General features: G+C 46.6%; 1 protein-coding gene across 1 annotated transcript; it reads right to left on the bottom strand.

The window, feature by feature from the left end:
- Positions 1-12,333: 12,333 nt before the first annotated feature.
- LOC129713062 (polyunsaturated fatty acid 5-lipoxygenase-like) lies at positions 12,334-91,623 on the bottom strand. Its single transcript, XM_055661942.1, has 14 exons — positions 91,377-91,623; positions 87,711-87,909; positions 74,060-74,141; positions 66,372-66,494; positions 49,665-49,771; positions 45,529-45,701; positions 39,041-39,187; positions 33,668-33,871; positions 33,238-33,324; positions 20,564-20,742; positions 18,480-18,601; positions 17,992-18,092; positions 16,059-16,229; positions 12,334-13,682 (listed from the first exon to the last, which is right to left on the bottom strand). Exons 1-14 carry the CDS (start codon positions 91,521-91,523, stop codon positions 13,503-13,505), a joined length of 2,022 nt encoding a protein of 673 aa, XP_055517917.1. The 5' UTR covers positions 91,524-91,623; the 3' UTR covers positions 12,334-13,502.
- Positions 91,624-144,179: the final 52,556 nt, after the last annotated feature.

The raw sequence follows: 144,179 nt of genomic DNA on the forward strand, positions 1-144,179 counted from the left end.
CAGCTAATGAAGGCTTTCAGGGATGTTTGTACTTGTACACCAATGTCTCTGTTCCTTAGTAGTCCCTGGGACCCTGCTATTCATTGTGTATGTTCTACTCTTATTTGTCCTCCAAATTGTGTCACCTCACATTAATGGTGGTTGTCATCCTCCGACATTTCAATCTCTTCTACATGATCCCACCACTAATCACATCTTCCCATCTCCACCCCTTTCCGTATTCCACAGAAACCGTTCCCTCCGCAACTCCCTGGTTAACTCATCCCTTCCCACTCAAACCACCCCCTCCCCAGGTACCTTCCCCTGCAACCGCAGGAGATGTAACATCCGTCCCTATACCTCCTTCCTTACCTCCATTCAGGGACCCAACAGTCCTTCCAGGTGTGGCAGATGTTCACGTGCACCTCTTCTAACCTCATTCACTGCATCTAGTGTTGCTATTTGGCCTCCCGTACATCAGCGAGAACAAGTGTAGACTCGACGATCGTATCGCTGAACACGTGCGCTCGTTCCGCCAAGGCCTGATGGATCTCCCGGTTACCAATCTCCCCTTCCCATTCCCACATTGACCTTTCTGTCTTGGGCCTCCTCCATTGCCAATGTGAGGCCACACGTAAACTGGAGGAACAGCTCATCAAATTCCACTTGGGCAGCTTTCAACGCCGAGGTATGAACAGTATCAACAGCATTTTAGGAACTGTAACTAGCCTAAAAACTACCCCCTCCCCCCTCTTTCTTCTCTGTCCCCCACCTGGTCCCACACACCCGTTTCTCCCCTCCCCCTTCTCTTTCCATCTATATTCCTTCCTCTAGCTTCACAATTCACTATTCTATCCTTGCCTCACACTTTTTGTCTTTCCCTGGCCTTTCTCCAGCCATCTACCTATCAAACTGCCCTCTTTTCTTGTATCCACCTATCACTCAACAGGCTTTGTCCTGTCCCCCCTCTCTTCCATCTTCCGTCCCTCTCGTCCCACAGTCAGTCTGAAGAAGGTCTTGACCTGAAATGTCACTTACCCATGTTCTCAGAAGCTGCCTAACCCACTGAGTTACTCCAGTACTCTGTGTACATGTTTGTGGGTTAATTGAGCTCTGTAAATTATATTAAATAGCGACAACATGGAGAGAATAATGTTGGATTACATTAATGAGGGATTAGTGTACATGGGTTTAATGTTTTAAAATTTAATTTAGAGATACAGCATTTAAATAGACCCTTCGGCACACCTTGCCAACAAATCGATCACCCATTCAAACTAAGTAGACAAAAGCGCTGGAGAAACTCAGCAATTATGGAGCGAAGGAAATAGGTGACGTTTCGAGTCGAGACCAGTCTTCAGATTGATGTGAGGGTGGGGGGCTGGAAAAAGAAATGAAGAGGCGGAGACAGTGGGCTGAGGGAGAGCTGGGAAGGGGAGGAGAAAGCTGGGAATACCTGAAAATTCGAGGTCAATGTCCATACTGCTGGGGTGTAAACTGCCTAAGCGAAACATAAGATGCTGCTCTTCCAAATTATGGTGGGCCTCCCTCTGGCCATGGAGGAGGCCCAGGACAGAAAGTTCTGATTCGGAATGGGAGGGGGAGTTGAATGGCTGAGGTATAGTGCTGAGTTCTAGTATTACCCATTCATACATGTTCTATGTTATCCCACTTTCTCATCCATTAACTGCACATGACGGGCAATTTACAGAGGGCCAATTAACCTACAAACCCGCACGTCTTTGGGATGTGGGAGGGAACCGGAGCACCCAGAGAAAACCCACATGGTCACAGAGAGAACATCCAAACACCACACAGACAGCACCCGAGATCAGGAACGAACCTGAGTTCTCTGGCACTATGAGGCAGCGGTTCTACCAGCTCTGCGTGCCGCCGATTGTGGATGGTCAGGGTGGACGGTGGGCTGAAGGGCCTGTTTCTGTGCCATATTTCTCTATGACGTTCCAGTTACGTGACTGAATTGAAGTTGTCCCAGTGGGATCACTCTAAAGGAGAGTCCACATTCAGGTCGTGCCAGGCTTATAGAAATATTTCACTACAGCACGGGAACAGGCCCTTCGGCCCACGATGTCCGTGCTGAACATGATGTTGGGTTTACTTAATCCCCCCTGTGACCCACCGTTAGTGCCCCCCCCCCCCCCACCTCCCCCTTGTCTCCCTGTGTCCGTGTGCCTGTACAGAGCCAGCAGAGCCAAGCTCTGGCTGATCGCCGGCCCCATGGGCACTGTGTGGACAGCCGTGTGCACGATCCCCACACCCGGGGCAGGAGATCCCGGCATAGGAGCAGGGGGCAGGACAGTGGAGCAGGGGGCAGCACAGTGGAGCAGGGGGCAGCACAGTGGAGCAGGGGGCAGCACAGTGGAGCAGGGGGCAGCACAGTGGCAGGCGGGCAGCCAGTGGAGCAGGGGGCAGCACAGTGGAGCAGGGGGCAGCACAGTGCAGCAGTGGAGCAGGGGCACAGTGGAGGAGCAGGGGCAGCACAGTGGAGCAGGGGGGCAGCACAGTGGAGCAGGGGGCAGCACAGTGGAGCCTAGTGGGCAGCACAGTGGAGCAGGGGGCAGCACAGTGGAGCAGGGGGCAGCACAGTGGAGCAGGGGGCAGCACAGTGGAGCAGGGGGCAGCACAGTGGAGCAGGGGGCAGCACAGTGGAGGGATCAATTCTAGACAGTGGGCAGCACAGTGGAGTGGAGCAGGGGCAGCACAGTGGAGCAGTGGGCAGCACAGTGGAGCAGGGGGCAGCACAGTGGAGCAGGGGGCAGCACAGTGGAGCAGGGGGCAGCACAGTGGAGCAGGGGGCAGCACAGTGGAGCAGTGGGTAGCACAGTGGAGCAGGTAGGCAGCACAGTGGAGCAGCAGGGTGGCTAGCACAGTGGAGCAGCGGGCAGCACAGTGGAGCAGTGGCTTGGACCATTGTTGCAGTAATCCCTTACATGCACTAAATAAGGGCAGCACAGTGGAGCAGGGGGCAGCACAATGGAGCAGGGGGTTGGCAACAGGAGCAGCTGCACAGTGGAGCAGCGGGCAGCACAGTGGAGCAGGGGGCAGCACAGTGGAGCAGCAGCACAGTGGAGCACGGGGCAGCACAGTGGAGCAGGGGGCAGAGCAGCGGGCAGCACAGTGGAGCAGCGGTGGAGCAGCACAGTGGAGCAGCGGTGGAGCAGCGGTTTGCTGCCTCACAGTGCCAGAGGCCCGGGATCAACCCTGACTATGGGTGCTGTTTATTCAGAGTGTGTACATTCTCCCCGTGACCACGTGGGTTTTCTCCGGTGAAGGGGCGAAGAGTGTGGGGGTTGATGAAAGGATTAGGGGGGTGGGTGGAGGAGGTGCTGCCACCTCAGTGAAGGCCAGTGACCCATGCTGAGGAGTGGAGAGGGTGGTTGAAGGGGGGAGTGCGGAGGGTGGAGAGGAGGGGGGCAGGTAGAGAGAAGGGGGAGGGGAGGGGTAGGGTGGCTTTGACCAGCCCCAGCTGCTCCCAGTCGGTGTTGCAAATCCCTTACAATGCACTAAATAACATCACTGATCCTGTTTTGTTTTGCCTCCTCCCAGACGCAGCCGGGAGTGGGTCAGGCCGACACGTGGGAACGTGGAGTGGGTGATTGGGAGAGTCTGTTTGCAGGGATAGTTGGCAATAGGAGGCTCTCCAAAATGAGGTAGCAAGGGGCAGCATTCTCCTGTTGGGCTGAAGGGCCAGGCTGTCAAATCTATGGATCTCTGGTGGAGAGATGTTGAGGCTATGGCCAGGGAAAAGGAGGCACATCTCCAGAGAGAAGGAATGGGTGACAATTCCGGGTCGAGACCCTTCTTCAGACCCGTCACCCGTTCCTTCTCTCCAGAGATGCTGCCTGTCCCGCTGAGTTACTCCAGCTTTTTGTGTCTATCTTTGGTTTAAACCAGTATCTGCAGTTCCATCCCACACATGTCAGATTTAGGCTGTCGGGAACAGGGGAAGTCCCCAAAACAAGTGTAGGAGTGTAGGGGTATATGTAAGGCAACAGGGAGGACAAAAAGAAGGGTAAAGGAAATTCCTAAGTGACTCTACAGTGAAAGAGTGGTTAAGGAACGATTAAGTCCTCTTAAAGATCAGTATGGTAATCTTTGTGGAGACCAACAAGAGATGCAAGGAGATATCAAATGAATATTTTCATGAAGGAAAGAACTGCAAATGCTGGTTTTTACCGAAGGTAGACACAAAGTGCTGGAGTAGCTCAGCAGGTCAGGCAGCATCTCTGGAGAACATGGAGAGGTGATGGTTCGGGTCAGCCGTCTGATGAAGGGTTGTGACACGAAAAGTCACCTATTCCTTTTTCACCAGAGATGCTGCCTGACCTGCTGAGTTACTGCAGCACTTTGTGTCTGTCAAATAAATATTTCTCATCGACATTTACTGAGAAGATTGTGGAAGACAAGTAAATGAGGCATTGTAGTGATGCCTTGGCCCATATACAAATTACCAGGGAGATATTGGTGCTCTAAAGTGTACTATGGTGGATAAATCCCCAGGGCCTGAACAAAGCAATCTTTGTGGGAGGCAAGGGAAGGAATTGAAGGGGCTCTTGCTGTGATATTTGCATCATCTTTAGCCATGGGTGTAGATCTGTAAGACTGGAGGGCGGCTAATGTCGTGCCAAGGACAAGCAAGGCCACTACAGGCTGCCGTCAGTGGTGGGGAAGTTGTTGGAGGAGGTTCTGAAGGACAGGATCTACCAGTATTTGGTCAGGCACGGACTGATTGGGGATAGTCAGCAAGTGTATTGATGAGGGCAGGGCAGTGGGCGTTGTCTGTATGGAGTTACACACGGCCTTTAACAAGGTCCCACATGGTAGCTTTGTCTAGAAGGTTAAAAAGCGTGGGACCCATGGCGACCTCGTCAATTGGATTAAAAATTGGCTTGGAGGAGGGAATCTAAGGGTAATTTTAGTTTAGTTTAGTTCAGAGAGACAGCGCGGGAACAGGCCCCTTGGCCCACTGAGTCTGTGCCGACCAGCGATCCCCGTACACAAGCACTATCCTACACACACTGGGGACAATTTACAATTTTTACCAAAGCCAATTAACTGACAAACCCGCATGTCTTTGGAGCGTGGAAGGAAACCGGAGCACATGGAGAAAAACCACATGATCACAGGGGAACGTATAAACTCCATAGAGACAGCACCCGCTGTCAGGATTGAACCTTGGTCTCTGGCGATGCAAGCGCTGCAGGGCAGCAACTCTACCGCTGCGCCACCGTGCCGCCCGTAATTGTGGAGGGTTGCTTTACTGATTGGAGGCCTGTGACTAGTGGAGTGTTGCAGGGGTTGGTGCTGGGCCCACTGCTGTTTGTGATCTACATTAACTATCTGCGTGAACATGTAGCTAACAATGTTGGGAACTTTGCAGATGACTTCAAAATTGGTGGTGTAGTGGACAATGAAGAAGGATATCTAATTTAACTACAGGATCTGGCCTGGGTCTTGCCTTCTTTGGGAAGTGTATTGGGGACAGGAGTTGGGACATCATTCTGCAGATGTTCAAGTCATTGTTGAGACTGCGCATGTTGTACAGTGTACAGCAGCTCTGGACACACAGCTTTAGGAAGGATGTCAGTAAGTTGCACGGCGCAGATGAGATTCACCAGGATGTTTCCTGGGCTGATGGACTTGAATGAAATGGAAAGGTTAGATAGGCTGGGACCTTTTTTCTCTAGAGTGTAGGAGGCTGAGCGGTGACCTTATTGAGGTCATGAGAGGCATGGATGAAATCAATGCTCACTGGCTTGTTCCCAGGGTAGAAGATTCTAAAACTAGAGGGCATCGGCCTAACGTGGGAGATTTGAGAGGCTTCAGGGACAATCCCTACACTCAAGAGAGTAGCCCTATCTGGAACGAGATACCAGAGGACGTTATAGAAGTGGACACAATTAAAGAACTTTGTGCAGTTTTATAATTAGGAAGAGTTTAGAGGGATATGGATCAAATGTGACTAACCCAGCATGCCAACTGGGTCAGCATTGATGAGATGGGCCAAAAGGCCTGTTTCTGTGCTGTATGACTCCACAGATGAATTTAAACATTTTCATAGATGGCTCCAGTGGACATCATCTCATGGAGTTGTTGCCCACCTTTGGGGGAGGAGATTGGGGGCCATGGATTTCCTTGTGGAGATACGGGGCTGGCTGCATGAATGGAGAAAGGCTGTGTCCATCTGGGCTCCAGGTCTTGCCGTGAGCGCTGGACTTTACCCTACTCCATGTTCATGTACACGGCCTCATTTGTCACATTGTTGTACGCCTGCAAAACCGCAGAACGGACCCTCCATTAAACACGGGCTGAAGAAGCGTCAACTATTCCTTTTCTCCAGAGATGCTGCCTGACTCGCTGAGTTACTCCTGCACTTTCTGTCTGACTTTAGTTTAAACCAGCATCTGCAGTTCCTCCCTACCATTTTAGTTATGTTTAGTTTAGAGATACAGCGCGAAAACTGGCCCTTTGGCCCACCGAGTCTGCGCCGCCCAGCGATCCTCACACACTAACACTATCCCGCACACACTAGGGACAATTTACAATTTTACCGAAGCCAATTAATTGAGTGCGGGAGGAAACCAGAGCTCCCGGGGAAAACCCACATGGTCACGGGGGATAACGTGCAAACTACGTACAGACAGCACCCTGGAGTCAGGATCAAACCCAGGCCTCTCAGCATTACATCCCTGTATTTGCATACAAGCCCTCTTGAAATAAATGCTAGAATTGAGTTTGCTTTCTTTACTACTGATTCAACTTGCAGATTAACTTTTTGGGAATCCTGCACCAGCACTTCCAAAACCCTGGACACCTCCGATTTCTGGATTCTCTCCCCATTTAGAAAATAGTCTACGCCTTTATTCCTACTACCAAAATGCATGGTACTTTGCTACACTATATTCCATCTGCCACTTGTCTGCCCACTCTCCCAACCTATCCAAATCCTTCTGCAGAATCCCTGCTTTCTCCACACCACCTGTCCCTCCACCTATTTTCATATCATCCGCAAACTTGGCAGCTAAGCCTTCAATCCCTTCATTCAAATGATTAATATACAACGTGAAGAGTAGCAGCCCCAGCACCGAACCCTGTGGAACTCCGCTTGTCACTGGCAGCCAAACAGAAAAAGCCCCCTTCACCTTCTGCCATCCAGCCCACCTGATATCCATGCTAGTATCTGCCCTTTGATACCATGGGCTCTCATCTTCCATAGCAGCCTCATGTGTGGCACCTTAACAAAGGAGATTCTGTACTCTGGGGGAGGTTGAATGTAAAGGAAAAGTATGTGGTTAACTAGAGGACCCGTTGGGTCCCCGTTGTGACACCAGAGATATCCGAGACGTTCTGTTAGAACGGAAGTATTAGATCAAAAAGGCGATTTGAAAATGGCGCCGGGTCCGGCAACCCTCCCCCAACTACGCACGCGCAGCTGACGGGTCCGGCAAGTGGGAGCACAAGATTGAACAAATTTTATCCAAATATATCCGCCACTTGTGATAAATGTCTAGCCCAAAAGGCAACTATAACACACTCCTTAGTTTCCTGCATAAAACTTTATAGATTTTGGAATTATATTTTTGAAATACTTACAAAATTATTCAAGACAAGAATGGAACCTAATACTGAAATGATTATATTTGGTGTAATGGAAGATGGGAATAAATTGAACGCGTCTCAAAATCTATTCCTTAATTATGGTTTAATAATAGCAAAAAAATTAATACTTAAATTTTGGAAGGGTACATCAATACCAACGCTTAAAATGTGGATTGCAAGTATGTTGGACACCGCTCATCTTGAGGAAATGCGATTCCTCCTAATGGATAAATCAGACCAATTCATAACGAGTTGGTCTCCATTCGTCGTTTTTTTGGAATCATATGGTGCAACACAATTGTAAAAAATAACTGTTTCAGGACTGGACGAGGGTTGGTCAAGACTATAAATAATGATCTCCTTTTCTTTTCACTATTTTCTCTCTCAACTTTCTTCATTTACTCGTTTTCTTTCTTCACACACTATATATTTCACATTTTTCTATCCTTTACTATCTAACCTCTTTTTCTTATTCTCATCTTTTTTCAATGTAACAAAAAAAAAAGAAGTTGTACATAAAATGTATTATGAAAATATATATTAGGCACTTTGGTGCCATATGACTGTGCTTACTTCTAATAAAATAAAATATAAAAAAAAAAAAAAAAGTGGGAGCACACTGCGCAGGCGCGACTGCCACGTTGAATCTTGGCCCATTCACAGTATAAAATTCATTAATGTTTAAAAATTGATTTACTTTTTTCAAATATAACGAAACCTGATACTGCTCACCGCAGACGAATGGTGAGTCAGGCGCCCACAAAATTGTTGCGCTATTGTGTAACATTTTGGCTGTATTTCGGGAACATACATGCATACATACAAGATGAGACTTTTAGTTATATACTACACCAAGTGGGACCCATTGGGCCCCGTCCCCCAATGTAATAATCCGTCACTCACCTGTTCCCCCAATGCAATAACCTACCACTCACACATAGCCCCAATGGGAGGCCTGGTCCCCCAATGCAACCGTTCCCCAATGTAAGATTCCACCACTCATCCGTTCCCCCAACGCAACCCATTCCCCAAAGCAACATTCCATCACTCACCCATAGCCCCCAACTGTGCAGGTCATTTTATACGTTAAAAAAATGCAATTGCACTAAGATGCACTAATGTGCATCTTAGTGCAATTTGAGTATAGGATTTGAGTATAGGAGCAGGGAGGTTCTAGTGCAGTTGTACAGGGTCTTGGTGAGACCACACCTGGAGTATTGCGTACAGTTTTGGTCTCCAAATCTGAGGAAGGACATTATTGCCATAGAGGGAGTGCAGAGAAGGTTCACCAGACTGATTCCTGGGATGGTAGGACTGTCTTATGAAGAAAGACTGGATAGACTTGGTTTATACTCTCTAGAATTTAGGAGATTGAGAGGGGATCTTATAGAAACTTACAAAATTCTTAAGGGGTTGGACAGGCTAGATGCAGGAAGATTGCTCCCGATGTTGGGGAAGTCCAGGACAAGGGGTCACAGCTTAAGGATAAGGCGGAAATCCTTTAAAACCGAGATGAGAAGAACTTTTTTCACACAGAGAATGGTGAATCTCTGGAACTCTCTGCCGCAGAGGGTAGTCAAGGCCAGTTCATTGGCTATATTTAAGAGAGTTAGATGTGGCCCTTGTGGATAAGGGGATCAGAGGGTATGGAGAGAAGGCAGGTACGGGATACTGAGTTGGATGATCAGCCATGATCATATTGAATGGCGGTGCAGGCTCAAAGAGCCGAATGGCCTACTCCTGCACCTAATTTCTATGTTTCTATGTTTAATGTGATGTAGGTACCACCAACAAGGCCATCTTTTGTTATCCAAACCTAATCATTAAACTTTGCTGTGCTGGGTTAGGCTGGCAGATTATTTCCCTGAAGGACATTTGCTCTGAAGGACTCAGTGTTCTGGGATATAAACATTAAAGCTGGTAGGGCATTGTGACATCATATCTGCAGATTTGAAGAAGTCCAACTTTTAAATGTCACTTTAAAACTTTTAAACCTCCCCCACCACATCCCTCTCCTTACAACAGAGTCAGCAGCAGAGAGCAGCAGAGATCACATTGTGATGTCATTTTCGGTTTTCAGAATCTTCACGCCAGCTTGTGCAAATGAGATCCCATTGTGATTCGACGACTGTGAGATGGCATTGTGACATCATCACTGGAAGCTGCTAGAAAAGTCTCACTCTCATAGGCTTATTATTTTCAAAGTTGCTTTTTTAAACTTTAAATATCAATAACTTGTGAAATATCACATCAAATGTGAAGAAAGTTGATACTAACGACCACGGGAAAAAAGCTGAGTAAGATTCTCCAAAAATGTTCAAGCTATTGTGTACCATTTTGGCATAGTTCCTTGATCTCACAAGAAAAACAAGATGAAACTTTTAGTATTATATTAGACTAAGTGAGACCTGTTGGGTCCCAGCATCACACGGGAGGGCTCGTCCCCCAACGCAATATTCCACCTATCCACCAATTCCAATATTGGTGGGCAGTGGGGGGGTGGGCTTTCTGGAGCGCTAGTATGGGTGTTGTACGCTGAAGGGACTGGTTTCCAGAGGGCTAGTATGGATATTATGGGCCGAATGGATTCTTGGACTGGCGGCTCAGTCACTCAAGCCTGTTGTGTTGGCAGTTGACTCACGGCTATTCCTTGAAATTCCATTTCAAGCAGGGTGCAAGGGCACCAAATTCAAGTGCAGTTTCATACCATTTCAAGCATGGTGCAAGGCCACTAAAGACAACGAGTCATGAACTCTCCCTCCCCCATCTTGCAGAGACTGAGCCACGCCGGGTTTTATAGTCCCTCCCCCTCCCACCAGAAGGGGCGTGGCCTTCATGGCATGATTGACGGGAGGGAGAATCTCAACAATTTTTAAACAATAATAACTTTTATTTTTCATTGATGGGTAAAATCCTCGGCACCTGATGAGCGGAAAGGGACTCTGAGTAAGATGGCCAAATATCACAGCTGTACGTGGTAGCATTTTTACAAAAATCAATATAAAGCGCAAACAGGAAGTGGTCAAGATTAGACTTTTAATTATATAGAGTGCAAGGTAGCTCCAATTGGGCAAGGCAGCTCTAATTAGGCAAGGCAGCTCTAATTAGGCAAGGCAGCTCTAATTAGGCAAAGCAGCTCTAAGGAGGCAAGGCAGCTCTACTGAGGCAAGGCAGCTCTACTGAGGCAAGGCAGCTCGCTTTAGGACTTTCAAAACCAAAGTCAACACAGCTTGCTTTAGCACTTTCAAAACCAAAGGCAACACAGCTTGCTTTAGCACTTTCAAACCAAAACACACTTGCATTTTCAAGCTACATTTTCAAACCACATTATGGGCACTGACCGGTCAGTAACGCCACTCACATATTAGTTGACATGTGTTCAGTGTTTTTCACAGCTCAGACTAAGAATTGAGACCTCTCGATCCCCCATCTTGCAGAGAACTGAGGCACCTCCACACTTCCAGGTTTTATAGTACCTCTGGAAGGGGTGTGGCCTTCAGGAGGGAGAATCTCAACATTTATTAAACATTAATAACTCTTTTATTTTTCATCAATGGGAGAAATCCTCTTGTTCAGCGCAGCAGAGGGGTCTCTGAGTAAGATGGCCAAAAATACAGCCGTAAATTGGCAGCGTTTCTTCTAAAATCAATATACAGAACAACAGGAAGTGTCAAGATCAGACTTTTAGTAATATAGATATAGATAGAGAGATGGTAAGACCCTTAACAGCATTGATTTATCGATGGAGATCAGGGCCCAAGTCCATATGTGAAAGACAACATAAGTCGATGGAATGGTAAAGGCGGCGTATGGTATGCTTGACTTCATTGGTCAGAGTATAAGTCACGGTGCAGCTGTATATGACTATGGTTAGTCCGTATGTGGAGTATTGCGTGCAGTTCTGGATGCCCCATTACAGGAAGGATGTGGAGACTTTGTTTGAGGATGCAGAGTGGTTCACCAGAATGCTGCCTGATTTAGGGTTAGTAGCTACAAGGAGTCATTGGACTAACTTCGATTGTTTTCTCTGGAGCGTCAGAGGTTTTGGTGAAACCTGATACAAGTATATAAAAGTATGAGATAAGTAGACAATCAGAACTTTTTCCCAGGGTGGAAATGACAAGGATCAGAGGGCATAGTGTTAGGGTGAGAGGTGGAAAGTTGAAAGGAAACTTTAACCTAGAGGATGGGTGAGTGCTTGGAATGCATTGCCAGTGGTGGTGGTGGAGGCAGATGGTTGTGGCAAAATTGTGGCATTTTAGATAGAAACATGGATATGCAGGGAATGGAAGGATATAGATCTGTACAGTCAGAGGAGATTAGTTTAATTTGGCATCATGTTCGCACAGACATTGTGGGCTGAAGGGCCTGTTCCTACGCTGTACTGTTCTACGTAGAAACAATAAATTACAAATGCTGGTTAACCAAGTGCCAGTAGACACAAGGTGCTGCAGTAACTCAGCGGGACAGGCAGCATCTCTGGAGAACATGAATAGGTGATGTTTCGGGTCGGGACCCTTCTTCAGACAATACCGTTCTATGTTCTATTTCCTTCTATCACAGTGAAGAATGTTGATTGCACTGTGGTGGATGTTTATGGTAAATTCTATCGTGTATTGTGTTATTTTTGATTGTATGGCTGCATGGTAACTCAAATGTCACTGTACCTTAATTGGTTCATTTACAATAAATGTGAACTTGGACGAACTATTTCTATAGACAGGAACAGTTAGAAGGGATAAAAAGTAATTTAATAGTTTGAATGAATATCAACACAGGTTTTGACAATGTTGAAAATGGACAAAGTCAAGGGACTTGGGGAGGCACGGTGGTGCAGCGGTAGAGTACTCCGGTTTCCTCCCACACTCCAAAGACGTGTAGGGTTCAACATTAATTGACTTTGGTAAAATTGTAAATTGTCTAGTGTGTGAAAAATAGTGCTAGTGTGTGGGGTGATCGCTGGTCGATGCAGACTCGGTGGGCTGAAGGGCCTGTAGCTGTATCTCTCAAGTTTAATGGAATCACCTGGTCATCTGGTGTGTGTGGGGACATGCTGTCAGATGCCTCATGATGGCCTCAGGCTTGGAACGGTGATACCAGTGAGGGTCACCGCAGATGTCAGACAGTTGGCACAAGGTTTTGGTGGACATCGCAGCCTCCAGCATGGACAGCTCCTAGCGCCAGGGATATCCAGGACCCAGGGATAGACATTCACGATCCCCTGGGAATGGTGGAGCAAGCAGTATAATGATCACATATGATGGCTCGGACAGTGAAGGCAAGAGCAGGGAGCTCCTGATAGAAGTATACAGGGCTCATCTCATTCTCAGGACCTTGGCAACACAGGCGGGGCTGGTATTTATTGCCTTTGAGAATATTCCTGAATGGTGATAAACTCAGTAGTCCAGCTGTCCCCGCAAAGCTGATGAAAAGAGAGAGACACACAATGTTGGAGTGACTCAGTGGGACAGGCAGCATCTCTGGAGAGAAGGAATGGGTGACATTTTGGGTCGAGACCCTTCTTTAGATTCATTAGGATCTGAAGAAATTTCTCAACCTGAAAGTGCTGCCTTGTCAGCAGTGGTTCCCTTCAAAGTGAAAAAAGCAAATGTGAACAAGTTATGAAATGGCAACAAGACTGGAACAAGCTGAGCTGAGGCGTTTGCTGGTCTGGTGAGTTGAAGGAGAAGGTCCCATCCAGTGCGCCAGAGGCTGGCACTGCTGGAACCACCATCAAACCTCCTCAGCAGGATTCGAGCAGAAGGCAGTTCAAAGACCTCGATGAAGAATGTCCTCACAGGTTGCTGGCTGAGGGCAAACAAGCAGAGCGGGCAGCAAACATGGACCAAGCAGACAGAGCGCTAGTTCCAGAACACCAGAAAGGACCTCCCTGCCCCCAACTCCTACATTGCAACACTGTTGGGGATTCTGTCTGGAGATGCATAATAATAAGGCAGCTTCTTATCCTTGTTTCTTTCTGCAATGCGATTTGAAATTCCTTGGAGATTCTTCTGGAAATTTTCCATGGCCTCCTTGACAGGCTGCTCTATGAAATGTTCATCAGGATACGATCCAAGAAATAGCTGCAGAAATAAGCAATTGAAATATTGAAATACAAATCAATGACCAGAACCTGTATGAATTTATACCGTAGAATTAAGGAATTGCAGATGTTGGTTTACCAACAAAAATAAAGTGCTGGTGTAACAGTGGGTCAGGGAGCATCCCTGTGGAACATGGATAGACAATATTTTGGCTCAGGACTCTTCTTTAGACTGATTGTAGTGAAGTGTGGGGGTGGGGTGGGGGTGCTGGGGTGGAAAAAGCAAGACTAGAGGAGGGACATGACAAAGCATGGCAGGTAATAGGTCAAAACAGGCACTGGGGGAGTTTGATAAGAAGATGGTTGGACAAAGGCTACAGACAAAAGGATTGCAGAGTTGCAAATTGTGAAGCTAAAGGATGGAATGCAGGTGGGGGGTGGGGGTGGGGGCAGGCGGAGAAATGAGTGCGAGTCTAGGTTGGGGATAGGGCAGGGGGGGGTAAAGATAGGGGGTGTGGTGCAGAATGGGGTGGAGAAGGAGGTTACTTCCATTTGGAGAACTCAATGTTCATACTGTTAGATTGTAAGGTGTTGAGAATATGAGGTGCTGTTCCTCCAGTTTGCATGTGGCCTCACTCTGGCAATGGAGGAGGCCTAGGACAGAAAGCTCAATATGGGAATGGGAAGGGGAGCAACTGTGAGATCTAGTAGGGCCTTGGTGGACCGAGCGCAACAGTCGCTGAGTCTATGCTTGGACTCGCTGACATACAGGAGGCCACATCAGGAACTGTATGCACTAGATGAGGTTTTGAGGATGTGCACACGGACCTTTATCTCCCTGGAAGGACTGCTGGGATCCCTGGATGGAGGCGAGGGAGGAGATATAAGGACAGGTGTTGCATCTCCTGTGGTTACATATGAAAGTACCTGGGGACTGAGTGGTTTGGGTGGGAAGTGATGAGTGAACCCAGTAGTTACAGAGTGAGTGGTCTCTGTGGAAGGCTGAAAGGGGTGTAGATGGGAAGATGTGACTGGTTGTGGGATCACGTTGGTGGTGATGGAAATGTTGCTGGATAACGTAGTAGGCGTCAATCAATCGTCTACCCTGGTGATGGAGACAGAGAGAACATGAAAGGGGAGTGAGGTGTCAGGGATAGTTCAGGTAAATTTAAGGGTAGGATGGAAGTTAGTGGTGAAGTTATTAAAGCCTATGAGTTCTACAAGGGTGTAGTAAGCATCGATGCAGCAGAGACAGAGTCGGGGGATGGTGCTAGTGTATGCCTGGAACATGTACTGTTCAACTTGCCCAACAAAAGGCTGGGGCCCAATGCTACACCTTTAACTTGGATAAAGTGAGAGGAGTCAAATGAGAAGTTGTTGAGGGTGAGGACAAGTTCTGCCAGGAGAAGGAGTGTTAGTTGGGTGAAAGTGGTTGGGTCTCTGCTTGAGGAAGAACCAGAGGGCCATGAGACCTTCCTTATGGGGAATGGTGTAAAGGGAATGGATGTTCTTTTATACAGCATTTTATAATGCAGTGAAATGGCCTCAGGCACTGCTCAGCAAAGTGTCACTGAGTCATGTGAGGAGTTACTCGGACAGGTGGATAAGGATGGGTCGATGAAGGATCTTTACGGTGTGAGATATACATAGGGAGGTTGCAAAGGGAATACCAGAGTCTGGTTGAAGACATCGCCTCTGAAGGGGCAGAGATTGTTTTGAGAGTACCTCATAATGTGGAAATGCTTGAAGGTAAGAATCATAGAGTTATATACAGCATAGAAACAGGCCCTTTAGCCCAACTCCTGTGCTGACCAATATGAAGGGTGAGAGGGTTGGAAGTGATTCCAGACACTGGCATGGGTCGGGTCATGGGGAGATCTATGTACCAAGGTGACAAAGTTGCAAGCAAACCATTGTTTAATCATGATCAAAACTCAGATGCTCTTCATATTTCAATACTGAGGGGAATCAGATTGTGATCCAGGGACCATGTTGTCACTGGGACAGTTGCTGTAGTGAGGAATGGGTGGGTAGATTCCCCAACCACCAGCCCTTCCCCCGAGCAGGAAAATGCTTCTGCGCTTCCAGTGGAGGTGGTATCGATAACAAAATAAATGACGTGTGGGCTGCCCACAGGAGGAGGGACAGAACTGTGGAGAACATTGACTGTAAAAAGGGGGAATAATTAAATGGAAGAGATTGGGAAGAGGTGGGATGAGAGGCAGTGGAGAAAAGAGGGAAGGTGAGGAAAACTAAAGGCTTTGGGTTAGAGCTTGATTTTATTCTCGCAATTATCGATTCATCTCGCGCTCCAAACATGTCGATAACACACAGGCAGATGAGCCTGTTTCAATGCTATGGATGGTTGGACTCTCAGCCTGTTTCAGTGACGTACATCTCTCTGAATGTGACTTACCTCGTTGTCCTGGAACTGGCTGAGTGCCCACACTGCGCCCAGATGCCAACATGACCGCCCCCTGTCTGGTAAACTCTCTATGATGTACTCCAGGTCCACAACCTCCTTCTCCGTGGGAGGAGGACGCCGCATTGTGGATGGGGCATTTGGGATCCAGGAGCACCAGTCGTACTATAAACACAGAACATTCAGTTGAGGAATGTACATTCAAATTGGTTTCATCTTTCTTGGCCGTTCAGTTACAGAAGGTGATGTCTAGTTGTTGTAAGAGTCTAACGTGTGCTTGGGAGGAGATGATTCTATTACCTGTGACACCTCACACCAGTGTCTCTCCATTTTATAGGTGCTGTTGAATATGCTTCAGTGACCAGGCTAAACCTACAGGGCCAAGAGCTGCACTCCACTGGGCACCTTCCTGAAACAAGTAACTAGATGGGGATGGGCAGATATGCCACTGCTTGATGGAGACATGGGAGAATGCAGATGCTGCAATTTACTTTAGTTTAGTGAAACAGGCCCTTCGGCCCAACATGTCCACGCCAATCATCGATCACCTGTTTCAACTAGTTCTATGTTATCCCACTTTCTCATCCATTCCCCACACATTAGGGGCAATTTATAGAGGGTGATTAACCTACAAACCCGCACGCCTTTGGAGTGTGTAAAGAAACCGAAGATCTCGGAGAAAACCCACACAGGTCACTTGGAGAACGTACAAACTCTGTACAGACAGTAGGTTCACCAGGTTAATTCCTGGGATGGCGGGACTAACATATGATGAAATAATGGATCGGCTGGGCTTAAATTCACTGGAATTTAGAAGGATGAGTGGGTATCTTGTAGAAACATGTAAAATTATTAAGTGATTGGACTGGCTAGATACAGGAAAAAAATTCTCCATGTTGGGGGAGTCCCGAACCAGGGGTCGCAGTTTAAGAATAAAGGAGTAGGCCATTTAGGACAGATAATGAAAACCTTTTCCATCCAGAGAGTTGTGGAATTCTCTGCCGCAGAAGGCAGTGGAGGCCAATTCACTGGATGTATTCAAGAGAGAGTTAGATATAGCTCTTGGGGCCAATGGAATCGAGGGATATGGGGGAATAAGTAGGAACAGGGTACTGTTTCTGGATGATCAGCCATGATCATATTGAATGGTGGTGCTGGCTCAAAGGGCTGAATGGCCTATTCCTGCACTTACTTTCTATGTTTTATGCTTCTATACTCAATACTCTAACTGATGGAAGCCCATTCGCCAAAAGCCATCTTGACCACCCTATCTACCTGTGAGGCCACGTTTTAGAAGCTATGTGCCTGCACATAGATCCCTCTGGTCTACAACACTCCCTAGAGCCTCGCCATTCGCTGTGTAGGTCCTGCGCTTGTTAGACTTCCCAAAATGTAACACCTCACATTTCTCTGAATTAAATTCCATCAACCATTCCTCAGCTCACCTACCCATATATAACCATATAACCATATAACAATTACAGCACGGAAACAGGCCATCTCGGCCCTACAAGTCCGTGCCGACAACTTTTTTTCCCTTAGTCCCACCTGCCTGCACTCATACCATAACCCTCCATTCCATTCTCATCCATATGCCTATCCAATTTATTTTTAAATGATACCAACGAACCTGCCTCCACCACTTCCACTGGAAGCTCATTCCACACCGCTACCACTCTCTGAGTAAAGAAGTTCCCTCTCATGTTACCCCTAAACTTCTGTCCCTTAATTCAGAAGTCATGTCCTCTTGTTTGAATCTTCCCTGTTCTCAATCAGCCAGTCAGTCAAGATCTATAAAATTACCCCATATCCTCCAGCGGTCGAAGGAATCAAGTCCCAGCCTTCTCAACATTACTCTATAGTTCAGGCCCTCTCCTCTTGGTTACTCATAAATTTTTTCTGCACCCTTTCCAGCTTAAAAACGTACCTGCCCAAAATTGACTGCAGCATGCTGGCAGGAAGTGGTGAATATTATCACGGTCACGTACTCGATGAGCTTCCGAATCGTCTTCACTGATTTAGGGAATCCTGTGGTTGGAAAATTAATAATTATATTAATTATGTTAAATGTAAAGATACTAAAATCTTGACAAAGATGTATCAGTCATGATTCGTATTTCACTTGGGGAGCTTAGAACCCAATAATATAAACACTGATTTCTCCAATATTAGGTAACTGACCTACAAACACCACCCCCACTTTATCCCTCTTTCTACCCTGTTCCCTACCTGGATACACATCCATTTCTCCCTCCCGCTGCCCCTCCGTCCCCCCTCTCCCGCTCCCACCCAATCCTTCCACCTACAGTATATTCCTTCCTCTGGCTTTTCACATTTCATGCCTCTTCTACCCTTCTCTCCTTATTTGCCTCGCGCTTGTCGAACATAGAGCACAGGTCGAGTGCCACGAGTTACCTGAACTTTTATTGGCTTTGAGCCCATAGACAAACACGTCCTTCACAAAGGCCTGCAGCTCAGTGTCTGTCTGAACAGCTTCATCATCATCGTAATATATGTTGACTACCTCTGTGGCAAAGCTGTTGGGAACAAGTTGACATTCCTAAATAATACAGCACTATATGTTGAAAGACCAAAAGGCCAGAATACCTGACAACACATTTAATGCTGCTCCATTCACCCTTGTTCGCTGTCTCAACACAAAACCTGCTTCTTCCCACTACTCCCAGTCTTGCCCCTCGTTCCCAGTTGCCCCCCCAAATCCATCCACTCCCCATCTCCCCCAACTCCCAATCTCCCTCCACCTGATCTCCCCCTCACTCTCAATCTCCCTCGTACCCCCAATCTGCCCAGGACGCCTAATCCTACATTCTAGCCCAATCCTACTTTCAATCTCCCCACCCCACTCCATTTCCCCCACTCCACCCCCAATCTCTCCATCAGATCCCCTCATGGCCTCCTCTGTTCCACAGGGAACAACCCCGGATTCTCCAGTCTCCCCAACAACAGCAGTCTCCCTTGCAAGAATGCTTTCAGTTAACCTCTCTGTACACTCCCCGAGGCCTGAGGTGTGGCATCTGAGGTACATAGGTTCCACCATCCAGGCAGTGTGCGGTCTAAGAATTTGAGAATCACAATGTCCTGCATACTGAAGTCCTAGAAATAACTTGGACTGGGGAAAGTCATGGCCCATCCACATTCCCCTGCAAGCGAACGCTGCCCTTCAAGATAATTTTCCCCTCTCATTCATTGTTCCCTGTTTCCAAGTCAATCTTCTGCCCAAGATTTTACAACACTTTTTATTGCGTGATTTCCTATATTTACAGCTAGAGGTGATTAAAAATTTGTTTTGATGATTTAATGAAGAAATGTGCTTAATGTGGAAGATGTCGAATTCCAAAAAGCCTGTGTTCGGGTTTAGTTTAGTGATACAGCTCAGATAATTTTGATTAAAATATTTTGAATAACAAATAACTGCATGCTGGCTTTTACTAATGAATGCCCACTTGCCCAGGTGATTGCTAATTCTGACCCTGATGATCCTCTAATTCTAGACCAACTGCAGCCCAGCTCGTCCACGGCAACCAAGATGCCCCATCTGAGCCGTTTATAACCATATAACCATATAACAATTACAGCACGGAAACAGGCCATCTCGACCCTTCTAGTCCGTGCCGAACACATAATCTCCCCTAGTCCCATATACCTGCTCTCAGACCATAACCCTCCATTCCCTTCCCATCCACATAACTATCCAATTTATTTGTAAATGATAAAAATGAACCTGCCTCCACCACCTTCACTGGAAGCTCATTCCACACAGCTACCACTCTCTGAGTAAAGAAGTTCCCCCTCATGTTACCCCTAAACTTCAGTCCCTTAATTCTCAAGTCATGTCCCCTTGTTTGAATCTTCCCTACTCTCAGTGGGAAAAGCTTTTCCACGTCAACTCTGTCTATCCCTCTCATCATTTTTAAAAACCTCCATCAAGTCCCCCCTTAACCTTCTGCGCTCCAAAGAATAAAGCCCTAACTTGTTCAACCTTTCTCTGTAACTTAGTTGCTGAAACCCAGGCAACATTCTAGTAAATCTCCTCTGTACTCTCTCTATTTTGTTGACATCCTTCCTATAATTAGGCGACCAAAATTGTACACCATATTCCAGAATTGGCCTCACCAATGCCTTGTACAATTTTAACATTACATCCCAACTTCTATACTCAATGCTCTGATTTATAAAGGCCAGCACACCAAAAGCTTTCTTTACCACCCTGCATTTGGCCCATATCTCTCTGAACCTTTTCCATCCATGTACCTGTGGAAGTGTCTCTGAAATGTTGTTATAGTATCTGCCTCAATTACCTCCTCTGGTGTGTCCACCACCCTCTGAGTGAAAACTTGCCCCTCAGCTGCTGTTAAATCTTGCCCGTCTCATCTTATAAAGGGTGCATAATGAGTGATCCTCCAGTCCTCAGGTACCACCACTGAACATTGGGGAACAACACGACATGCCCTGGACAACGTAGCCCAGCATTAACTCACCCCAGCACAGCATCCCAGACCATCTGTGAATCATCCCTGTAGTGATAGTACGGCAGACTCTCCTTGCTCTCAACTCCCCGCATCTTGATGGCCTCAGGAAAGCAGAGTGACTGGAACGTGAGGTCCTCCATGGTACGCTGCACCAGGCGGACATGACCACCGCCGCCAGTGCCGTTCGCCTGTTTGGGGTGAAAGGACATCCGGTGAAAGTTCTGGGGTGGGAGACCCGGATGCAGGGGGATCTCCCGTGTCGTATTGGCACACCACCACGATGTGGCCCCTGGTGAGGTGGTTCACACATCCAAGTCCCATCAGTGGACTTCTGTTTTATCATCTAGCCTCACACACTGGATGATGCATCTCCAGTGTCTGTACAACAGTGTACAGTGTCCTCCATAATGTTTGGGACAAAGACCCATCATTTATGTATTTGCCTCTATACTCCACAATTTGAGAGTTGCAATAGAAAAAAAATAGGAAGATTAAACGAGAATTTACCGGTTCGAAATCTGATCTCTATTTTATGAGGAGTTACGATGAGGGATTACGTGAAGAACCCGTCCAGCACCATACTTCAAAGCAGCGGTGTGGAATCACAGAAAGACACAATAATTGAAATAAACAAAGTAAAGAAAAGGAGAACTTAAATACCAGTTGATCTCTATAATTGAGGGTGGGAGCGGAGGGCACGTAATCCCTCATCGTAACTCCTCATAAAATACAGATCAAACTTCGAACTGGTAAGTTCTCGTTTAATCTTACTATTTTACTTCGGAGTCACGTGAGTGACTACGTGAAGATTTTAAAGCTCTGTGATTTCAAACCGTGTAACAGTTCATACTGCACTCGCCGCCTAAGTCATTCGAGGGAGGAAGTATGTTATCGTAATCAACCATGAATCTGTTTGTAAAAACAATAATTGTGTTTATTAAACAATAACAAAAAAAAACAAACAATTTGCTCCTCTGGGCTTAAATTATATATTTGCAGATTCTAATATTTTTTCTGCAAATGATGCAGGTTCTGCCAACGGCTTATTATAAAAAGTTTGAAACGTTTTTTTCCCCAGACCACCCAGCTGTAGCCAGGATGTGGTCCATTCTCTTAGCCGCCGACGTGGATGCTGCCCTGGTGGAGTGAGATTTATACATGTATTTACACCAGCGTCTTTCAGCACCTGCTTGAGCCATCTTGAAATAGTTTGGCTCGTCACCCGACCATGAAGTTTCTTGTGGCTGACCCATAAGGCTTTTTCTCTCCCTCGAGGGATTGGTGTTGTGTCAATATAGTTCAGTAAGTGGGTCATGGCACATAACCGTGGTTCTGGTGGGTAAGCCCGGAATTCCATGACTTGGTTTGATGTTCCTGGCCTGCTCTGTTTGACCAGCCCCTGGATAGTAAATGAGACACAGTCTGGTGTTACAACCATGTTGTCTAATCGTAATAGATTAAGTGACTGGACTCTTTGTGCTGACACAAGTGCCATCAGCATGACCGTCTTCAGAGTTAATTGTTCCAGGGTGAGGGACCTAGCTGGTGACCTGACATAAGGTATGTCAGGACCACACTGACATCCCAGATTTGGGTGTACCTAGATCTGGGGGGGATTGGAGTTAAATATGCCTCTCATGAGCTTGATCACCAGCGGGTGGGATCCCATGGCCTGTTGTCCTGGTGCCTGAATTAAATAGGCAGACAGAGCACTTCTGGCTGTATTAATGGCGCTGCAGCTGAGTCCTTCATTGTGGTGAAGGTCTGCCAGGAACTCCAGTACATTGGTTACAGATGTAGTTGAGTATGTGGTTCCTGTGTCCGAACAGTATTTTTCCCACTTATTGATACTTGACAAGTATTGTTTCCTTGTGGATACATGGTGGGATGCTGTCATAGTGTTGATGGTGTTTTCTGACAATCCCAGGCCCAGCAGAGGCCTTTTCAAAATCTGCAACCCAGGAGTTTAATTTTATCGTGGCATGGGTGGCTTATGCCTGATACTGGGTGTGTTAGCAATTCTGGGCTACTGGGGAAAGTCATTGGGGTCTCGACGACCATGTCGAGGAGCACTGGGGACCATGGCTGTGTAGGCCAGTCGGGTACTATCAAAATACCTGAAGCTGAGTCCATTTGTATTTTGCGTAGTTCCCGACTGATGAGGCAGAAGAGAGGAAAAGCATAAAAGAAGAATTTTCCCCAGTCCAGCGTGAACGCATCTATCGCTGCTGCCTCAGGGTCTGGTTCCCAAGCGACATACATAGGAACCTGGTGATTTAGTCTGGGTGCAAATAGATCGATATCTGGCGTGCATATTGCTTTGTAATTTTAGCAAATACTTTGGGATTTAACATCCATTCGGTGTTATCATTGCGTGACCTGGTGTCTGCCACTGTATTTAGCTTACCTGGTAGGTAAGTTGCTGATAGCCAAATATGTCTGTCGACACACCATTGCCAGATTGTGTTGACCAATTTGTCACATGATATCGATTTTATGCCACCCATATGGTTAATATAGGCCACCACCGTAGTATTGTCTATTTGTAACCGAACATGCAAGTGATGCATATTTATTGAATATGCTTTTAATCCATAAAATGCACCCAACATTTCCAGATAATTTATGCCCAGTGTATGTAGTAACAATGACTAGGTTAGTCCATCTACCACCTGTGCTGGATATGGAATTAGTTGCTCCCCAGCCTTGAGCACTGGCTTCTGTTTGAATAATTAACGTAGGGTTAATGATGATGATAGGGCTGGAACTATGCCCAATGTTCCCTACCCCACCACTGTAACTTTGATATTGCTTCAGTGGGTAATTTCATGACTCGGTCAAAGTGACCTGCATGTCGTTTTAACACCTGCACTTTTGCTCTTTGTAAGTTTTGATAGTGCAGAGGTCCAAATTGTGTAGCTGGAAATGCTGCTACCATCTTTCCAATTACTCTCGCCACTTGTCGAAAGGTTGGTCGATCGTTGACCATTAAATTGTTACATGTTTGTGCCAATTCTGCTGCTTTGTCTTTTGGCAAAGTTACAGACATGTGGACTGAGTTAATTGTGAATCCCAGATAGTCCATGGTTGTGGATGGTGTCAACTTAGATTTATCTGGATGTAAGACAAATCCCAAGGTTTCAAATAATTGTTTGGTAGCTGATACAGCTGATATAGCCAATTCCAAGGCTTTGCCTACTATTAAGATATCATCAAGATATGCCATGACAATATGTTTCTGTTTTCTTAATATTGCTAAGGCTGGTTTTAGTATCTGGTGAATAATCTTGGGGCTGATGTTAAACCATTAGGCAACGCTTTAAACTGTCAAGTTGCCCCATCTAGGTAAATTTCAGGTATCTGCAATGATCCTTTTGAATAGGTACTGAATAGTAAGCATCTTTAAGGTCAATGCTTGCCATGAAGTATCCTTTGGAAATCAGTTGTTTGGCAGTTACAAACATTTCCATTTTGAAATGTATATACTTAACAAACATATTTAGTGAAGTTAAGTCAATGATGATACGATGTCCACCATCTTTTTTAGTTTTAGTGAATATATTTGAGAAATTCCAAGGGTTCATGTTTGGTTTTTTCAATGATAGCCTTTGTAATTAGCCTCACCAGTTCAGCTTGGCCTTCTCGTTTTTCTTTAACTGAGAGGGAAAAAACCCTTCAGTATGCTGAACTGGTGGCATGTTTTCTTGAGCAAATTCTATTTTGTATCCACAAATGCTGTTGAGTATATATTTGTCTTTCGTGATAGACTTCCATGCTTGCACAAACAGGTGTAATTTCCCTCCTGTTAGTATAGAACCCCCACTTTTTATATGCTGGTAGGAACCAGACCCACCTACCTCCATGGTTAGGGGTGTTTCTTCTGTTTCTTTGTCGGACGAAGTGTTGTCTGATGTGTTGCTGGTTGGGGGTGGCGCATTTTCCATGGGGTCCGCTCTTGGCCTTGACCTAAAAAAGGCTTCCGGGGCTAATGTGCGGACTCCGAGCTTTCACCAGTCCCATAGGGTTGACGTCGACTGGTGGACGCGGTGGTGTACTGCCGCTTGGGTTTAGTGGGTTTGCTCGTCCCGGGGCCTGCCCTCGTGAGGCCAAATGTTTTGGACGCCTCCTCCAGGTCCTTTACTTTTTTGGAGAGGTCCTTGCCGAAGAGCAGGATTTGTGGCTCTGTGGCCGGCGTTTTGCACAACCCTGCAAATTTCGGGTTGAGGGCAGGTCCTATTATCTCCTTACGGAGATTGTTGATTTCAAATTGGGTATTGCACAGCAGTGCGAGTGTATTTTGCTGATTCGTGGTCATTTCCACCCCATCCACGGAACGAGCATAGGAAGTGATGGCTGACGTCAGGAGCCTGAGGATCCGCTGTAGTTTTAGCTCTTGGTTGCGGATATTTGGCCCAACGTGCCCCCAGATTTGGCTGTTGACGGCCGGCACGTTGAGCGAGGCGCAATTCTCTGGGGCCGAATACAGCTCTAGGGCCTCATTAATTACCTGCTCTTGTAGGGGCTTGAAGGACAGGTAATTAATGCTGGCCGCCAGTTTTGGCTCTAATGGCCGTCCTGCTCGTGGAGCTGCCACGTAGCAGTTGACCACACCCAGCAGCTCTTCCTGGTCCTGTACCCCAAGCGTACTCCCGACATCTTCGGCCAGTGACCCCTCTTCTTGACCAGCCCAGCCCTGATCGCCAACGCTGCCCTAGTTTGAGGGGGCAGTGATGGCCAGTGCTTTGTGAGGCACTGTGGCGGTAGTGCCTGAACTCCCATGGCGAGACTGCTCCAGCTCCCGAAGCAAGTCTCGCTGGAGCATTTGCTCCATGGGCCACTCCGTGCGGCTCAGGCAGCTGTCTCTGCCCCGCTCGGGCAGTGAGATGTCCCCGTCCGAGGAGTCGGATAGCTCCGGCCGGTTAGTCTTCCGTGCCGATTTACATCCAGCCCGCTGCTCAGGCTGCGCTAGAGGGACTGGGCTCGGCTCGGTGTCGGGGATGACGGATCGCAGGGTGTGCGGTCCTACCGCCTCTTGCCCCCCACTGATGGAACGCTCCTCTGTTGGAGCACGGGGGGGGGGGGCGATCTCCTTTGCTTGCCTTGATTTGCTCATATTCCTGGTGAGACAAAACAAAGCAACTCTTTTCGAAAAAACGACCTCAGAATAAACTTACCTGATGGTCCGTCTTTTTTAAGCTGTAGCGGGAGCGCCCTGTACTCCTGTTCGTCGCTGTTACACTGCGTGAACGCTCATGTCGCGCATGCGTGCTGGACGGGTTCTTCACGTAGTCACTCACGTGACTCCGAAGTAAAATCACATGTGGTTAAAGAGCACATTGTCAGGTTTTATTAAAGGCCATTTTTATACATTTTGGTTTTTCCATGTACAAATTACAGCTGTGTTTATACATAGTCCCCCCATTTCAGGGCACCATCATGTTTGGGACACATGGCTTCACAGGCATTTGTAATTGCTCAGGTGTGTTTAATTGCCTCCTTAATGCAGGTATAAGAGAGTAGTCAACACCTAGTCTTTCCTCCAGTCTTTCCATTACCTTTGGAAACTTTTATTGCTGTTTATCAACGTGAGGGCCAAAGTTGTGCCAATGAAAGTCAAAGAAGCCATTATGAGACTAAGAAAGAAGAATAAAACTGTTCGAGAACTCAGCCAAACATTAAGCTTACTAAAATCAACTATTTGGAACACCCTGCTGTACTCACTCTATACTCATGACTGCTTAGCCGGTCATAGTGCGAACTCCATCATCAAGTTCGCTGACGACACCACTGTTGTGGGACGTATCACTGATGGGGATGAGTCAGAGTATAGAAGAGAGATCGACCGACTGACCAATGGTGCCAGCACAATAACCTGGCCCTCAACAGCAGCAAAACCAAGGAACGGATTGTGGACTTTGGAAGAGGTAGGATGGGGACCCACAGTCCTGTTTATATCAATGGGTCGACTTCAAGCTGTCATTGCATGGAAAGGATATGCAACAAAATTCTAAACTTGACTACTTTCATTTACATGACATTGCTGTGTCCCAAACATTATGGTGCCCTGAAATGGGGGGACTATGTATAGGTGTGATTTCTACATGGTGAAACAAAAATATATAAAAATACCCTTTATTAAAATCTGACAATGTGCACTTTAACCACATGTGATGTTTCTATTACAAATCTCAAATTGTGAAGTACAGAGGCAAATAAATAAATGATGGGTCTTTGTCCCAAACATTATGGAGGGCACTGTACACAGGTCCTCTGACCATCACTGCTCCATCCTCCCTTTGATCTAATAAATGCATACGACAATAGTAAATACAACTATAACTATAAATGAGGAAGAGCACTTCCATCTGTTCTGTCCATCTCTCCATCTGTGCTGGAATTGGCCATTTCTGCTGGAAGTCATCCATTTAGGTATGTGAAGAGGAAACAATTAGTTAAGGCCAAAGTTGAATCCTTGAAGACTGAAAAAGGTGATTTTATTATGGGGAACAAGGAAATGGCAGACAAGCTGAACAGGTACTTTGACTGTCTCCACTAAAAAAGAAACAAATAATCTCCCTGATATACTAGTGGCCAGAGGATCTAGGGTGATGGAGGAACTGAAGGGAATCCACATTAGGCAGGAAATGGTGTTGGGTAGACTGATGGGACTGAAGGCTGATAAATCCCCAGGGCCTGATGGTCTGCATCCCAGGGTATTTAAGGAAGTGGCTCTAGAAATCGTGGACGCATTGGAGATCATTTTCCAACATTCTATAGATTCAGGATCAGTTCCTGAGGATTGGAGGGTAGCTGATGTTATCCCACTTTTTTAAAAGGGCGGGAGAGAGAAAACAGGGAATTATAGACCAGTTAGCCTGACATCGATGGTGGGGAAGATGCTGGAGTCAATTATAAAATATCCAACAGTGGCACATTTGGATAGCAGTAACAGGATCGGTCCGAGTCAGCATGGATTTACAAAGGGGAAATCATGCTTGACTAATCCTCTGGAATTTTTTGAAGATGTAACTAGGAAAATAGACAAGGGGGAGCCAGTGGATGTAGTGTATCTGTACTTTCAAAAAGCATTTGATAAGGTCCCACATAGGAGATTAGTGGGCAAAATTAGAGCACATGATATTGGGGGTAGGGTACTGACATGGATAGATAATTGGTTAGCAGACAGGAAACAAAGAGTAGGGATAAACAGGTCCCTTTCAGAATGGCAGTGGGCAGATGCATGGCAGATGCAGTTTAATGTGGATAAATGTGAGGCTATCAACTTTGGTGGCAAAAACAGGAAGGAAGATTATTAACTGAATGGCGTCAAATTGGTAAAAATGGTAGTACAGCAAGATCTGGAGGTCCTTGTTCATCAGTCACTGAAAGTAAACATGCAGGTACAGCAGGCAGTGAAGAAAGCAAATGACATGTTTTGCCTTCATAACAAGAGGATTTGAGTATAGGAGCAATGAGGTCCTTCTGCAGTTGTACAGGGCCCTAGTGAGACCACACCCGAGTAGTATGTGCAGTTTTGGTCTCCAAATTTGAGGAAGGACATTCTTGCTATTGAGGGAGTGCAGCGTATGTTCATGAGGTTTATTCCCCGGATGGCAGGGCTGTCATATGTTGATAGAATGGAGTGGTTGGGCTTGTATACTCTGGAATTAAGAAGGATGAGAGGGTATCATATTGAAACATAAGTTTATTAAGGGTTTGAACATGCGAGAGGCAGGAAACATTTTCCCTATGTTGGGAGAGTCCAAAACCAGGGGGCACTGTTTAAGAATAAGGGGTAAGTCATTTAGAACAGAGATGAGAAAAAACGTTTTCACACAGTTAACATAGAAACATAGAAATTAGGTGCAGGAGTAGGCCATTCGGCCCTTCGAGCCTGCACCGCCATTCAATATGATCATGGCTGATCATCCAACTCAGTATCCCGTGCCTGCCTTCTCTCCATGCCCCCTGATCCCCTTAGCCACAAGGGCCACATCTAACTCCCTCTTAAATATAGCCAATGAACTGGCCTCAACTACCCTCTGTGGCAGAGAGTTCCAGAGATTCACCACTCTCTGTGTGAAAAAAGTTCTTCTCATCTCGGTTTTAAAGGATTTCCCCCTTATCCTTAAGCTGTGACCCCTTGTCCTGGTAGTTGAGAATCTGTGGAATTCTCTGCCTCAGAAGGCAGTGGAGGCCAATTCTCTGGAGGCTTTCAAGAGAGAGTTAGATAGAGTTCTTAAAGATAGCGGAGTCAAGGGATATGGGGAGAAGGCAGTTATGGGGTACTGATTGTGGATGATCAGCCATGATCACAGTAAATGGCAGTGCTGTCTCGAAGGGCCAAATGACCTGCTCCTGCACCTATTGTCTATGGTCTACTGTCTATTTGTGATACTGGAGACACCAGGAACTGCAGATGCTGGAATCCTGTGATAAACACAAAGTGCTGGAGGAACCCAGCAGTCAGGCAACATCTGAGGAGGGAAATGGATAGTTTCGGGTCAGGACCCTACTTCAGCCTTGAAGATCAGACTTTCTTCAGTCTGAAGAAGGGTGCCGACCCGAAATATCATCTGTCCATTCCCCCCACAGATGCTGCCTGACCCACTGGATTCCTCTGGCATTTTCTGTTTTGCATGTGTGATATTGACTCAGTTTCTCCCTATTTAATTGCATGGTCTGACCTATTTGGCACATCTCAAAGCCCCAGTCCCTTCCATGTCCCATAATCCCCTCACTAACCTCTCCCATTAACCTATAGGCGGTATGAACTTTACAACCTCTCCTCATGGCCCCCTTAGACTCAGCCCATCACAAATATTCCCTTGATCCTCCCCACATTCCCTGTAGCTTTAAACGTTTCCCCTCTTACTCAGTTATAGTGTCATACAGCACAAAACTGGTTCTTTGGCCCAACTTGCCAATGCCGACCAAGATGCCGCAACTTACCCACATTTGGCCCATAATCCATATACCTGCCAAATGTGTTTTAAATGTTATAGTACCAGCTTCAACTACTCTGGCAGCTCGTTCCATATACCCACCACTCTCTGTGCGAAACTGTTGCCTTTCAAGTTCCTATTTAATCTTTCTCCTCTCATCTTAAATCTATGTCCTCCGATACATGTAGAGTTGTTGCAAAACCTACCATCAGCGGCACTCCAGCTCTGCTACTGCCTGTGCGGGCGATTCCGGAGGCTTTGTGGGGGGGAGGGGGGCTTGATTAAAATGCAGTTTTGCATTGGTTGTCAGAGAGGGATTTCCTCGGGCTGCTAGCAGATGAAGAAAAATCATACCCGCTTCTCTTCCTGGTTTAAAAAAAAAATTTGCTGGACCATTGCGTCGCTGGATTGAACTTAAAAGCGACTAAAAACGCCTTCATCGCCTTCAACCACGGATCGCAATATCAGGACAAAACACAAGGTATGTCGTGGATTTAACATATTATTTTGCTTTTTGGTGTGGCTTCATTTTAATCTTAAGATGCGAAAAATGTTATTTAGGCCCACGTACGATTCGGCAATGTCGTGCCTGCCGATATCGGCTTAAATTTATGGCAATGGCAACATTCCAATCGATCACATTCCAGAAACATCCACTCCCATGATAATCAAATTCATTATTCTTTTGCACAATCATGTCATAAGAACATCTAAGTCATCTATATTTTGTGTTATTGTCCATCCTTGATCAATATTTTCATTCCCAATATCCACAATACAGTTTTAGTCAGATGTATTGTGCAAAAGAGTAGGCGTAAATCGGTCCTTTTCAGAATGGCAGGCAGTGACTAGTGGGGTACCGCAAGGCTCAGTGCTGGGACCCCAGCTGGTTACAATATATATTAATGATTTGGACGAGGTAATTGAATGCAACATCTCCAGGTTTGTGGATGACACGAAGCTGGGGGGCAGTGTTAGCTGTGAGGAGGATGCTAGGAGGCTGCAAGGTGACTTGGATAGGTTGGGTGAGTGGGCAAATGCATGGCAGATGCTGTATAATGTGGATAAATGTGAGGTTATCCACATTGGTGGCAAAAACAGGAAAGTAGTCTATTATCTGAATGGTGGCCGATTAGGAAAAGGGGAGATGCAACGAGACCTGGGTGTCATGGTACACCAGTGATTGAAAGTGCAGGTGCAGCAGGCAGTGAAGAAAGCGAATGGTATAGCATTCATAGCAAAATAATTTGAGTATAAGAGCAGGGAGGTTCCACTGCAGTTGTACAGGGTCTTGGTGAGACCACACCTGGAGTGTTGCGTACAGTTTTGGTCTCCTAATCTGAGGAAAGACATTCTTGCCATAGAGGGAGTACAGAGAAGGTTCACCAGACTGATTCCTGGGATGGCAGGACTTTCATATGAAGAAAGACTGGATAGACTCGGCATGTACTCGCTAGAATTTAGAAGATTGAGGGAGGGAACTTATAGAAACTTACAAAATTCTTAAGGGGTTGGACAGGCTTGATGCAAGAAGATTATTCCCGATGTTGGGGAAGTCCAGAACAAGGGGTCACAGTTTAAGGATAAGGGGGAAGTCTTTTAGGACCAAGATGAGAAAATCATTTTTTACACAGAGAGTGGTGAATCTGTGGAATTCTCTGCCACAGAAGGTCATTGGCTATATTTAAGAGGGAGTTAGATGTGGCCCTTGTGGATCAGGGGTTATGGAGAGAGGGCAGGTACAGGATACTGAGTTGGATGATCAGCCATGATCATATTGAACGGCGGTGCAGGCTCGAAGGGCCGAATGGCCTATTCCTGCACCTATTTTCTATATTTCTATGTGAAAAACAATGATTTTGATTATCTTGAGAGTGGATGTTTCTGGATTAATTTATTGGAATTAAACATTAAATTCCCTCCATTTCGCATATAAATTCATGACAAATTGAGATTTAAAAATCATGATATATTGCAAATTCTTGTGTGAATGGGATCAGTTTGTTATTTGTTATTTGGATACTGAGGCTATTTAAAAATTTTAGTTTTTTCTTAAGAAATGGATAGATGTTTAGATCTAGTAATTGAATTTAGATGATTAGATTGATTTGATGAAACTAATGAATATGATTTTTTTGTTGGGTATTTACTATTTGTTTTAGCATTTAACTTTAGCATTTCTACCTTTTTTTCTAAAACTGTAAATAATAACTTGTTTCTGTTAATGCTGTTCAGTATTTTTTTTCTTTGCATTTTAAACAGATGTCTCTGAAGAAGAAATGCAAAATTGTCAATCCAAATGCCCAGCAAAAGAGACTGATTTAGACAGCATTCGCAGAGATTATCTGAATTTGGACTACTCCAAATGTGATGATCTACAGGTCATTCTTAATGGGAAAGTAGTGGGCAGAAAGGCATGTAATGCGTGGTTTGAAGACCAAAAACTTGTAGTTTACAATGCCAAAAATGAAAAGTTTAGGAAAAACAAAGTGTACAGAGTTGCTTATTGGTTACAATCTGAGGAATATGATGATGCTACATTATGATATGCCAATGTACCAGCTAGCAACTGATCTTCTCCATAAAGACTTGGTCTTTTGCTAAAAATTGTAATTTCTTTACCTGTCTGTTATGGACTTACAGCATATAATACAATAATATCTTGAGAATATCAAGCTCTTGAGAATAGCACACTTTTGAATTTTCAAGGCAGTCTGGGTGTTTATTACTACAGGTGCACAACCTTTTATCCGGAGTTCTGGAAACCGAAAAGCTCCGAAAACCGGACATTTCCGCTCGCTCCTCATCCACCGGCACGGCAGGCCGCCTTGCACATGCGCATTGCTGCGGCCTGCACGTCCTCGCCCCTGCACATGCGCACAACCACGGCCAGCACATCATCGGCCGCACTGTGCATGCGCACTGCAACGGCAACTGGTCGGCACTGGGCACTTTCTCCCTCGCTTTGAATTGTGGGAGATTTGGCCGCCATGGCTGTCCGGTCGCTGTCTCGCCGCCAGCGCTGAAAACCAACGCGGAGGGGGCCTCCAAGTGGAACAGCTTAGGGCTTCTCTTCATTTAAATCCGGCCCTGAATAGCAAGCTTACCAAAGCTTAACACAATACTCCAAATATGGCCTGACCAATGTCTTGTACAACTATAACATAACATCCCAACTTCTATACTCAATACCCTGACTGATGAAGACCAATGTGCCAAAAGCCTTCTTGGCCACCCTATCTACCCGTGATGCCACTTTCAAGGAACTATGTAGCTGCATTCCTATGTCCCTCTGTTCAACCACACTCCCCAGGGCCCTGCCATTCACTGTGAAGGTCCTGCCCTGGTTTGATTTCCCAAAATGCAACATCTCCCACATTTGCTCCACTTTGAGAGAGAGATGACCTTGGACACTTGGATCTGCATTTATTATTGACCTGACCCTGGTAGTTCTGGGATTTGGAATGGCAGCATCTGGTGTAATGAAACAATCTGGTGCCCTCGTGCCCCAAGGTTATCTGTCTCTCCTGAACTTATTCAGTGAATAAATCAACAGAGACGTAGAGAACAGAGTGTCCACAGAGACATCGAGACGTGCAGCATGGAAATAAGCCCTTCAGTCCACCGAGTTAACATCGACCATTCATATTAATTCCACCTTAATTTTCTTATATTCTCCCCACATTCTCATTAACTCCCCCTAAGTTCTAACACACACCCAGAGATTCGCACACCTACCTTGTCAAAGAGACCACACTCACAAATCAGCTGCTCCCTCGCTTTTGTGTTGATCGCAATCGTATATCGGACGTGAGGCAGCAACAACTGGCGACAGAGACAGAGGGAAAGTATTGAGCTCAGGAATAACTGGTTACAAAGAACTGAAATATCAGAACTAATCCCACTGCTTTGTTTTTCCTGCATGCTGTATCCATTTCAAAGTAATCAAACAGCCAGTTTTTCCGAATGAGCCACAATGGAAAAACTTCCTCTGCACTGTCCCATGAGTATTCCCAAGGTGGGGCAGAGTCAGTGGTTATCCCTGCATCCCAGTGACAGGCGATGGCTAAGGCAGGTTAGTGTGGTTCATGAGGAGCGGGTGAAGATGGCCAAGCAGCAGATAGATCACATTGTACAACGGAGGCTCCAGACCTGAGGGTGGACTTACCTTAAAGAGCGGGTGGACGGCTGCGAGCTGGCGATACATAGCTATGCCAAACACTTCCGAGATAAGGTGCGTCCGCAGAAGATGGGTGACAGTCTGATGTACGTGGAAGTCAGATGATCTCACCCAGATTTTGGCCAGTAACCAATCATACTTTGCATCAGTGGGGAGAAAGATTGGGTTTTCAGGGCCAGGTTCCTGTTTCAACTGTGAGAAAAGTTTCATGTGTTATTAGTAATGAGAGATTTGATCCATAATCTTCACAACATGGAAATCAAATGTGTTAAACCACTACTAAACCTGGTGGCAAAGGGACCAGCTTTGCATAAATTGAGGAAACAAAATAGGGGAGGATAAAAGTGAGATACAGGACCGAGGGGTGGGCTGTGAGATCCTGGCACAAAAGGGCAGGCAGCTGCAAGGTTATTAGTTTAGCTTAGAGATACAGCATGAAAACAGGCCCTTCGATCCTTTGAGTCTATGCTGATAATTGATGCGAGAGGCAGGTCAATGCTGGTCTAATGATGCCTAACCTACTGAGTGTTCTAGTGTTTTGTTTTTGAACTGAATTGGAAGATGCAGCATAGAAACAGGCACTTTGACCTACTGCAACCATACCCATCATTCATCCCCTGTTCACACTAGTTCTATGTTATTCTACTTCTGCATCCACTTCCTACACACACGGGGCAAATTACAGAGGCAAATTAACCTACAAACCCATACGGGAGGAAACACCACGGGGTCAGAGAGAATGTCCAAACTCCCCACAGACAGCACTCGAGGTCAGGATCTGGTGCTGTGAGGAAGCAGCTCTACTGTGCCATCCAAAATCCATATCCTCACGCTATGAAAACAACAGCCTAGGAAAGCGGGAGGTACAATGATATCCGGGTGTCCCTGTACATCAGATCCTAGTGGCCTTCCTAGCCCCTTGCATGCTTCCCTTCTGTAACTGGTACACGTTTTGTACCTACCCCTTTACCACTGTATCGACACTCAAATAATAATTTGACTTCCTACTATTGCCACCAATGTGGATAACCCTACATTTATCCTCATCAAACTGCATCTGCTACGTATTTGACCTCAACCTCAATCTGTTCAAACCCAACGCCATCCTCTACGCTACTCACACTTCACCCAGCTTGGTGCTGCCCGCACACTTCAATATCTTACATTGAATTCCCTCATCCAAATCTTGATATATATTATGAAAAGGTGAGGTCACAGCACTGATCCCTGCAGTTCTCACGCCAGGACCTTATGGAAAGATTTCTGAAGGTCCAAATTCATATTAACTGCGTCACCCTCATCTATTCTGCCAGTTCCATGCTCAAATATCTCAGTAGATTTGCCAAGCACAATTTCTCTTTCACATTTCTATGCCTCTCAGTCTGATCATTGCTTTCCAAGTGCCTCATTAGTATTCCTTTCATGATGGACTCTAGCTTTGTCCCCATTACCGATGCCAGTTTTAAGTTCCTGTTTTCACTTGACCTCCATTTTAGAAACACTGCCGTGACATTAGCTACTTGCAACCTGCTGGGCCTGGTCCAGAGCCCATAGACTTGAGCAACAACACATCCTTTATTTCAAGGGCCGTTATTCTCAGATACAAGGAACAGCAAATGCCGGTTAACCAAACAATACAAAGTGCTGCAGTATCTCAGTGAATACGGCAGAAGCTTGGTAGGTTCCTGATGCAAACCACTCACCGATGTTCTCAACAGCAGTGGTCACAACATTTTTGAGTTCACAGAACACAGGTATAATAATACTAACCTTGCAGCACACCTGTTTGACTTAACATCTCCTCCTCTCCTCTCCTGAACTCTTCCGGCCTCTCCTCCACTCCCCTCCCCTCCATTGCCTCTCCACTCCCCTCCCAGGATTCTCCCCTCATGCTCTTACCCCTCATTGGCTCCTTCACTCCTCTCACAAGCACCACTCCTCTCCATGACTCTCCTTCTTTACCCTCTCCTCACAGACTTCCTCCTTTCCCATCCCATCTTCTCCTCCCCCCCCTGGGCCTCTCTATCTTCCTCATCTTCCTGCCTCTCTCCCCATCACTCTTTCCCTCCCCCCCCCCCCACCTCTCTCTCCCTCTCCCCTCCCTCTCACCTCCCCCTATCCATCTTAAGGAAACAATGAAGGGGGGGGAGAGTGATACAGGATCAAAATACAGAACTTTTAGTGAGGGAGTAGAGCACAGAAGGGGGAGTGAGGGAGATTAAGGGGCAGAGGAGAGTGAGGGAGTGTGAGAAAGACGGGGAAGAGAGAGAGAGTGTGAGGGAGAGAGAGGAATAGTGTGAAGGAGAAAGTGAGGGAGGGAGGAATAAAGGGTTAGTGAGAGAGGGGACAGTAGAGAGACAGTGAGGGGTGCGAGAGGGAAAAGTGAGGGGACTGTGAGAGAGGGGACAGTGAGAGGGGACAGTGAGAGGGGACAGAAAAGGGGAGAGGGGGAAAGGGAGGGAGGGAACAGTGCAGGGAGGGGATGTAGAGCTTATCACCAAACTCGCGTGACTTGGTGTCACTACTCATCTCTGTAACTGGATCCTCAACTTCCTGACCAACAGACCCCATTCAGTGAGGATAGGGGACAAGTCATCCCCCACGATAATCCTCAACACGGGGGCTCCACAAGGATGTGTTCTCAGCCCCTTCTTTACTCCTTGTACACCCACCACTGTGCAGCCATGTACAAATCTAATTCCATTTGCAAATTCACAGACACCACCACCATTGAGGGCCGGATATCCAATAATGATGAGACGGAGTACAGGAAGGAGATTGAGAACCTCGTGTCTTGGTGTCGAGACAACAACCTTTCTCTCAATGTCAGCAGGACAGTGATGGACTTCAGGAAGTGAAGCGGTTCACATGCCCCAGTTTACATTGACGGTGACGAAGTAGAGATTCCCAGGAGTCAATATCACCAACAACTTCTCCTGGACAACCCATATTGAAGCAACGACCAAAAAGCACACCAACGCCTCTACTGCCTTGGAAGGCTTAGAGAGTTTGGCATGTCCCCAACAACTCTCACCAACTTCTACAGATGCATCATAGAAAGCATTTTATCATGATGCATCACAGCTTGAATTGGGAACAGTTCCATTGAAGACCACAAGAAATTGCAGCAAATTGTGAAAGCAGCCCAGACCATCACACAATCCAACCTCCCTTCTATTGACTCTGTTTATACCCCACGCTGCCTCGGCAAGGCCAACAGCTTAATCAAGGACGAGTTGCACCCTGGCCACTCACTCCTCTCCCCTCTCCCATCAGGCAAAAGGTATAGAAGTGTGAAAACCCACACCATCAGATTCAGGGACAGTTTCTTCCCAGCTGTTGTCAGGCAATTGAACCATCCTCCACACCAGAGAGCAGTGCTGAACTATGATCTACCTCTTTGATGACCCTCGGACTACCCTTGATCAGGCATTGCTGGCTTTACCTTGCACTAAACGTTATTCACTTATCGTGCACTGTGAATGGATTGATTGTAATCATGTATTGTCTTTCTGCTGACTTGTTTAGTACGGAACAAAAAGCTTTTCACTGTACCTCGGTGCACGTAACAATAAACTGAACTGAGAGAGGGAGAGACAGTGAGGGACGGAGATCAGATTGAGGAGACAGTGAGGGACTGGGATCTGAGATGGAGCTGTAAGGGACAAGGATAAGATAGAGTGGGGACTGTCCCTGACACTTAGTTTGGAGAAGCTGTAGACAGTACAGGAGGCGGACAGTCAGGGGGGCTGACAAAGAGTATAAGAGGGCACAGAGTAAGAGGGGGGAGTGAGGGGGCAGAGAGTGAGAGGGGACAAAGAGTGAGAGGGGACAACCAGGCAGAAAGTGGGAGGGAACAGTAAAGGGGGACAGTGGGGGGGGAGGGGCTGACCCTGACTCTGAAGGTGGCGCGGTTGTAAACCGTACAGGGAGCGGACAGATGTGTTCTACTTCCCGGAGCATCCTGTGGCCAGGATTCCGACCGGCATCTTGCTTCTGACCTGCTTTGAGCTGCTGCTGTGTCTCGATTCCACCCCATGGGACTCAGTCACTGGACACAGACCTTATGTGAATTTTTTTTTAACCATGACACACACAGAATGGCTACACAGCACACCACTCTTCGAGTCACGCCGTTTGGGAACTACTGCTCCAGGGATAGTCCCTGACCCGATGAGTTACTCCAGCACTTTATGACATTTATTCTCAGTTCTATCGGGGCCCTGGGAAATTGTCAGCCTTCAATCCTGTCAAATTCCCCAGCATTGTTTCACTATTAACGCTGATTTAATTTAATTCCTTCCCCTCGTGCCCATTTCTGCTCCTTTGACCAGCAACAGGAAATCTTGGAACTTTGCAAATCTCTTGGAAAAATTCAATGGTTGAAACGTTTACATTCATACAAGAGATCAAAGTACATTCAGGGTCAGAAACAGAATGATGTCTGTCGATCGTCTTCACAAAAAGACCAAAAAACACAAAAAGGTTCTTCCGAAAAAAAAAAAAATCAAAGACGAGGAATTTCAGTAACATTGGGAGATGGGAAAGTGGGTCCTGCTCTCTAGAGAAAGCCAAAAGAGATTTAACAGAAGTGGTCAAATTTTGAAAGTAAATAGTGGGACATTATTTCAGGGGGGGGACAGTTGGTAAACCGAAGCATGGAATAAACTGATGGAATTGATTGAAAGACACAGCATGGAAACAAGCCCATTGGTCCACGCCGGCCATTTAGCTACATTATCCCACTTTTGCATCCACTCCCTACTCACATGGGACAAATATACAGAGACCAATTAACCTGCAAACCCACATATCTCTGGGATGTGGGAGGAAACTGGAGGACCCGGAGGAAACCAACAATGTCGCAGGAAGAACATGCTAAATCCACACAGACAACACCCAAGGTCTGGATCAAACCTGAGTCTCGGATGCGGTGTGGCATCAGCTTTACCAGCTGCACCACTCTATTGAAGAGAGACAAATAAGGGACAAGCAGTGGTTAATGCAGCGGGTTGGTACGATCTTGATTTAATTGTAAAGTTAGAAGTGAAATTAACGGTATCTTTCAACATGGGACCAGGTAAACACTCCACTAAAGAGAGAACTGACAGGACAACTGGGGAAGAGCCAGTGCAGTGGGATTAATGGAGAATTCTATCACAATGGGTTTTACTGAGCTGCTGTTTGAACAGTTCCCTCACCATTGCAGGGCCTGGCTCCAACTCCCCCTTCATACCACCTTTCACATGCATCATTGGCCCCCTTGGCTCACCAATCCAATCAGCAGACACTGGCAGTGCCAGCCTGATTGCTGCAGCTCCATACTGCTGCCTTGTTCCCTTGGGCTGCCTTCCTGATTACCTGGATTGCGATGGGGACCAGCTTCTTCCTTAAGTTATTGTACAACAAGCAGATGGGTGCTGTCAGGTACTGCATGGTGCAGGGGTCAGTAGCGTTGGCAGGAACTCCATCCAAGATCTTATAGTCTGCCAGGTAAATGTTACCTTCCTGTCCACAGTAAAAAGCACAAGAATATCATAAAATAGTAAGATTAAATGAGAACTTACCAGTTTGAAGTTTGATCTTTATTTTATGAGGAGTTACGATGAGGGATTATGTGAAGAGCCCGTCAGCCCGCATGCGTGTCAATCTTCAAACCAGCGGTGTGGAATCACAGATAACAGTTGTTGAACTGAGCATAGTAAGATTCGAGAAACTAGAAATACCAGCTGACCTTTATGAGAGAGTGTTGGGAGAGGAGGGCACGTAATCCCTCATCGTAACTCCTCATAAAATAAAGATCAAACTTCAAACTGGTAAGTTCTCGTTTAATCTTACTATTTTACTTCGGAGTCATGTGAGTGACTACGTGAAGATTTCAAAGCTCTGTGATTTCATGCCGTGGAAACTAGTCCAGGCGTCACACACTGCATCAGTTGACCAAGGATGAGTGAACATTAATAATGCATTCAGACATGACATACATATAGACATGTTGATGCTTTTTAATGAACAAATAATATTAATAGTAACCGCTCTCATCCGTGAGGAAACTAAAAACAGAACCTAAACTAGAATTAGCAAATAGAGTTGGCCAGACCCCCGGTCTGGCAATGGGTTTGTTATAAAATGTTTGGAAGACCATTCATTTGACCATCCTGCAGCCGCTAGGATGTGGTCAAGCGGAACGTCCATGACTCGGGAAACTGATGTTGTTGCAGCCCTGGTGGAGCGAGATTTGAAAATGTCAGTGTTCACTCCTGCATAAACCAGAACCTGTTTAACCACCTGGAGAAGATCTGTACTGATACCTTCTTATGAGGCTTTACGTAACTAACAAATATTGCTAGTTCAGAGCCTCTAAGGCTCTTAGTGACCCTAACATACTGTTGTAGATGTGTGACCACACACAACCGAAGGTCCATGGTATATGCTAACTAATCTAGTTTGAGACCTGATGCCCCTGGTCTACTCTGCTTGACTAAGTCATAAACATAAATGTTATTTTGCCTGCAGATGTAATCATCCTGTCCAGTTAGAGCTTATGCAATTACTGGTGCCATTGTGCTGAAACCAGCGCCATGAGCATAACCACTTTGTATGTGAGTTTGACCAAGGACAGGGATGTAGCTGGAGCCCACTGGCAAAGCGGCGTTAGCACAATGTTAACATCCCATATCTCTGCGTACCTGGGAGGTTTTGAGTTGAAAATACCTTTCATAAATCTGAATATGAGAGGGTGAGATCCGACAGAGTGGGTCCCGCTCCCCGTAGAAAATATGATGAGAAGGCATGTTTGGCACAGCTAATGGCACTATAACTTAATTTTTGTCAAAGACCCATTCGAAAATGAACTTCAAGACGTCAGTCATCCGTGCCGAATTAGATGTAATATTAGCATTTAAACAAAATGCTTCCCATCTGATGAGGAAATGTACTGCTTTTTTGGTGCTATCCCTGCAATCTGCAGTGAGCACGCCCATGGCTCGGTCTGACAACACGAGCCGCAGGAACGGTCTTCTCAGTGTCTGCAAGTCAATGAATTGATTTTATCATGTGGAGGATGGTTTCCCGAGTCATGGGCTGCACCAGCAATTTTTGTGTCTAGAAATAACCATACGAGGTTCTATTATCATTCCCAACATCAGCGGGAACCATGGCTGCATACACCAGTCAGGCACTACGAATAAATGCCTGAAGCGGGAACTTGCTGAATTTTTTTGCAAGACCCGATTGATGAGGCAAAATGGAGGAAAGACAGAGAACATTCCTCCCCAGTGTAGCGAGAATGCATCTATCACCACTGCCATGCCACATATGTTTTGCAACTGGTGATTGCCTGGTTGGAAACATCTCGATCTTCGGTGTTCCATTGAGCCACAATGTCATTAAATACGTTGTGATCCAACATCCATTCTGTGTTATCATTGATTTTACGTGATGATACACCAGCGCCAAATGAGGTTATGTAAACTATCACAGGATACTGACTTGATTGCACCCATGTGATTAACATATGCAACCACCATAGTGTATCAACTTGGAGTTGAGCATGCAGATTATGCATATTCACACAATAACCTTTAACCCATAGAATGTACCTAGTGTCTATAGGTAATTGATACCATATAACTGAAGAATTGGTGACTCAAGCAAATCGCATCCGCCTCCGGAACTAGAGATGGTATTAGTAACTTTCCATCTTAGAACCAAAGATATTAGAGCAATGCTGAATAATGTTCGTCCACCATTGTGGCTTTGATAGCTTCAGCTAGTACTAGCATAGGTCTGTTAACAAAGACCTAAATGGTATTTAAGAGCTTAGTCCTTTGCACATTGTAAGTTCTGATAATGCAAAGGCCCAAATTGCGCAGCTGAAAAACACAGCCTCTATATTGCCAACTGGATACTTGATGAATAGAAGGCCGCTTGTACTAATTCCAATCTCTTGCCCCAGGGCGGAGTCATAGACAAATAAATAGAGTTAAAGGTACATCCCAATAATCAATAACTCTAGTTGGTATCAACTTAAATTTAACCGGATGGATGAGAAACCCCAATTTCTCAAATATAGTTTGCGGCTGAAACAGTTAATTTTAGCAAAATACAGCATTTAGAATATCATCCAGATAGGCCATAACAAGTGTTTTTGGGCTCTGAGCAGCCCAAGCACTGGTTTTTAGTAATTTGGTAAATAACCTGGGAGCTAGTTAGCCCATTTTGCAACACTTTAACTGTTATTTTTGCCCCATCCAGCTAAATTTCAAATATCTCCGGTGATCCCTGTGAATGGGAACTGAATAGTATGTATTTTTGAGATCGATGCATGCCATAAAGATCCTATGGAAATTAGTTGTTAGACAGTAACGAAGTTTCCTAAGCTGAAGTGTCTATACTGCACATGCGAGGTCAATCAAGGATGAACCGACTTCCACCATCTTTCACAATGCTCGGGCCATGCCTGCTATAATTCCGAGCCTGTCTTGAAAGACAACTCTGGCCATATTTTTGAGCCTGTCTTGAAATGCAATCCTGGCCCGGAAGCCTGCTTGGAAATCTTGTATACTGTGCAGTATAAACTAATTTCATGTTATCATTGTTATTTGTACAAAAACAAGTGTAAATATTACCAACTTGTAAATGGTCCACATACCTCATGTTTCGGAAAGAACCAGACCCACGTACCTTCATGGTTGCCGGTGGTCTTATGGTAAGCCCAAAGGCCCCTGATGCGGGTTCTATTTCCGTCCTTAATTTGGAGAGAAGGACTGCTGGGGTGCGTGGATTCCATATATTTACTGAGGACCGGCTTGGGCCTTGGCCTGAAAGACCTTTGCCCAGCTTTGAAGCTGACACCAGCTTCAGTGAACTGCTTACTGCCGATGGAGGCGTGGGGTGTGATGTCGCCGAAACGATGAAGCTTTGCTCATTGTTGGTACTTTGATTAGTCCGACAGCTTTTGCTTCCTCATCTAGGTCTTACCTGTTGGATAGGTCTTCCCTGAAGAGAAGATTCAGCTGCTGGACATTGCTGGCCTTACATGAGCCTGTAAATTTGGTTTTAAGGCAGGTCTGATGGCGTTCCTCTGAAAGCAGTTCATTACGAAGTGTGCATTGTACATCAACACCAGGCCAGTAATTTTTTTTAATTTGCTGGAGTTTCTTCTACTGGATTTTCATGCCCCCTCCAATGTCACCCCAGATAGCATTGTTCACCGCCGGTATTTCTGATGCTTGCAAAGTTTGTAACGTGAGGGGGACTCTGGTATGTTCCATGGACTCCCAGTTTGGAATCAGTTACACACTGACCCCTCGCACACCCCTCCACAGAGAGGGAGATTTGTAAACAGCCTTGAAACAGGTGCTGCCGCAGGCCCCTGAGGAGACCGGCGCTGATATGGCCCCGTTCCATGGACCATATCAGGATGGAGCATCACATTTGTGGGATAAATGCCCGAGGACACTATCCATGCTCCATCTGGGTTAAACGTCTGAGGACGTACCCATATCTGAGTCGACAGGCCTATCCGTCTTACACTTGGTTTTACCCCCTTTCTGGGGAACCACAGCGGTTCCTATCCATCTTACTCTTGGTTTTACCCCCTTCCTGGGGAACGACCGCAGATTAAAGAGGCACTCGGAAGTCGCTGACCGCACTGTCAGCGATTTGGGTAGCGAACCCGACGGCCGCTGGCTACCTGCACATCCGCGGTGTCCGTGGCCGGTTCCCCGCGGTCCGTAGCCGGTTCTCCCCGCGGTTTGTGATCGGGACGCGGTCTGTGACCGGGATTCCCCGCGGTCTATAACCGGTTCCCCACGGTCCGACCGGGATTCCCCGCAGCGTATATTTTATCCAGCAGGAAACTGTGTAAAAGAGCTTTCATGCGAGGAAAAAACAGAACCTGGAAATAAGTTGAAAAACTTACCTTCAGGTTTAAACTTAGCGCTGGAGGAGCAGTGCGCCTGCCAGCCAGTCGTTGCGCAATGCGATAGATGATAATGGACGCGCATGAGGGCTGGCGGGCTCTTCACGTAGTCACTCACGTGATTACGAAGTACAACAGACTCACTATGGGAGAGAAGTTGGTGACACGGCCACACAAACCATGCCTTCGTTAATTAAACTCTGTAGTACCCCAGTGTTTAGGGTGGTATCTCAGATTAGTTAAATTCTGCAATGTCACCAATGTTTAGCATGTTATCTGTGGTAGTTTGGTTTAGTTTAGTTTAGTACCACCAGGGGCGCCGTACTATTGGCAGCCTCGCCAACAGTGTTTTATTCTCTTTCTTTTGTTATAGTGTGTTTTTGGCTTTTTTTTTGTTTTAGAGTGTTTTAAAAGTTTGTGCAAATGTTCTCTGTTTCTTTTATGTGGGGGAGGGGGAGGGGGTCGGGGGAAACATTTTCTCAATTTCTTACCTTGCCGGAGATGCGATTGTTTTCCGGGTCGTATCTCCGGTCGCTCTCGGACTAACATCATGGAGCTGGAAGCCTCACTCGGGAATGACTTTGAGCTCCCATGGGGCGTGGACTTACTATCGGAACCAATCCTTTGCCTGGGATCGCTCCAACCACAGCCTGCAGACCTTATTATTGAGAGCTCGGAGTCTTGGGCAGAGACCGTAGATGTCGGGAGCTCCAACGACGCAGAAGGTTGGACAAGCCCCAACCCGGAGTCTGATCGCCGGCACGGGGGGGGGGCTGAGATCCCCCGATGCGAGAGCTTGATCCCCGACGTGTAGGGCCTGACCGCCGCCTACAGGAATAAGACTGTCCCGTTAACGGAACGCTCAAGGCCCCCGACCACGGGAGAACAAAGAAGGGAAGAAATTGAACTTTTTTTCGCCTTCCTTCACAGTGAGGAATGTGGAGAAGTCACTGTGGTGGAAGTTTATGTTAAAATGTATTATGTGTGTTCTGTTGCTTTTTATTTGTATGACTAACTTGGTAAATTAAATTCCTCGTCTGTTGCAAAACATACTTGGCTAATAAAGCATTATTGTATTATATTGTATTGTATTTAGAGATACAGCATGGAAACAGGACCTTCAGCCCACAGCCCACACCGACCATCAATCACCCAATCACATTAGTTCTATGTTATCCCACTTTCCAATCCACTTCCTACACACTAGGGGCAATTTACAGAAGGCCAATTGACGTTTAAACCTGCGTGTCTTTGGGATGTGGGAGAATGTGCAAACTCTACACTGACAGCTCGCAAAGTCAGGGTTGAGGCTGGGTCCCTAGTTCTGTGCAGCAGCAACTCTGCCAGCTGTGCCACCCTTCATTACGCTGCAGTGCCCCAGTGTTTAGTGGGTATCTACGATCAGCTACACTGTCGATCCCCTAGTGTTTAGGGGGTGTCCATGGTCAGCTACACTGCAGTGCCCCAGTGTTTAGGGAATGTCTATGTTCAGTTACAATGCAGTGCCCCAGTGTTTAGGGGGATGTCCATGGTCAGTGATACTACAGTGCCCCAGTGGTTAGGGAATGTCTATGTTCAGTTACAATGCAGTGCCCCAGTGTTTAGGGGGTGTCTATGTTCAGTTACAATGCAGTGCCCCAGTGTTTAGGGGGTGTCTATGTTCAGTTACACTGCAGTGCCCCAGTGTTGAGGGGGTGTCTATGTTCAGTTACACTGCAGTGCCCCAGTGTTGAGGGGGATGTCCATGGTCAGTGATACTACAGTGCCCCAGTGGTTAGGGGATGTCTATGATCAGCTACACTGCAGTGCCCCAGTGATGTCCATGGTCAGTGATACTGCAGTGCCCCGGTGTTTAGGGGATGTCTATGATCAGCTACACTACAGTGCCCCAGTTTTAGAGGTGTATCCCAATGATGAGTTTTACCTTAATCTCTTCCTCTAGGGTGAGGTTCCGTTCCAGGCTGGTATCCACCATTTCAGTAGTGACTGGAAAGTTGTCCGGGAGTTTGTTGCACTTCTCAAAAACGACAGGATTGCAGCCGTTGAGGAACTGGTAGCCGAACATGAAGTCCTCCTGCCAGTGCTGCATGACGTAGTCTGTCAGTGGTACGGGAGAAACACATGGGTAGGGTGGGTGCGATTATTTCACCGCTTCCACCTTGTCCTCCCCACTTCCCCGAGTGCAGTTGCCTAACCTCTAATCACCTCTCCTTGTTCAATGACACTTGAACTTCCTCACCAAGAATAATCCAACCATCTCTCTCTTCGAAACTCCAACAGGATCACAACACCAATGGAGTTCAGGGGAATATCTCCTGTTCTACTCCTGATGTGTGTGAAGCTCCATCTAGATTTGTCTCCTGTTTCACTGACCCTAATTTGTGCCTTTGAGTCGATTTTGTGCAAAGCTGAATATTTGTAATGTGTAATTTGTAACACCTCCTGTACGTTCTACAGTCATGCCACCGTCCGTGTCAAGGTAACCCCCCCCCCCCCCCCCCTCTCTGCCCCCTCACTGTCCACCCCCTGTACCATCTCGAACCACTCCACCCTCAGTGTCAGGGTCAGTCCCCCTGGACCTTCTGAAAGCATTTGATAAGGTCCCACATAGGAGATTAGTGGGCAAAATTAGGGCACATGGTATTGGGGGTAGAGTGCTGACATGGATCGAGAAGTGGTTGGCAAACAGGAAACAAAGAGTAGGGATTAACGGGTCCCTTTCAGAAAGGCAGGCAGTGACTAGTGGGGTACCGGAAGGCTCGGAACTGGGACCGCAGCTATTTACAATATACATCAATGATTTGGATGAAGCGATTCAAAGTAACATTAGCAAATTTGCAGATGACACAAAGCTGGGTGGCAGTGTGAACTGTGAGGAGGATGCTATGAGAACGCAGGGTGACTTGGGCAGGTTGGGGGAGTGGGCAGATGAAGTTTAATGCAGATAAATGTGTGTTTATCCACTTTGGTAGCAAAAACAGGAAGGCAGATTACTATCTAAATGATGTCAAGTTGGGAAAAGGGGAAATACAACGGGATCTGGGGGTCCTTGTACATCAGTCTATGAAAGTAAGCATGCAGGTACAGCAGGCAATGAAGAAAGCGAATGGCATGTTGGCCTTCATAACACGATTAATCGAATATAGGAGCAAAGAGGTCCTTCTGCAGATGTACAGAGCCCTAGTGAGCCAACACCTGGAGTATTGTGTGCAGTTTTGGTCCCCTAATTTGAGGAAGGACATTCTTGCTATTGAGGGAGTGCAGCGTAGGTTTACAAGGTTAATTCCCGGGATGGCGGGACTGTCATATGCTGAGAGAATGGAGCAGCTGGGCTTGTATACTCTGGAGTTTAGAAGGATGAGAGGCGTTCTCATTGAAACATATAAGATTGTTTAGGGCTTGGACACACACTAGAGGCAGGAAACATGTTCCCGATGTTGGGAGAGTCCAGAACCAGGGGCCACAGTTTAAGAATAACGAGTAAGTCACTTAGAACTGAGACGAGGAAACTTTTTCTCACAGAGAGTGGTGAGTCTGGGGAATTCTCTGCCTCAGAGGGGGGTGGAGGCAGGTTCTCAGGATGCTTTCAAGAGAGAGCTAGATAGGGCTCTTAAAAATAGCGGAGTCAGGGGATAGGGGAAGAAGGCAGGAACAGGATACTGATTGGGGATGATCAGCCATGATCACATTGAATGGCCGTGCTGGCTCGAAGGGCCAAATGGCCGCTCCTGCCATTGTCTATTCACTGCCCCCTCTCTATCTGGTCCCCGCCCCTTACTGTCCCCTCTCTCCCCCGGTCCCTCTCCCTTGCACTATTTCTCTCACTCCTTCGCACTCTCTCTCTTTCCCCTCACAGTTTCTCACTGCCCTTCACTCTCCTCACTGCCCCTCAAACTCCTTCACTCCCCCATATCCGCTGCTCTCTACTTCTCACGCTCACTGACAGCTCTGTATTTTGCTTCAGCTTCTCATTCCCCTCACACTCTAACCCCACACACTCGTCCTTGTTTCACCTCTCCCCCAACTCACTGACAGCTGCCTTAAGCTCCAGCTCCTTGCCCTCCCTCTCCTCCTACTATCCCCCCCCCCCCCCCCCCAGCCATCCCCCACCCCCCCCCTCCCTCCCCCCCTCTCCCTCTCTCCCCCCCTCCCCCCCCCACCCCCGCCCCCCCACCCACCCCTCCCCCCCCCCCCCCCCCACCCCCTCCCCTTTACTCTCTCCCTCACACACTTTCTTTCCCTCAGACAGCTCTGTATTGCGCTTCGGATTCTCACTCTATTCCCCGCAAAACCACCATTCACTGTCCTCTCATCAACACCACCAAAGATTATAGAGCAGAGCAAGATAGACCACTCCTCCGAAATCCAATGGACTGACGTGTAGTACATAACGGAACGTCACGGCCACCATTTGTTTATGCCAAACGCGACATCTTTGGTAGCGGGGACGGACTCCACAGTTATACAATCTGCTCTTACATCAGGTCGCAGGGAAAAGCAAGATATTAGAGGCTCCTCTAGTATCTTTGGGGGAAGAGGACGTTTCCTCCACTCCTGAGTTGATCCAGGACTGATTCTCGGTCCCCCCAATACCAGATGAATGCGGCCGGCGGGAGAGCCTCAAGCGTCTGCCCGTGGTCGGCGCTCCCGAGGCAGCGGGCAATGCTCCTCTAGTATCTTTGGTGTAATCAGTGTTGGAGGGAAGTGTTTTATATATAATCGATGACTTCACATATTTAGTTCATATTATTGTAAATTTTAATATTATTGTAAATTGCAGCTCACTAAAATGGCGTCATGTCATACCCATGTCATACTACACTTTTTCCACAGAGTGGCGCATCTTGCTCTGCTCTATAATCTTTGCTAAAAAGCGGAAAAGAGAAAACCCCGGGGAGAGAAAGTGAGGGAGGGAGAGGGAGAGAGGGAGAGAGAGGATGGGAGAGAGGGAGAGGGAGATAGTGGGGGAAGGGGAGGAAGAGATAGCGGGGAGGGAGAGAAAGTGGGGGAGGGAAAGATAGTGGGGGAGGGGAAAGATAGTGGGGGAGGGAAAGATAGTGGGGGAGGGATGAAGGGGGAGAGAAAAGGGGAGGGAGGGGGAGACAGTTGAGGTCAGGGAGGGAAATCTAAACTTTAACTGAGAAGGGATATGGGGAGAAGGCAGGCACGGGTTATTGATAGGGGACGATCAGCCATGATCACAATGAATGACGGTACTGGCTCGAGGGGCCGAATGGCCTCCTCCTGCACCTATTTTCTATGTTCTAACGGGAGCTCGTGAGGACAGCCCAGGGATGTTTGGGAGAGAGGAGGAGGAATGGATGCTAAGTTAAACGAGTGCTGCAAGGTTAACTTCATTATACCTGTATTCCATGTGCTCAAAAAGTTTGGGAACCACTGCACTACACACTAGAGGCAATTTACAGCCAATTAACCCACATGCCTTTGGAATGTGGAACAAAACGGAGCACCCCAAGGAAACTCACAGCCACAGGGAGGAATGTGCAAACTGCACATAGACAGCAACTGAGATCAAGGCTGAACCTGGGTCTCTGGCGCTGTGAGGCAGTAGCTCTACCAGCTGTGCCACAGTGCCGCATTGCCTCCAGAATCAAGGTCAAGACCAGGTGGACATAGACTAAACAGCAGCCTTCAATAGGAAATAGATAATGGATACAAAGGAAAACAAAATTAGCTATAGAATGAGTGGTGGAATTAGATACAAATTACTAAGTATCAGAGGCATTTAGGCAGGCACATTGCTATGCAGATTGTTGAATAATGCAGTCTTAATGTGGAAAATGGGATGAATAAATGGAAAAAAAATGGTGAGCCTGGATGTGGTGGGCTGAAGGGCCTGTTTCTGAGCAGTACAACTGTACGACTGTTAAACGCTCAGGCGAGAGGAACTAACTACATTCTAATCCAAAATAATTCCTTGTGTGTTAATCCTCTGGTTAGGAGTGGAAGGTTTCCTGGTCAGTAGACCACCTGAATACTGGTGTGTAACCTGGGGAATGGAGGACTTGCTTTCCTCAAAGTACATTGAATGTGACTTACCTGAAATTGTATTGCTAATTCGGACAAAGATCTGCTCAAAATCAGCAAAATCAGTCCATGAAGTCTGAAACATGTACATGAATCGATTCAGATACAGATTCTCCATCCTGTACAAAAAAAAGTTTTCAGTTAGAAGCCTGCATGATGCTATACTTCTGTCTATCTAAGATGTGTGAGGTATCTAGGTCAGAGATAGGAGAGATGGAGGGCAGGGACACTGGCGCCCGTAAGGGTTCATTTCGTGCAGTTGAATCCGTCAGGTCAAGGTCGGCAGAGGAACGGCAGGTGAAGGAGCGAGTGTGGGGATTGGCTGAGGAATATAATTAGCAAATCAGTACGTTAGCGAATTAGTCAATTTATCAGCTAATATAAGCAAGGTTTTCTCCAAGGGTACACAAAAATGCTGGAGAAACTCAGTGGGTGCAGCAGCATCTATGGAGCCAAGGAGATAGGCAACGTTTCGGGCCGAAACCCTTCTTCCAAGGGAGCGGCTTTGTCGAGGAAAGCACCTTGTGAGAAAAGTGCGATTCTTTGGCTCGAGCGTCTTCGGCGACAAGGCTGAGGGAGGAGACTACGCCAAACGTTGGAGAGGGCGAGACGCAGTAAAGAAATGACAGATAAGCTGATTCAGTGTGATGCTTGCAGTATGTGGGAGGTCGGGGACACTGATGGTGCCTCTGGCTGCGACAACTGTGGAAAATGAGTCCAGGTTCAGCTCCTGAAGGATCATGTTGGGGCAATGGAGAGGCAACTGAATGGCCGCAGGATCATCCGGGAAAATGAGAGTTTCCTGCACAGGGCCTGCAGTGAGATTGTTACACTGAAGATACCGGAACAGAGAAGGTGGGTGACAATCCGGAAGGGAATGAAACGGAGTACAGGAGACCCCGGGGGATGTACCTCTTTAAAACAGGTTCACCCTCTTGGAGACTGAGACACTGACATTCTGAGCGGGGGACAGGTCTGCGAGTCAAAACGTGGCACTGAAGCAAAGCTGAAGGGACAGTCGTCAGGCAGAGCTGTGGTAGTCGGGGACTCCATCGTGAGAGGTACAGAGGTTTCTGCGGTAACAGGCGGGATTCAAGGATGGTGTGTTGCCTCCCTGGTGCCAGGATCCAGGACGTCATGAACCGATTGCAGAGCATCCTCAAATGTAAATATCAGCAGCCTAAAGTGGTAGTGCATGTCAATAGACAATAGGTGCAGGAGGAGGCCATTCGGCCCTTCGAGCCAGCACCGCCATTCAATGTGATCAAGGCTGATCATCCCCAATCAGTCCTGCCTTGTCTGCACAAATGACGTCGGGAAGAAGAGGAATGAGATTCTGCAGCGTGACCAGAGAACTCGGAAGAAGGCTGAAAAGCAGGACTTGCAGGGTGGCTGGCTCCGGTTTACTTCAAGTTCCTTGTGCTGGTGAGGGTATGAACAGGAAGACAGGGGATCTGAATGTGTGGCTGAGGAGCTGGTGCAGGGGGCTGGGATTTAGATTCATAAACCACTGGGATCTGCTTTGGCGTAAGGGTGAATTGTACAAAAAAGGACAGGTTGCACCTTAACAGGCGGGGGACCAGCATGCTGGCAGGCAGGTTTGCCAATGCTACACGGGTGGGTTTAAACTAAATAGTGGGGGGGGGGGGGGGGGGGATTGGAAATACAAGGATGGAGTTAAAGAGAAATAGAGCACAGGAAAAGTTAAGAAAAACACCAGAATTAACAGGACAGAAAGCTCACGAAGGGATAGGAGAGTATAGCCAAGTGAAATAGGAATCGATGTGAAAGGTGAGGTGAGTAATGGATTAAAAGTAATATATATATGAATGCGTGAAGTATAAGAAGTAAAGTGGTTGAGTTTGAGGCTCAATTAAAGAGTGGTAGATATGACATTGTGGGGATTACAGAGACATGGCTGCAGGAGGATCGGGACTGGGAACTGAATATTCAGGGTATACGTCCTATAGAAAAGACAGGCAGGTGGGCAGTGGCGGTGGGGTAGCTCTTTTGGTGAGGGATGAAATTCAGTCCCTTGGAAGGGGTGACAGGGACTGGCAATGTAGAGTCGCTGTGGATAGAGTTGAGGAATTGTAAAGGTAAGAAGGCACTGATGGGAGTTATATACGTTATCTACAATAACTCCAAACAGTAGGCTGGATATAGGATGCAAGTTGCAGCAGGAGTTAAAATTGCCATGTAACAAAGGCAATGCCACTGTGCTTATGGGAGAGTTCAATATGCAGGTAGACTGGGAAAGTCAGGTTGGTTCTGGACCCCTAGAGTGCCTCCGAGATGGATTCTTATAGCAGTTGGTACTGGAGCCTATCAGAGAGAAGGCAATTCTGGATTTAGTGTTGTCTAATGAACCAGATTTAATAAGGGAACTCAAGGTAAAGGAACCACTAGGAGGAAGTGTCCATAATATGATAAATTTTAATCTGTAATTTGAGAGGGAGAAGGTTAAATCAGAAGTGTCAGTGTTGTAGTTGAACAAAGGGGACTATGTCGGCATGAGAGAGGAGTTGGTCAAGGTCGACTGGAAAAGGATCCTAGCAGGAATGACGGTGGAACAGCAATGGCAGGAATTTCTGGGCATAATCCAGAATATGCAGGATCATTTAATTCCAAAGAGGAAGAAAGATTCTAAGGGGAGTAGGAGGCAACCGTGGCTGACAAGAGAAGTTAGGGATGGAATAAAACTAAAAGACAAGGAATATAACATGGGAAAGAGTAGCAGGAAGTCAGAGGATTGGGAAACTTTCAAAGATTAACAGAAGGTAACAAAAAGGGCAATGGGGAGAAAAGATGAAGTATGAGGGTAAGCTGGCCAAGAATGTAAAGGATTTAAAATGTTTTTTAGGTATGTTAAAAGAAAAATATTAGTAAAGACAAATGTGGGTCCCTTGAAGGCAGAAACGGGTGAAATTATTATGGGGAACAAGAAAATGGCAGATGAATTGAACAGGTACTTTGGTACTGTCTTCACTAAGGAAGACACAAACAATCTCCCAGATGTACTAGAGGACAGATGATCTAGGGAGACAGGGGAACTGAAAGAAATTTGCATTAAGCTAGAAATAATATTGGGTAGACTAACGGGACTGCTAAATCCCCTGGACATGATGGTCTGCATCCGAGGGTACGCAAGGAGGAGGCTCTCGAAATTGTGGACGCATTGGTGATCATTTTCCAATGTTCTATAGATTCAGGATCAGTTCCTGTGGATTGGAGGGTAGCTAATGTTATCCCACTTTTCAAGAAAGGAGCGAGAGAGAAAATGGGGAATTATAGACCAGTTAGCCTGACATCAGTGGTGTGGAAGATGCTGGAGTTATTGCGAATTTGCTAGCAAATTTGCAGATGACACAATGCTGGGTGGCAGTGTGAACTGCGAAGAGGATGCTAGGAGGTTGCAAGGTGTCTTGGACAGGTTCAGTGAGTGGGTAGATGCATGGCAGATGCAGTATAATGTAGATAAATGTGAGGCTATACACTTTGGCGGCAAGAACAAGGAGGCAGATTATTATCTCAATGGTGTCAGATTAGGAAAAAGGGAAGTGCAACGAGACCAGGGTGTCCCTGTACAACAGTCACTGAAAGTAAACGTGCAGCTATAGCAGGCAGCGAAGAAAACTAATGGCATGTTGGCCTTCATAACGAGAGGATTTGAGTAGAGGAGTTGAGGTCCTTCTGAAGTTGTATAGTGCCCTGGTGAGATCACATCTGGAGTATTGTGTTTTGATGTCCTAATCTGAGGCAGGACATCCTTGCTATTGAGACAGCACAGCGTAGGTTCACGAGGTTAATCCCCGGGATGGCGGGACAGTCTGGAAAGACTGGGCTTGTATTTGCTGGAATTTAGGATGAGAGGGTATCTTCTTGAAACGTATAAAATTCTAAAAGGACTGGACAAGCTAGATGCAGGAAATATGTTCCCAATGATGGGGGAGTCGAGAACCAGGGGCTACAGCCTAAGAATAAAGGGGAGGCCATTTAAAACTGAGATGAGAAAAAAACCAGCAACCCAGAGAGTTGTGAATTTGTGGAATTTGTGGAAAGTGGAGACCAATTCACTGGATGAATTTAAAAGAGAGTTAGATAGAAGGCTAGGTGTATGGAAGGACATACATAGCAGCATCAGACGTCAGCCATTTTAATGCTCACGTGATTGTTAGTCGTTTAGCAGCACACTCATGTTATTATTAGTCATTTAATTGAATCATTTAGTAAACAAGTTACTTATTTCTACTATGTGACCCCTGCTCTTCCCCACCAACACCACAGCCCTCTCACCCCCCCACCCCGACCACCCACCACCACCTCCCCACCACACATCGCCTCGTCCCCAGTCCACCCACCTGCCTTCCGCCGGCCCCACTCCCCCTCCCTGCCGGGTGTTCACTATCCCCCCCCGACCTCCCCCTCTCCAACACCGAACGGTCTGTCCTCAACAGAGGTCTTACCTTTGTCCCCCTCCGTCCCCACCTCAATGAATTCCGCGCCCACCACGACTTGGAGCTCTTCTACCGTCGCCTCCGCCTCACAGCGTTCTTCCGTGGGAAGGAGTCCTCGCCCCCCACTGATGACCCCTTTTCCCGTCTCCAACGCACCCCCTCCTCGTGGAACCCCCCTCGTGGCCAATTTCCGGCTTTAGAACTCTTCATCAATAACTGCTTTCGCGACATCAACCGCCTCAACTTCTCCACTCCCCTGTCTCACCCCAATCTCTCCCCCCATGAACGTTCTGCCATCGACTCACTCCGCAACAACCCAGATTGGGTTATCAAACCTGCCGACAAGGGAGGTGCCGTGGTAGTCTGGCGCGCCGATCTCTACAAAGCTGAGGCCACGCGCCAACTCTCGGACACCTCCTCCTACTTACCCCTGGACCATGACCCCACTGACAAGCACCAGGCCACCATCTCCAGCACCATCACCGACTTCATCAACTCCCATGCCCTGCCTGACGGAGCCTCCAACCTCATCGTTCCCCAGCCCCGCACGGCCCGATTTTACCTTCTCCCTAAAATCCATAAACCTGACTGTCCTGGAAGACCCATTGTCTCTGCCTGTTCCTGCCCCACCGAACTCATTTCCAAATACCTTGACTCCATCCTATCCCCCTTGGTTAAATCCCTCCCTACCTATGTTCAAGACACCTCAGACACTCTCCGTCGTCTCCGCGCATTCCATTCTCTAGGCCCTCACCCCCTCATCTTCACCATGGACGTCCAGTCACTCTACACCTCCATCCCCCACCACGATGGTCTCAAAGCCCTCCGGTTCTTCCTCGACCAGAGAAGCAACCTATACCCGGCCACTGACACTCTCCTCCGCCTAGCGGAGCTGGTCCTTACCCTCAATAACTTCACGTTCGACTCCAGCTATGCCTGCCTATTTGTCGGTTACGTCGAGCAATCCTTGTTCAATACATACCAGGGCCCCATCCCCGACCTCTACCTCCGCTACATCGACGACTGCTTTGGTGCCACCTCCTGCACCCGCACACAACTGACTGACTTCATCCACTTCACCACTAACTTCCATCCGGCACTCAAATACACCTGGACCATTTCCGACACTTCCCTACAATTCCTTGACCTCACTATCTCCATTGCAGGTGATAGACTTCTGACCGACATCCACTATAAACCCACTGACTCCCATGGCTATCTGGACTACACTTCTTCCCACCCTGCTTCCTGTAAGGACTCCATCCACTACTCCCAATTCCTCCGTCTACGCCGCATCTGCTCCACGGATGAGGCGTTCCACACCAGGACATCTGTAATGTCCTCATTATTCAGGGCACGGGGGTTCCCCTCCTCCGCCATAGATGAGGCTCACACCAGGGTCTCTTCCATACCCCGCAACACTGCTCTCTCTCCCCAACACTGCTCTCTCTCCCCATCCTCCCACTCGCAACAAGGGCAGAGTCCCCCTAGTCCTCACCTTTCACCCCACCTACAATACAATTACAAAAAGTAATCCTCCGTCAGTTTCGCCACCTCCAACGTGACCCCACCACTCGCCACATCTTCCCATCTCCCCCCATATCTGCCTTCCGCAAAGACTGCTCCCTCCATAACTCCCTTGTCAATTCTTCCCTTCCCTCCCGTACCACCCCCTCCCCGGGCACTTTCCCTTGCAACCGCAAGAGATGCAACACTTGTCCCTTTACCTCCCCCCTCGACTCCGTTCAAGGACCCAAGCAGTCGTTCCAGGTGCGACAGAGTTTTGCCTGCATCTCCTCCAACCTCATCTATTGCATCCGCTGCTCTAGATGTCAGCAGATCTATATTGGTGAGACCAAGCGAAGGTTGAGCGATCGTTTCTCCAAACACCTCCGCTCGGTCCGCAATAACCAAGCTGACCTCCCGGTGGCTCAGCACTTCAACTCCCCCTACCACTCCGTCTCTGACCTCTCTGTCCTGGGTCTCCTCCATGGCCACAGCGTGCAGCACCGGAAATTGGAGGAACAGCACCTCATATTCCGCTTGGGGAGTCTGCATCCTGGGGTCATGAACATCGAATTCTCCCAATTTTGTTAGTCCGTGCTATCTCCTCCCCTTCCTCAGTCCCCCTGCTATCTCCTCCCATCCCCCAGCCTTCGGGCTCCTCCTCCTTTTTCCTTTCTTGTCCCCGCCCCTTCCACCCCCGATCAGTCTGAAGAAGGGTTTCGGCCCGAAACGTTGCCTATTTCCTTCGCTCCATAGATGCTGCTGCACCTGCTGAGTTTCTCCAGCTTTTTGTGTACCTTCGATTTTCCAGCATCTGTAGTTCCTTCTTAAACACTTGTGTATCTTTGTATTCTTAATAATTCATTTGTATCTTTGTATTCAACCCACAAACTAGCATTAAACCTTAGTAACTGGTATGTAACCTTTGTAACGAGATAGTTGTAGCTGGGAGATTGGTAACCACAACAAGGGCTAGCACAGGGGTGGGGAACCTGTGGCCATTAAGTGCAGTCTTTTGAATGAATCCAAATTTTGTGGAACAAATCTTTTTATTATTATTAATATGTTTTTGTTCATCTTTTATTTATTTTTTTAATCTTAAAATGAACGTATTTAAAATACCAAAGAGTAAAAGAAGATTCAAAGAAATAATCCTCCCCGACCAACGGCCACAATTAAAACATCAGTAAGTCACGAGGGCTATTTTAGCAAAATAATGTACATTTTGAAGTATATCTAATTGAAGTTTCTTGGATGCGGCCTAATTAGATTACAGCTTATTTAATGCGGCCTTCCACCATGAAAAGATTCCTCATCCCTGGGCTAGCGGAATCAAGGGATAGGGGGAGAAAGCAGGCACGGGTTACTGATTGTGGATGATCAGCCATGATCACAATGAATGGCGGTACAGGCTCGAAGGGCCAAATGGCCTCCTTCTGCACCTATTTTCAATGTTTCTATGACACTGCAACTTAGAAACTCCTTTCTTATTCTTTAAAGGTGCTGAAACATCACTGTATGAATCAACAGCATAGTTGACTTCCACAACACTATGAAAGAAGCTCAGCTCCATCAAGAACAAATGCTCCCCATTCACAACCCTGAACATTCATCCCCTTCACCCTCACTGTTATAGTGTGCACCATTGACTAAATAAACTGTGCTTACTCATCCATGTTGCTCTGACGGTGCCATTTCCACTGCCTGGACGTGGTCCATATCCCTCCATTCCTTGCATCTACATGTAACTATCCAAAATTCACTTTAGTGCCACTACTATCTGCCCACATCATTGTTAACATATTCCAGGCAACAACAACCCTCTGTGTAAAGAACATATCTTTAAACTTGAAAAAATCCTCTTTAAACTATGCCCCTCTCACATTAAAACAATGCCCTCTATTCTTTGACATTTCCACCCAGGGATAAAGGTTTTGACTATCCACACATTTACGCCTCTCTTTTATATATTCCTATCCGTTACCACTCCTTGTGGCTAATACCTTCCAAACTAGACAGACTTCTGATAAACCTCTTGTGCAACCTCGTCAAAGCCTCCACATCCTTCCTGTAATGGGGAGACCAGAACTGCACCCAATACTCCACATGCAGCCTTACAAAAGTCCAATAAAACTGCAACATCACTTCCTGTTGCCTTTACCATAGGCCTTCTTTACCACTCCATCTACTTGTGTTGACACTTTCAAGGAGCTGTGGAATTGGACCCCAAGATCCCTGCACAAGGGAGGTGCCGTGGTAGTCTGGCGCGCCGATTCTACAAAGCTGAGGCCACGCGCCAACTCTCGGACACCTCCTCCTACTTACCCCTGGACCATGACCCCACTGACGAGCACCAGGCCACCATCTCCAGCACCATCACCGACTTCATCAACTCCAATGCCCTACCCGACCGAGCCTCCAACTTCATCGTTCCCCAGCCCCGCACGGCCCAATTTTACCTTCTCCCTAAAATCCACAAACCTGACTGTCCCGGAAGACCCATTGTCTCTGCCTGTTCGTGCCCCACCGAACTCATTTCCAAATACCTTGACTCCATCCTATCCCCCTTGGTTAAATCCCTCCCTACCTATGTTCAAGACACCTCAGACACTCTCCGTCGTCTCCGCACATTCCATTCTCTAGGCCCTCACCCCCTCATCTTCACCATGGACGTCCAGTCACTCTACACCTCCATCCCCCACCAGGATGGTCTCAAAGCCCTCCGGTTCTTCCTCGACCAGAGAAGCAACCTATACCCAGCCACTGACACTCTCCTCCACCTAGCGAATCTGGTCCTTACCCTCAATAACTTCACATTCGACTCCTCCCTTTTCCTCCAAATACAAGGCGTTGCTATGGGCACGCGCATGGGCCCCAGCTATGCCTGCCTATTTGTCGGTTACGTCGAGCAATCCTTGTTCAATACATACCAGGGCCCCATCCCCGACCTCTACCTCCACTACATCGACGACTGCTTTGGTGCCACCTCCTGCACCTGCACACAACTGACTGACTTCATCCACTTCACCACTAACTTCCATCCGGCACTCAAATACACCTGGACCATTTCCGACACTTCTCTACCATTCCTTGACCTCACTTTCTCCATTGCAGGTGATAGACTTCTGACCGACATACACTATAAACCCACTGACTCCCATGGCTATCTGGACTACACTTCTTCCCACCCTGCTTCCTGTAAGGACTCCATCCCCTACTCCCAATTCCTCCGTCTACGCCGCATCTGCTCCACGGATGAGGCGTTCCACACCAGGACATCTGTAATGTCCTCATTATTCAGGGAACGGGGGTTCCCCTCCTCCACCATAGATGAGGCTCGCACCAGGGTTTCTTCCATACCCCACAACACTGCCCTCTCCCCATCCCCCCACTCGCAACAAGGGCAGAGTCCCCCTAGTCCTCACCTTTCACCCCACCAACCGTCACATGCAAAAAGTAATCCTCCGTCAGTTTCGCCACCTCCAACGTGACCCCACCACTCGCCACATCTTCCCATCTCCCCCCATATCTGCCTTTCGCAAAGACCGCTCCCACCATAACTCCCTTGTCAATTCTTCCCTTCCCTCCCGTACCACCCCCTACCCGGGCACTTTCCCTTGCAACCGCAAGAGATGCAACACATGTCCCTTTACCTCCTCCATGGCCACAGCGAGCAGCACCGGAAATTGGAGGAACAGCACCTCATATTCCGCTTGGGGAGTCTGCATCCTGGGGGCATGAACATCGAATTCTCCCAATTTTGTTAGTCAGTGCTATCTCCTCCCTTTCCTCAGTCCCCCTGCTGTCTCCTCCCATCCCACAGCCTTCGGGCTCCTCCTCCTTTTTCCTTTCTTGTCCCCGCCCCTTCCCCCCCCCCCCAGATCAGTCTGAAGAAGGGTTTCGGCCCGAAACGTTGCCTATTTCCTTCGCTCCATAGATGCTGCTGCACCTGCTGAGTTCCTCCAGCTTTTTGTGTACCTTCGATTTTCCAGCACCTGCAGTTCCTTCTTAAACACTTGTGTATCTTTGTATTCTTAATAATTCATTTGTATCTTTGTATTCAACCTACAAACTAGCATTAAACCTTAGTAACTGGTATGTAACCTTTGTAACGAGATAGTTGTAGCTGGGAGATTGGTAACCACGACAAGGGCTAGCACAGGGGTGGGGAACCTGTGGCCATTAAGTGAAGTCTTTTGAATGAATCCAAATTTTGTGGAACAAATCTTTTTATTATTATTAATATGTTTTTGTTCATCTTTTATTTATTTTTTAATCTTAAAATGAGCGTATTTAAAATACCAAAGAGTAAAAGAAGATTCAATGAAATAATCCTCCCCGACTAACGGCCACAATTAAAACATCAGTAAGTCATGAGGGCTATTTTAACAAAATAATGTACATTTTGAAGTATATCTAGTTGAAGTTTCTTGGATGCGGCCATTAGATTACAGCTAACTTAATGCGGCATTTTACCATAAAAAGATTCCTCATCCCTGGGCTAGCGGAATCAAGGGATAGGGGGAGAAAGCAGGCACGGGTTACTGATTGTGGATGATCAGCCATGATCACAATGAATGGCGGTACAGGCTCGAAGGGCCAAATGGCCTCCTTCTGCACCTATTTTCAATGTTTCTATGACACTGCAACTTAGAAACTCCTTTCTTATTCTTTAAAGGTGCTGAAACATCACTGTATGAATCAACAGCATAGTTGACTTCCACAACACTATGAAAGAAGCTCAGCTCCATCAAGAACAAATGCTCCCCATTCACAACCCTGAACATTCATCCCCTTCACCCTCACTGTTATAGTGTGCACCATTGACTAAATAAACTGTGCTTACTCATCCATGTTGCTCTGACGGTGCCATTTCCACTGCCTGGACGTGGTCCATATCCCTCCATTCCTTGCATCTCCATGTAACTATCCAAAATTCACTTTAGTGCCACTACTATCTGCCCACATCATTGTTAACATATTCCAGGCAACAACAACCCTCTGTGTAAAAAACATGTCTTTAAACTTGAAAAAATCTTCTTTAAACTATGCCCCTCTCACATCCAAACTAGACAGACTTCTGATAAACCTCTTGTGCAACCTCGTCAAAGCCTCCACATCCTTCCTGTAATGGGGAGACCAGAACTGCACCCAATACTCCACATGCAGCCTTACAAAAGTCCAATAAAACTGCAACATCACTTCCTGTTGCCTTTACCATAGGCCTTCTTTACCACTCCATCTACTTGTGTTGACACTTTCAAGGAGCTGTGGAATTGGACCCCAAGATCCCTGCTGTTAAGCTCCTTGCCATTAACTGTATTCTATCCCCTTATAGTCAACCTCCAAAGTGCAACACCGCACACTTGCTCGGGTTAAAGTCCATCTGCCGTTTTGCCACCCATTTCTGTAACAGATCTATACCCCACGATATATTTTTGACAACCTTCCTCACTGTCCACAACGACGCCAATTTTGACACCAATATATATATATATATATATAATAAATTACATAGGTCCCAAAATAGATCCCTGCAGAACTCCACAGGACCCAGACCGCCAGCCAGGATATCAACGTTCCAACATAACTTTCTGTCTTCTATGAGTAAGCTAGAACTAAATTGATATGACCAAGTCTTACACCCCAGCGGTATGAATATTGAATTCTCTAACTTCAAGTAACCCTTGCTTTCCCTCTCTTTCCATCTCTCCCCCTTCCTAGTTCTCCCACCAGTCTTACTGTCTCAGACTACATTCAATCTCTGTCCCGCCCACTCCCCTGACATCAGTCTGAAGAAGCATCACGACCCGAAACGTCACCCTTTCCTTCTCTCCAGATATGCGGCCTGTCCTGCTGAGTTACTCCAGCATTTTGTATCTATCTTCGGTTTAAACCAACATCTGCAGTTCCATCCTACACATGTCACCGTGGTCATTTTGATTCAGAATCCATATATTTGAATCTTCTGGATTGGCCTGCTGTGAGGGACTTTATATAATGCCCTATCAAAAGCCCTATCATGATCCACGTAGACAACATCCACTAGCCTACACCTTTGTCACCTCCTCAAAAAACCCAGTCAAGTGGACAAAACCAAACTGACTTTCCAAATTTGCCCAATCTCTTCAAAATGAGAGTACATGCTATACTGAAGAATCTTGCAAGAGTCCCTACATTCTTCTCTCTTGCCTCACTCAATGACCTGGGCTAGATCCCATCAGGGCCCTGGGGATTTATCCACCTTAATACTCTTCAATACTCCCCAACAGCACTTCCCACAAGTTTGATCCCACAATGTCCTAACATATTAGTATTCCCCAGTGCGTAGGAAGAAACTGCAGATGTTGCTTTAGACACAAAATGCTGGAGTAACTCAGCAGGATAGGCAGCATCTCTGGAGAGAAGGAATGGGTGACTTTTCGGGTCGAGACACTTCGAGACCTCTGATTATTATCTTGCCATCCTAATCCTTCCTCCTTCAACATGCCTGTCCTGAACTCTGAGCAGCTGGCCTTTAAACAACTCCCACATGTGTGATGTGAGCTAACCCTATAACAATTGCTCACAATATATTCTCCCTAGCTCCAGCATAATAATGTTGTCATCTGCTTTATCCCAATTTAGTACCTTCTCTCAAGCTCACAACATCCTTATTCATAACTATATTAAAACTGATGGGAATTGTGGCCATTGTTCCCAAAATGCTCTTCTATTGAAACACCGGACACACCTTGTCAGGCTTGTTTCCCAATACAGGTTCCAGTGTGAACTCTTCTCAAATTGGGTTATGACATACTCTGTCACTTGGGCAGCTTGCAACCAAGTGGTATTAATATTGATTTATTTAACTTCAAGTAACCCCTGCATTCCCTCTCTCCCCATCCCTCCCCCACCCAAGTCGCACCAGTTTCTCATTCTCACCTAGCAAACAGCTAACAATGGCCCGTTTCCTTTCTCATCATTACTTTTTTGCATTTCTTTCATTCAGTTGTTCTATAATCTCTCTACATCACTGTCTATATCTCTCATTTCCCTTTTCCCTGACTAGTCTGAAGAAGGGTCTCGACCCGAAACGTCACACATTCATTCTCTCCAGAGATGCTGCCTGTCCCGCTGAGTTACTCCAGCTTTTTGAATACGGAGGTCAAAGTGTTGTATATGAATGCGTGAAGTATCAGAAATTAAGTGGACGAGCTTGAGGCTCGGTTAGAAATTGGCAAGCATGATGTGGGAATTACAGAGACATGGCTACAAGAGGGCCAGGGCTGGGAACTGAATATTCAAGGGTGTAGCTCCTATCGAAAAGACAGGCAGGTGGGCAGAAGGGGTGGGGCCGCTCTGTTGGTGAGGAATGAAATTCAGTCCCTTGCAAGGGGTGACATTAAAACAGGAGATGTGGAGTCGGTATAGATAGAACTAAGGAATTGTAAGGGTAAAAAGACCCTAATGGGACTTATCTACAGGCCCCCAAACAATAGCCTGGACATAGGGTGCAAGTAGGAGTTAAAATTGGCATATAGCAAAGGTAATACTGTGGTCTGCATCCCAGAGTACTTAAGGAAGTGGCTCTAGAAATCATGGACGCATTGGTGATAATTTTCCAATGTTCTATAGACTCGGGCTCAGTTCCTGTGGATTGGAGGGTAGCTAACGTTATCCCACTTTTTAAGAAAGGCTGGAGAGAGAACACATGGAATTATAGACCAGTTAGCCTGACATCAGTGGTGGTAAAGATGCTGTAGTCAATTATAAAATATGAAAGAGCCACACATTTAGAAAGCAGTAACAGGATCGGTCCGAGTCAGCATGGATTTACGAAGGGGAAATCATGCTTGACTAATCTTCTGGAATTTTTTGAGGATGTAACTAGGAAAATGGACAAGGGAGCGCCAGTGGATGTAGTGTACCTGGACTTTCAGAAAGCATTTGATAAAGTCCCACATAGGAGATTAGTGGGCAAAATTAGAGCACATGGTATTGGAGGTAGAGTGCTGACATGGATAGATAATTGGTTGGCAGACAGGAAACAAAGGGTAGGGATTTATGGGTCCCTTTCCGAATGGCAGGCAGTGACTAGTGAGGTACCGCAAGGCTCGGTGCTGGGACTGTATCTATTTACAATATACATCAATAATTTGGATGCAGGGATTCAAAGTAACATTTGCAAATTTGCAGATGACACAAAGCTGGGTGGCAGTGTGAACTGTGCGGAGGATGCTATGAGAATGCAGGGTGACTTGGACAGGTTGGGGGAGTGGGCAAATGCATGGCAGGTGAAGTTTAATGTGAATAAATGTGAGGTTATCCACGTTAGTATCAAAAACAGGAAGGGAGAATACTATCTAAATGACATCGTTGGGAAAAGGGTAAGTACAACGGGATCTGGGGGTCCTTGTACATCAGTCTATGAAAGTAAGCATGCAGGTACAGCCGGCAGAGAAGAAAGCGAATGGCATGCTGGCCTTAATAACAAGAGGAGTCGAGTATAGGAGCAAAGAGGTCCTTCTGCAGTTGTACAGAGCCCTAGTGAGACCACACCTGGAAGTATTGTGTGCAGTTTTGGTCCCCCAATATGAGGAAGGGCATTCTTGATATTGAGGGTGCAGCTTAGGTTTACAAGGTTTATTCCCGGGATGGTGGGACTGTCATATGCTGAGAGAATGGAGCGGTTGGGCTTGTGCATTCTGGAGTTTAGAAGGATGAGAGGGGATCATATTGAAACATATACGATTGTTTAGGGTTTGGACAGGCTAGAGGCTGGAAACATGTTCCTGATGTTGGGGGTCTGTGGAATTCTCTGCCCCAGAGGGCGGTGGACGCCAGTTCTCTGGATTCTCTTGAGAGCTAGATAGGGCTCTTAAAGATAGCAGAGTCAGGGGATATGGGGATGATCAGCCACGATCACATTGAATGGCGTAGCTGGCTCGAAGGGCCGAATAGCCTACTCCTGGACTTTTGTCTATTATCTATTCTCCAGGGATGCTGCCTGACCTACTGAGTTACTCCAACATTTTATGTCTTTGATTTATTATCAGATTAATGAGAATCCTAAGAAAAATGACTAGGAAGAGGGTATGACTGCTCAAGGAGAAAGGAGGGAATTGATGCTTGGAGTCAGAGGATGTAGGTGAGGTACTAAACAAGTACTTTGCATCAGTATTTACCAAAGATCTTAGAGCAGAAGAAGATGGTCCACTCCAGGGAAATCCAATGGCCTGACGTGTAGTACGCAGTGGAGCGTAACTTCCGCCATTTCAGTAAGCCCGACCCGACTTCAGTTATGCCACTCAAAGTGTAATGAGCATCGCGGGGGAACAATTTGGGTGTTTTTAAATGTTTTTTTAAATTGTCTTTTTAAATGCAGTAAACCCTCATCAAATTCCCCCATCACTGTCAGCACTACCTTGGTCTCTATTTGCTGAAGTAAGTGTGTGTGTGGAAACTTGTGTGATTGTCCATCTGACTGGGTCAAATCTGACTGTTCACACATACGAAACGGCTAATACATACAAAAACGGCACAGACCTTGTACAGGGAGGAACTCTAGATACTGGTTTAAACCGATGGCAGACACAAAAGGCTGGAGTAAATCAGAGGATCAGGCAGCATCTCTGGAGAAAAGGACTAGGAAATATTTCAGTTCATCTTTTTCGATAGCTGCCATGCTGCCATGACCCGTTTGATCTCATCCTTCGCCCTGCTCCTGGTCTCGGCCCGCATCGATCTGCCGGACATGCTGTGTGTGTGTGTGTGTGTTTGCTTGGCGGAGTCCGAGGGAAGAAGTGCCGGCACCAAGAGCGAGCGAACGCGTGGACAGATGGACGAAAGCAAAGGTCATAGGTGACATTTCACTGATCACTGAAACCTGGCTTAATCCAGGTGAGCTTGTGGAACTCTGCCCTGATACCTGTAACTTTTTCAGCTCGCCTAGGCTCTCAGGTCGCGGTGGAGGCCTAGCCACTGTGTTTAAGAAGAATTTCAACTGCCGGGAATGCCGCCCGACCTGCTGCTGTGTCTATCCATTAATCTCTCAGCCTGATACAGCAGAATCTCCCTGAATTAGCTCGACGCCATGACGGCAGCCGGTTACAGTAATGGCGCTGAAGATTACTCATCACCTTCTGCAACTTTTTCGCGGAGTGAACCATCTTGCTCCACTCTATGATCTTTGGTATTTACTACGGAGCAGGCCATGGAGAACATTGAGATCAGTGTGGAGAATATAAATATGCTATGGAAGTTGGAGATCAAGAAGGAGGTGGTGTCGGAGATCGAAGAACATTAAAGTGGATAAATACCTAGGGTATGATGGGATCTATCTGCGATTATTGAAAGAGGCAAGGGAGGAGATTGCTGGGGGCTCAATGAAGATCTTTGTATTTCCTCTAGCCACAGGTGAGATCCCACAGGACAGGAGAGTATCCGACATTGTTCCCTGGTTTATGGGAAGAAGGAATAATCCCAGATATTCTAGACTGGTAAGCCTCACATCAGTGATAGAGAAGCAACTGGAGAGGATTCTTCTGGGATGGAATTTCCTCGCACTTGGAAGATAATGGGTTAATTGGAGTGTGGGAGGAAACTGGAGCTCCTGGAGAAAACCAATGCAGGTCACGGAGAGAACGTACAAACTCCGTATAGAAACCATCCGTAGTCAGCATCAAACCCGGGTCTCTGGCGCTGCAAGGCAGCAACTCTACTTGTACACCGCCGTGCCGCATACACTCCCAGTTGCTAGACCAGTGTTACTTACGCCTTGGAGTAGTTCAGCACAAAGTCCACTCCTTTCTCCGTGTCAAACTGGATGTCTCGGGGCAAATCCTTGTGGGAGTTTGCGTCAATGCTCAGCGGGAAACCGGGATGCCATTCCTTCCACCTGTAACATGAAAACCAAAGAGAGCAGAGTGAAGAGAATCAATGTGGCGGAAATATAATGAGAGTGGAACAGTTTTATAGCAGTTTGGGCAGATGGTGGCCACTCGTGCATGAATCATTTATGTTGATGTGCCTCACAAATCTCCATCCCAGCACGGTGAGAGGGGTAAAATTTGGCAGGAACCGCTGGCACAGATTTTTCACACACTGGGTAGTGGGTATATGGAACAAGCTGATGGAGAAGGTAGTTGAGGCAGTTACAATAACAACATTTAAAAGACACTCGGACAGGTACATGGATGGGAAAGGTTTAGAAGGATATGGGCCAAATGCGGGCAGGTGGGACTAGTGTAGGTGGGGCAACTTTGGACTGCATGCACAAGTTGGGCTGAAGGGCCAGATCCGTGCTGGATGACTGGATGATTATTCCCAGAAGAACCGAAACTAGGACATCTCATGTGACTGGACGAGCGTTCGTTTCCCGGCATCCGTTATCTTGAAGGTGTAAATGTTGCTGACGTCAGAAGGAAGAACACAGACTAGTAGTTTGTGAAACAACATATAAAACAGGAGAATGATCCAGTTTGCCAAGTTACCCTCGAGCACATGGGCCCTAACCTTCGGATCAGTCTCCCATATAGGTCCTTATCAAAGACCTTACTGAAGTCCAAGGAAACAACATCCACTGTACAAGAAGGAACTGCAGATGCTGGAAAATCGAAGGCCGACAAAAATGCTGGAGAAATTCAGCGGGTGCGGCAGCATCTATGGAAAGAAGGCAATAGGCAACGTTTCGGGCCGAAATGTTGCCTATTTCCTTCGCTCCATAGATGCTGCCGCACCCGCTGAGTTTCTCCAGCATTTTTCTCAACATCCACTGTACTGTCATCAATACACTTGGTTTCCTCTTCAACGATTTCAATTTGATTGACTAAAACATGCTGACTGTCTCTGATCAGTCCCTCTCTTTCCAATCCTGTCCTCCAAGAACAGCTAATTCACAGATACTTATAATCAGGATGGAGGCAGTGCATGCTTTGCCACAATGGCTCGTTCCTTAACATGTCACGGACCACACCAGCCAGGATTGGCAGAGATTGGGTAGCTCGTCTGGAAAGTAACTGGGTGAGGTGTTTACTGCTCAGCTGACACTATTTCCAGATCACTCATCAGCAGACATCGGGAATGAAAATGTGATGTTCACAGTGTAACTTGGAGGTTCAAATGCCAAAGACTAGAGGGCATAGCTTTAAGATGTGTTGAGCAAGTTTTGTTTTATGCAGAGAGTGCTTGCCAGGGCTGGTGGTGAAGGCTGGTGGCAAGCTGGTGGTGAAGGCTGGTGGCAAGCTGGTGCTTGCCAGGGCTGGTGAAACCCTTGCCAGGGGTGATGGTGGAGGCAGATACAATAGAGTACTTTACACAGGCACATAAGTATGCAGGAAATGGCGAGATATGGATCATGTACAGTTAGGTGATGAGTTTAACTTGTCATTATGTTCAGGTTGGACATTGTTGGCTAAATGGTCTGTTACTATAGTTCAGTTTAGAGATACAGCACGGAAACAGGCCCTTCAGCCCACCGAGTCCGCACCGACCAGCGATTCCCACACATTAACACTACCCCACACACATTAGGGGCAATTTTACTTATACACCAAGTCAATTAACCATCAAACCTGTACGCCTTTGCAGTGTGGGAGGAAATCGAAGATCTCGGAGAAAACCCACGCGGTCATGGGGAGAATGTACAAACTTCTTACAGACAGCACCCGTAGTCGGGATCGAACCCGGGTGTCCGGCGCTACAAGCGCTGAAGGCAGTAGCTCTACCGCTGCACCACCGTGTACTGTTCTATGTTCTAACCAAATCACACCTATTTAAAGAGGCCATGAAGAAGCAAGTGTCCAAAGTGACGAGTTTCATGAGCAATCATTCATTGGCTATTTCCTGCTTAAATACCACACATTGTGACTGGTTTTATCCTGCAGGGTGTTAAAGCATCGTTGCCTTCACATGTGGTACAGCCTAATGTAGAGCGGAGAGTGTAGAGGGGAGAGTGTAGAGGGGAGAGTGTAGAGGGGACAGTGTAGAGGGGAGAGTGTAGAGGGGGGAGTGTAGAGGGGACAGTGTAGAGGGGGGAGTGTAGAGGGGGGAGTGTGAGGGGGGAGTGTGTGGAGGGGGAGTGTAGAGGGGAGAGTGTAGAGGGGAGAGTGTAGGAGGGGACAGTGTAGAGGTGTAGAGTGGACAGTGGAGGGGAGAGTGTAGAGGGGGGTGTGTAGAGGGGACAGTGTAGAGGGGACAGTGTAGAGGGGGGAGTGTAGAGGGGGGAGTGTAGAGGGGGGGGGGAGTGTAGAGGGGGGGGGTGTGTAGAGGGGTGTAGTGTAGAGGGGGGGGTGTAGAGTGGAGAGGGAGGGGATAGTGTAGAGGGGAGAGTGTAGAGGGGGAGAGTGTAGAGGGGAGAGTGTAGAGGGGAGAGTGTAGAGGGGGGAGTGTAGAGGGGGGAGTGTAGAGGGGACAGTGTAGAGGCAGCAAGTGAACCAGAAGATAATGTTTCAAGGAATGACTAACACAGAGCCAACAAACAGTGAGTAAATACAAAACGCAGCAATGAAATGCTGGAGTAACTCTGTGGGTCAGGCAGCATCTCTGGAGATAGGTGACATTTTGGATTCGAAACCTTCAACTAATGAAAAAGTCCAATCCATTGCTTGAAAAGAAATTATGGAAATTTAGTGAAAATCTCGTTGGAAATGTTCCCTGTAGATTAGAGGCTCACATCAGAGTAAACACAAGGTGGGCCTGGTCTGAAGAAGGGTTTCGGCCCGTAACGTTGCCTATTTCCTTCGCTTCATAGATGCTGCTGCACCCGCTGAGTTTCTCCAGCTTTTTTGTGTACCTTTAAAGTAAACACGAGGATGGTCGTTGGAGTAATACACGAGAGTGATTCTATCGACTTACAATCGCCCACAATCATCTACTGTTGATGAGTCTCTGAACATCAGTGAGTCAAACATAGGTTTAACGTTGCTCAGTTCCAGGAACAAATAGAGGTTAGTATGCAACTGGGGTAGTAAATGACTGACAAAGCCAGACAATGAACCTGTGAATGCTGCAGGGAACTCAGAAATGTATTCATGCACATTTGCCTCATTTGAAAGCCATGTGGTGGATTTGTATACACTATGTAAATGTCACCTGGTCATAGAATACTGTGATAACATCACATGAACATGAAACACAAGCACCACATTCAGTCCTTCCTTAGCTGTTCCTGTTGCAAGAAACCACATTGTCTGAAGTGTTTGTTTAACAGTTACTGCTAGTGGAAGACTCAGAATCCAATAGTATCCGATGTACAGTACATCTTTCACAACTGGCTTGACGAGTGTTTTGTACATTTGTGGCAAGATCTCCTTGCCTTTATCTTGGCACTTCAGCCAATAAAGGCACAGAATCTGCTTGACCATGTACACTGATTGAAAGATACAGCATGGAAACAGGCCCTTCAGCCCATTCAGTCGACACTGACCAGTTCTAATTCTGTGTTAACTCTCTTTCTCATCCACTCCCAGCGCATCAGGGACAATTTACGGAGGCCAATGAAAACGTCTTTGGGATGTTGGAGGAAACTGGAGCACCCAGAGGAAACCAATGCGGTCACAGGGAGAACGTGCAAACTCCACACAGACAGCAACCAAGGTCAATATCAAACCCGGTGCTGTAAGGCCGCAGCTCTACCAGCTGCACCACACTGTGCCACACTTCCCTATTGGTCGTCGCTGAGCTCCCTCTACATTTGGTTGAACCCTATCATTTATCATGTGTACCCTCACCCAGCTTACCTTCCTAAAATCCATTACCTCAGTGGAACAGTTAGTAGAGCTACTGCCTCATGGCACCACAACCCATCTTCAATCCTAACGTTGGGTGCTGTCTATGTGGAGTGTACACGTCCCCCCGTGACCACATTTGTTTTGTTCCAGTGTTCCGGTTTCCCCAGACAACCCAAAGACAGCAGGTTGGTCGAGTAACTAACTGACTGCTGTAAATTATCCCCATTGCATGAGTGAGTTATAAAAGCTGGGAGGAGTTGATGAGAATGTGGGGAAAATACAAAATAGGGGCAACATAAGTTGATGATAGGTTGGCATAAAAAGTCTGCATCCACACTATATCTCTAAATGTCTCCAAGACGATGACATCACGCTTGACCAGCTCACAATTTATTTGCAACTATTATATCCACTGAAACAGTGCGTTCTAGTTGTGAACCTTCTTCATTCTGACCTTTACAATTGTACCTTCATGTGCACTATGACCAAAGAGGTCTAGGACGTCTAGAATAGAATTGAGTATAGAAGCTGGGATGTAATGTTAAAATTGTACAAGGCATTGGTGAGGCCAAATCTGGAGTATGGTGTACAATTTTGGTCGCCAAATTATAGGAAGGATGTCAACAAAATAGAGAGAGTACAGAGGAGATTTACTAGAATGTTGTTTGGGTTTCAGCAACTAAGTTACAGAGAAAGGTTGAACAAGTTAGGGCTTTATTCTTTGGAGCGCAGAAGGTTAAGGGGGGACCTGATAGAGGTCTTTAAAATGATGAGAGGGATAGACAGAGCTGATGTGGACAAGCTTTTCCCTTTGAGAATAGGGAAGATTCAAACAAGAGGACATGACTTCAGAATTAAGGGACAGAAGTTTAGGGGTAATATGAGGGGGAACTTCTTTACGCAGAGAGTGGTGGCGGTGTGGAATGAGCTCCCAGTGGAAGTGGTGGAGGCAGGTTCATTGGTATCATTTAAAAATAAATTGGATAGGCATATGGATGAGAAGGGAATGGAGGGTTATGGTACGAGTGCAGGCAGGTGGGACTAAGGGGAAAAACATTTGTTCGGCATGGACTTGTAGGGCCGAGATGGCTTGTTTCCGTGCTGTAATTGTTATATGGTTATAATACTGACACAAGTATCTACAGATACTGGAATCTTGAACAAAACACAACATTTAAGGTTGGGGAAGGGTCCCAACCAGCCCATTCCCCTCCACAGATGCCGCCTGACCCGCTGAGTTCCTCCAGGGCTTGGTTTTCTGCCGAAAATGCTTCTCCCCACATCCGTGCGATCACAGGATTTTCCTAAATCCCCACCACTTTCCCTTGGGCTCCAACACCCTTGTTTAATCTGCCAGATGAGATTTTGCAAATATTCAACCAAATTAGTGAGACTGTCCTTGATAAAGAAAGAAAATAAACTGGTTCTCTCTCTCTCTCTCTCTCTCTCTCTCTCTCTTTCTCGTTCTCTCTCGCAGACACTCCCTAACAGGAGGACAAAGTGCCACTGTGAACAATTCAAATAACCGCAAGGATTAGATAAACAAATCATGTGTGAAATTCAATTGATTTATCATGAAGGCGGCTGGTACCCAGGGAATTGACCTGTGTTACCCTGGGGAATGCCTGTGAGACTGCAGCAAGCTGCAACACCCACCACACTCAAGATGCCAGTTGGGCAACATCCAGTGTTTTTTTCCTCTGCACACAACCCCGACCCGTTCACTGCTGCAAGTCCATCAGATCAGATGGGTGACACAATGGCGCAGTGGTAGAGTTGATGCCTTGCAGTGCCACACACCCGGGTTCGATCTTGACTACGGGTGCTGTCTGTACGGAGTTTGCACGTTCTGCCCGTGACTGTTTGAATTTTCTCCGGGTGCTCCGGTTTCCTCCCACACTCCAAAGACGTACAGGTTTTTAGGTTAATTGGCTTCGGAAAAGATTGTAAATTGTTCCTAGTGTGCAGGATAATGTAGTATGGAGTCAGCACAGACTCAGTGGGCCAAAGGGCCTGTTTCCGTGCTGTATCTCTAAACTAAACTAAACTAAACTAATATCTCCAGCAGTGGGGCATGGGTTAGAGCAAGGCCAAGGCAAGGCAGGAAGATGACCTATCCCGGAGAGCAAAGGTCATAGGTCACAGCAGACCAGGCCAAGGCTCTGGGCGTGTACTCCCTGGAGTTTAGAAGGATGAGGGGGGCATCTCACTGAAAGCTACCACATAAAGAAAGGCCTAGAGTGGATGTGAAGAGGATGTTTCCAGCAGTGGCAGAGTCTAAAACAGAGGGCACAGCCTCAGAATAAAAAGACGTACCTTTAGAAAGGAGTTGAGGAAGAATTTCTTCAGCCAGAGATTGGTAAATTTGTGGAATTCATTGCCACAGATGGCTATGAAGGCTGTGTTTGGGTGTTTTTAAAGGGGAGATAGACAGGTTCTTGATTGGTAAAGGCGTCAAAGGTTATAGGGGGAAGGCAGGAGAATGGGATTGAGAGGGAAAAACAGATCAGCCATGATCAAATAGCAGAGCAGACTCGACGGGCTGAATGGCCTAGTTTTGCTCCAATGTCTTAAGGTGAGGTATTGTTCGTGGGCCGTTCATTTGCACCCTTGTCATATGAATGGCAGGTTTGATCCTTGAGGTGATGTGTAACACACCCTGTGAATCACACCTGCCCCTGCACACCCCAATGGGAAGAGGAGACTAGACTGCTTCACTAAAACACAGCACACAGTGCTGGAGTAACAGTGGAGGCACAGAGATGCTGTGGAAGAGTTGCTGCCTCACAGCGCCAGAGACCTGAGTTTGATCCTGACTACGGGTGCTGTCTGTAAGGAGTTTGACCTTCTCCCTGTGACTGCGTGGGATTTTCCCACGGATGCTCCAATTTCCTCCCACACTCCAAAGATCCACAGGTTTGGAGGTTAATTGGCTTCTGTAGGATAATTCTAGTATAGAGTGTAGGATAATTCTAATATAGAGGGTGATCACTAGTCGGCGCAGACTCAGTGGGCCAACGGGCCTGTTTCCATGCTGTATCTCCAAAGTCTAACTCAACAGGTCAGGCATCATCCTTCGAGAACATGGATAGGTGCAGTTTGGGCTGGGACATTTCTTCAGACTGATTGGAGATGGGCAGAGAAATGGGGAGAGGAAGAACAAAGTGTGGCGGGTGATAGGGTGACACTGTGAAGGGTGATTTTTGAGAGGGGAAGGTGTGACAAAGTCTGACTAGTGATAGGTGGATGTAAGTGAGAGTGTTTTTACTGGCAGATAGACAGACAAAGGCCAGAGATGAAAAGAAGGCAAAATACTGTGAGGTAAGGAGAGACGAGGAGTGAGATGTGAGCCAGAGAGAGGGATATAGATGGAAGGGGTCAGGGGGTGTGGGGTGGGGAGAGGAAAGGGAGGTGGGATAATGGAAAAATAGATGTGCATTCGGGTGGGCAGAGGGAAGAGAGAGGGAAAACAGTGAGTGAGGGTTCAGGGGGAGGGTTGGAATTAGAGAATTGGTGAAATTTAAGGTAAAATTGGAGAATTCGATGTTCATACTATTTGGTTGTAAGATACCATCGAGGAATATGGGGTGCTGTTCCTCCAATTTGTGTGTGGTCTCACTCTGGCAGTGGAGGAGGCCCAGGACAGAAGGGGTCAGTGTGGCTCTGTTTTCCTGTTACACAAAACAACTGTGATAACTATAGAGTCAAATTGTTCCATGACTTAATGATTTACCTGTAAAACTTCTGCCTCTGCTCCAGCTCCCTGCGTCGATGCTGTTTAGCGATTTGAGTCTGGTCATCACGGGGTAATCTTGCTGCAAGAAGGAAGCACAGTTACAGGTGTGACTATCGGTGTAGAATGTGCACATCACACCTTCCCCAGGCCTGCGCAACGGCCCTCACACGCAATGGGGAAGGGACATGAAGGGTTGGACACAGAGTGAGGCTGCTTTGTTGCTGTCCCAAGATAGGATGTGTCACGGTTAGATATTTAGTTAACTTCCCTGCCCACTGTTCCATCACACACTCCCAATATTGGCAGTGGAGTGTGGTGTCAGGGATGCCCATGTCAACTCTATTCCATCTCTCTGGAGCCATTTTGGTGTGTCTTTGCAAAGGTGGTTGGGTGGTTTGGCTATGCGAGGGCCAGACAGGGTAGTCATGGTAGTCACAAAATGCTGGAGTAACTCAGCGGGACAGGCAGCATCTCTGGAGAGAAGGAATGGGTGACGTTTCTGGGCGAGACCTTTCTTCAGATTGAGTCAGGGGAGAGGGAGATACAGAGATAAGGACGTGTAAGGTGTGAAAACTAGACAAAGGGGATGGAAAATGTAGAATTGATCATTGTTAGCTCGGAGAAGGTAACGACAAGGCAAACAGAGATAAAATGTAAACTAAGACGGTCAGACTGGTCGGAGAACTGGGAAGGGGGAGGGAATGAGAGAGGGGGAAAGCAAGGGTTACTAGAAGTTTGAGAAGGCAGGTACAGGATACTGAGTTGGATGATCAGCCATGATCATATTGAATGGCGGTGCAAGCTCGAAGGGCCGAATGGCCTACTCCTGCACCTATTTTCTATGTTTCTATGTTTCTAAGTTAACGTTCATGCCGCTGGGGTGTAAGCAGCCCAACCGAGATATGAGGTGCGGTTCCTCCAATTTGCGTTGGGCCTCACTCTGACAATGGAGGAGGCCCAGGACAGAAAGGTCAGTGTGGGAATGGGACGAGAAGTTAAAGTGTTTATCAACCAGGAGATCAGGTTGGTTCAGGCGGACTGAGCAGACGTGTTCAGTGAAACGATGGCCGGGCCTGCGCTGGGTCTTGCCGATATACAGTCCACACCTGGAACAGCATCATGGTGGTCATTCTCTCAGCTTTGGCAGATGAAGAGGTCATCTTGGAGATGTCTCATCGACAGTGCGTGAGTGCTAGAAGGCCTCTCCTGCTCTGCCCTCGTGACGAATGAACTGGGAGAATTGTTCTGGGTCCGTGGTAGGTCTGTGGTGGGTGGATTCCCTGCTGGAGGGGATGTGACCATTTATATGGAGCACTAAGAGCACTTCCTCTTTCTAGGAATCTAACCAAGCTCCACATCGAACCCTTGACGAAGTCATGACCAGAAACGTCGCCTATCCATGTCCCCCAGAGATGCTGCCTGTCCCGCTGAGTTACTCCAGCACTTTGTGTCCTTTTTTTGTGTAAGCAAACATCTGCAGTTCCTTGTTTCTCCACCCAAGAAGCCTGGTCAACAACCTGGGCAGAGTTGGAGGGGAAAGTAGCAGTTCTGGAAGGCCTCATGCTTTCCTGCCAGGGCTGACACTGGTTGTTAACCAGCAGCACGTGAATGACTACGTGAAGAAGGGCCGTCAGTCCGCATTACGTCTGAAGCATGCGCCGACGACTGACTGGCAGGCGCGCTGAGTTCTTCCAGCGGTAAGTTCTAAAAACTGCAGTTAAGTGTTTCTAAAACTACTCTGCTGTCCTATTGGCAGGTTCAGTGAGTCTTGTTTTTCAGCAAGTTGGACCTAGCTATGTCTAAGGTGAGGAGACGGTCTGCGAGGAAGCCGGCTATCGAAGACCGCGGTAGTGCATGTCACCGACTGTGCCGCTGGCGGTGGAGCCAGCAGCAGCAGACCTGGTGCCCGAGGAAAGCACGGTGGCGGTCCGCAGGAGCGCAAGGCCACACGTAAATCTGCAAGGCCCGTAGACTCAGATGAGTCAAGCCAGGAGTGATCCCCTCCTTTGTTGGGAAGCATCCACGGGCGACTTACCCATATGGAGCATCTAATGGAGAGGTGGCTCCAGAATGATGTGCTCTGTTGGGGGGAGCAGTATCAACATGGGTCTCCGCAGCAGCCCGCGCCAGCGGCCTCATTTATGGGGCTGCAAAGTGTCTGCCCCACTGGAGGGGGAGTACACCGGGTCAGTATCTTCCTGACTCCGAGTTTGGAGGCACACTGGGTGAGCATTCCCAGGGGCACGGGTCTGAAGTGCCACTATTGGCATCCAGATTTGCCATATCCTCACCATTAGGAGCACCCCTGGATGAAGACCTGGCCAACAATATTAATTATTTGGCATCTCACCAGCTCAAAGACCTGGCTATGGAGGAGACCACCAACAGGTACCCCTCTCCTGCAAACGGTGCCTCCCTCAATGTGCCGGCCGTGAATCACTCCATCTGGGGTCACATTGGAGCGGGTGTCAGAGCCCAGGAAGTAAAGCTCCAGAAAGTCCTGAAATTACTGGCCTCTGGTATCACGGCCTTTGCTAGGTCTGTAGATGGGGAACTACTGACCGACACTCAACAGGACACAGTGGCATTACTGTGTAATGCTCACTTCGAAATAAATTGCCTGCGCAAGAAAGCAATCCGGTCGGCATTAAACCACAAGTTTGCTGTGCTGTGCAAGGCTAGCAACGTCCAGCCGGCCAATTATCTATTTGGGGAAGATCTGCCAAGACAGTTCCGGGAGCTGGACGATGAGGCAAAGACTATCCGCCTCATGAGTAGAGCCCAAACCACACCCAGGGGCTCATCATACCAGGCTCACCCCTACGCACCCTACAGCACTAGGCGATACCTGCCTAGGGGCCCCGGAACTGGTGGAAGACCCGAACTGGAGGCATCAAGATCTTTTTTAGGGGTGGGCCCCAGCCGGCCCACGGCAAGGATGCGCAGAGGGCACCCGCCACCAGCTCTACTTCCCAAGCCTCGTGAACGAAAACCAGCACCATACCGCCAGTAACTACTGAGGTTGGTCTACCTAGTTCCTTGTGGAACACCTTACACATGCCTCATGCACCGGTTGGGGGGAGATTGCAACATTTCTTGAATGAATGGTGTTGGGTCACAGCGGATCCATTTATACTGCACAGTATACAAGGGTTCAAAATTGAGTTCATTATTGACTCATTACCACCCACACACCATTCACCAAACCGCACATGTTTTCTCACACCAGGAAAGTTTGGATATACAAGCTGAATTCCAAACCCTATTCAATAAAGAGGTAATTGAGAGGTCGCATCCGGAACCTCACCGATTTGTATCCAATATATTCGCCAAGCGGAAAAAGGATGGAGGATGTCGTATTATCCTAGACCTAACTGAACTCAACACTTTTGTGCAGTATAAACATTTCAAAATGGATAACTTTGGCACAGCCATCCAACTGGTTTCTAAAGGTGGTTATATGGCATGCATCGACCTTAAAGATGCATACTACTTGGTACCTATTCACAGGGAGCACAGGAGATATTTGAAATTTAACTGGATGGGTCAAAATGGCAGTTCAAAGCATTGCCTCATGGCCTGACTTCAGCTCCCAGACTATTTACCAAACTGCAGAAACCTATTCTGGGGCTACTACGAGCTCAGAATCACATAGTCATGGCATATTTGGATGATATTCTAATCTTCGGGGTCACCAAGGAATCGGCAGAATCATCTGTCTCAGCCACGAAACTCATGTTTGAAAGATTGAGTTTTCTCATCCATCCAGTTAAGTCCAAATTGACACCTACCAAGGTCATTGATTACCTGGGGTTTACAATTAACTCAATTCACATGTCAGTGACTCTGCCTAGGGGCAAACAATTAGAGTTAACTAAAGCCTGCAATTACCTTATCGTTCAACAAAAGCCATCAATTAGACAAACAGCAAGTGTAATTGGAAAGCTAGTGGCTGCATTTCCAGCTGTATTGCGAGGGACATTTGAGTCTCAGCTATCTACCTACCAGGTAGATACAACACGGTGGCGGACACCAGATCGCGGATATTCAAGGCCAACACAGAATGGATGTTGAATCATGCAGTATTTAACAACATAATCACCCGGTATGGCATCCCAGGTATTGATTTGTTCGCATCCAGATTAAATCACCAGTTAACCAAATATGTGTCCTGGGAGCCAGACCCAGGGGCAGTGGCAGTAGATGCGTTTTCTCTACATTGGGGAGGAATTTTCCTGCATGCATTTCCCCCGTTTTGCCTGATTGGCCGATGCTTGGCAAAGATCAAGCAAGACAATGCCACAGGCATTTTGGTAGTGCCTAACTGGCCTACACAGTCTTGGTTTCCACAAGTCCTGGGAATGATTACACAGCCTTTCATGGCTGTCCCCATGAGCAGGGAACTACTCGTTGACCCAGTAACAGGAAGCAACCATCCATGTCATGACCGAATCAATTTATTGGTTTGCAGATTCTGAGGAGACCATACCTGGGGCTCGGACTGTCCAAACGAACCGTGGATGTGATAACAGCGGCCTGGAGGGACAGCACACAAAAACAGTACGTCTCTCACATCAAGAAGTGGGAGATGTTCTGTTCTGTCTCAAACATCTCGTATGATACAGCATGCATCACGGATGTCCTGGAGTTCCTATCTGCCCTGTTCTATGACCAAAAATTAAGCTACAGTGCCATCAATAGTGCCAGAAGCGCACTATCTTCCTATTTAATGCTGGGGAATTCCAATTCCAGGCCCCGGTACACGGACATTTGGGACGTGAGCGTGGTGCTTACACTGCTTCACCAGTGGGTGCCAGCTCCCTCCCTACCCTTATCTAAGCTCACCCTTAAGGTGGTCATGCTGATGTCACTGGTAACTGCACAACGAGTCCAGACATTGCACAAGCTGCATCTCGACAACATGACCACCAATGTAAATGTAATAACCTTTTTCATAGATGATTTGATCAAGCAGAACAGGCCAGGGGTGACAGGGCTCAAGCTAGAGTTTCTGGCAAACCCCGAGGATCCACGGTTGTGTGTCGTATCACATATACACCATCACATAAGAGTCACCAAGGGCCTCAGAGGCTCTCAGCTATCGGTCCTAATCAGTTATAAAAGCCTTACCACAAGGTACCAACACAAACCATTTCCAGATGGTTAAAGGAGGTACTGGCGAGTGCAGGAGTGAACATTGACACTTTTAAATCTCACTCCAGCAGGGCTGCATCTACGTCGGCAGCGAGTGCAATGGACGTTCCCATCGATAACATCCTAGCGGCTGCAGGATGGGCCAATGAACGGAGGTTCCACCGGTTTTACAACAAACCTATTGCCAGACTGGGGGTGTTTGCACGTACCATTTTAGATTCTGTTTTGTAGTTTCCCCCCAGGATGGGGGGGGGGTTACTAATATTTTTCTTATCATATTAAAGCATCAGTATTATTATCTAACTACATTATGTTCACTCATCCATGGTCAATCCATTCAGTGTGTGATGCCTGGACTTGTGTCCGGCGTTAAATCACAGAGCTTTAAAATCTTCACGTAGTCACTCACGTGACTCCGAAGTAAAATAGTAAGATTAAACGAGAACTTACCAGTTTGAAGATCTTGATTTTATGAGGAGTTACAATGAGCGATTACGTGCGCACACATTATCAAGGTAATCTGGTAGTTCCAGTTCTTCAAAATCTTACTATCCTCAGGTCAACTTCTCTTATCTGTGATTTCACACCGCTGCTTTGAAGATTGACGTGCATGCGGACTGACGTCCCTTCTTCACGTAATCGCTCATCGTAACTCCTCATAAAATCATGATCAAACTTCAAACTGGTAAGTTCTCGTTTAATCTTACTATTCTTATCTATTGACCACTTCTTGCTGTACAAACAAGATCTAAAACGTCTGAAGAAGGACCCTGACTCTAAAAGTCACCTATCCATGTCCGCCAGAGATACTGCCTGTTCCGCAGAGTTACTTCAGCACTTTGTGTCTTTTTTTCTAATAATCCTTTGCCTTGTTAGACCAACGGATTGATGTAGAGAGCGATGTTGTTCACATTACATGAATTCACCTTCCCCCTTGTTAACATTCAGTAGACTTGTCCAATCTAGCTGTGGACTAATGTTCCCCCACGATTTCTGTATCACCTCATTGCACACACATCTAATGACAATGTCCTGTATCACAACCACAACGTAAGTGGTTACCTCAATGTGTTGCTGCATTAACTTCCACCCAAACTGATTCCAATTCTCCGTCATAATCTGCCGAGCCAGGATCATTTCTCACCACTGCACTGATCTCCTCACAAATTCTTTAATCTGACTTACCAATGGTCTCGCCAATTTCATGGTCCCCATTGGCTCTTCCAATTGCCCACTTGCTTTCTCCAGGTGCTTCGGTTTCCTTCCACATCCCAAAGATTTGTAGGTTTGTGGGTTAATTGGATTCTAAAAAATTGCCCCCAGTGTGCAGGGAGTGGATGAGAAAGTGGAATAACATAGAACTAGTGTGAATGGGTGATTGATTGTTGGTGTGGACTTGATGGGCTGAAGGCCCTGTTGCCATTTTGTATCTTTCAATGATTCATATATCTGATGTGGGCTAAACCAAAAGCAACTGTTCCCAGTTTATTATCCTTGGCTCATGTGAAATAATTTTGTATTCTGCTTTATCCTCAAGGTCAAGACTTATCCTTCATCATAACTACTTAAACGTATGGAGTTGTGATCACTATTCTCAGAATGCTCTTCAACTGAAACAAGTCACCTGGCCAAGCATCTTTCCCTCTGCAGACTCCAGTATGGTCCCTCCCCAAGTTGAACGATCACAATACTTTTGTTTAGTTTAGCTTAGTTTAGAAATACAGCACGGAAACAGGCCCTCCGGCCCACCGGGTCCATGCTGACCAGCGATCCTCACATATTAACACTATCCTACACACAATAGGGACAATTTTTACATTTTACCAAGCCAATTAACCTACAAATCTGTACATCGTTGGAGTGTGGGAGGAAACTGAAGATCTCAGAGAAAACTCACGCAGGCCACAGGGAGAATGTACAAACTCCGTGCAGACGGCAACCGTGGTCGGGATTGAATCCGGGTCTTTGGCGCTGCAAGCCATGTAAGGCAGCACGGTGGCGCAGCGGTAGAGTTGCTGACTTACGGCGAATGCAGCGCCGGTGATCAGGGTTTAATCCCGACTACGTTTTACGTTCTCCCTGTGACCGCGTGGGTTTTCTCCTGGTATCCTAGTTTCCTCCCACACTCCAAAGACGTGCAGGTTTGAAGGTTAATTGGCTTTGGTATAGATTGTAAATTGTCCGCACTGTGTTGGATAATGTTAGTGTATGGGTGATCGCTGGTCGGTGCAGACTCGGTGGGCTGAAGGGCCTGTTTCCGCACTATATCTCTAAAGTCTAAAAGTCTAAAGAGAGTACGGAATAATTCCAGCCATCAATCCTTCCTGTCAGGCACAACATTGATCAGGGAGGGTAACTCAATCGCAGCTCATGAAAGAAATGAGGGAAAGGGTTGGGGCAAAGTCGGAGAATATAAGAAGGCCAGTAGACTCAGGAACTGTTTAGCTGAAAACCTACGCTCGGTCCACCAAGGCCTGCAAGATCTCCTCATTGCGAACCATTTTAACTCCTATTCCCAATCCCACACCGTTCTGTCTATCCTGGACCTCCTCCATTGTCAGAGTGAGGTCACATGCAAACTGGAGGAACAGCACCTGGGTAACCTACAACCCAATGGTATGACCCACCCTCCCCTTTCTCCCCTCCCACCCACATTCCTTCCTCTAGCTTCACAATTCATAAATGTTCAATCCTAATTTCTCCCACCTTCTGTCTTTTCATCACTGGCCTTTGTACAACCATCTGACTTTTAAAAACCTTCTTCACCTGTGTTGGTCTATTACCTGCCAGGCTTTGTCCTGCCCCTCCTCTCTTCCAGCTTCCCCCCACCACAATTAGAATGACAATTACACATGACAATGACAAATTACAATGAAGAAGGATCCCGACCTGCAACATCACCTACCCATGTTCTCTAGAATGCTGCATGACCTGCTGAACTACTCCAGCACTTTGTGTCCTTTTGTAAACCAGCATCTGCATTTCTCCGATTCTACAACCTAAGGGTTGGGATCAGTCTAGAATTCAGCATAGGACGATGAAAGGACAATGCCTATGATGAGGTGCCACACATTAGGCTGCTTTGGATGAAGAGAGCCCACAGTACCAAAGGGCAGATACTAGCATGGATAACACGTTGGCTGGATGGCAGAAGACAAAGAGTGGCAATGATGGGGGCTTTTTCTGGTTGGCTACCAGTGACTAGTGGAGTTCCGCAAGGGCCGGTGCTGGGGCCGCTACTTTTCAGGTTATATATTAATGATTTAAATGAAGGGATTGAAGGCTTTGTGGCAAAGTTTGCGGATGATATGAACATAGATGGAGGGGCAAGTAGAGTAGAGAAAGCGTGGGACTCTGCAGAAGGACTTGGTTGGGAGAGTGGGCAGTGAATTGGCAGATGGAATATAGTGTAGCAAAGTGTGGAGACATGCATTTTGGTTGTGGGAATAAAGGTGTAGACTGTTTTCTAAATGGTGAGAATCCAGAAATCCGAGGTGCAAAGGGACTTGGGAATGCTGGTGCCGGAATCCCAAAAGGTTAATCTGCAAGTGGAATCGGTAGTAATTAAAGCAAACTCAATGCTAGCATTTATTTCAAGAGGGCTTGTATACAAAAACAGGGATGTCATGTTGAGGCTCTAGGTGCTGGTAAAGCCGCATTTGGAATATTGTGAGCAATTTTGGGCACCATATTGGAGGAAGGATGTGCTGGCTCTGGAGAGGGTGCAGAGGAGGTTTATAAGAATGATCCCAGGAATGAGTGGGTTAACATGTGATGAGCGTTTGTCGGCACTGGGCCTGTACTCGCTGGAGTTTAGAATAATAATGGGAGGCCTAATACAGAATAGTGAAAGGCTTGGATAGAGTGGATGTGGAGAGGATGTTTCCACTAGTGGGAGAGTCTAGGACTGGAGGTCATAGCCTAGGAATTAGACATTATTTTAGGAAGAGGATGGGGAGAAATGTCTTTAGGCAGACGGTGGTGAATCTGTGGAATTCTTTGTCACAAAGGGCTGCAGAGGCCAAGTCAGTGAATATTTTTAAGGCAGAGATAGATAGATTCTTGATTGATTATGGAGAATGGTAGCTAGCCAGTAAAGAACATAACAACTAGCTCTTAGCATAAAAATTCTGAAAATAGGCGAAGAGAGATTCATGAAAAACAAGGTTCCTTATGGTCAGAATTGGGAGAACAATGAAATAATTTTTTGAATCTGTCTTCACGAAAGAGGAAATGTAGAAGAACAGGATGTGTTGAGAGGGAGGAATTAAATTAAATCATTTTAATTATTTTAATATTTAGAGATATAGCATGAAAACAGAGCCCTAGGCCCACTGAGCGCATGTCAACCATCACCTGTTCACACTAGTTCTGCTATCCCACTTACATACTGTACACTCCTTACACACCAGGGACAATATTAGTGAGGCCAATTAACCTACAAAACAGCACGTCTTTGGGATGAGGGACGAAAGCAGAGCACTCGGAGAAAACCCATGCGGTCACAAGGAGAACGTGCAAACTCCACACAGACAACACCCGAGGTCAGGATCAAGTCCGGGTCTCTGGCGCTGTGAGGCAGCGGCTCGACCCCTGTGTCACTATGATAACCATTGCAGAGTCTTTATATCAGTTTGGAAGGAAGTGACTCTGAAAGTATTGGCTGATCATTTTTGTTGTTTGAAACCATTCCGATGGATCAGTTGCTATTGATCACCCTACTGTTTAACAAAGGAGACAGAGATATAATGGGAATTATGGACCATCGGCCTGACATCAGCAGTGGAAAAATGCTGGAGGCCATGACAAAAGCCGAGAAGCTGGAGAAGAGTGTAGGAAGGAACTGCAGATGCTGGTTTAAACTGAAAGTAGACACAAAATGTTGGAGTAACTCGGTGAGACAGGCAGCATCTCTGGAGAGAAGGAATGTGTGACGTTTCAGGTCGAGACCCTTCTTCAGACAGGTCAGGGGAAAGGGAAATGAGAGATATAGATAGTGATGTAGAGAGATATAGAATAAGAATGAAAGATACAGTATGCAAAAAATAAAGATGATAAAGGAAACAGGCCATTGTTAGCTGTTTGCTGGGTGAGAACGGGAACCTGGTATGACTTGGGTGGGGGAGGGATGGCGGGAGAGGGAGTGCAGGGGTTAGATAAACCAGTATTCATACCACTGGGAGGTAAGCTGCCCAAGCGAAATATGAAATGCTGTACTTCCAATTTGCGAATAGCCTCACTGATAATGGAGGAGGCATAGGACAGAAAGGTCAGTGTGGGAATGGTAGGGGGCATTAAAGTGTTTGGCAATGTTGTTTACATTGACGACTGCATCGGTGCTACCTCCTGCACCCATGCAGAACTCATGGACTTCATCAACTTCACCACCAATTTCCATCTTGCACTCAAATTCACTTGGACCATCTCCGACACCTCCCTCCCCTTTCTTGATCTCACCGTCTCCATCACAAGAGATAGACTATCAACTGATGTCTATTACAAACCCACTGACACCCACAACTATCTCGACTACACTTCTTCCCACCATGGTTCCTGGAAAGACTCTATCCCCTATTCCCAATTCCTCTGTCTATGCCACATCTGCACCAAGATGAGGTGTTCCATACCAGGACATCCGAGATGTCCTCATTCTTTAGGAATGGGGGTCATAGATGGGGCCTTCACCCGTGTCTCCACGGTACACCGCAGCTTCACCCTTGCTCCCCCTCCCCCTAGTCACAATAAGGAAGAAGGGTCTTGATCTGAAACGTCATCCATTCATTCTCTCCAGAGATGCTGTCCATTTCACTGAGTTACTCCAGCATTTGGTGTCTACCTTGAGAAGAGTGTTTGGATTGAACAATCCACGTTGATTTGGGAAAGGGAAATCCGAAGGGGTGCACAGTGGCGCAGCGGTAGAGTTGCTGCCTCACAACACCAGAGACCCTTGTTCGATCCTGACTACGGGTACTGTCTGTATGGAGTTTGTACGTTCTCCCCGTGACTGCATGGGTTTTCCCCCGGGTGCTCTGGTTTCTTCCCACGTTCAAAAGACATACAGGTTTGTAGGTTACTTGGCTTTGATAAAAATTGTAAATTGTCCCTATTGTGTAGGATAGTGCTTGTGTGCGGGGATCACGGGTCGACACGGACTTGGTGGGCCGAAGGGCCTGTTTCCGTGCTATATCTCTAAACTAAACTAAATTTGACAAATCAACGGGAATTTTTGTGGATATAAAGGGCTGAATAAATGATGAGATCCAGTGAATGTGGTGAATTTTCACCAGCCCAGCTGTGCCAAGCAACTTCTAACTTGGTAACTTCTACCAAGCAACTTTAAACCAAACAGTTCCAGCAATCCTCCCGGTGAGGACATTGGTTTCAGTCCTGCTGAGGTACAACCTGTCTGCTTGGTACCGACACCACTTCAGTTCAGGGAGTCAGTGCCCCAGTCTGAGGGTCAGGGACCAAAAATGCATCAGGGCAGGGGGTCAGAGATCAACAGCGCCTCAGGTCAGCGGATCAGGGATTGGCGGCGTCCCGTGTCTGAAGGTCAGAGATCAACAGTCCATTTGGTCTGAGGGTCAGGGATTGTCAGTGTCCAAGGTCAAGGGGTCAGAGATCAACAGTACCTCAGGTCAGGCGGTCAGAGATCGATAGCGCATGTCAGGGGTCACAGGCTGACAGTGCCCCGGGTCAGGAGGTCACAGGTTGACAGGGCCCCAGTAAAGTGGATGCAAAACTTCCCTCAAAGCGATACAGATGGCTGAAGTGAATGGGCAAATGTTTGGTGGCCATCTCATACATCAGTGTAGACATACGGAATGGTAACAGGCCCATTGACTCAACTCAAGTGACCTCACTGAGGCAACGTTACAATGTGGATAATCTGAGGAGATCACTTAAGTTGGAAGCATTGATAAGCAGAATCTTAAGTAAATGCAGGGAGACAATAGAAAGCTGGGAAACAAGAGCCCTGAGCGTGCTTGTATATGGAAGGTAGGAAGTTAGCATCCGATACAGCGGATAGTTCAGGACGTAATTGCAATGCTGGCCTTTAATGCAGAAGAAATGTAGTATAAAAGTAATCATGTTACATGTGTGCACTTCACCTGATGTAAAACATGCAATGTTGATGTCTTTATTTAAGGGATGCTACACTTGCCCTAAAGACAGTGTGGGGAAGGTTCATTCGGTTGCTTTCTAGGATGGAAGGGTTTACGGTTCAGAGACATCGAGCAGGCTGCTCTATTACTGAGTTCAATAGAATAAGAGGTGAACTTATGAAAACACAAACTATTTTGGGGAAGATTGAGAAGGTGGATGCTGAAAGGATACTTCCCTGGGTGGGCTATTAAATCATCGGCTTACAGCAAGGCAACAGGCCCTTCAGCCCAACTCATCCATACTGACCAAGTTTCATTTGCCTGCACGTGGCCCATCTCCCTCCAAAGCTTTCCTGTCCATGTACTTATCTTAATTCCTTTGAGATATTTTAATTGTACCCACCTCAATCATTTCCACTGACAGCTCATATCCAGTGTGAAAAGTTTGCCCCTCAAATTAATTTAAAATCTTTCCCCTTTTAATCTATGCCCTCTACTTTTAGACATCAATTTCTCTGGAAAAAGACTGTAGCTATTTAACTTATCTCTGCCCCTCACGTCTGAAGAACGGTGTCATAGAAACGTAGAAAATAGGTGCAGGAGTAGGCCATTTGGCCCTTCGAGCCTGCACCGTCATTCAATATGATCATGGCTGATCATCCAACTCAATATCCTGTACCTGCCTTCTCTCCATACCCCCTGATCCCTTTAGCCACAAGGGCCACATCTAACTCCCTCTTAAATATAGCCAATGAGCTGGCCTCAACTACCTTCGGTTGCAGAGAATTCCAGAGATTCACCTCTCTTTGTGTGAAAAAAAATTTTCTCATCTTGGTCCTAAAGGATTTCCCCTCTATCCTCAAACTGTGACCGCTTGTCCTGGACTTCCCCAACATCGGGAACAGTCTTCCTGCATCTAGCCTGTCCAACCCGTTAAGTATTTTGTAAGTTTCAATAAGATCCCCCCCTCAATCACCTAAATTCTAGCGAGTACAAGCCGGGTCTATCCAGTCTTTCTTGATATGAAAGTCCTGACATCCCAGGAATCAGTCTGGTGAACCTTCTCTGTACTCCCTCTATGGCAATGAAACGTCACCAATTCCTTCTCTCCAGAGATGCTGCCTGACCCGCTGAGTTACTCCAGCTTTTCATGACTATCTACACTTTTATACACCTCTATAAAGTGGAGGGCTTCCTTCTCTCACTTGAGGCTTTGAAATTCTGCTGAGCGAGAGTCATTGAATGTGCTGAAGGTTGAGAGATGCAGGTTTTGGTTGAAAGGAAAATAAAAGATCAGATCTGCCTTCTTGTTTTATGGCAGAGCAGAATCGAGGGGCTGAATGGCCTACTTATTGGTTACATTGCGAGCGCTAAGGTTTGGTGCTAACCTTTCCCATCCCGTAACTCGACCTCCTTGTCGTCAGCAATCCACCGGTAACAGGGGAACTCCCTGTATTCACCCTGGGGGGTTTTGATGGTGATATATTTACAGTACCAGTCATCATGCACCCAGTACTTGCGCTTCTCGATCTTCACCAACAGGATCTCCCCAAGATCATTCGACACGGTCATGGCGTAGGAATCCACCTGTGAGAGGCAGAGAATATAGTTAGTGGCAGCAAGCAGTGAGGAGGATGAGAAGCAGGAACATTACACCAGTCTCAGTGAAAGGAAACTCCCAAACTTCCATATTATCCTTCAACCATGAAGAGAAATTTTACCTGCACTTAGACTGAATTAAGGTGAGAACATGTAGAGATAGAAACCTTGAACCATGGTTCCCTGCATGTACAGCAAGAGTTACAGGTTAGAATCAAGGAACTGCAGATGCTGGTTTACAAAAAAAGACACAAGGTCCAGCAGCACCTCTGGAGATCATAGATATTCTCATAGATTTAAAGTATTAGTTTGAAGGAGAGGTTGGACCAAGTTGTAATGTTTTTTCTGGAATTCTGGAGGTTGCGGGGAGACCTGATAGAAGTATATTAAACTATGAGGCCTAGAAAGGGTAGACAGCCAGAGCCTTTTTTCCAGAAATTGGAATTGTCTGAGACTAGGGCGCATAGATTTAAAGTGAGAGGGGCAAAGTTTAAAGTAGATGTGTAGGGCAAGTTATTTTTTACACAGAGGGTGATGAAGGCCTGCAACGTGCCACCAGGGTTGTTGGAGGGAGATACAACAGTGGCATTTAAGAGCTTTTAGAAAGGTACCTGGATATGGAGGGAAATGGGCCTTGTACAGGCAGAGGGGATACATTTATCTTGGCATCATGTTCAGCCCCAACATTGTGAGCCTAAGGGCCTGTCCCAGTGCTGTACTGTTCTCTGTTTTTTGTCATTGTTCATCAGATGTTTTTCTTCCTGGTTAAATCCTCAGAGTGAATTCTGTCTGTGACGAGTGATGTTCCCTCCAGCCCCTCCCTGACTCCCAGCTCACTTTGCTTTGACTATCTACAGCAACTAATGGTCTCACATCCTCAATGATAAAAGGGAACTTCTCCTGTGTTGGAAGCAGAGCGAAATTTGTTCACACAATTCCAAACGCAGGTGCTGTTGAAATAGGCTGCCCCCAGATGAAGCCCTGTGCATGTGTGTCTGGGCTTGTGGCAGGATCTTTGCTCTCAGTGTTACTGGCATCCAACTCCCCATCACCAGAGAGCAGCGTTGGGGGTCAGGGCAGAGGTTGGGATCAGGGTCAAGGTAGGATGGATAAGGGAGAGCCAGTGGATGTAGTGTATCTGGATTTTCAAAAAGCCTTTGACAAGGTCCCACGCAAGAGATTAGTGTGCACATGGTATTGGGGGTAGGGTATTGACATTGATAGAGAACTGGTTGGCAGACAAGGAAGCAAAGCGTTGGAATTAACAGGTCCCTTTCAAAATGGCAGGCAGTGACTATTGGGGTGCCGCAAGGTTCAGTGCTGGGACCCCAGTTGTTTACAATATACATTAACAATTTGGAAGAGGAAATTAAATGTAACATCTCCAAGTTTGCGGATGACACAAAGCTGGGTGGCAGTGTGAGCTGCGAGGAGGATGCTGTGCGGCTGCAGGGTGACTTGGATAGATTGGGCGAGTGGGCAGATGCATGGTAGATGCAGTATACTGTGGACAAATGTGAGGTTATACACTTTGATGGCAAGAACAGGAAGGCAGGTTATTATCTGATGGTGTCAGATTAGGAAAAGGGGAGGTGCAACGGGACCTAGGTGTGCTTGTACATCAGTCACTGAAAGTATGCATGCAGTTACAGCAGGCAGTGAAGAAAGCAAATGGCATGCTGGCCTTCATTGCAAGAGGATTTGAGTTTAGAAGCAAGGAGGTCCTACTGCAGTTGCAGGGGTAGACAATTTAGGACTGAGATGAGGAAAAACTTTTTCACCCAGAGAGTTGTGAATCTGTGGAATTCTCTGCCACAGAAGACAGTGGAGGCCAATTCACTGGATGTGTTAAGGAGAAAGTTAGATATAGCTCTTTGGGCTAATGGAATCAAGGGATTATGGGGAGAAAGCAAACAGGGTACTGATTCTGGATGATCAGCCATGATCATATTGAATGGTGGTGCTGGCAAAGGGCCAAATGGCCTATTCGTGCACCAATTTTCTGTGTTTCTACGTAAGGATTGGGGTCAGAGCTGGAGCTAGGGGCTAGCGCCAGGGCAACAGCCGACCTCCCAGGCTGAGGCTCACAGTTTGCTGCTTCTGCTATGACAGTGCCCGCTCCACGGGCTCCTCACTCAGGGAGACCAGGCCATTCAGTTCCACAATTTAGTTTTGTTTACTTTAGAGATACAGTGGGGAAACAGACCCTTTGGCCCACCAGGTCCATGCTGGTCACCCATCACCCGTTCATACTAGTTCTATGTTATCCCATATTCTCATCCACTCCCTACACACTAGGGGTTAATTAAAGAAGCCAATTAACCCACAAACGTGCACGTCTTCGGGATGTGGGAGGAAACCGGAGCACCCAGAGGAAACCCACGCAGTCACAGGGAGAACATGCTAACTCCACATAGACAGCACCCTGATCGAACCGGGGTCTATGGCGCTGTGAGGCAGCATCGTGACCGCTGTGATTCTTGTCCACTCTGGTGAGACCACACTTGGAGTACTGTATGTAATTTTGTTTGCCCAGCTACAGGAAGGATATCATTACGTTGGAAATGGTGCAGAAGAGATTCACTAGGAAGAAGGGTCCTGACCCAAAACGTCACCTATTCCTTTTCTCCAGAGATGCTGTCTGGCCCGCTGAGTTACTCCATCTTTTTGTGTCTATCTTCACTAGGATGTTGCCTGGGCTCACAGGCTTGAGTTCCAGGGAGAGGTTGGACAAGCTGTGACTTTTCTCTTTGGAATATCGGAGGTTGAAGGGTGACTTGATTGAGATGTACAAATTAAGGAGGGGCACGGATAAAGTGAATGCCCACAGTTCATTTTCCCCCAGGGTAGAGAATTCTGTAAAATTACTAACCAACCCATTTACATTTATGTCCAAATTGTTTATATATATTACAGCCAACAGGGGTCCCAGCACAGATCCTTGCAGAACATGGTCACAGAGGGAGGGGGAGAGGGAGGGGGTTGAGGAGGGGGAGAGGGGGTTGATGATGAGGGGGAGAGGGGGTTGAGGAGGGGGAGAGGGGGTTGAGGAGGGGGGAGGGGGTGAGGTGGGGGGAGGGGGGGGGAGGTGGGGGGGGGGGGGGGGGAGGAGGGGGGGGGGGGGGGGGGGGGGGGGAGGGGGGGGGGGGGGGGGGGGGGGGGGGGGGGGGGGGGGGGGGGGGGGGGGGGGGGGGAGGAGGGGGGGGGGGGGAGAGATGGGGGTGAGAAGGGGGAGATGGGGGGAGGAGGAGGAGGAGAGGGGGTGGAGGAGGGGGAGAGGGGCGGTGAGGAGGGGGCGAGGAGGGGAGGGTTCAGAGAGGAGTGGTGGGATGGTGTGGAGGATCAAGGGTGAGGAAGTGGAATCGGGGAGAGGGAGAGAGGGAGAGGGAGTGTGGTGGGCAGGGAGCGAGTGGGTGAGTTACTCTGGGGCCGCGCTACCGAGGTCGGGCTCTCACCGCTCCCCGCTCGAAGTCATCGTACAGCGGCTTGTCGAGCAGTGTGCGCTCGCTGTTGCCCTCGCTGCCCACCAGCGTCAGGAAGATGTAGTCGTCCGTGCCCGCGAACCACTGGTGGCCCGTGGCCACCGTCACTGTGTAGATCATGGTGTGTGCTCCCGGGGTGGGTGCAGACTCCGGGCTGGGTGCTGGTCCGGATAAGGAGCCGGGCTGTGGGTTCTGCTGCTCAGCCGACCGGCTCCTGTGGGGGAGGAGTGCCCCCGCCCCCTGTGTCCGTCCCACCTCCCCATGTCCGTCCCTCCCCTCTCCCTCCCACCCAAACATTTAGTATCCTCGAGTCGCAGTCACGACATTTCTCCTCACCTCAGACCTAAACAGGTTTAGTTTATTATCCATGTGTACCGAATAACATGGCAAGCTTTAGTTTTCACAGACACAAAAGGCTGGAGTAACTCAGCGGGTCAGTCTGTTCCCTCTGGAGAAAAGGATCAGTTGACGCTTCGGGTCGAGACCCTTCTTCTCCAGCGATGCTGCCTGACCTGCTGAGTTACTCCAACTTTTTGTGTCTGTCTCCTTACGGTTTAAACCAGCATCTGCAGTTCCTTCCTACGCGGTGAAAAGCTATTGTGTGGAACTAACTCAGCGAAGAATCTATACGTAATTGCAATCGAGTAATCCACAGTGTACAGATACAAAATGAAGCGAAGCGTGTTTAGTGCAGAAAGTTCAGTAAAATCCAATTAAAGATAGTCCAATGGTCTCCTATGAGGTAGATGGGAGGTCAGGTTGGTGATAGTTGCATGATAACAGCTGGGAAGAAACTGTCCCAGAATCTGGAAGTGTGCGTTTTCATTCTTCTACACCTCATGCCCGATGGCAGATGGGAGAAGAGGGAGTGACCTGGGTGAGACTTGTCCTTGATTTTACTTCGGAGTCACGTGAGTGACTACATGAAGAAGGCCGTCAACCCGCATGCGCGTCATTACGTCTGACACGTTGCGCAACGACTGACTGGCGGGTGCGTCGCTCCTTCCAGCGGTAAGTTTAAAACGCTCAGGTAAGTGCTTATACTTTTGCTGAGGTCGTTGCTCCCAGTTCGTTTACTGTTTTTTCTCAGAGTAGTCGAACTTTGCGAGACTATGTCTACGGTGAAGAGGCGGGCCGCAGCGAAGCGGGCTACTGAAGACAGCGGGCCTGCGGGTAGCGGGCGGCCGCTGATTTCGCCTTCAGGGTCACTAGCAGAGGAGCCAGCGGGAACAGACTTGGTGCCGACAGTAAGCACCTTGGCTACCCCGAAGGGGAGAAAAGCCACTAGGAAGTCTGTCAGTGCCCTGGACTCGGATGAGTCGGGCCAGGAGGATTCTCTTCCTTCTATGGGCTGTGTTTTTGGAAGACTGACCCACATGGAGCACCTAATGGAGAGGTTGCTCCAAAGCGATATGCCCCAAAGAAGGGAGCTATCTGAGCCCGTGTATTATGGAGAACCCGTGGCAATAGCACCTGTGTCAGGGCTGCACAATGTCTCCCTCTCTGAGGAGGGAAGCATACGAGGCCAGTTTTACACTGACTCGGAATACGGAGGCACAGCTTCAAGGCATGAGGGGCAATCCTCGTGAGTACCCCCCATGGAATCCAATTTTGCCATCCCTGCCCTAACAGGGGAACCACTGGGAGAGGAGTTGGCCATGAGCATTAATTATCTGGCCTCTCACCAACTCCAAGATCAGGCCATGGAGGAAACCACTACCAAATACCATACCCCAGTAAACTGTGCCTCATTGGATATCCCGGCAGTGAATCACTCCATCTGGGGGGGGGGGGGGGGAACACGATGGCATTAATGGCATTAATGCACATTTTGAGATTCATTGCCTCCGAAGGAATGCCATCCATCCTGCTCTGAACCGAACATTTGCAGCTTTGTGCAAGGCTGGGAACATCCAACCACAAAACCTCCTGTTTGGGGAATATCTGCCTAAGCAGGTCAGGGAGGCAGATGATAAGGCACTAACTCCTTCCAAGACTTAATCCTTTTGCCGGCAGTACCCCTACCCTCCTCTCTACACCAGACGGTTCGCCGGATATGGTGGGCATCACGAACAACAGGCACAGAGGCCTTTTTTAGGGCAGGGCCCAAGCCAGGCCATGTTGAAGATGTGCGGATGGTGCCCTCCAACAGCCCTACCCCCCAGATCTCGGGGGAAGAAGCAAACACCATACCCCCAATAACCACTGAGGTAAGTGAGTCTGGTTGTTTGCATAACACATCTTCGATGGATCAGTTACAAGTTGGGGGGAGGTTACAATGTTTCTTACATGAATAGCATTGGATAACATCTGACCCATTTATACTGCACAGTATACAAGGTTTCCAAATTGAGTTCCTTTTCAATTCGCCTCCACCCACACAGCATACACAGAGCCGCACTTTTGTTCTTTCACAACAGGAGTGTGTGAATGCACAAGGTGAAATCGAATCTTTACTCAAGAAAGGGGTAATTGAGAAGTCGATTCATGAGTCTCACCAGTTTGTGTCCAATATATTTACTAGGCAAAAGAAGGATGGAGGATGCCGAATCATCCTTGATTTGACTGAACTTAACACCTTTGTGCAGTACAAAATGGAAAACATTGTTACTGCCAAACAACTGGTTTCCAAGGAATGTTACATGGTTTGCATCGACTTGAAAGATGCTTACTATTCAGTGGCCATTCATGGGGACCGCCGGAGATATTTGAAGTTTAGCTGGATGGAGTAATGTGGCAATATAAAGCATTGCCTAAAGAGTTAACCTCAGCCCCCAGACTATTCACTAAATTGCTAAAACTAGTCCTGGGGCTACTCAGGGCACAGAGTCATATAGTCATGGATGACATCTTAATCATTGGGAAGACTATGGAATTATCTGAATTATCTGTGTCTGCTACCAAACTCATGTTTGAGAGACTGGGGTTCCTAATCCAGTTAAGTCCAAATTGGTACCATCTAGAGTATTGATTATTTGGGATTCACCATTAACTCAATTCACATGTCAATGACTCTGCCTTGGGGCAAGCAATTAGAATTAATTGAAGCCTGCAGCAACCTCATTGTTAAGAACCAACCTTCTATTAGACATGTGGCTAGTATAATTGGCAAATTAGTGGCTGTTTTCCCAGCTGCTCAGTTCAGGCATTTGCACTACCAAAACTTACAGCGTGCAAAGGAGAAGGCACTCAAACTTCATAGAGGTCACTTTGATAGACCCATGCAGTTGCCAGCTGAAGCTATTGCTGAGTTACAATGGTGGGTTACCAATATTCGGTATTGTTCTAGTACTATTTTAGTTGATACACCATCAGTTATCATGCAAACTGATGCCAGTGCGCTAGGTGGGGGTGCTGCCAACACTGCCTCACGCTGCAGTGGAAGATGGAATCTGCAGGAATCATCGATGCTTCAGTCATGTGGTATTAACTACTTAGAGTTGTTGGGAGCACTCTATGGGTTAAAGGCTTATTGTAGAAATATGCATCATGTGCATGTTCAACTTCAGATTGACAACACTACAGCAGTAGCATACATTAATCACATGGGTGAAAGTAAGTCTGTCTCCTTTGATAAATTGTCTAACCTCACTTGGCACTGGTGTATTACGAGTATCACTGGTGTATTACATCTGGGTTTCAGCTATCTACTTACCAGGTAGATATAACATGGTGGCGGACACCAGGTCACGAGAATTCAATGATAACAAAGAATGGATGTTGAATCATGAAGTGTTTAACGACATTATCGTCCGATATGGTGTACCGGACATTGATCTGTTTGAATCCAGACTAAATCACCCTATTCATGAACGGATAAATTTATTGGTTTGCAGATTCTGAGGATACCATTCCTGGGGCTCGGACTTTCTGATCGTACGGTAGATGAGATCACTGCGGCCTGGAGGAAGAGCACCCAGAAACAGTACATAACATATAAGGAAATTGGACATGTACTGCTCTCTCTCGAATATTTCCTATGACACGGCTTCCATTACTGATGTTTTGGAGTTCCTTTCATCACTATGATCAGAAACTCAGTTACAGTGCCATAAGTAGTGCTAGGAGCGCGTTGTCATCTTACTTATGGCTGGGGCCAGGGAACCACACTGTCGGATCTCACCCCTTAATAACTAGATTTATGAAGGGCATTTTTAACTCTACTCCCCCTAGGCCCAGATATTCGCAGATATGGGATGTGAGCATGGTCCTCATGCTGCTCCGTCAGTGGGCACCAGCTTCATCTCTGTCTCTGCCTAATCTCACACTTAAGGTAGTCATGCTCATGGCGCTGGTCTCAGTACAACTGGTCCAGACGTTAAATAAACTTAGACTGGACAGCATGGTTACATCTTTTGACATCACCTTTTTTGTTGATGATCTCATAAAGCAGAGCAGACCAGGGATGTTGGGGCTCAAATTACATTTGATGGCTTACCCCTTAGACTAATGGTTGTGTGTGGTATCTCACATACTACAATACATTAAGGTCACTAAGAGGCTTGGAATTATCCTTATTCATCAGCTACACCAAACTTCATAGGAAGGTTACTGGGCAGACCATTTCAAGATGGATAAAACAGGTTCTGGAATGTGCAGGAGTGGACACTGACACTTTTAAACCTCATTCCACCAGGGCTGCATCTACGTCAGCAGCGAGGGATATGGGCGTCCCTCTCGACCACATTCTAACGGCTGCAGGATGGTCTAATGAACTAACGTACCAAAGGTTTTATAACAAAGCTATCGCCAGACCGGGGACTTTTGCTCGTTCTGTTTTAGGTTCTGTTTCACAGTTTCCTCCTGGGTGAGAGGGATCACTGTTAATTTCTTTGTTTATTAAAGCATTATCATTATTTATGTCATGTCTGAATGCATTAATTCTTCTCACTCATCCTGGTCAACTGATGCAGTGTGTGACGCATGGACTCGGTTTTCACGGTATGAAATCAGAGAGCTTCAAAATCTTCACGTAATCACTCACATGACTCCGAAGTAAAATAGTAAGATTAAACGTGAACTTACCAGTTTGAAGTTTGGTCTTTATTTTATGATGAGCGATTACGTGCCCTCCGCTCCCGACCCTCGTAACATAAAGATCTTCTGGAAATTCTAGTCAGCTCTAATCTTACTTTTTTGGTCAACAACTGTTATCTGTGATTTCATACCGCTGCTTTGAAGATTGACGCTCATGCGGGTTAATGGCGTTCTTCACGTAATCTCTCATCGTAACTCCAGTGCGGTCAGCGACTTCCGAGTGCCTGTTAAAACCACTGTGGTTCCCCAGAAAGGTGTTAAGGCCAAGTGTAAGATGGATAAGCTATATTTAATATTTGCTATATTTAAGAGGGAGTTAGATGTGGCCCTTGTGGCTAAGGGGATCAGGGGGTATGGAGAGAAGGCAGGTACGGGATACTGAGTTGGATGATCAGCCATGATCATATTGAATGGCGGTGCAGGCTCGAAGGGCCGAATGGCCTACTCCTGCACCTAATTTCTATGTTTCTATGTTTCTATAAGCGTGTGGACTTGGATATGGGTACGTCCTTGGACGTTTAACCCAGATGGAGCATGGATAGCGCCCTTGGGCGTTTATCCCACAAATGTGATGCTCCATCCTGATATGGTCCATGGAACGGGACCATATCAGCGCAGGTCTCCTCAGGGGCCTGCGGCAACACCTGTTTCAGGACTGCTTATAAATCTCCCTCTCTGTGGAGGGGAGTGCGAAGGGTCAGTGTGTAACTGACTCCAAACTCGGAAATATGTCCGTGGAACATACTGGAGTACATGCGTGAGGTTCAAGAAATGTCTGTCATGAGTTGGCTTCCAGCCATTGGCAGAAAACCCGGAGGGGGCCAGAGTTCCCCTCACGTTACAAGCTTTGCAAGATTCAACTACCTCACGTCACATCATTACAATAACAAGTGACGGCTGTAAGATACCGCACACCTATAAATTCTTCCTGAAAGTACCGGCAGTGAACAGTGCTATCTGGGGTGAAAATCCAGGAGATGAAACTCCAACAAATTTTAAAAATTAAATGGCCTGGTGTTGATGTCCAATGCACACTTCAAAATGAACTGCTTTCAGAAGAACGCCATCAGACCTGCCTTAAATTCCAAATTTACAGGCTCATGTAAGGCCAGCAATGTCCAGCCGCCTAACCTTCTCTTCGGGGAAGACCTATCCAACTGGTAAGACCTGGATGAGGAAGCAAAAGCTGTCGAACAAATCAAGTTACCAACAACATGCAAAGCTTCATCGTTTCTGTGACAACACACCCCACGCCTCCATCGGCAGTAAGCAGTTCACTGAAGCTGGTGACAGCTTCAAAGCTGGGCAAAGGTCTTTCATGCCAAGGCCCAAGCCGGTCCTCAGTAAAACATGGAATCCACGCACCCCAGCAGTCCTTCTCTCCAAATTAAGGACGGAAATAGAACCCGCATCAGGGGCCTTTGGGCTTACCATAAGACCACCGGAAACCATGAAGGTACGTGGGTCTGGTTCTTTCCGAAACATGGGGTATGAGGACCATTTACAACTTGGTAATATTTACACTTGTTTTTTATACTAAAATGATAACATGAGATTAGTTTATACTGCACAGTATACAAGGGTTCCAAGCAGACCTTCGGGACAGGCTTGGAAATGTGGCCAGAGTTGTATTTCGAGGCAGGCTCAGAATTATGGCCGAAGATGCCTTTCGAGGCAGGCTCAGTATTATGGCTGGCGTTGCCTTTCGAGGCAGGCTCAGTATTATGGCCAGGATTGGAAATATGGCCAGAGTTATCTTTCGAGGCAGGCTCGGAATTATGGCAAGCATGACCTGATCATTGTGAAAGATGGAGGAGGTCGGTTCATCCTTGATTTACCTCACATGTGCAGCATAGACATTTCAGCATAGAAAACCTTGTTACTGTCAAAACTGATTTCTATAGGATATGGCATGCATCGATCTCAAAGATACATACCATTCAGTTCCCATTCACTGGGATCACCGGAGATATTTGAAATTTAGCTGGATGGGGCAATAATAACAGTTAAAGCGTTGCTAAATGGGCTGACTTCAGCTCCCAGGTTATTTATCAAATTACTAAATCCGGTGCTTGGGCTGCTCAGAGCTCAAAAAACACTTGTTATGGCCTATCTAGATGATATTCCAAACATTGTATTTTGCTAAAATGAACAGTTCCAACCGCAAACTATATTTGAGAAATTGGGGTTTCTCATCCATCCGGTTAAATTTAAGTTGACAACAACTAGAGTTATTGATTATTGGGATTTACCTTTAACTCTATTAATTTGTCTGTGACTCCACCCTGGGGCAAGAGATTAGAATTAGTAGAAGCAGCCTTCTATTCATTAAGTGGCCAGTGTACTTGGCAATATAGTGGCTGTGTTTTTCAGCTGCGCAATTTTGGGCCCTTTGCATTATCAGAACTTACAACATGCAAAGGACCAAGCTCTTAAGTACTATTTAGGTCATTGTTAACAGACCTATGCTAGTACCAGCTGAAGCTATCAAAGTCACAATGGTGGACGAACAGTATTCAGCATTGCTCTAATATCTTTTGGTTTTAAGAAGGAAAGTTACTAATATAATTTCTAGTTACGGAGGCGGATATGATTTGCATGAATTACCAATTCTTCATTTATATGGTATCAACTACCTATAGACACATTCTATGGGTTAAAGGTTATTGTGCAAATATGCATAATCTGCATGCTCAACTCTAAGTTGATACACTATGGTGGTGGCATATGTTAATCACATGGGTGCAATCAAGTTAGTATGCTGTGATAGATTACATAATCTCATTTGGCGCTGGTGTATCATCACGTGAAATTAATGATAACACAGAATGGATGTTGGATCATAATGTATTTAATGACATTGTGGCTCGATGGAACGCTGAAGATCGAGATGTTTACAAACAGGCAATCACCAGTTGCAAAAAATATGTGGCATGGCAGTGGCGATACATGCATTCTCGCTACACTGGGGAGGAATGTTCTTTTATGTCTTTCCTCCATTTTGCCTCATCAGTCGGGTATTGCAAAAATGTTCAGCAAGTTCCCGCTTCAGGCATTATTCGTTGTGCCTGACTGGCCTAAGTGGCCATGGTTCCCGCTGATGTTGGGAATGATAACATAACCTTGCATGGTTATTTCTAAACACAGAAATTGCTGGTTCAGCCCGTGACTCGGGGAAACCATCCTCTGCATGATAAAATCAATTGATTGACTTGTAGACTCTGAGAAGACCGTTCCCGCGGCTCGGGTTGTCAGACCGAACCATGGACGTGCTCACTGCAGATTGCAGGGATAACACCAAAAAAGCAGCACATTTCCTCATCAGGAGATGGGAAGTATTTTGTTTAAATGCTAATATTACATATAATAAGGCACGGAAGACTGACGTCTTGAAGTTCATTTTCGAATGAATCTTTGACAAAAATTAAGTTATAGTGCCATTAGCAGTGCCAAACATGCCTTCTCATCATATTTTCTGCAGGGAGCGGGAACCACTCTGTCGGATCTCACCCTCTCATATCCTGATTTATGAAGGGTATCTTCAACTCAAAACCTCCCAGGCCCAGGTACGCAGAGATATGGGATGTTAACATTGTGCTAACGCCGCTTTGCCGGTAGGCTCCAGCTACATCCCCATCCTTCGTCAAACTCATTTACAATTGGCTATGCTCATGGCGCTGGTTTCAGCGCAACAGGTCAAGTCATTGCATAAGCTGGACAGGATGATTTAATCTGCAGGAAAAATAACATTTATGTTTATGACTTAATCAAGCAGAGTAGACCAGGGGCATCGGGTCTCAAACTAGATTTGTTGGTATATCCCATGGACCTTCGGTTGTGTGTGGTGACACATCTACAACAGTATGTTAGGTCACTAAAAGGCTCTGAACTAGTAATGCTTGTTAGTTCCATAAAACCTCATAAGAAGGTATCAGTAGAGACCGTCTCCAGGTGGTTAAAACGGGTTCTGGCTTGTGCAGGAGTGAACACTGACATTTTCAAATCTCACTCCACCAGCTGCAACAACATCAGCAGCAGGGTTATGGATGTTCTGCTGGACCACATCCTAGCGGCTGCAGGATGGTCAAACGAACGATCTTTCCAAACATTTTATAACAAACCCATTACCAGACCGGGGGTATTTGCCAACTCTATTTGCTAACTCTATTTTAGGTTCTGTTTATAGTTTCCTCCCAGATGAGAGGAGTTACTATTAATATTATCTGTTCATTAAAAAGCATAGCATGTCTATATCTATGTCATGTCTGAATGCATTATTAATGTTCACTCATCCTTGGTCAACTGATGCAGTGTGGGGGCACATGGACTTTCTCAGTGCTGGCTCTGTTTGATCTTCTGTTTGTGCACGCCAGGTTCATTGCATTCGTTGATACAGGGTGGACCACATGAATTCCCCACCCCAAATGTTCTACCAATCGGTGGTAGCCAGTGCCATCTTCTTCACTGCCGTGTGCTGGGGCAGCAGGGCAAAGGCTGCGGACGCCAACAGAATCAACAAACTCATCAGGAAGGCTGGCTCTGTCCTGGGGGTGGAGTTGGGAAAAGGAATTGGAAGGGAGAATGCTCCTCAAACTGTGGAGCATCCTGGACAATACAGCTCACCTCCTCCATGACACACTGGTCAACCTGAGGAGCACCTTCAGCAACAGACTGGTTCCACCAAGATGCAGCACAGAAGAATGAGGGGGTCCTCATTGTAAGGCTTGGACAGAGTGGATGTGGAAAGGATATTTCCACTATTGGAAGAGTCTAGGATTAGAGGTCATAGCCTTAGAATTAAAAGACATTATTTTAGGAAGGAGATGAGAAATGTCTTCAGTCAGTGGGTGGTGAATCTGTGCACCGAGCCAGTGCATATATTTGTAAGACAGAGATAGATAGATTGTTGAGTAGTACAGATGTCAGATGTTGTGGGGAGAAGGCAGGAGAATGGGGTTAGGAGGGAGAGATAGATCAGCCATGATTGAATGGCGGAGTAGACCTGATGGGCCGAATTGGCTAATTCTACTCCTATCACATGACCTTGTGACCTTCATACAATACATCAATACAATCTAGTCAAACACACGTGTGATAGAGCAAAGGGGAAGATATCGAGTGCAGAATATAATTGTCAGCATTGTAGCACAACCTGTTACAACTGTACAGAATATTGGTGAGAGGGTCACAGCCTTTATCCCAGAGTAGGGGAATCGAGAATTAGAAGACATGGGTGCGAGGGGAAAGGTTTTTAAGATGACCTGTGTTTTCACACAGAGGCTGGAAGTTACATGGAACAAGCTTCCAGAAGAAATGGTAGAGGCAGGTACAATTATACATTTGAAAAGACATTCAGATAGGTTCATGGATAGGCAAGTTTTCAGGGGATAAGGGCCAAAGTCAAGCAAATGGAACAAACTCATATATACGTCTTTTTCAGCATGAATTTAGGCCGAAGGGCCCGTGAAGGACATGGACTGACCTCCCCACCATGAAGGGATTTATAGAAGGAGCTGGCGCAAAAAGGTAGCCTGCATCATTAATGACCCACACCACCCTGGCCACACTCTCATTTCACTCCTGCCATTGGGAAGAAGGTACAGGAGTCTGAAAACCATGACCAACAAGTTCAAGAATAGTTAAACCAGGGCAGGACCTCAACAGAGGGAGGGCCCTGTGGTGTGTTGTAGAGCAGAGGAAATGCATTACGATATAGTTACTTGAAAGTGGTGAGTTGCATCCGTGATATTGAATGTTGGAGCCTCTATCTTTTGTTTGCGGCTTGATTGTATTCAAGCGTAGTCTTTTATGTGGCTGGATAGCACGCAAACAAAAGCTTTTCCCTGTACCCCAGTATTCTAAACCAACCTACACTAAACATGTAAATAGGGTGGTCAAGAAGGATTTAGGACATCATCAGTCAGGATACTGATTGTAAGATTTGGGATGTTGTGTTACAGTTGTACAAGACTTTGATGAGACCACATTTGGAATATTGTGTTCAGTTTTGGAAGGCAAATCTTGGCGGGCAAGGGCAAATTGGGCCAAAGGGCCTGTTTCCATACTGTATGACTCTAAGACTGTAATCGCTTCTTCACACCAGCCATCAAGATCTTGAAAACTACACCAGATTTGGAATATTATGTTCAGAAAATGTTGTTAAGCTGGGAAGAACGCAGAGAAGATTTCTGAGGATGTTATAGCATCATAGAGTGATATAGTGTGGAAACAGGCCCTTCAGCCCAACTTGCCCAGCTACACCAGTTCCACCTGCCCGCATTTGGTCCATATCCCTCTAAACCGATATCCATGTACCTAACTGTTTCTTAAAAAGTTGGGATAATCTCAGCCTTAACTACCTCCTCTGGCAACTTGTTGCATACACCCATCACCCTTTGTGTGAAAAAGTTAAATCTTTTCCCCTTCACCTTAAGCCTATGGTCTCTGGCCCTTTATTCCCCTACTCTGGGCAAGACTCTATGCATCTACCCCTCCGGCAGTTCGTTCCATACATCCACCACCCTCCTCAAAGTTTGCCCACCAAGTCCGCGCTGATCAGCGATCACCCCATCACTAACACTATCCTACACACTTGGGACAATTTACAATTTTACTAAGCCAAATAATCTACAAATCTGTACGTCTTTGGAGTGTGGAAGGAAACCGGAGTACCCAAAGAAAATCCACACAGGTCACGGGGAGAAAATACAAACTCTATACAGACAGCAGCCATGATACGGATCAAACCCGGGTCTCTGGCGCTGTAAGGCAGCAACTCTACCGCTATGCCACATTGCTGCCTAGGATAAGGTCATGAGGGGAATTGAAAAAGTAAATGCACAGAGTCTTTTACCCAGAGTAGAAATCAAGAATCATAGGACATAGGTTTAAGGTGAGAGGATACAATTGAATAGGCAGTGGGTATGTGGAGCTGCCAGAGGAGATAGTTGAGGCAGGTACCATAACAACATTTAAAAGACAGGCACATGGATAGGAAAGGTTTAGAATGATATGGGCCAAATGTGGGCAGGTGGGCCTAGTGTAGATGGGGCATCTTGGTCGGCAATGGCAAATTGGGCCAAAGGGCCTGTTGCCATACTGTGGGTTGAGACCCTTCGATAGGCTGAAAGATAGTGGGGGGGGGGGGGGGAGTGTAGATGGGGCATGTTGGTCGGGGTGGGGCGGGTGGAGAGGGGGGGGGGTGGGGGGGGGGGGGGTGGTGGAGGCGAGAAAAGGAAGTCCCCAACCTAAAAATAATCAACTCTCTCCAGTGACAGAGGTGCGGAGGTGAAGATACATAGATACATAGAAAATAAGTGCAGGAGTAGGCCATTCGGCCCTTCGAGCTTGCACCGCCATTCAATATGATCATGGCTGATCATCCAACTCAGTATCCCGTACCTGCCTTCTCTCCATACCCCCTGATCCCTTTAGACACAAGGGCCATATCTAACTCCCTCTTAAATATAGCCAATGAACTGGCCTCTACTACCCTCTATGGCAGACAGTTCCAGAGATTCACCACTCTGCAAGAAAGAGGAGGGAAGTGTCTGTGATAGTCCAGGTGAATCTGAGGACAGGGTGGAAGATGGTGATGATGATTATGAAGTCCAAGAGTCATTGACTGAAATAGCTTCTTCACAACAGCCATCAGGATCTTGAATACTACACCACACAAACCTCAACTATGAGTAGGCAGGAACTGCAGATGCTGGTTTACACAGAAGATGGACACAAAATGCTGGAGTAACTCAGCGGGACAGGCAGCATCTCTGGAGAGAGGGAATGCAGAACTCGTGGACATCATTTTCCTCACCACTATCTCCCACCCTGTCCTCAGATTCACCTGGACTATCTCAGACACTTCCCTCCTCTTTCTTCACCTCCCCACCTCCGTCACTGGAGAGAGTTAATTATTTTTAGGTTGGGGCCTTCCTTTTCTCGCCTCCAATTCCAACTCCATCCCCCCCCCACCTCTATCTTTCAGTCTGACAAAGGGTTTCGACCTAAAGCATCACCTATTCCTTCTCTTCGGAGATGCTGCCTGATTCGCTGAGTTACTCCAGCATTTTGTGTTGAACCTCAAATATGAACTAGGGGCTGAGTTTGGTCACATTGCACCAGGTTTTTTGCATTGGTATTGTGGCTATTAACTTATTGAATTTGTGTTTATTATCTGTGTGTGTTGTGTTCACAGGCCTGTCATCTATTCTGTTGTTCCACTGTTGGCACATGTGACAATGCTATGGGCAATGTGCTCTCACTGCTCCACGCCTTCTCCTGGTGCAGAGCAGGAAGGGGCTGGCAGCAGCTCGTGTCCTTGCATTCAAATCCCATCCTAAATCTTCCTACCACAACCAGAGAGCAGTGCTGAGCTACTAGCTACCTTATTGTTGACCCTCTGGCTATCCTTGATCGGACTTGGCTGGCTTTAACTTGCACTAAACGTTATTCCCTTATCATGTATCTATACACAGTAAATGGCTCGATTGTGATCGTGTATTGTCTTTCTGCTGACTAGATAGTGTCCAACAAAAGCTTGTCACTGAATCTTGGTTAACCGTGACAGCAATAAATGAAACTAACTAAAACCAGACTGGGCAGGCACTGTGCAGACACTGCATCGCCCTTCCTGCCGCCAGCGTTGCGATGTTGCAATCACCTCCGGGGCCTCTGCAGTGTTCATGCTTCAGTCTCACAGCAGCAGGAAAGGGGCCCGGCTGTGCCCAGACCCTCCCCCTGGTTAATGCACTGGGGGCAGCAGTCTCTGCCTAACTGTGGTATGAGGAACCACACCCATTGGGGAATTAACGGTGACCTTTTAGTTTGGTTTAGTTTAGAGATACAACATGTAATAACAAGTTGGGAAAAGGGGAAATACAATGGGATCTGGGGGTCCTTGTTCATCAGTCTATGAAAGTTAGCATGCAGGTACAGCAGGCAGTGAAGAACGCGAATGGCATGTTGCCGTTTATAACAAGGGGAGTCGAGTAGAGGAGCAAAGAGGTCCTTCTGCAGTTGTACTGAGCCCTAGTGAGACCACACCTGGAGTATTGTGTGCAGTTTCGTCCCCTAATTTGAGGAAGGACATTCTTGCTATTGAGGGAGTACAGCATAGGTTTACAAGGTTAATTCCAGGGATGGCGGGACTGTCATATGCTGAGAGAATGGAGGGGCTGGGATTGTGCACTCTGGAGTTTGGAAGAATGAGAGGGATCTCATTGAAACATATAAGATTGTTAAGGGTTTGGACACGCTAGAGGCAGGAAACATGTTCCCGATGTTGGGGGAGTCCAGAACTAGGGGCCACAGTTTAAGAATAAGGGGTAAGCCATTTAGAACGGAGACGAGGAAACACTTTTTCTCACAGAGAGTTGTGAGTCTGTGGAAATCTCTGTCTCAGAGGGCGGTGGAGGCCGGTTCTCACGATACTTTCAAGAGAGAGCTAGATAGGGCTCTTAAAAAATAGCGGAGTCAGGGGATATGGGGAGGGCAGGAACGGGGTACTGATTGGGGATGATCAGCCACGATCACATTGAATGGCGGTGTTGGCTCGAAGGGCCGAATGGCCTACTCCTGCACCTGTTGGCTATTGTCTATTATTTATTGAAAAAGGCCCTTCGGCCCACCGAGTCCATACTGACCATTGATCACCTGCACATTAGTTCTATATTATCCCACTTTCTCCTCTACCCCCTACACACTAGGGACAACATCAAGAGAAGCCAATTAACCAGCAAAGCCACGTGTCTTTGGAATGTGGGAGGAAACTGGAGCACCCGGAGGAAACCAACGCAGTCACGGGGAGAACAAGCAAACTCCGTACAGACAGCACCTGTGGTCAGGATCGAACCTGGGTCTCTGGCGCTGTCAGGCAGCAACTCTACCACTGTGCCACCGTGCCACCCTTGTGAGGGCATCGCAGTTGTCCAATAATTCCCTCTTGTTGATCGTAAATAAACTTGTCATCATTGACAATGGAAAGGTACTGTTTGTGACATTGTTCCTCACACAAGGATTCCAGGACCAGCATGACAAGGTGGGCTGACTTACCTTGTGTACATGTTCATCACATGAGCTGATTTAAACGGGACAAGATACAGAGTCTGCCCAAGCTGTACAAGGAGGGCGAGGCTGAGGGTCATTTTGGAAATCAAATACAGACAAGATTTGGGGAAGTGAGAGGAAGCGTTGGACTTTAACACTGACAGCAGGAAGTTTGAGGGGATTTGGTATGTTAACAAATACTATCTTGAACTTCTAGCTGTGCAGCAGAGAGTATATTGAGTGGTTGCATCATGGCCTGGTTTCGGCAACTCCAATGCCCAGGGACAAATAATATTACAGAGAGTGGTGAACACTGCCCAGTCCATCACGGGGACTGACCTCCCCACCATTGAAGGGATCTATAGGTGTTGCCCCAACAAGGCAGCCAGCACCACCAGCACCCACACCATCCTATCCATGCTCCCATTTTACTCCTGCTATCAGGAACAAGGTACAGGAGTCTGAAACCCATGACCTCCAGATTCACGAATAGCTTCTTCTCATCAACCATCAGGTACAATGGTGCAGCTGGAAGAGCTGTTGCCTCACAACGCCAGAGACCCGGGTTCGATTTTAACCCTAGGGGCTATCTGTGCGGAGTTTGCACTTCTCACTGTGACAGTGTGGATTTCCTCCGGGTGCTCCGGTTTTCTCCCACATCCCAAAGACGTGCGGGTTTGTAGGTTAATTGGCCCTCTGTAAATTGCCCCTGGTGTGTCGGGAGTGGATGAAAAAGTGGGATAACACAGCGCTAGTGTGAACAGATGATCGATGATCGGCATGGACACGATGGGCCGAAGGGCCTGTTTCAGTGCTGTACCTTTCAATCAATGCCACCAGGTGCAGGTTAATGTCTGATTTGCAAGGTGTTTATGTGTCCCAGGATGGAGAGGGAGAAGGTGCAAGGACAGGTGTTGCATGTTCCAGAGGTGTGGAGGAAATGCCTGGGATAGGGAAGGGGTGGATGGGGAGGGATGAGTGAGTCAAGGGGTCACACAGGGAGGTGGGGGGGGGAGGAGGGGAGGGAGGGAGGGAGGGGGAGGGTCCCTGCTGAAGATGTTCAGGAGTGAGGAGAGGAAGATGTGACTGGAGAGGTACAGCAGGCAGTGAAGAAAATGAATGGCATGTTGGCCTTTATAACAAGATGAATCAAATATAGGAGCAAAGAGGTCCTTCTGCAGTTGTACAGAGCCCTAGTGAGACCACACCTGGAGTATTGTGTGCAGTTTTGGTCCCCTAATTTGAGGAAGGGCATTCTTGCTATTGAGGGAGTGCAGCGTAGGTTTACAAGGTTAATTCCTGGGATGGCGGGACTGTCATATGATGAGAGAATAGAGTGGCTGGGCTTGTACACTCTGGAGTTTAGAAGGATGAGAGGATATCTCATTGAAACACATAAGATTGTTAAGGGCTTGGACAGGCTAGAGGCAGGAAACATGTTCCCGATGTTGGGGGAGTCCAGAACCAGGGGCCACGGTTTAAGCAGAAGTAGTAAGCCATTTAGAATGGAGACGAGATAACACTTTTTCTCACAGAGAGTGGTGAGTCTGTGGAATTCTCTGCCTCCGAGGGCGATGGACACATTTCTCTGGATGCTTTCAAGAGAGAGCTAGATAGGGCTCTTAAAAATAGCGGAGTCAGGGGTTATGGGGAGAAGGCAGGAATGGGGTACTGATTGGGGATGATTAGCCATGATCACATTGAATGGCGTTACTGGCTCGAAGGGCCAAATGGCCTACTGCTGCACCTATTGTCTATTGTCTATTGTGGTGAGATAGTGAAATGTTGGCAGACCCCACTAATGAGATTGATCTCATGAGCAGGTCAGATAGTGCAGCGACTGCAAGCTTCCTTCCTGAGTGAGATGACAAAGAAGATTATTTTCACTCTGCTGCTTCAGTGGCAACTTACTGCAGTTGCAGAAAACCCATCAGGATATTTCAGTTGATGTATACAAACTCCAAGATAACAACAAGAGCAGGAACCATTATAGTCACACCCAGAAACTCTTCAAAATGATGATGGGTGCAGGGCACAGGCAGATTATTGTCAGACCAGTGGGGGGAGAGGAGAGGGACATGCTGGGAATAATATTAACCAGGAAGGCAGTAGGAAAAGACAGAGGTAGAGAAACCAAATGTGAGTGGAGGATGATCCTGTTATTAACAGAACAAGGTCCAGGATGTTTTAAAGACAAAATGCTGGAGTAACACAGCGGGACAGGCAGCATCATCCCTGGAGTGGTCAAGGAAAGAGCGTTCACGTCGGGGCCCAGTTTACACCAATATTTCCACCACCACGCACAAGAAGCACAAGAAGCAACAAGACAGACACCATTGTATGCAGATGCCGAGAAGTGTGTTCAACTCTGGCTGAACAATTTCTAATCTTGTGTGTGGACTCGACAAGAAGAAGGAATGGGATATTTAGAGGCACGACCCTTCTTCAGACCTGAAGTCAGTCTGCAGAAGGGTCTTGACCAGAATTGTCACCCATTCCTTCTCTCCAGAGATGCTGCCAGCCCTGCTGGGTTACTCCAGGATTTTGGGTCTATCTTCGGTATAAACCAGCATCTGCAGTTCCTTCCTGCATCAGCATGTCTTTCATGTGGGAAATTCTGAAAAGTACAAAGAAGATGAGCAGTTTGTAACATGTTTAACCAAGAACTTACATACTGGTGAACCATGGTAGTGAATGGACACAAAGTGCTGCAGTTACTCAGCGGGTCAGTCAGCATCTCTGGAGAACATGGATAGGTGCGTTTCAGGTCAGGACATTTCTTCAGACTGAGAGTCAGGGGAGAGGGAAACTAGAGATATGAAGGGGTACAAAGAACACAATTATTAACGGATTGCAATGGGGTAAATCTAAGGCAGCAACGATGATCATGTAAAGGTAGAGCCCACAATGGTCCATTGTTGGCTGTGAAGGGTACTCACCGATGTGAGGAGAGGCAATAGGTAGATTTATCAGGTGTTTAAATTCCACTGAGCTAGCTGAAGGGAAAATAAACATTGGAGGTTGTAAACCTGATTGAGGATAATAGAACCAATCAGGAAATAGATGCTGCTGCACCCGCTGAGTTTCTCCAGCATTTTTATCTACCTTCGATTTTCCAGCATCTGCAGTTCCTTCTTAAACAGGAAATAGATGTGTTCTTTATTTGTAAGATAAATGGAAGAACGTTTTTCTAGTAACAGGAAACAGAAGGTTAAAGATAACTTGGGTCAACCAAAGATAAAGGCCGCAGAAACATTGAGTAATATCGTTAAATCAGAAGTGGAAGTGATGCAGTTGAACAAACGGGACTATGAAGGCATGAGAGAGGAGCTGGTCAAAGTAGACTGGAAAGGGATCCTAGCAGGAATGACGGTGGAACAGCAATGGCAGGAATTTCTGGGCATAATCCGGGAGACGCAGGGTCATTTCATTCCAAAAAGGAAGAAAGATTCTAAGGGGAGTAGGAGGCAACCGTGGCTGACAAAAGAAGTTAGGGATAGAATAAAACTAAAACAAAAGATGTATAACACAGCAAAGAGTAGCCAGAAACCAGAGGATTGGGAAACTTTCATAGGACAACAGAAGGAAACAAAACAGGCAATACGGGCTGAAAAGATGAAGTACGAGGGGAAGCTGGCCAGGAATATAAAGAAGGACAGTAAAAGCTTCTTTAGATATGTTAAGGGAAAAAGAGCAGCAAAGTCAAATGTGTGTGACACGGGTGAATTTATTATGGGCAACAAGGAAATGACAGAAGAGTTGAATAGGTACTTTGGATCTGTCTTCACTAAGGAAGACGCAAACAATCTCCCAGATGTACTGGAGGACAGAGGATCTAAGGGGGTAGCAGAACTGAAAGAAATTTTCATTAGGTGAGAAATAGTATTGGGTAGGCTAATGGGACTGAAGGATGACAAATCCCCTGGACCTGATGGTCTGCATCCCAGGGTCCTCAGGGAGGTGGCTCTAGAAATAATGGACGCATTGATGATCAATTTGTGTTTATAATCTGTGTGTGTTGTGTTTACAGGCCTGTCATCTATTCTGTTGTTCCACTGTTGGCGCATGTGACAATGCTATGGGCAATGTGCTCTCACTGCTCCACGACTTCTCCTGTTGCAGAGCAGGAACGGGCTTGCAGCAGCTCGGGTGTCCTTACATTCAAACCCAAAGATACATTGTTGACCCTTGGTATATTGTTGATCGGACTTGGCTGGCTTTACATTGCACTAAACGTTATTCACTTATCATGTTTCTATACACTGTAAATGACTCGATTGTGATCGTGTATTGTCTTTCTGTTGACTAGATTGTGCCCAACAAAAACTTTTCACTGTATCTTGGTTAAACATGACAGCAATAAATGAAACTAACTAAAACCAGACTGGGCAGGCACTGTGCAGATACTGCATCATCCTTCCTGCCGCCAGAGTTGCGATGTTGCAATCACCTCCGGGGCCTCTGCAGTTTTCATGCTTCCATCTCACAGCTGCAGGAAAGGGGCCCCTCTGTACCCAGACCTTCCCCCTGGTTAATGCACTGGGGGCAGCAGCTCTGCCTAAATGTGGTATGAGGAACCACACCCATTGGGGAGTTAACGGTGACCTTTTAGATTGGTTTAGTTTAGAGATACAACATGTTGTATCAACAAGTTGGGAAAAGGGGAAGTACAATGGGATCTGGGGGTCCTTGTACATCACTCTATGAAAGTAAGCATGTGGGTACAGCAGGCAGTGTAGAAATGGCATGTTGCCCTTTATAACAATAGAAGTCGAGTATAGGAGCAAAGAGGTCCATCTGTAGTTGTACAGAGCCCTCGTGAGACCACACCTGGAGTATTGTGTGCAGTTTTGGTCCCCTAATTTGTGGAAGGACATTCTTGCTATTGAGGGAGTGCAGCGTAGGTTTTCAAAGTTAATTCCCGGGATGGTGGGACTGTCATATGCTGAGAGAATGGAGTAGCTGGGCTTGTACACTCTGGAGTGTTAAAGGTTTGGACATGCTAGAGGCAGGAAACATGTTCCCGATGTTGGGGGTGTCCAGAACCAGGAGCCACTGTTTAAGAATAAGAAGTAAGCCATTTAGAACGGTGACAAGGAAACACTTTTTCTCACAGAGAGTTGTGAGTGTGGAATTCTCTGCCTCAGAGGGCAGTGGAGGCAGGTTCTCTGGATGCTTTCAAGAGAGAGCTAGATCGGGCTCTTAAAAATAGCGGAGTCCGTGAATATGGGGAGAAGGCAGGAACGGGGTACTGATTGGGGATGCTCAGCCATGATCACATTAAATGGCGGTGCTGGCTCGAAGGGCCAAATTGCCTACTCCTGCACCTATTGTCTATTGAAAAAGGCCCTTCGGCCCACCGAGTCCATACTGACCATTGATCACCTGCTCATTAGTTCTATATTATCCCACTTTCTTCTCTACTTCCTACACACTAGGGACAACTTCAAGAGAAGCCAATTAACCAGCAAATCCTTGCGTCTTTGGAATGTGGGAGGAAACTGGAGCACCCGGAGGAAGCCTACGCAGTCACAGGGAGAACAAGCAAACTCCGTACAGACAGCACCTGTGGTCAGGATCGAACCTGGGTCTCTGGCGCTGTCAGGCAGCAACTCCACTACTGTGCCACCGTGCCACCCTTGTGAGGGCATCGCAGTTGTCCAATAATTCCCTCTTGTTGATCGGAACTAAACTTGTCATCATTGACAATGGAAAGGTACTGTTTGTGACATTGTTCCTCACACAAGGATTCCAGGACCAGCATGACAAGGTGGGCTGACTTACCTTGTGTACATGTTAATTACATGAGCCGATTTAAACGGGACAAGATACAGAGTCTGCCCAAGCTGTACAAGGAGGACGAGGCTGAGGGTCATTTTGGAAATCAAATGCAGGCAAGATTTGGGGAAGTGAGAGGAAGTGTTGGACTTTTACACTGCCAGCAGGAGGTTTGATGAGATTTGGCATGTTAACAAATACTATCTTGAACTTGTACAGCTGTGCAACAGAGAGTATATTGAGTGGTTGCATCACGGCCTGGTTTCGGCAACTCCAACGCCCAGGGACAAATAATATTACAGAGAGTGGTGAACACTGCCCAGTTCATCACGGGGACTGACCTCCCCACCATTGAAGGGATCTATAGAAGGTGTTGCCCCAACAAGGCAACCAGCACCATCCAGCACCCACACCACCCTGCCCATGCTCTCATTTTACTCCTGCTATCAGGAACAAGGTACAGGAGTCTGAAACCCATGACCTCCAGATTCAAGAATAGCTTCTTCTCATCAATCATCAAGTACAATGGTGCAGCTGGAAGAGGCTTTGAACAAACAAATTTGTTTGAGAAACTGTGGGTTAGTTTAGTTTATTGTCACATGTACCAAGGCATGTACCAAAACAGTTTAGTTCTGTACCAGTGAAAAGCTTTTGTTGCGTGCTAACCAGGCAATGAAAAGCCGACACGTGATTACAAACGAGCCATCCGCGGTGTACAGATATATGATAATGGGAATAACGTTTAGTGTAAGATAAAGTCCAGTGAAGTCCGATTAAAGATAGTCTCAGGGTCACCAGTGAAGTAGGTGGGAGGTCAGGGCCACTCTCTAGTTGGGAATAGGAGAATTCAGTTGCTCGATAACAGCTGGGAAGAAACTGTCCCTGAATCTGGAGGTGTGCGTTTGTTTTCACACTTCTGTACCTCTTGCCCGGTGGAAGAGGTGAGAAGAGGGAGTGACCGGGGTGAGACTGGTCCTTGATTATGTTGCTGGCCTTGCCGAAGCAGCGTGAAGTGTAGATGGAGCACTGCGCTGTGAGATGTTCCTTGTGTATGAAGGAACTGCAGATGCTGGTTTACACCGAAGATAGACACAAAATGCTGGAGTAACTCAGCATGTCTGGAGAGAAGGAATGGGTGACGTTTCGGGTCGAGACCCATCTTCAGACATTGTGTTCTTTGTGCCTGTTCCTACCTGAGCCATAATTAAGAGGACAACTGGTCCCCACGTGAGAGTTCGATTCAGAGTACGGCTTGAACACAAAAATCCCTCCAACAAAGTCTGATGGCAAAACTGGAGTTAAAAATAGATTATAGTTAGTGGAGATATTCAGAAAGGTTTACTGAGGCCTTTTATGGAACCATGATACAGGAGGAAGGTCAGATCTGGAGTTACTGACCCACTCCTGAGTACCATGCCCTAGACATCTAGGCCGGGTCCAGCACCTCACAGCCACACACCAGCACTCACACCTAGAACCTCCAGTACATTAAGGAAAACAGTTTAGTTTAGAGATACAGTGCGGAAACAGGTCCTTCGGCCTACCATTGCCAACCATCGATACCCGCACACTAACACTATCCTACACACACACACAAGGGATAAATTATACATTTATACCAAGCCAATTAATCTACAAACCTGTACATCTTTGGAATGTGTGAGGAAACCGAAGTTCTAGGAGAAACGCCACGCAGGTCATGGGGAGAGCATACAAACTCCATACAGACAGCACCTGTAGTCAGGATCATACCCGGGTCTCTGGCGCTGTGAGGCAGCAACTCTACCCCTGCGCCACCGTGCCGCACCATTGTACATGAAGAATGGAGCAGGAGATTGGTGATGGGTAGGAAAATGATGTTGGTTGAGCAGGAATGGTGACAGAAGCTCACGCAGCACGGAAACAGGCCCAACCCAACCATGCTGGCCAAGATGCCCCATCTGAGCTAGTGCCATTTGTCCACTGAATCAAGGAAGTGCCCACAAACATGTGGTTTCTGATCTATGTGTTATTCCAAACCACAAGGCTCACATTTCCCACCCTCCTGGGAGGAGATGCACTGAAAAAAGTATTTGGAAACTATTTGGAAGGAAGGCAAGGTGTGAAATGTAACCCAGCACAGTGGTGTTACCCTGGAATAACGTGTGGAGGGACATCTCGTGCTGGAGAGGGTGGAGATGTGGCAGGAGGAGGCTGGGGAGAGGGGACTATGTTACATGGGGATGAAAACACTATGGGCTGTCTATGGCCTTGGTACCTGTGCTCACGGCCCAACCATCCACCTGCTCAGCGCAGGGTACCGCCTCACTCCTTCTCTCCCATTTTCCTCCTCCCAACCCCCCTCCCTCTCTGTCCCTCTCCCTCTCTTGGTCACTCTCTATCCCACTCTCCCTCTCCGCTCTCTCCTTACCTATCCCCTACTCTCTTCTTTTCTTTCCCTCTCCTCTCCCCCTTTTCCACTCTCTCTCTCTCTCTCTCTCCTCATCTCTCTCTATCTATCCTTCCCCCTCTCTCTCCCCCCATTATCTCCCCCTCTCTCTCCCCCCTCTCTCTCTCTCTCCACCTCGCTACCTCTCTCTCTCTCTCTCTCCCTCCCTCCCCTTCTCTCTTCCCCACTCTCTCTCCCCCCTCTCTTTCGCTCCCTGTCTCTCTCTCCCCCTCTCTCTCCGATGGTGGTGTTCAGGTCTCACCACAGTCTCAGGCTCGCAGACAGAGGCCAGAAGCGGCAGGAAGCTAACACTTGTTTACAAGTCTGTTTCCTGTCGGCCCTCCGGAGATAATGAGGGCAAGCCCGGTCAGAGTGGGTAACATAGAAACATAGAAAATAGGTGCAGGAGTAGGCCATTCGGCCCTTCGAGCCTGCACTGCCATTCAATATGATCATGGCTGATCATCCAACTCGGTATCCTGTACCTGCCTTCCCTACATACCCCCTGATCCCTTTAGCCACAAGGGCCACATCTAACTCCCTCTTAAATATAGCCAATGAACTGACCTCAACTACCTTCTGTGGCAGAGAATTCCAGAGATTCACCACTCTCTGTGTGAATAATGTTTTTTCTCATCTCGGTCCTAAAAGATTTCCCCTTTATCCTTAAACTGCGACCCCTTGTTGTGGACTTCCCCAACATCGGGAACAATCTTCCTGCCTCTAGCCTGTCCAACTCCTTAAGAAGTTTCTATGAGTCCCCCCCTCAATCTTCTAAATTCTAGCGAGTACAAGCAGAGTCTATCCAGTCTTTCTTCATATGAAAGTCCTGATATCGCAGGAATCAGACAGCCAGGTCTCATTGAATCTCCCCTTTTCCTAATCGGCCACTATTCAGATAATAGTCTACTTTCCTATTTTTGCCACCAAAGTAGATAACCTCACATTTAGCCACATTATACTGCATCTGTCATGCATTTGCCCACTCACCCAGCCTATCCATGTCACCTTGCAGCCTCCTAGCATTCTCCTCACAGCTAACACTGCCCCCCAGCTTTGTGTCATCCGCAAACTTGGAGATTCAATTCAATTCCCTCGTCCAAATCATTAATATATATTGTAAATAGCTGGGGTCCCAGCACTGAGCCTTGCGGTACCCCTCTAGTCACTGCCTGCCATTCTGAAAAGGACCCGTTTACTCCTACTCTTTGCTTCCTGTCTGCCAGCCAGTTCTCTATCCACATCAATACTGAACCCCTAAAACCGTGCGCTTTAAGTTTGTATACTAATCTCTTATGTGGGACCTTGTGAAAAGCCTTCTGAAAGTCCAGATATAACACATCCACTGGTTCTCCCTTATCCACTCTAATAGTTACATCCTGGTAAGAGATTCATCTATCATTCCTCACCCCATAGACCCCACAGATGGATCCCTCACCCCCGTCTCTTCTGTGTCCCGCAGCTCTGCTCTTCCTCCCTCTCCCCCAGATGCAACAAGAGTTCCCCTGGTCCTCATCTTTCACCCCACCAGCCTCCACATCCAACACATCATCCTCTGACATTTCAATCATCTTCTACATGATCCCACCACTAATCACATCTTCCCATCTCCACCCCTTTCCGGATTCCTCAGAGACCGCTCTCTCTACAACTCCCTGGTTAACTCATCCCTTCCCATCCTCTCCCCAGGTACCTTCCCCTGCAACCGCAGGAGATGCAACACCTGTCGTGGAGTTATAGAGTGACACAGTGTGGCAACGGCGTCTTCAGCCCAACTTACCCGCACCGGCCAACATGTCCCAGGTACACCAGTCCCACTTGCCTGCGCTTGGTCTTTCTCCCTCCAAACATGTACTATCCATGTACCTGTCCAACTCTTTCTTAAACAATGAGACAGTCCCAGTCTCTACCTCCTTTGGCAGCTTGTTCCATACACCCACTACCTTTTGTGTGAAAAAGTTACCCCTCGGATTTCAATTAAATATTTTGCCCTTCACCTTCCTCTGGTCATCAATTCCCCTACTCTGGGCAATAGACTCTGTGCGTCTACTGTAGATTAGTGGCTCATGCTATGAGTCATGCATTTGTAGTTACGCCCACTAGCTTGTTAGAGTCGTTGTCTACTGCACTCCATTAGTCTAAAAGTGAACTCTCAAGTGAGAACTAGTAGTTGCCTATTCCTAATAAACTCTATATAACCTGACATGGTGTGAGGCCATTATTATTACAAGGACTCTAAATCAACATGGTGTCAGATTTGGGATTGTTTTGCAGATACCCTTGCTCCATCGTAGTGGACGCTATCCTCATTGCTGGGAAAACGATCGAGGAACACAACGGCAATCTGGCAAAAGTATTGAAGTGTGCCGAGGCCATCCATCTCAAACTCAATCCCAAAAAATGCAGATTAAGAGTGAATGAGGTAAAATACCTAGGCTATATATTTACCAAGGACGGCCTCAAAACTGATCCAGTGAAAACCAGCGCTATTAATGAACTTCCAGCACCCACGGATGTGCCCAGCTTGCAGAGGTTCCTTGGCATAGCGAACTATTTGAGCAAATTCATTCCAGATTTCAGCGAAATATCAACCCCATTTCGCCATCTCACACACAAAGACTCTGCTTGGACCTGGCATGAGCAACAACAGGCAGTGTTTGACACTCTTAAATGGCAGATGTCGTCCACCCCTACTCTAGTGCACTTTGATCATAGACTGCCTGTTACACTTACATGTGATGCCTCACAACATGGCCTGGGCGCTGCATGCCTTCAGAATGATGGCCACGGCAATAACCCTGTCGCCTATGCCTCGCGCACCATGTCTGATACAGAACAACGATACGCCCAAATTGAAAAAGAATTACTAGCGGTTGTTTTTACCTACAAAAAGTTCAACGATTTCATCTTTGGTCGCACAGTTACAGTTGAAACCGACCACCAACCTCTTATCAGCATTTTCAATAAACCTATTCATAACTCTCCAGCGTGCCTACAACGGATGTTACTGCAACTTCAAAAATATGACATTGTCCTGACCTACAAACATGGAAAGGATATGGACCTGGTGGACACTCTTTCACGTGCACTCACGCAGCCTATCCAAGTCACCTTGCAGCCTCCTAGCATCCTCGTCACAGCTAACACTGCACCCCAGCTTCGTGTCATCCGCAAACTTGGAGATGTTGCATTCAATTCCCTCGTCCAAATCATTAATATTTATCATCAATAGCTGGGGTCCCAGCACTGAGCCTTGCGGTTCCCCACTAGTCATTGCCTGTCATTCTGAAAAGGACCCGTTTGCTCCTACTCTTTGCTTCCTGTCTGCCAGCCAGATCTCTATCCACATCAATACTGAACCCCCAATACCGTGTGCTTTAAGGTTGTATACTAATCTCTTATGTGGGACCTTGTTGAAAGCCTTCTGAAAGTCCAGATATAACACATCCACTGGTTCTCCCTTATCCACTATACTAATTACATCCTCGAAAAATTCTATAAGATTCGTCAGACATGATTTACCTTTCATAAATCCATGCTGACTTTGTCCAATGATTTCACCACTTTCCAAATGTGCTGCCATCCCATCTTTAATAACTGACTAGCAGTTTCCCCAATACCGACGTTAGACTAACTGGTCTGTAATTCCCCGTTTTCTTTCTCCCTCACTTTTTAAAAAGTGGGGTTACATTAGCTACCCTCCAATCCTCAGGAACTACTTCAGAATCAAAATAGTTTTGAAAAATTATCACTAATGCATCCACTATTTCTGGGGCTACTTCCTTAAGTACTCTGGGATGCAGCCTATCTGGCCCTGGTGATTTATTAGCCTTTAATCCATTCAATTTACCTAACACCACTTCCCGGCTAACCTGGATTTCACTCAGTTCCTCCATCTCATTTGACCCCCGGTCCCCTGCTATTTCCGGTAGATTATTTATGTCTTCCTTAGTGAAGACAGAACCAAAGTAGTTATTCAATTGGTCTGCCATGTCCTTGTTCCCCATGATCAATTCACCTGTTTCTGACTGCAAGGGACCTACATTTGTTTTAACTAATCTTTTTCTCTTCACATATCTATAAACACCTTTTTAGTCAGTTTTTATGTTCCCTGCCAGTTTTCTTTCATAATCTATTTTCCCTTTCCTAATTAAGCCCTTTGTCCTCTTCTGCTGGACTGAATTTATCCCAGTCCTCTGGTAGGCTGCTTTTTCTGGCTAATTTGTAGGCTTCATCTTTTGCTTTGATACTATCCCTGATTTCCCTTGTAATCCACGGATGCACTACCATCCCTGATTTATTCTTTTGCCAAACTGGGATAAACAATTGTTGTAGTTCATCCATGCAGTCTTTAAATGCCTTCCATTGCATATCCGCCGTCAACCCATTAAGAATCAATTGCTAGTCTATCTTGGCCAATTCACGTCTCATACCCTCAAAGTTACCTTTCTTTAAGTTCAGAACCCTTGTTTCTGAATTAATTATGTCACTCTCCATCCTAATGAAGAACTCAACCATATTATGGTCACTCTTGCCCAAGGGGCACGCGCAACAAGACTGCTAACTGACCCTTCCTCATTACTCAATACCCAGTCTAGAATAGCCTGCTCTCTCGTTGGTTCCTCTACATGTTGGTTTAGAAAACTATCCCGCATACATTCCAAGAAATCCTCTTCCTCAGCACCATTGCCAATTTGATTCACCCAATCTATATGTAGATTGAAGTCACCCATTATAACTGTTTTACCTTTGTTGCATGCATTTCTAATTTCCTGTTTGATGCCATCCCCAACTCCACTACTACTGTTAGGTGGCCTGTACACAACTCCCACTAGCGTTTTCTGCCCCTTAGTGTTTCGCAGGTCTACCCATACCGATTTCACATCCTCCTAGCTAATGTCCTTTCTTTCTATTGCGTTAATCTCCTCTCTAACCAGCAACGCTACCCCACCTCCTTTTCCTTTCTGTCTATCCCTCCTGAATATTGAATATCCGTGGATGTTCAGCTCCCAGCCTTGGTCACCCTGGAGCCATGTCTCCGTGTTCCCAACTATATCATAGTCGTTAATAGCTAACTGCACATTCAACTCATCAACCTTATTACGAATGCTCCTTGCATTGAGATACAAAGCCTTCAGGCTTGTTTTTTAGAACATTCTTAATACAATTATGTTGTAAAGTGTCCCTTTTTGATTTTTGCCCTGGATTTGTCTGCCTGCCACTTGCTACCTATTGCTTCTACCCTCATTTTACACCCCTCTGTCTCTCTGTTCACACATTTAAGAAACCCTTTCCCTTTAACTCCATCCTCAACTATCGCATTTGACACCCCACCCCCCTTATTCAGTTTATAATCACCCGTGTAGCAGTGGCAAACCTGCCTGCCAGAATGTTGGTCCCACACCTGTTAAGGTGCAATCCATCCCTTTTGTACAGTTCCCCCTTACTCCAAAACAGATCCCAGTGATCTAAGAATCAAAATCCCTGCCCCGTGCACCAGTTCCTCAGCCACTCATTCAGGTCCCGTATCTCCCTGTTCCTGCGCTCGCCAGCACGAGGAACTGGAAGCAAACCGGAGTTAACATGGTGCCCAGAATTGAACACAATATTCTAAATGTGATCTCACGAACGTCTTGTACAACTGCAACATGACCTCCCGACTTCTATACTTAATACTCTGACTGATTAAGGCAAAAGTGCCAAAAGCCTTTTGGACAATCTTATCTAACTGCGACTCGACCTTCAATGAACCATGCACCTGTACTCCTAGATCCCTCTGCTCTACAACATTACCCAGAGGCCTACCATTTACTGTGTAGGTCCTGCCCATGTTAAACTTCCCAAAATGCAACACCTCACACTTTTCTGTATTAAATTGCATCAACCATTCCTCTGCCCACCTGGTCAATCGATCCAGATCCTGCTGCAATCTTTCACAACCATCTTCACTATCTACAAAACCACTCACTTTTGGATCATCAGCCAACTTGCTAATCTTGCCCTGTATGCTCTCATCCAAATCATTAGTGTAGATGACAAACAGTAATGGGCCCAGCACCAAACCCTGAGGCACACCACTAGTCACAGGCCTCCAGTCCAAGAAGCAACCTTCCACCTTCACCCTCTGCTTCCTTCCATGAAGCCAATTTGCTTTCCATTCAGCTATTCCTTGGATCCCATGCGATCTAACCTTCCAGAGCAGCCTACCATGCGGAACTTTGTGGAATGCCTTACTGAAGTCCATGTACACAACATCTACAGCTCTGCCCTCATCAACCTTTTTGGTCACGTCTTCCAAAAAATCAATCAGATCCCTGAGACACCACCTCCCACATACATAACTATGCTGACTATCCCTAATCAGCCCTTGCCCATCCAAATGCCTGTATAACCTATCCCTCAGAATACTCTCCAGTAACATACCAACTACAGATGTTAAGCTCACCAGTCTATAGTTCCCAGCATTTTCCCTACAGTCCTTCTTGAAAAGAGGCACAACATTTGCCACCCTCCAGTCTTCAGTCACCTCTCCTGTATTTAAGGACGACCTGTAAATTTCAACCGGTGCTCCCGCAATTTTCTCTCTAGTTTCCCGCAATGTCCTTGGATATATCTATCCCTTTACCTCCTCCCTCGCTTCCATTCAGGGACCCCAGCCGTCCTTCCAGGTGAGACAGATATTCACGTGCACCTCCTCTAACCTCATCTACTGCATCCAGCGTTGCTGATGTGGCCTCCTGTACATCGGCGAGACCAAGTGTAGACTCGACGATTGTTTTGCTGAACAAGTGCGCTCTTTCCGCCAAGGCCTGATGGATCTCCCAGTTGCCAATCATTTCAACTCCCCTTCCCATTCCCACACTGACCTTTCTGGACCTCCTCCATTGCCAATGTGAGGCCACACGCAAACTGGAGGAACAGCACATCAAATTCCACTTGGGCAGCTTTCAACGCCGAGGTATGAACAGTATCAACAGCATTTAGGTAATGTAACTAGCCTACAAATACCCACTACTAACCCCCCCCTCCCCCCCCTTTCTTCTCTGTCCCCAACCAGGTCCCACACCCGTTTCACCCCCCCCCCCCCCCCCCCTCTCTTCCATCTCTATTCCTCTGGCTTCACCATTCACTCTTCTATCCTTACCTCACACTTTTTGTCTTTTCATCTCTGGCCTTTCTCCAGCCATCTACCTATTTTACTTCAGTCACGTGAGTGACTACATGAAGAAGGGCCGTCCGTCTGCGTGCGCGTCATTACGTCTGAAAGCTATGCGCCAAACTACTGCCTGGCAGGCACGCTGCATCCTCCCAGCGGTAAGTTTGAAAAAACGGCAGGTAAGTATTTTTTAAAACTACTCTGCGGTTGTTTGGCGGGTTCAGAAAATTTGTATTTTCAGGAGTGGACCCAGCTATGTCGGAAGTGAAGAGACGGTCTGCGGGGAAGCCGGCTACCGAAGACCGCGGTAATCTGGATTGTGGAAGACTGTCTGTTTCACTGACATTGCCGCCGGCAGCAGAGCCAGGTCAGAATTATCCTGACTCTGAATACGGAAGCACAGTGGGGGAGCATTCCCAGGGGCACAGAGCAGAAGTTCCACTACTGTCATCCAGGTTTGCGATAACCACACCACTGGGTGCACACCTGGATGAAGACCTGGCCAGTAATATAAACTACTTGGCGGCTCACCAGTTGAAAGACCTGGCTATGGAGGAGACCATCAACAGGTACCCCCCTCTTGCAAAATGTGCCTCCCTCAAATGTACAAGCAGTGAACCACACCATCTGGGGACAGATTGGACCAGAAGTCAAAACACAGGAGATAAAACTCCAGAAAGGCCTCAAACTGGTGGCATCTGGCATCACGTCATTTGCAAGGAGGGTAGATGGAAAGGTACTGAATGACAGGCAACAAGATACCATGGTATTACTCTGTAATGCCCATTTTGAAATTAATTGCCTGCGTAAAAACGCAATCAGACCAGCAATAAATTCAAAGTTTACTGTGCTATCCAAAGCCAGCAACGTTCAGCCAGCCAACTTCCTATTTGGCGAAGATTTGCCAAGGCAAGTACAGGAGCTGGACGATGAGACAAAGATCATCCGCCTCATAAGTAAAGGCCAGACGATACAAAAGGGCTCATCACAACGGATGCACCCTTATAGCTCCAGGCGATACACACCTAGGGGCCCCGGCACTGGTGGAAGACCTGCACAAGAGGCATCAAGGCCTTTTTTAAGGAGAAGGCCCCAGCCGGCCCACAGCGAGGATGCGCTATGGGAAACCACCAGCTCAAACCCCCAAGCCTCGGGAGCGGAAACCAGCGCCATACCGCCAATAACATCGGAGGTAAGTCAACCTAGTTCCTCGGGGAACATATTACACATGCCTCATGTATCGTACCAATGGGGGGAAGGTTGAAACTTTTCTTGAATGAATGGTGTTGGGTTACAGCGGATCCATTTATACTGCGCAGTATACAAGGTTTCAAAATTGAGTTCATTATGGACTCATTACCACCCACACAACAAGAAAGTTTGGACATACAAGCAGAAATCCAAACTGTCTTACAAAGAGGTCATTGAGAGGTCGCAACCGGAACCTCACCAATTTATATCTAATATATTCTCAAAAGAGAAAAAAGATGGAGGGTGTCGTATCATCCTAGATCTAACAGAACTCAATACGTATGTGCAATATAAACATTTTTAAATGGATAAGTTTGAGCCATCCAGCTAGTTTCCAAAAATGGTTATATGGCATGCATCGACCTAAAAGATACATACTACTCGGTACCTATTTACAGAGAGCACAGGAAATATTTGAAGTTTAACTGGATTGGTCAGTAATGGCAATACAAGGCGCTGCCGAATGGACTGACTTCAGCCCCAGACTATTCACCAAACTACTGAAACCTATTCTGGGGTTACTGCCATCTCAGAATCACATAGTCATGGCATATTTGGATGACATTTTTAATTTTGGGGTCACCAAAGAATTGGCAGAATCATCGGTCATAGCTACAAAAACCATGTTTGAAAGACTTGGTTTCCTCATCCATCAAGTTAAATCCAAATTGACACCTACCAAGGTTATTGATTACCTGGGGTTTACAATGGTTTACAGTTCACATGTCAGTGACTTTGCCTAGGGGCAAACAACTAGATTTAACAAAAGCCTGCAACATAGTCAAACATAAGCCATCTAACATTATAGTCAAACATAAACCATCTATCAGGCAAACAGCGAGTATGATTGGAAAATTAGTGGCTGCATTTCCAGCAGTACGCTAAGGGCCTTTTGCATTATCAAAACTTACAACAAGCAAAGGAAAGAGCACTCACTGGTCAGTCTGGCAGACCAATGCAATTGGCAGCTGTGGCCATTGTTGAATTGCAATGGTGGATGACGAACATAGGTCATAGCTCAAGGGAAATTTTGCTGGTCATCCCATCGGTGAACCTACAAGCTGATGCAAGCGGTTTAGGATGGGGAGCAACTGATACTATCACCAGCTGCGGGGGTAGATGAAATGAGCAGGAGTCCGCAATTCTTCAACAACATGGGATCAATTACCTAGAATTGTTAGGGCACACTATGGTCTCAAGGCTTATTGCAGCACCATGCAACATGTGCATGTTCAACTTCAGATTGATAACACAACAGCGGTGGTGTATGTCAATCACATGGGTGGTGTTAAATCTGTATCTTGCGACAGATTGGCAAATCTTACTTGGCACTGGTGTATTGCGAGGGATATTTGGGTCTCAGCTATCTACCTACCATGTAGATACAACACGCTGGCAGATGCCAGATCGCGGATATTCAATGACAACACGGAGTGGATTTTGAATCATGGAGTTTTTAACAAAATAACCACCCGATATGGCATCCCAGATATTGATCTGTTTGCATCCAGATTAAACCACCAGTTACCCAAATATGTGACCTGGGAGACGGACCCAGGGGCAGTGGCAGTAGATGCTTTTTCTCCAATTGGGGAGGAATTTTCATGTATGCATTTCCTCCATTTTGCCTCATCAGCCGATGCTTGACAAAAATCAAGCAAGACAAAGCCACAGGTGTCTTGGTAGTGCCGGTTTGGCCTACACAAGCCTGGTTTCTGAAAATCTTAGGAATAATAACAGCCATTAATGGCTGATCCCAAGAGCAGGGAACTACCCCTGCACCCAGTTATGGGGAGCAACCATCCACTTCATGACCGAATCAATTTACTGGTTTGCAGATTCTGAGGAGACCATATCAGGGGCTCGGACTGTTTAAACGGACTGTGGATGTGATAACAGCGGCCTGGAGGGACAGTACACAAAAACAGTACGTCACTCACATCAAGAAGTGGGAGATGAAGGTTACACAAAAAAGCTGGAGAAACTCAGCGGGTGCAGCAGCATCTATGGAGCGAAGGAAATAGGCAACGTTTCGGGCCTAAACCCTTCTTCAGACTGATCGGGGGCGGGGGTGGGTGGGGACAAGAAAGGGAAAAGGAGGAGTAGCCAGAAGGCTGGGGGATGGGAGGAGACAGCAGGGGGGCTGAGGAAGGGGAGGAGACAGCAAGGACTAACAAAATTGGGAGAATTCGATGTTCATGCCCCCGGGGTGCAGACTCCCCAAACGGAATATGAGGTGCTGTTCCTCCAATTTCCGGTGCTGCTCGCTGTGGCCATGGAGGAGACCCAGGACAGAGAGGTCGGTGGCGGAGTGGGAGGGGGAGTTGAAGTGCTGAGCCACCGGGAGGTCAGCTTGGTTATTGCGGACCGAGCGGAGGTGTTCGGCGAAACGATCGCCCAACCTCCGCTTGGTCTCACCGATATAGATCTGCTGACATCTAGAGCAGCGGACGCAATAGATGAGGTTGGAAGAGATGCAGGTAAACCTTCTGCAAGGCCACCAACATCTCATATGATACAGCTTGTACCACGGATGTACTGGAGTTCCTATCCACCCTGTACTATGATCAAAAACTAGGCTATAATGCAATAAATAGTGCCAGAATCGTGCAATCCTCTTATTTAATGCTGGTCAGGGCACAGGTCGGTAGGGACGCACCCTCTCATAAACCAGATTTATGAAGGGCATATTCAATTCTAAACCACCAAGGCCAAGGTACACGGACATCTGGGATTTGAGCGTGGTGCTTACACTGCTACGACAGTGGGCACCAGCTATGTCATTACCCTTGTCTAAGCTCACCAATGTCAATAATATAACTTTCGTCATAAAGGACTTGATCAAACAGAGCAGGCCAGGAGTGCCAGGGATCAAGATAGAGTTCTTGGCATATCCCGAGGATCCACGGATGTGTGTGGTAACACACTTACACCATTACCTAAGAGTCACCAGGGACCTCAGAGGCTTTGAGCTATCGGTCCTGACCAGTTACAAAAAGCCTCACCATAAGGTATCGACACAAACCATTTCCAGATGGTTAAATGGATGTAAAGATCGAATACAGGATTGAATATAGACATTTTCAAATCTCACTCCATCAGGGCTGCATCTATGTTGGCCGCAAGAGCTATGGACGTGGCCCTCGACGACATCCTTGCGGCTGCAAGATGGGCCCATGAACGAATGTTCCACCGGTTTTACAACAAACCTATAACTGGACTGGGGGTGTTTGCACTTTAAGTTCTGATTTATAGTTTCCCCCCAGGGTGGGAGGGGTTACCTGTAATAGGGTTATATGTAAATTTTCATATTAAAGCATCATTGTCATAACTATGTTATATCTGAATGCTTTAAGGATTACACTCATCCATGGTCAATCCATTCAGTGTGTGACGCATGGACTCGTAACCGGCGTGAAATCACAGAGCTTTGAAATCTTCACGTAGTCACTCCGAAGTAAAATAGTAAGATTAAACAAGAACTTACCAGTTTGAAGTTTGATCTTGATTTTATGAGGAGTTACGATGAGCGATTACATGCCCATCACTCCCTCCCTCATATTATCAAGGTCATATGGGAGTTCTAGTTTCTTCACAATCTTACTATTCTCAGGACTTCTTTTTATCTGTCAAGCAGACGTACTTTTATACATCACAAAATCACAAACTAGTTTACCAAATTTATTAAAGTTAATAGAGGAATTCGGATCTTTTTCAGGTTACAGAATAAACTGGAATAATAGTGAAATTATGACGTTAAAACCTCAAGAATCGACACATTTATTAAAATTTCCCATTAAAATCGCAACAGAAAAATTTAAATACTTGGGTATCCAAATTACTAGAAAATACAAATCATTACTTAATGCTAATTTCATGCCGTTATTAACTAAATTGAATGCGCAGATTAAATTCTGGAAAACATTGCCATTGTTCTTAATAGGCAGAATAAACACTATAAAAATGATTTTTTTACCTCAAATATTATACCTATTCCAATCAATACCATTATACATACCAAAAAAACGTCTTTAAAAAGCTAGACTCTAATATTACAAATTTCATTTGGGACTATAAATCACACAGAATCCAAAGAAAACATTTGTGTAAACCCAAAGATGCTGGGGGACTTTCACTCCTGAACTTTTTGTACTACTACTGGGCAGTGCATATTAAATATGTAATCTATTGGTTGGACAGTTCCGCCCAACAGTCAGAATGGATAAGGATGGAGAAAGAGAACTGTTCTCCTTTTAATATAGGAGCGATCCTCTTCTCCCCGATAAAAACGAATAAGACAATATACAAGAAGAACCCAATCATCCATAATACAATACGAATTTGGAAACAAATAAAATTAACTTTAAAATTAAGAAATCTATCACTTTTAATGCCATTAATTAATAATCCAGCATTTAAATCATCTTTCATTGATAAAACATATAACCAATGGGAAAAACCGGGAATTAAACAGATCAGTGATTTGTACAAAATGGGAAACTTGCTATCATTCCAACAATTACAATCAAATTACAAGCTGAAAAATAACCAATACTTTAAATATCTTCAGATACGTGACTTCCTGAAAAAATATATACAAGGATACCAAACTTTAACTCTAGACTCATTGGAAGAAGCAATGAACAATAAGGCTGAATCAAGGAAATTAATATCATATTTATACAATAGTATCTTAAATATAGAATTACCACTCACAGAGGCACTGAGAGAAGAATGGGAAAGAGAACTACTGATAAAAATCCCGAAAGAAACTTGGGAAAAACACTTGAGATATATACATAAATGTTTGATTAATGCAAGACATAATTTAAATCAATTTAAAATTCTACACAGATTATATTACTCGAAAACTAGATTGCACAAATTCTACTGAAATACCTCCCACATTTGTGATAAATGTTTATCTCAGACTGCCACTATAACACACTCTTTTGTTTCTTGTATAAAATTCCACAAATTTTGGAGTGAAATTTTTGACATTTTCACAAAATTATTTAAGATAAAACTTGATCCTACCACTGAATTGATTATAATTGGATTACTGGAAGACGAGAATAAATTGAGTATGTTTCAAAAATCAATCCTTAATTATGGTTTAATAACGGCAAAAAAAACATACTGACATTTTATACAATACATCGATACCAACGTTAATGCGGATTTCAAACACGTTGGAAACCTTACATCTTGAAGAAATGCGATTCCTCCTAACAGGCAAAGTAGACCAATTCCTAAGGATTTGGTCTCCATTTGTCGACTTCTTAGAAGCATATGGTGCAAAACAAACGTAGAAACGATCCGTTTCAGGACTGGGTGAATGGTGGTCAAGAATAACAAATAGCTATCTCTCCTTTATTCTTCTGCCGCCTACCTCTGCTTCTTTTCTCTTCATTTTCTTTCTTTTCATCTTCCTTTTCTCACTTTCTGATATCACACACTTCTCTATTTCTTTCCTATTCTTTTTCTGTCTCCTTTTTATTGTTAAAATAAAAATAATAAGAAGCTGTACATGTCAATATATACTAGGTATCTATGGTACCATATTATTGTACTTACTTCTAATAAAAATCAAAATATTAAAAAAAAAAAATATATATACTACTTACCTTATGTTTTGTCCCATCCGTGAGATCTGGCCCGTTGTCGGCGTTGCCGGCGTTAGAAGCAAAGATCCTATAATCTTTGGTTAGAAGTAGATTTCTATTTTACTCCAGCGCTTAAATTGTCCCGCGGTTTAAAAAAAAAATTCCGAGAACGCAAGTCGGAACGATTATTCAGCATCAGGTAATAGCCCGAGAAAATATATCTCGGACAGGCTGGAGAATACGGCATTTTAATCCGGCCCCCCCTACTCAAAGGAAAAGATTTTATAGCTATAAGATCTTTGCTCAAAGGTGCCAAAGCCAGGCACATGGCCAGTGACAGAACTGCAGCGCCGCTGAAGGTAAGTTTTGTAACATACCTAATACATGGGACTGTGCAGAGGGTGATTGGGAAAATTTTGTTTGCTGGGACAGTTGGCAATAGGAGGCTCTCCAAAATGAGGTAGCAAGGGGCAGCATGCTCCTGTTGGGCTGAAGGGCCAGGCTGTCAAAAACTAAATCAAACTAAGACCAGAAGCGATCTCAGTGGTGCTGGTGATGGTGAACATGGAGAGGTGACGGTTCGGCTCAGCCATCAGATGAAGGGTTCCGACCCGAAACGTCACCTATTCCCTTTTCTCCAGAGATGCTGCCTGACCCGCTGAGTTACTCCAGCACTTTTTTGTCTGTCAAATAAATATTTCTCATCTACATTTACTAAGAAGATTGTAGAAGACAAGTAAATGAGGCATTGTTGTGATGTTTTTGGCCCATATACGTATTACCAGGGAGATATTGGTGCTTTAAAGTGTACTAAGGTGGATAAATCCCCAGGGCCTGAACAATGCAATCTTGGACTTTGTGGGAGGCAAGGGAGGGAATTGATGGGGCTCTTGCTGTGATATTTGTATCATCTTTACCCATGGGTGTAGATTTGTAAGACTGGAGGGTGGCTAATGTCATGCCAAGGACAAGCAAGGCCATTACAGGCTGCCGTCAGTGATGGGGAAGTTGTTGGAGGAGGTTCTGAAGGACATGTTTGATCCTAACTACAAGTGCTGCCTGTACGGAGTTTGTACGTTCTCCCCATGAAAAGTACAAAGTGAATTTACAGAAAACTCTGCTTTAAGTGTCGAATAGGTCAGGAAGCCACAAAGATACAAAAAGCTGGAGTGAGTTAGTAAACCAGCATCTGCAGTTCCTTCCTACACATTTTGACATTGCAACACTGTTGACTTCCTTTACCAGCCCTTGGTTTGTGTGTGTGAGTGTACAGCTGAGTGCTCTGTGTTATCACCATGTCACTCCTTTTAAATAAAATTATATTCTGCTTCACAGGAACCCAAACCCTCTACTGCTTGTCATTGACAACCCTGTTCATGTTATAAACACTTTGCATTCACCATCACCTGCACCACTGAGATGGCTTCGGACCTTAGTTTGATTTAGTATATTATTATTGTCACGTGTACTGAGATACTGTGAAACGCTTTTTGTTAAAAGACTGTACTTGATTTTAATCATGCCATGCACAGTGTGCAGATACAGCATAAAGGGATTAACATCTAGTACAAGATAAAGTCTGATTAAAGATAGCCCAAGGCTTTCCAATGAGGTGGATGGGAGGTCAGGACCGCTCTCTAGTTGCCGTTAGGATGGTTCAGTTGCCTGATAACAGCTGAGAAGAAACTCTCCATGAATCTGGAGGTGTGCAGCATAATCCAAGCACCCCAACACCCTCTGTATAAAAACTTTCACTGAGCATCCCTTTTAAATTTTACCCATCTCACCTTAAAGTTATGCTCAACCAGCGTTAGACATTCTGACTGTATCTATGACTTCTATTCACAGACTGCAGCTCTGCCTTTAACACCATTATACTGTCCATGCTCATCACCAAACTAGCAGGACTTGGTGTCGGTACTCATCTCTGCAACTGGATCATTGACTTCCTGACCAACAGACCCCAATCAGTGAGGATCGGGGCCAAATCATCCTCCACGATAGTCCTCAACACGGGGGCTCCACAAGGATGTGTTCTCAGCCCCTTCTTTACCACTTGTACACCCACCACTGTGCAGCCATGTACAAATCTAATTCCATTTTCAAATTCACAGACGACACCACCATTGTGGGCCGGATATCAAATAATGATGAGACGGAGTACAGGAAGGAGATTGAGAACCTCGTGTCTTGGTGTCGAGACAACAACCTTTCTCTCAATGTCAGCAGGATAGTGATGGACTTCAGGAAGTGAAGCGGTTCACATGCCCCAGTTTGCATTGACGGTGCCAAAGTTGAGATGGTTAAAAACAAACATCAAGAAGTCGATATCACCAACAACTTCTCCTGGACCACCCGTATTGAAGCAATGACCAAGAAAGCACACCAACGCCTTTACTTCCTGAGAAGGCTTAGGAAGTTTGGCATGTCCCCTGCAACTCAAGTTCACATTTATTGTCACATGCACCAATTGGTACAGTCAAATGTGTGTTACCATGCAGCCATACGAATAATAAGAACACAATACACAGTAGAATTTAACATAAACATCCACCACAGTGGAATTAGCATTTCTCACGGTGATGGAAGCCAACAAAGTTTAGTCAAACTTCCTCCTTTTGTTCATCCGTGGTCGGGGCCTAGAAGCTTCCGCAGTCGCCACTACGGATGGCCCGGTGTACAGGCCCTCTCGACAGGATGATCGAAACTCCAGCAACGGAACAAATCGGAACACACTGCGGCTTGGAGTTTCCGAATCGGCTGCTTCTGACCAGAGACCGTGGCTTCCGAAGTCCACAAGCCCTGCTGGATGGAGCTCCAATACTGGCGATCCTCGGCAAAAGATCCCAGGCTCCACAATGTTAAAGTCAGCGCCGCGCCCGCGACTTGAAGTTTAGCAGACCACAGCTCCACGGTGTTAAAGTCAACAGACCTCGCTGGATGGAGCTCCAACACTGGCGATCCTCGACAGGATGCCAGGCTCCGCGATGGTAATTCCGCTGTTGCGCCTGCTGCTGAAGCTCTGGGCTCTGGGCCAGTCTCCGGTAGGAAAAGCCGCGCCAATCCAATTGGTAGACACGAGGGGGTCAAAGTTGCGACATGGAGAAAAGACGCATCTCCGTCCAGGTAGTGATTGAAAAATGCTTCCCCCCTATTCCCCCCCCCCCCACCCCCCACACAAGATATACTGAGAAACATTAAAACATACCACGCACTAAAAATAACAAAAAAACTAAAGGACCGACGAGCTGCTGGTGAGGCAACCACTGCGGTGGCGCCACCCGATGGTGGGTGGGTGGTTTCTCACCAACTTCTACAGATGCACCATAGAAAGCATTTTATCAGGATGTATCACAGCCTGGTTTGGGAACAGGTTCATCCATGACCACCAAAAATTGCAGCGAATTGTGGACGCAGCCCGGACCATCACACAAACCAACCTCCAATCCATTGACTCCATTTATACCTCACGCTGCCTCGGCAAGGCCACCAGCTTAATCAAAGACGAGTCTCACCCTGGCCACTCCCTCTTCTCCCCTCTCCCATCAGGCAAATGGGATAAAAATGTGAAAACGTACACCTCCAGATTCAGGGACAGTTTCTTCCCAGCTGTGATCAGGCAACTGAACCATCTTCTCATCCATCATTCCACAAAACCAGACAGCAATCCTGAATTACTATCTACCTCATTGGTAACTCTCGGACTATACCTTGATCGGACTTTACTGGCTTTACTTTGCACTAAATGCTATTACATAGAAACATAGAAATTAGATGCAGGAGTAGGCATTCAATATGATCATCGCTGATTATCCAAAATCTGTAACCTGTTCCTGATTTTTCCCTATATTCCTTGATTCCGCTAGCACCAAGAGCTAAATCTAACTCTCACTTGAAAACATCCAGTGAATTGGCCTCCACTGCCCTCTGGGGCAGAGAATTCTACAGATTCACAACTCTCTGGGTGAAAATGTTTTTCCTCATCTCAGTCCTAAATGGCCTACCCCTTATTCTTAAACTGTGACCCCTGGTTCTGGACTCCCCCAACATCGGGAACATTTTTTCTGCATTTACATCGGGAGCCTGGGATCTCTCGCTGAGATCGCCAGTGGTGGAGCTCCATCCAGCTCGGCCTTGTTGGCTTCAGAAGCCGCGGTCTCCAGTAAGGAAGCGGCCGTTCCAGATGTCCCAAGCCGCTGCGCGGAGCACCATCATCTGGCGAGAACGGCTTGAAACATCAGGCCTCCATAAAGGCGACTGCGGAGGCCTCAATAGGCCCGACTATGGGTGGATATGGGATGGGGACTGGACATTGTGCAGTGGGAACCATTGTGGGGGGATGTTTTTTATGTTTAAATCTCTTTATTATTGTTATGTCTGTATTCTTTTTTAATGTGCTGCATTGGCAAGAGGCATTTCACTACACCTACAGTGGCTTGCAAAAGTTTTCATACCCCTTGAACTTTTCCACATTTTGTCACGTTGCAACCACAAACGTAAATCTATTTTATTGGGATTTTATGTGATAGACCAACACAAAGTGGTGCATAATTGTGAAGTGGAAGGAAAATGATACATGGTTTTACAAATAAAAAACTGAAAAGTGTTGCGTGCAAAAGTATTCAGGCCCCCTGAGTCAATTCTTTGTTGAACCACCTTTTGCTGCAATTACAGCTGCAAGTCTTTTGGGGCATGTCTCTACTAGCTTTGCACATCTAGAGACTGAAATTTTTGCCCATTCTTCTTTGCAAAATAGCTCAAGCTCAGTCAGATTGGATGGAGAGCGTCTGTGAACAGCAATTTTCAAGTCTTGCCAGAGATTCTCAATTGGATTTAGGTCTGGACTTTGACTGGGCCATTCTAACACATGAATATGCTTTGATCTAAACCATTCCATTGCAGCTCTGGCTGTATATTTAGGGTCGTTGTCCTGCTGGAAGGTGAACCTCCGCCCCAGTCTCAAGTCTTTTGCAGACTCTAACAGGTTTTCTTCCAAGATTGCCCTGTATTTGGCTCCATCCATCTTCCCATCACCTCTGACCAGCTTCCCTGTCCCTGCTGAGGAAAAGCATCCCCACAGCATGATGCTGCCACCACCATGTTTCACAGTGGGAATGATGTCTTCAGGGTGATGTGCAGTGATAGTTTTCCGCCACACATAGCGTTTTGCATTTATGCCAAAAACTTCAATTTTGGTTTCATCTGACCAGAGCACCTTCCTCCACATGTTTGCTGTGTCCCCCACATGGCTTGTGGCAAACTGCAAACGGGACTTCTTATGGCTTTTTTTCTACAATGGCTTTCTTCATGCCACTTTTCCATAAAGGCCCGATTTGCGGAGTGCACGACTAATAGTTGTCCTGTGGACAGATTCTCCCATCTGAGCTGTGGATCTCTGCAGCTCCTCCAGAGTTACCATGGGCCTCTTGGCTGCTTCTCTGATTAATGCTCTCCTTGCCCGGCCTGTCAGTTTAGGTGGACGGCCATGTCTTGGTAGGTTTGCAGTTGTGCCATACTCTTTCCATTTTCGGATGATGGATTGAACAGTGCTCCATGAGATGTTCAAAGCTTGGGATATTTTTTTATAACCTAACCCTGCTTTAAACTTCTCCACAACTTTATCCCTGACCTATCTGGTGTGTTCCTTGGGCTTCATGATGCTGTTTGTTCACTAATGTTCTCTAACAAACCTCTGAGGCCATCATAGAACAGCTGTATTTATACTGAGATTAGATTACACACAAGTGGACTCTATTTCCTAATTAGGTGACTTCTGAAGGCAATTGGTTGCACTGGATTTTATTTAGAGGTATCAGAGTAAAGGTGGCTGAATACTTTTGCACGCCACACTTTTCAGTTTTTTATTTGTAAAAACATTTGAAAACCATGTATCATTTTCCTTCCACTTCACAATTATGCGCCACTTTGTGTTAGTCTATCACATAAAATCCCAATAAAATGCATTTATGTTTGTGGTTGTAACGTGACAAAATGTGGAAAAGTTCAAGGGGTATGAATACTTTTGCAAGCCACTGTATGGTGTATGTGACCAATAAATAACCTTTGACCTTTGACATTTAATTGCTTAAGAATGTTATATGTTTCTATAAGATTCCCTCCCATCCTACTAAATTCCAGTGAATACAAGCCCAGTCGACCCATTCTTTCATCATATATCACTCCCGCCATCCCGGGAATTAACCTCATGAACCTACGCTGCACTCCCTCAAAAGCAAGAATGTCCTTCCTCAAATTAGAAGACCAAAACTGCACACAATACTCCAGGTGTGGTCTCACCAGGGCCTTGTATAACTGCAGTCGGGCCACCTTGCTCCTAAATCCAAATCCTCTCGCAATGAAGGCCAACATGCCATTTGCTTTCTTTATTGCTTGCTGTACCTGCATGCTTACTTTCAGTGACTGATGTACAAGCACACCCAGGTCCCGTTCCACCTCCCCTTTTTCTAACGACACCATTCAGATAATAATCTGCCCTCCTGTTCATACCAAACAATACCACACATACAATAGTGGTATTTATGATGCTTTTAGATAGGCACATGGATCTGAGGGGAATGCAGAGATATGGATCACGTGCAGGCAGAGGAGATTAGTTTTTCTTGGCATCATGTTTGGCACAGACATTGTGGGGTGAAGGGCCTGTTCCTTTGCTCAACTGTTCTATGACATACGGATCTGCTCAGCTCGGGAAACCCCTCCTTGACCCTGGAGACACAAGGACGTGCAGATACTGCTGTAAAGGGCCGTAGCATTGAGCATAAAGTATTGAGTATAAAGCTGGGAAGACATGTTGCATTTGTGTATGACATTGGTGAGGCTGCACGTAGAGTATTGTGCTCAGATCCAGGCACCATGTTATAGGAAAGATGTTGTCAAGCTGGGAAGGGCACAGAGAAGATTTACGAGAATGTTGCCAGGACTAGAGGGTGTGAGCTACAGGGAGAGGTTGAGCAGGCGGGGAACGCAGGAGGATGAGGTGTACAAAATCTTATAGAGGTATTCAAAATCATGATTGGGTAGATGTACAGTCTCTTGCCCAGGTTAGGTGAATCGAAGACCAGAGTACATAGTAACTCCACCATTTTGCGTATGACATTAATTATACTGTTTTTCACATCCGCTGCAAATTTATGAATCAGCCCAGCTGCATTTTTGAATGATGTATATATATTATGACAAACAATGGACTTAGCGCTGAACCCTGAGGAACACCATGGGTCCCAGACTGCCAGTCGGAAGGATCCCCTCCTTCCCGACCCACGGTGTTCTGTGGCCAAGCCAATTTTAAATCCTGTCTACTAAACCTGTGGTTCCCATGTGCCTTAATCTCGTGGATCAGCCAACCACGTGGGTCCTTGTCACAAGCTTGCCAGTCCATGTAAACAACATCCACTACACTATCCTCATCACCATCTGCACTTCCTCCTCAAAACACTCAAACACTGCGTGACATGACAGTCCTGCACAAAGCCACGGTGACTAGCATGACCATATTGAATCAAGAGTCCAGAGTGTTTTATTGTCATAGGTCCCAAAACAGAACAATGAAATTCTCACTTGCAGCAGCACCACAGATATGTAAACACAGTACTCTGTAACACCCATAATAAACAACAAAAATAAAAGTTCAGTATATATATATGTACTGAACTTTTATTTTTAGAACTTTCCAAATGGTCTTATAACAAATATACATCGTGCACCTCCGAAAGAGACAGCAGAGTAAACACAGCCCAATGCCACAGCATTAAAGATAAGCAAATGCCCTGTTACCCATTCCACCTTATTTTATTGTTTTATGATTGCCATTTGTCCTTTAACAACATAAAACAGAATCTGACTAAAGTAAACAAGAGGACATGACTTCAGAATTAAGGGACAGAAGTTTAGGGGTAATATGAGGGGGAACTTCTTTACACAGAGAGTGGTGGCGGTGTGGAATGAGCTCCCAGTGGAAGTGGTGGAGGCAGGTTCATTGGTATCATTTAAAAATAAATTGGATAGGCATATGGATGAGAAGGGAATGGAAGGTTATGGTACGAGTGCAGGCAGGTGGGACTAAGGGGAACAAAATTTGTTCGGCATGGACTTGTAGGGCCGAGATGGCCTGTTTCCGTGCTGTAATTGTTATATGGTTATATGGTTATATGGTAAACAGCAGTGAGTGAGCTACACATGTTCAGTTCAACCTTCTATAAAGCACAGAATTATTATAACTCATGAAGAGGACTTTAAACATTTTAAACTCACTGCCTATCCATATCCCATTCTGTCTTCTTGAAGCTTTACAATTTAACTTTGACAATTCCCCCCTTTTTTACTTTAACCACAAAGTACTTACAATTTATTAAAAGGTTTGTGTAACCATGCAAATTCTTTACAATTAATTAATGCGATCCGATACACATGTGAGTGCAAGGCATTATTTGCAGGATAACCAAGACTTCTAAATATATGTATCTCAAGACCTTCTGCATGCTCTAGGCCCCATTCCTTTAGAAAAAGGAACACTTTGTTCCATCATCCTCACACTACAGAATTTAAAAAGCACAAACGTGACATAAAATACTAGGGTGATGATGATAACAAAAACAATTCATCCTTGTGTCAAGGAGGTTCCTATCGATCCCAGCCTGCCAATAATTCATCCTCACAGAGACCATGTTCCCCTCCTGTTACCATCATGTACTGTGTCTGTTTCTTTGTGGATACGGTCAGCCAGGTTGGGGATAGTTTCTCTTGGATCAGGGATATATGTGCAACATTTTATAGTATATGTTCCCCCCCTTTCTGTTCCCCATTTAATTCTGCGGGGTAACTGTCCGGATGACCACCATTTTTCCACTTATTTCTTTAAAGGTTATGAAGGTATCATTAACAACCTTTTCTAACACAGAGGCAAGATTGATGCTGTCTGTCGCCACCTTTGCTCCCTCCGTACCATGGGAATGCAATACTAAAGAACCTTTCACTCACTGATATCCCTTTTATCCGTGTTGACTGGTGGAGTGACGAATGAAAGGCACCACATAGGCCAAAGCATCTCGATGTCCCCCTCCCCTCGTCCCCCTCGTCCCCCTCGTCCCCCCTCTCTTGCTCTCACTCTCTCTCAAGTGGCGTGTGCGTCCGTCAGACACAGGTACAGGTCCACCCTCCACACATGCTCTCTCCACACATCCCTCCTCCACTCGCCCTCCAGAGACATCGTCCCCTCTCCACCCTCCTCCCCTAACTCCACTACAGCTTTTACCCCCCCACCTCCTCTACAGATCCGACCCTGTTCTCCCTCCGTCCCATCTCCACAGTTACTGAAAGAATTCAAATAATGTAAAGGTGAATGAAGCGGTGCAGAGGCCGATGAGCGACCGGCGGTGTAGCATTGGGGCTGTGGCGGGGAAATGGAGCAAAGAGGGGCGTGAGGCAAGAGGGTAGTGAATTGGGGTGGGGGTGGAGGGGAGAGTGGGAAATAAAGATGTGATTTAATCCAAGATAAGACATAGCGTAGAGGGAATGGATGGGTTTGGGAGCAGCGGGTTGGAGTCTGGTGGTACGGGACTGAGGAGTGGAGTGTTGATGGAACAGCAGGTCTGGGGGCAGAGAATGTAGCGGGATGGGAGTGAGAGGTAACGGGGGGGAGAGCGAGGGATATGGAGGTGCAATGGGCTACAAGGAAATGATGGATTGCTCTGTGAGCAAGGATAGATTCGATGGGCTGAATGGCTTCCTATAGAACTTGACACATTGTAGCCTAGGAACAGGCCCTTTGCCCCACGATGTGATATCTGTGACCAACACGATGTCAAATTAATGAATCCCTCTGCCGCGCACAATCCACATCCCTCCGTCCCCTGCGTGTTTAGAACATAAAACTGTACAGGACACAGAGTGATGGAGTAATTCAACAAGTCAGGTAACAACAAAAATGCCGCAGTTACTCGGCAGGTCAGGCAACAATTCTGGCAAACATGCACAGGTGACGATTTGGGTCGAGACCCTTCTTCAGACACGATTGAAACGTCACCTATCCATGTTCTCCAGAAATGCTGCCTGACCTGTTGAGTTCCTCCAGCACTTTGTGTTCTTTTGTGCACTAATCAGCGTGTGCAATTCCTTGTTTCTACATAGCATGTACAGCATGGGAACAGGTCCTTCGGCCCATAAGGTCTGTGTCAAAATCGATGCCAATTGAAACTGGTCAGCAAGTAAACAAACCCGCACTTCATCGTGCCTCTATGGAGGCGTGGGGGACAATGGATCAGCGTTCTCGTCACGCCCCCCGTCAGTACCCAGGCTCGCCTGGGGAAGCCAATGATCCTTCCAGCAGACTAAATTCTACAAGACGACGCCTGAGAGCCAAGTCAAAGAATCCTAGTCATTATCCCAAAGCCGAAAGCAGCAACAACAACCAGCCTCAAGAGCACCTAGCAGTTGGACCTCCTCTCCGAATACTACAACTGAATGTTGAAGGCCTCTCTGCAGCGAAGCGACGCCTCATCGAAGTCCTTTCCCACCAACACTCCATTGACGTCATCTGTCTCCAAGAGACTAACGTTGGCACAGAGGGAGCGGATCGTTACACCATCAATGGCTTTGACCTTTTTTGCTACGCTCCCCATGCCAAACATGGACGTGCCACCTATGTGCGCTCCGAGATAGCTGAAGCAAGTCACCTGACCATAGCAAGTTTCTCGGATACCATAACTATTGGTGGTTTCCACATTGTCTATGTGTACAAGCCACCAAGTGCCAACTGGGATCTGCAAGTTCTACCCACCCTACCCAACCGCGCCATCTATGTGGGAGATTTTAACAGCCACCACCCTGACTGGGGTTACCCAGCAGCAGATCATGATGGGGAGGCACTTTCAGACTGGGCATCCAGAAATGACCTTGCTCTCATACACGACCCAAAACAAAGAGGAACATTCCACTCTGCCAGGTGGAACAAGGACTACTCTCCTGACCTGTGCTGGGTCAGCTCTTTGAATGGAACCCATTACCCTGCACAGACCCTCATCCTGGAAGATTTCCCACACAGTCAACACCGCCCCTCACTCATACACATCGGCCTACACCTCCCAGTCATAAACAGTCCAAGAAAGATGCGCTGGAATTTCCGCAAAGCTAACTGGAAGAAATACAGTGAAACTCTAGACCAGAGTGTTGTTACCATCCCACTCCACACCATCACTGTAGATGAAGCATACAACCGTTTCTGCAGCGCCATCTATAAAGCCGCCCACAAAACAATTCCAAGAGGCTACCGTCCCCTCTACGTCCCATGCCTGGATGGAGAAAGCGCTGCCCTCCTACAAACCTACAAAACATCAGGGGACCCTGAGATAGCAGCACATCTCATTGAATCACTATCTTCAGCCCGGCAAAGGAAATGGGAGGAGACAGTAACAGAGCTAAACTTCACCCACTCTAGCAGAAAATGCTGGAGCCTCATTCGCCACCTAGTAGCTGCACAGAAACCCCCTACCCAAAGCTGACCTTCTGTCACACCCAACCAGGTTGCATCCCACATACTGAATATTGCAAAAGCATCCCAAGACAAGTCCACCAGAAGAGCTGTCGCAACAGAGCTAAGGACACTTCGACGAACATCTGGAAAGGAAAGAAACCCTGAGCCCTTCGAGGTGGCTGAACTGGAGAAGGTCCTGCATGGCCTGAAATGTGGAAAGGCAGCAGGTTATGATAACATCTCTCCAGAGTTCATGAAACACCTGGCCCCCCGAGCTCTAACCTGGCTGACCCAACTCTACACTAGGGCCATGCAGACTAACTCCATCCCAAAGATATGGCGGACAGCAAAAGTCATTGCTATACCAAAACCTGGCAAAGACGAAAAACTACCAGCAAGCTACCCCCCAATCTCTCTACTCTGCGTCCCACTCAAAATCTTAGGACGCCTTATATTACAACGTATCTCTCCAGGAGTAGAAGAGATCCTTAATGTGGATCAGGCAGGTTTCCGCAAGGACCGCAGCACAGGAGAACAAGTTCTGGCCCTAACCACCTGCATTGAAAACGGCTTCGAGAACAAACTGAAGACCGGGGCAGTGTTCCTTGATCTCACCGCAGCCTATGACACTGTGTGGCACAAATGCCTCCTCCTAAAACTCACCAAAGCACTCCCTGCCTGGGCATCAGAAACCATCAAATCTCTGCTCTCCATTCGCAGGTTCAGAGTTCACCTTGGTCAGAACAAGAGTGCATGGAGAACGCAGAAGAATGGGCTCCCGCAAGTGTCAGTCTTAGCCCCAACCCTGTTCAACCTTTACACAAATGACCTACCCACTACCAAATCCCGCAAGTTCATCTATGCAGATGACATCTGTTTGGCCTTCCAAGCACCAGATTTTGGTACATTGGAACAGGTGCTCAATGAAGACCTTGCTAAACTGGACAAGTACTGCAAAACCTGGCGCCTAAAACCAAGCCCAGAAAAAACGGTCTCCAGTGTGTTCCACCTCCATAATGCAGAAGCCACAAGAGAACCAAACATCTATCTGAGCAGGACCAAACTGAAGTATGCCCCCACTCCAACCTACCTCGGAGTGACCCTTGACAGGACTCTATCCTTCAAGGAACATCTCAAAAGAACAGCAGCTAAGGTGAAGTCCAGAAACAATCTCCTCAGTAAGCTTGCTGGCTCAAAGTGGGGGGCAGCAGCCCCCACACTGCACATTTCAGCACTAGCCCTTGCATTTTCTTCAGCCGAATATTGTGCCCCTGTTTGGTCCAGGTCATCCCACACACACCATGTGGACACACAATTGAACTCAACAATGAGGATCATCACAGGAACAATCCGCTCAACACCACTCCCCTGGCTCCCTGTCATATGCAACATAGCCCCCCCACACATCCGGCGAGTAGTCCTCACTCAAAGGATGCTCCAAAAGACCAAAAACTCCCCTCACCTGCCAATTCACATGGACATCTTCAACCCACCCACTGCTCGACTTCCATCTAGATGACCAATTTGGACGAACCCACCACCAGCTGATTTCGCCATCCAATCAGCTTGGAAAAAGGAATGGGAGTCCAAGGACGTCCCAAATAAACATCTGGTGTCAGACCCCACCCTACCGGTCCCTGGCACCAATCTCCCAAGGAAGCAGTGGACGACGCTGAATAGATTCAGGACTGGACATGGCCCCTGATTGGCCAGCCTTCACAAATGGGGCAGCAGTCCAATCCCACGGTGTGCTTGTGGAGAGCAGCAAACAATGCAACACATCATTGAAGCATGCCCTCAACAAAGACTCAAAGGAGGACTTGTCACCCTTCATACAGCAGATCAAGAGGCAACTGCTTGGCTAAAGGACTTTGCATTCGCTAAATAAAAAAAATATGGAGGCATTGAGCCGAGTTCGAGGTTTAGTTCAGTGCCATCGCAGTTCGGACTCGAAAACTGTCTTTCTCACGGCTGATAAAATCGAGCCCAGGCTCAGACCCAATGTCTGAAGAAGGGTCTCGAACCGAAGCGTCACCCATTCCTTCCCTCCAGAAATGCTTCCAGACTCGCTGAGTTCCTCCAGCAATTTTGTGTCTATCTTTGAGGTAAACAGGCATCTGCAGTTCTTTCCAAATCAGACCCAGAGAATATTGCTTCAGTAAACTACCAATGTTTGTTCTTTTCTCGTTCTTCTGTGAGTTTGGCGTTGTGATCCAGTCAGCGGAACAGTGTGGCTTCTCCGCCTGCAGCGCCGGTGACCCTGGCAACGGCTGGTCCACTGATCATTATTACGGGCCAGTTATCATTATTTCCCTGTGACTGCAAGTCTGTGTCCTTGGTCCTGTAGACGCAGACTGCCTGACCTCGTTCACCCTCACTTTCACCTTTGATCACTATTTACTGCCAAAAAATGTAACAGGTGGCAACGATTCAGTCAATAACCTGCATTCTATCCTGTCGGGGAAATATTCCTTTCTAATTTATACGTGAACCCGCAAAAATAATCGTGGATGAGCCCTGGGGTTATAAACGGTTGTAAATTGACGTTAACACTAACCCCAGGTAGTTAGCATTTGACTGGCTCCAGAAACAGGCACAAAGTGCTAGGGGTGTTCAGTGGGTCAAACAACAAGGTAGACGAAAGTGCTGGAGAAACTCAGCGGGTGCAGCAGCATCTATGGAGCGAAGGAAATAGGAAACGTTTCGGGCCGAAACCCTTCTTCAGACTGAGGTCAAACAATATCCCTGGAGAACACGGATAGAATGATAGAACCTGGAGATCAGACTTGAGAAGGGTCCCGACCCGAAATGTCACCTATCCACGTCCTCCAGAGATGCTGCCTGACCCGCTGGTTCTTGGTTCTTGGTTTCATGCTCCTTCAAAATATTCCAAATGGAATTTAAACTGGAGGTGGTGGAGGGAGGACTTAAGCCAGAAGGGGGTTTTGGGAAGAAAGGGCTACCTTAAATTTAGTTGCATCTGGTTGGGTGGAGATTGTTCCATGCTTTAATTGTGCGGGGGAAGAACGAATTGCTGTACACATCTGTCTTGGTAGCTGGGATCTCAAATTGGATCGAATGCCCTCGTCTGCTCCTAATTGGTTTGGGTTTGGTGTCGGTTTTGTAATCTATGTCGAGCTGACCATTTAACATTTTGTAAATACAGGTCAAACGGTGAGCTTCACGTCTGTGTTGGAGAGGGTTCCATTCCAGTGAATTCAGAAGTTTGGTAGCACTCGCATCTCTCTCATAGGTGTTAGTAACAAATCGAGCTGCGTGTCTTTGGACACGTTCGATGGAATAAATGTTTTTATTTGTGTATGCGTCCCATGCTGCAACTGCGTAGTCCAAATGAGGTCTAACGAGGAGGGTGAAGTGTAGCTTCTCCTTGACAGAAGTTGAACAATGATGAAAGTTGTGCCTCAGAAAATTTACTCCAGCACTTTGTGTTCTTTCAAGGATTGTGAGCAAGAGTTCACATGGATAGAAACACAAGACAGGAAGATAAAAGACAAATTAAACTCAAAGTGCTGGAAGAACCCAGTGAGTCAGGCAGTATCTGTGGAGGGAATGCACAGGTGACATTTCGGGCCAAGTCCGTTCTTCAGACTGAATTTTAGGTCAGGAGCCTTCTTCAAATTGATGACAAAAAGACAAGAATGGACAGAGAGAGCAACAGCAAGTGATAATGTGGTGATAGATGCTAGGGTGACCATGAACGTCCAAAGGGCAAGACTGAAGCTTTCTGTCTCAACAGTTGGCAGCAGTGAACTGAAAATGGAGGACAGGATGGTCTACTGGGGACTCAAAGAACTGCAGATGCTGGAATCTTGAGTGAGGCAAGTCATCTCCAGTTAATCTCTAGATGTTGCCTGGCCCGCTGTTACTCAGGCACTTTCTGTGTTTTAGGAAGGTAGACAAAGCGGTGGGCTGTGGGAGAGCTGGGAAGGGGAAGGGGAAGGGAAGGAAGGAGAAAGCAAGGACT

Source organism: Leucoraja erinacea, chromosome 34 (genome assembly GCF_028641065.1).
Source record: "Leucoraja erinacea ecotype New England chromosome 34, Leri_hhj_1, whole genome shotgun sequence".
Lineage (NCBI taxonomy): Eukaryota > Metazoa > Chordata > Chondrichthyes > Rajiformes > Rajidae > Leucoraja > Leucoraja erinaceus.

Bases quoted from the DNA above. Each gene is read 5' to 3' on its own strand.
- LOC129713062 (XM_055661942.1), bottom strand. From the start codon at position 91,523: ATGATCTACACAGTGACGGTGGCCACGGGCCACCAGTGGTTCGCGGGC. The intron at 87,910-91,376 runs GTGAGAGCCCGA...TGCCTCTCACAG, and splicing joins ATGACTTCGAGCGGGGAGCG to GTGGATTCCTACGCCATGAC. The intron at 74,142-87,710 runs GTTAGCACCAAA...TCCTTCTTGCAG, and splicing joins CGAGTTACGGGATGGGAAAG to CAAGATTACCCCGTGATGAC.